Genomic DNA, 136,582 nt, shown 5'->3' with positions numbered 1-136,582 from the left:
CCGGTCAAAACTAAAGTTGCATTAGTTAACGCCCTTATACTACCCATTATTGACTATGGTGATGTCTGTCATCCGGACATAAACGAAGAGCTTCTTGATAAATTGGACCGCCTGCTTAATAACTGCATTCGCTTTATTTTTTGCCTCCGCAAATATGATCACGTTTCTTCTTTTCGCTCTCAGCTTGGCTGGCTTCCCATTCGACAACGTCGCAATATTCGCTTGCTTTCCACTCTTTTTTCTGTGCTTAATGATCCACTCTCTCCGGAATACCTCAAATCCTTCTTTCAATACTACGGCGTTTCTCGCGTCCGCCAACTTCGCTCTTCTGGCAATATGTCTTTATCCATCCCTCCTCACCGAACCGGGTTCATGTCGAATTCGTTCACTGTGCAGGTGGCGCGTCTATGGAACGGACTTCCTTTCAACATAAAAAATGCGCCTAATAAGTTCGCTTTCAAAAAATCCGTACGTGCTTTCTTTGCTAGCAGAATGAAAAATCTTAGTGTATTATTAGTTTCATGATATGTTTCGTCGTTATTTATATATATATATAGGTATATAATATATATATGTACATATATATCATAGTATATTTGTATACGTAATTAATATGTTATTCGTAATTTATTGATTGTTTTTGCTGTTGTAATTGTAGCACCGCTCACAATCTCTCTGCTTAGCCTTAAGGTTGACTGGTAGAGAATGCCTTATGGCATTAAGTCCGCCTTTTGTACTATAAGGTTTTCTTTTGTGCAATAAAGATTAAATAAATAAATAAATAAATTTAGAAGGACCAGCATTTAATCACCACGCAATAGCTATATACAAAAGCAAATACATTTGATTATGTATCCCTATGACAGTTCCTTCAAGTCTCTTTTGGTTTGGATTTGGTTTGGATAAAATTGAAAACAAATCTTGTAAGTACCTACATATATATGTAAAAGAACCATAACTGAAAATAAAACGAAAACTGAACAATAATAAGATGAACCCTAGATGCCCTTAAAAGGGGGCGCTTACAGCCTTCTGGCATGCTTGTAAATATTATGACATAGGACTATGAAGCCTGTTATGGGCATGTAAACATCTCTGCGCAGACCTTGTAAGCCCTCTAGACGAAGTACAATACGTAATATTACTTTACAGTACCAAAATAGACTCGGATAGTTTTATAACATAAATTTTTTGCTCATTTTCTTCCATCTGTTTTTCGATCTTGAGGACAATTGTTTGTTTTCTTTCAAAGAATGATTGGCTGTAAATATCAAATTATACTTCGTATAAAGTAAATAATACGAAAATATTACTATAATAATTCGGCATAAAAAACACGTAAAAAAATAACACAATCTTCTTTGAAAAGAGCCCCATAAGAGCGTGCGTTACGTAAATTGCCTGATAAAAATCTCGTGCTTACTTTTGTGTTCTTTTTTTATACTAAAAAACATGGTACAATCTGAGTGAACCAGACTACGCGATTGATGATTCAATGTTCAGGTAATCGAGGGGTGGCCTTGTTTGACAATTGTGGTTAAAGCTGCGCTGCATGCAGCTATTACGTGACAAATGGCGGCAATCTGAGTGAAATAACTAGGTCAATTCGTTTCTAATTTAATTGAAAAGTCATCAAGGAGGAGGTTATTAATTCGACCGTATATTTTTTGGCTTGGTACCGACTTCAAACGTTTCAGTTGCTAGCGCATATGAAACGGGGTAATATTTTATTTTATCCTTTTTGAAGTCGCACTGAGAGAAAAGTATAACAAAAACACACTTAGAATTACAAAAACAAATTGACTTTTGCAATTTCTATTATCTGTTTGTTGAAATTAGGTTTAGGATTACTGAGCTGTTTGTAGAAATAAATAAACTTTACAGAAATAGTGAAACTTCCATAATTATTACTAAACTTCATTTTTTCCCCCAGTACAGAACTATTTTTTAATTCCTGGCCCCAATTTCACCACGGTGACAGGTGCGACAATTGTAAAATCACTGTTGCTGACGTCACAGGCATCCATGGGCTACGGTTACCACTTACCATCGGGCGGGCCGTATTCCTGTTTGCCACCATCATTGTATTATTTAAAAAAACTTTATTATATCGGAAAAAAAAACAGACATTTCTTTTGCGAAGTTTCTGATAATTGTCAAGATTTAGAAGAATTGTAGGTAATTCTTGACAGGTAATGAGTTATATGTCGGAATTTCGTGACAATTGTAGTGTTTCTTGTGACAATTGTCATAAACTTAGCAAGAGAAATATCTGTTTTTTCCGATATAATAAAGTTTTTTTCAATAAAACAATGATGGTGGCAAAGAGGAATACGGCCCGCCCGATGGTAAGCGGTAACCGTAGCCCATGGATGCCTGTGACGTTTGCAACAGTGATGTTTTACAATTGTCGCACCTGTCACCGTGGTGAAATTGGTGATGATTTTTCTCTCAGTGCGGGTTTCCTTTTTTTATAATTTATTTTATCTCTTTCCCGTTTTCTCGGAATCCTAATAGCAAGAAGCGATTATTGTAAATGTTGGAGCTTTCGCCGGGATGTGGATAATTCATTGCGTCGCTATTAGTTAATTCCGACATAGCCAATTAGCCAGCTTAGAATGTAGACTATTAATTTAATGCTTCAGGAAAATTTCATTTCATTTCATTTATTTATAATGTAATATTAGCATTAACAGATAAACCTTACATGCTAACACATAGATTTAATTTATATTTACTTCTCAACTTAACTTATCTTAACATTATACAATATGTATTTCATTATAATTTTATTTAGGTAGTTACATGTTTAGTTTTAAAATGTTTACTGTATTTAATTTATTAGGTTTATCGTATAACTATGTTTATTGTATGTGTATATTATTAATGTTATTATATTGGTAGGTAGACTAGTAGATAACACAGTATAATTGTATTAATATGAAATAGAACTTTTTGTGACTAGTGTCTCCAGGTAACGGCTTGATGCTATCAAAAGTTTTGATTCTGGGGTAAAAAATATATCCAGGGAGCTATCGCTGACCAGGATATTGTTTATAAGCCTCAGAGCTAGGTGCAGGGGGGAGGAGGTAAGAGCGCGCGTGCGCGCCGGCGGGACAGAGGGGCTACCGCGAAAACCGAAATTCGCAAATTGCGGGGATCTTTCTCTTTTACTCCGATGAAGGCGTAATTAGAGTGACAGAGAAAAATGCCCGCAAGTTGCGAACTTCGATTTTCGCGGTTATAGCCCAGCTAACGGGCCGCGTTGCCTCTCGCGCAACTGCATGCCACACGTACGCGGGACCCTAAATGGGACCAGTGCAAGTAGCTCCGGATTAATTGTTAGTCCTCGGATTAGTTTAAAAAAGTATTTTACTAAATACATATGTCTTCGAAACTCGAGGGACGTGTACTCTACCATTCCGAGGGCGAAGAGAGTTGGGAGGAGGTACGGGTAGCGTCGCGTCAAAATCGAGAATAAATTCCTAAAATTCTAAAGAATTTGGAATTTTCCGATAAGAAGCTGTCAAGCGCCGAGACAATTATTTCTTGGAATGTCTAGTTGCCTGAAAAAAAAACAACGGGTTGCACTCCGGGAGTGCCGACAGAAGTGAAAACTCAATGACTAGTCCAAAATGTCTGCAGCACTATGTATAATTGACCCATCCTCCTTTCTATTGAAAAACTTTAGTTCCGAAATTGCTGCTCGAAATTCAAATTTGTAGCGTTTGTTGAATAATTTGATATCTAGACTAGCATAATCCAGAATTTGGGACTAACCTGGTGTGTGACGTGGATACCGCTACCCAGGGGCCCCTGTCCTTCGATGATGAATGTAGTAATCTCATAGGCTGGCGTCGCTAGACTTCTTCTATTTGTGCTGAACACTTTTATCTTTGATTTTGGTTTTTATATGGCTCAAGCTTACGGAGCGAGCAGTCAGCGGCGGCGTTTTCGATTTTGATATCGTTAGGAATGTGTATATGGCAACACTCGAGCTTCCAGTGTTGCGCGCTTTCAAAAAAGCGTTCCGTTGCAGGCGTATCCCGTTTTGGAATATGCTAGTCGATTAAAGTATTAACCGATTTAAAAATAATGAAAAGAAAATACGTAGTATTTGTGCGTACATATACAAAAGTACCGAACATGCCGCCGGCCATAAAATAATGCTTATTTTATTTAAGAACTATCATACAGAATGCTATTCTAACTTAGGACTAAAAACATGTAATGCTATACCTAAGAGATGCCTATTCAACAGGCAGTGGGCAGACCTTAACTACAGGTCGCTTTGTCAGAGTATTACCGATGCGTACAGTTACGACTCTGGTAATACCGTCGGCGCCGGGATGCAGTTGATGCACGCGCGCGAGACGCCATTGCAATGGTGGCAGTGTGTTATCTATCAACACTACTACAGAACCCTCCCGAAGGGGTGTGTTAGTATTGTCGTGGAACCATTTACCTCTTGGTTGAAGCTGGTGTAAATATTCTACGCTCCAGCGTTTCCAAAAATGTTGAACAGCTTGTTGAATAACCTGCCATCTAGCGAGGCGGTTTGGATTGTCGTCAGACAAGTCGAATTCAGGTAAAGACGTTAATGGTTCCCCGATGAGGAAATGTCCAGGAGTAAGGGGTAATGGATCAGTCGGATCATTACTGAGTTGACAGAGGGGTCTTGAATTACAGACCGCTTCAATTTGACAGATTAAAGTATTAAATTCGTCCTGAGTTAGTTTTAGTGTACCTATGACACGATGTAAGTGTCGTTTCAGACTACCTACGGCTCGTTCGACGAGACCGGCAAAATGCGAAGCATATGGAGGATTAAACTGCCAGGTGATTTGCATGTTTGTCAGCTGGCTGTTTATAGCAGTCTGATTTGATTCGTTTCGCAGAAACGTGAAAAGTTCGGAAAGATACCTGTCGCAACCTACAAAGTTCCGTCCGCAATCGGAACGGATTGTTTTGCAATACCCGCGTCGGGATATGAACCTACGTAATGCGTTCAGAAAAGATTCGGTTGAGAGATCGGGAACTAATTCCAAATGGATTGCTTTCGTTGATTGGCAAACGAACACGCATACATATGATTTATAAACTTTCGCGTTACGAAGTTTACTTGATTTAAGAAAGAAATGTCCCGCAAAATCAACGGAAGTATTTAAAAAGGGACGAAGTGATCGAACCCTAGTAGTAGGTAATTGAGCCATTGATGGCTGTGGTGCGACAGGTCGTGCACGAACACAAGATACGCAGCGTCGTGTACGCATACGCACAGCATCGCGAGCACACAGGATCCAGTAGGTCTGTGCGAGGGCAAACTGTAAAGTTTGAGGTCCCACATGTAAATGTGTTTTATGATAGAAATCTATCAGAAGATTCGTGAAATGATGTTTCTTGGGTAACAGAATTTGATGCTTGGCATCATACGGTACGTTGGCCCGATTTATTCTGCCGCCGACCCTGAGGAGTCCGGCCTCGTCCAAGAAAGGTTTCAGTTTCTGAAGACGTTTGGTACATCTGTCGTCGTCTTTGAGACGCGAGATGTCTTCAGAAAAGCATTCACTTTGGACAAGTGATATAATTCGACTGAAAGCTTGTTTCGTCTCAGGAAGTGTGACATGTTTAGTCGTAGGACTATTGGCTTTACGACATTTGTTTATGAATCGTAACATATACGAAATGACGCGTAGCATCCTTGGAAGCGATGAGAATCGCTCAAAGAACTCTAAGCTTTTAGGTTCATTGGTTTGTGTGAGAAGAACATGCTTGCGACGTTCTTCGTCGGTGTGGCATATGACGTTAGCCTTAGGCCACTCAGACTCAGTTTTACTGAGCCAAGCAGGTCCCGTGAACCATAGTTGATGGTTCAACTGAGATGGGAGAACACCACGCGACGCTGGGTCTGCGGGGTTGTCTGCGGATTGAACGTGGTGCCACTGCGAGGCATGCACGTTGCTTGTTGTCTCCGCTATACGGTTAGACACGTATGTCCGCCACTTGTCTGGAGACGAACGTAACCAGGCAAGAGTTATAGTGGAATCGGACCAAGCGTAGACTTGGTCGAAAGATAATCTACTGCTGTAAGCAGTGAGGACCTTTTTTATCAATTTTGATAATAGATGAGCACCACATAGCTCCAATCTCGGGATAGTGAGCCGTTTCAAAGGCGCAACTTTTGTTTTGCCTATGAGAAGGTGGGTGCTGATGGCACCGTTCGAATCAACGACACGAATGTAGACGCAGGCGGCGTACGCCTTTTCAGATGCGTCTGAAAAACCATGAAGTGACACTTGATGTGTGCTAGGAAGCACATGACGAGGTAACGCAATATCTTGTAGCAACGGCAGTTCGTCGATGAACCGAAACCACAAGTCACAGATACCCGGTGGAGGGGCAGCATCCCAACCTGAGCCTGATACCCATAAAAGTTGGATTAAATGCTTCACGAATACAGTCACTGGACTTAGAAATCCGAAGGGATCGTAAATCTTAGCGATTTCTGACAACATTATACGCTTTGTACATTTGCGTGAGTTAGCTACTCCATCCGTTTGATAGGAAAAAAACGTCAGATTTAGGGTTCCACTTGAGCCCTAAGACCTTGACGGACGTGTCAGTGTCAAGTGCTGACAGAATGAGTGCGTCATCGTGATTGGAAGCATCATCGTTTAAATGCGATAAAAACTCAGAATTATTACTGGTCCATTTGCGGAGTTCGAAGGTTCCTGCTTTGCAAATGGAAGTTAGCTGATGCTGAAGAGTGACAGCATCTTCAACTGTATCAACTCCAGTAACGACATCATCAACGAATACTTCGTTGAGAAGTACTTGCGAGGCAAGTGGAAAGTTAGCAGCTTCATCAATTGCTAATTGACGAAGTGTTCGCAAAGCGAGAAAAGGCGCGGAAGCGACGCCGAATGTGACAGAGCACATACGATATTCCTTTACGGGATCATGTGGAGAGAATCTCCAAAGAATCCGATGGAAGTCACGGTGTTCTTTACAAAGACCGATGTAGCGATACATCATTTTGAGATCAGCCGTAAAGACGATTTTATGAAGTCTGTACTTCAATAAAATTTCAGAAATGTCTTGATGCAATTTCTGACCCGTGAGAAGATTATCGTTAAGAGAACGACCTGACGTAGTCTTACATGAAGCGTCGTACACGATACGATACTTCGTAGTAACTGTAGTGGATGTGGAACTCTTCACCACAACGTGGTGTGGTAGGTAGTAGGGGGGAGTGCCAGGACTCGTTGAATCAGTGACTGGCTCCATATGTCCCAAGTCTAAATATTCTTGGATACATTTGTTATAGTTCTCCCTTAAGGCAGGGTCGAGAGACAGACGTGCCTCTAGTTTAGTTAAACGTGAGAGAGCTATACCACGAGAATCGCCCAAGGGCGGAGCATTTTCTTTGAAGGGTAGAGAAACTGTATATTTCCCATTTGCATCTCGTGTGTGAGTATCGACGAAGATCGACTCACAGTGTAATTCATCTTTTGTAAGATGTGGATGTTCTGGTATGGATTCCAATTCCCAGAACTTTTGAAGTTTCATGTCAAGTTGGCAAGTGCTCAAGTTGACACTTAGTCGTTTCATACTTTCATATGAAATTCTACCACCTATCAAATAACCAAAAATACTGTTGATGGCCACGGGTGTGCCCGGTGGACCCTTGATATTATCCAGTAGCAGTATGCTATCAAGATAATCAGATCCCAGTAGCAGTTCAACAGGCCGCGTTGAACGCAGTTCTGGGTCCGCTAGATCAAGCTTTTGAAGGTGTTGAAACTTCTGAATATTCCCAATCGATTTAGGAATGTAAGCTATGTAGCTTGTCAAGTCCGGTATGATATAAGCTTCGATGTGAAGCTTCGGTTCGGGTTTGTTGTGGGGTGTGACCTCGCACAACACGTAACCACGTGGTCGGACTTCGCCACCAATACCGGAGAGAGTGGTACCCGGCTGCGCGGCGTACCGCGGCAGGCCGAGACGTTGGACGCACGACTCAGAAATTAGTGTGGTCTGCGAACCTTGATCCACAAGGGTTCGCACGGACCGCGGCGTGTAAGGCCCCTGGTTCAAGGGTCGTAGATTTACAAGCGCAGTCGTGAGTAAGACCGTACAGTTTTTACTAGAACGTTGCCCCGTATCTCCATGTAATGGAGTGGGCGTGGAGGTTTCCGCTACTGAGCGCAACTCAGGGGAAGAAGAAGACTCCGTAGTCAGTAAGACGTTTGGAGGAGGCGCATCTTCATGCAATGAAGAGTGGTGCCTTTGAGTGCAGACGCGGCAAGCATGGCGCGACTTGCAGTCTTTAGACTCGTGACCACTAAATAAACAATTGGTACAAAGTTTATTTTGTTCCACGAAATGTTTTCGTTCCTTTAAAGTGAGCGTATTAAACTTCTCACATTTATATAAGGGATGTGCATTCTCCTTACAATACGCGCATTTAATTTTATTTAAATAATCCACCGCAGTTGTAGCATGTATGCTCATAGCACGCGAGTTACGCGCAAAAGAAGAATTAGTATTGCGCGGTGCATTATATTGCACATCGGAGTGCGCGCGAGTAAGCGACATTGCACGTTTTCCCGCCATAGCATGGCGCGATGACGTCACCGCAGCTGACCGGGCCGAGCTTGCCGCTCCGCCAGCAGCAGCGAGCGCGGGCGCCGCGCGCTGCGCAGGCCCCGCGGAGGTACTTGCAGTACCCGCGGACGCGGTCATCACTTCAGATGCCGCTAATTCCTTATCGAGAAAATCGAGTAATTCGGTCACGTCAGGAATTTCACATGAAGTTTTCAATGATAATTCAAAACGCCTACGAATATTAGGTGTAATTTTGCGTAGCAAAATATTTAAAAGTACGAAACTCCAGTCATCAACTGGTAAACCTAAGGATTTTAAGGCAGTTATATTCTCGTGATAACTATTCATCAAGTTACGTAACAAACTTGATTCAACATTTTTCTCGTTAACTGACTCACAGTCAAAAATGTTGTCGAAATGTTTTGTTGAAATAATTCGCTTATTTTCATAACGCGAAATTAATACATGTAAGGCATTTTTGTAATTAGAATCCGTAACAGGAATAGACTTGATAAGATTATACGGTTCATCTTTTAAAAACAATAACAAATACCGGAAGCGTTCGACATTTGTCAAAGTGACATTGTCATGTACAAGTGATTTAAATAAATCATAGAAAGCATTCCATTCAGTTAGAACACCTGTGAACGTTTGAAGCGATAAGCGCGGTAAACGAATATGCGATTGATTTGATTGCTGAGCGCAGCAACTCGCATGTGACACCCCATTAAGTCCGCCGCAAGCAGACGTAAATGACGCAATGCTTTGTTTACGCTCCTCCTTAAGTGTATCTAAGGCAACTTGCACCTTAAAATACAAGGAATCGAATTGATTTCTAACAGCTAAATTATCATCGCGGTTGAATGACTCATTCTTTGCCGATAACTTTTCAATTTTCGCTTGAACTTGGAAAAATGATTTTTTGATTGAGGCTAACTCTTTAACTCGAACTCGGAATTCGGCTGCATTATTCGAACAGTCTACAATTTTTTGAATATTGTTAATCGCTAAATCACGTTCGAATGTCAATTGTTCAATCTCCATAGCGGTCATTTTGTAAGAAATTGAGTTATTATACTGTGTAAAATAATAATGTTATCACGAGATAAGAGATGATTAAACTATGTATAGTATATACGTTATGTTAAGTTTTAAGATCTCTAAAATGGCTAGGTACTAGCAAAGTGTTAGTTAGTTAATAAAATAATTAGGGCGAGCGAAGCGAGCCCTATCACTATTCGACAAACTATGCATTCTTGTGGTACACTTTACGGAAAAACTATCGCACTGTTAGGTTTGAAATTTAACATAGTAATTTAAATTCATGTCTAGATGTGTTATCAAACAAAAAATATCAGTTTATAAACCTAAAAAATAATAATAATGGAATAACACTTTGTATTACTAGTAGCGCCATCTGTTGGAAAAATTATGAATTAAAATTCGTTCTAATGTACTATGTGCTAACAACGATGAATACAAAAGTGGGTTTAAATTTTGGATTCTGACCCATCTCGCTTCGCTCGGTTTGATTCCCAATTTAGCAATTAAGTTTCTGTGAATACTGGAACATTCAATTTTGCTGTATATTCACTGCGGAGGTCAATTTACTCGTATGTTCTGTTCTGTGACGCCAATGAACTGATCAGTCATGTTGTGTTAGCAAACTTAAATCGGATATTTTCAGTTCGAGAAACAGTTTAGGGCTGATTTACACGGCGCGCGAACTCTCTTGCGATTTTAGTTACATTGCGGACTGTTGGTTACGCCCAATTCAAAAACCGCAATGTAATGAAACTCGCATGCGAGTTCTCGCATCGTTTATATTAGCAAATATTAGGTAATACAAACTTCAGTGACTTCAGCCAATTGCAACGTCGGCGTGCAGTTCATCAAAATGACCCAGAACCCTGGCAGTACCTAGTGGAACTCAGGTTTGGTGCAACATAGGCACACGCTGTTTTAGTAGTTCGACACGTCTTGATGAGCACTTGGGACAGCAGTACCCAAGATAGAACGCATGCTGAACCCTGGCTGTACCTAGCGGAACTCAGGTTTGGTGCAACATAGACACACGCTGGGTTGGACATCCGACTCGACATGATGATCACTTGGTAGAGCAGTACCCAATCAATATAGCCGATGCTGAACCCTGGCAGTACCTAGTGGAGCTCGGGTTTAATACAACATAGGCACACGCTGTTTTGGTCATCCGACTCGTCTTGATGAGCACTTAGGAGAGTAGTACCCAAGATAGAGCTGATGCTGAACCCTGGCTGTACCTAGTGGAACTCAGGTTTGGTGCAACATAGGCACACGCTGTTTTAGTCATTTGACACGTCTTGATGAGCACTTGGGAGAGCAGTACCCAAGATAGAGCTGATTCTGAACCCTGGCTGTACCTAGTGGAACTCAGGTTTGGTGCAACTTAGGCACACGCTGTTTCAGTCATTCGACACGTCTTAATGGGCATTTGGGAGAGCAGTACCCAAGATAGAGCTGATGCTAAATCCTGGCTGTACTTAGTAGAACTCAAGTTTGGTGCAACATAGATACACGCTGTTTTGGACATCCGACTCGTCAGAATCAGCACTTGGGAGAGCAGTACCCAAGATAGGGCTGATGCTGAACTCTGGCAGTAACTAGTGTTGCTCGGGTTTGGTGCAACATAGACACACGCTGTTTTGGACATCCGACTCGTCATGATGATGACTTGGTAGTGTAGTACCCAAGATAGCTGATGCTGAACCCTGGCAGTATCTAGTGGAGCTCGGGTTTTATACAACATAGGCACACGCTGTTTTGGTCATCCGATTCGTCTTTTTGAGCACTTGGGAGATACTCAAGATAGAGCTGTACCTGGCAGCATTTAGTGGAACTCACGTTTGTTGCAACATAGGCACACCTTGTTTTGGTCATCTCACTCGGCTTGATGAGCACTTAAGAGAGCAATTTATACGTAAGTTTATGTGCGGAGCAGCATGATTACCGCCAGTAGGTGTACAGACGGGATAGTTTTACGCTCAATTGTGTGGTGTGGACGCATAAATAGATTCAAGGAAATTGGCTCGGTGACCCAACATTATAAAGGAAAGCCAGTTAGCTTCCTTACAAAAAGTACTGGGCGACCGTGTAGGATGTAATAAGCGCTTATGAAATTGTATATTACGTGTGGATGATATTGTCAATTTGATTTTGTCCCCTGCACACGTTTTTAATGGACAAATTAAAGCTGTAACAGACAGGCGTACCGGATAGCGACCGGTGTCCGGTTAGTATATTTATTTCTTGCTCTCACTTATAGCTGCGTCCTTAACGAACTTATTACGTACCCACTCGATCGAATATGGAACAAGCCTCGGACTGGATCAAAGTCGCGGTCCGGTACGTTTAGGTAGAAAAACTCCGCGAGCCCTTACAAAGCTCTGCTTTTTGCTAGTAATACAATTTGTCGCAAATTAAAAGTAAGTTGTATTTTAACATGCAATGTTAAAGACAAAGATCGTATTTCCCGTCGGTAGAACCCGAGCTAAAGAAATGTGAACTCTGTGCCGTACGCAATACGAGCGACAGTTTATTCGATACTGTAATTGTGACAGCAAACGATAACTTGGTTTTCCGGTACGTTATACCTGAACCTTAAAATTACACTTAAGTACGTAAATACTAAATGTAATGTAATGTACGTTGTACAAAATAACGAAATGCGTTGCGACAAATTATATTTAGACCTCTTACAACTAAGTAGGCAAATGATCCCTCGCGCGCCGTTGTATGGAACTACCGCCCGGTTATCGGAAATAAAGACGGATGTAATTTCGCAAAAAGTGCTCAAAACCATATGAAACTATATATACTTAGAATGATCTCGTTGAGATCTAACTGTATGTATCAGTATTTTTGAGAAATATCGCACGACGTTGTCGGAAACTCGATATTTATAATTGTAAGCGGAGGTAGGTTCTCGCAAGCTTACGAACAAAGACAAAGGAATTTACTTGAAATTACTATTGTACAGCACAAATATTAAGTATACAACGATACCAGATAGTAATATCCGGTTCGAACACAATTATGTTGAATAATTTGATATCTAGACTAGCATAATCCAGAATTTGGGACTAACCTGGTGTGTGACCGCTACCCAGGGGCCCCTGTCCTTCGATGATGAATGTAGTAATCTCATAGGCTGGCGTCGCTAGACTTCTTCTATTTGTGCTGAACACTTTGATCTTTGATTTTGGTTTTTATATGGCTCAAGCTTACGGAGCGAGCAGTCAGCGGCGGCGTTTTCGATTTTGATATCGTTAGGAATGTGTATATGGCAACACTCGAGCTTCCAGTGTTGCGCGCTTTCAAAAAAGCGTTCCGTTGCAGGCGTATCCCGTTTTGGAATATGCTAGTCGATTAAAGTATTAACCGATTTAAAAATAATGAAAAGAAAATACGTAGTATTTGTGCGTACATATACAAAAGTACCGAACAGCGTTAATTGTTTAAAATTAGAATATAAATTGTAAAGTTACCTTGCAGACCTCGCATCTGAATATATTTGGTCATGATATTTTGAGTTTTATTCACCAGTACTAGAATTCACTTTTATTAGCGATTTCATCAAGATGTAGTTTTATTGAATTAAGATTAGAACCTTTTTCATGTAATGTCATTGAGTTTTTCTTTATTGATTTAAAAGCCATCTAAATGAGTGGCCATCTAAACGTTACGGTCACGTGATCGCCTTACGCTGTCTCGAGTTTATAATTTTTTCCCCACCTCAAAAAGTGCCCAGCGCCGCAAAAGAAGTTTTCACTTGAAAAAAGATTTTTCATTTTCTTTTAAAATCAGAAATTAAAACAGTCACATTTTAACGTTTTCGTTATCTATACATATAATAAAGCTGAAGACGGTCGAAAGTCTGTACATGGAAGATATTTGAAAAAAAGTTGGCTGGGGATACTTAGAATCGATAACAGAACACGTTCCAAAAGTTTTTAGAATTTTTGTCTGTTTGTCTGTTTATCTGTTTATCTGTTTGTCTGTTTATTTGAACGCGCATCACGTGAAAACGGCTGAACGGATTTTGATGAAAACTTTACTAATCTGTCGAGAAAATCCCCGGCCAGGTTATAGGCTATAAAAATTTAACCCCTAAAAGGGGGGGTAGTCACAACAGTCGATTGACTTAAGTTTGCCCCTGAATCTTACGGAGCTACTTAGGAAGGAGGGGCAAACTTTTTTCAAATATATGCTACCACTATTGAGTACCCTGGTAAACTAACAGATGGCGCTGAATTTAATACGTTGTGATATGAATAAGCTACCGAGGAAAGATTTTGCCAAATTAACTCTAAGTTTAGAACAGGGGGTACGGATATCAACAAAAATAATTGAATAATTATGTTGATTTAATAAATTAATAATACAACAAAATTAAACGACAGTAAATTAATTGCCCCTCATTGCACAGTCTTTTGGGGAACTGAGTAAACATTAATTAATAAAGAAAACTAAAAATGAGTTTACATAGTTACATAGTGGTAAAATAAACACACATAATTATCAACACGCGTATAATTGCATAATTATTTAAAATTATTAATTTTCTGCATCATGAATTATACCTAATCGTAATTATATCGCACCCATATCAAATCCAATTTTCATACAAGGTGGGTACTTTGAAAAAAAAAAACATTGAGCTCTGTCATTTGCTGTGCCGGATTAACCCTTTTAGGCAAAATAAGCACTAGCTTAGGGCACCCGTCTAGGGGGCACCAAAACCGTAGGCAAAAAAAAGCGCAGGCTGCATCAGCATTGCAGTCGTGGAGTAGGTACCTACATGAAACTTTTATACGTGTACAAGTACCCATCTAATAACGTCCCATCCCTTCTGGGACTAAAAGTAAAAATGTACAACTGTCTATCAAACTGCGTTTTTTATATCGAAAAATTTTCGCGCTCGCTTCGCTCGCGTTTACAATAACATTATAGGATATGATAAAAGTCACATTCGGGTGGCGACTGCAGCAGAATTACTCTGTTGTAACGTTACTGCTGCAGCTCTGTTAATTTTCGTGATAAAATGATGTGACTGATTTCCATACCAAAAAAAAATGTACAACCGTCTATCAAATTGCGTTTATATCGAAAAATTTTCGCTCTTGCTTCGCTCGCGTTTTCAGTAACATTCTAAGATATGATAAAGGTGACATTCGGGTGGCGACTGCAGTAGCATTACTCTGTTGCAACGTTACTGCTGCAGTACTGTCAATTTTCGTGATAAAATGATGTGACTGATTTCCATACTAAAAGTAGAAATGTACAACTGTCTATCAAATTGCGTTTTTATATCGAAAATTTTTCGCGCTCGCTTCGCTCGCGTTTTCAATAACTTTCTAAGATATGGCGACTGCAGCAGCATTACTCTGTTGCAACGTTACTACTGCAGTACTGTCAATTTTCGAGATAAAATGATGTGACTGATTTCCATACTAAAAGTAGAAATGTACAACTGTCTATCAAATTGCGTTTTTATATCGAAAAATTTGCGCGCTCGCTTCGCTCGCGTTTTCAATAACTTTCTAAGGTATGGCGACTGCAGCAGCATTACTCTGTTGCAACGTTACTGCTGCAACACTGTCAATTTTCGTGATAAAATTATGTGACTGATTACCATACTAAAAGTAAAAATGTACAACTGTCTATCAAATTGCGTTTTTATATCGAAAAATTTTCGCGCTCGCTTCGCTCGCGTTTTCAATTACTTTCTAAGGTATGGCTACTGTAGCAGCATTAATCTGTTGCAACGTTACTGCTGCAGCACTGTCAATTTTCGTGATAAAATGATGTGACTGATTTCCATACTAAAAGTAAAAATGTACAACTGTCTATCAAATTGCGTTTTTATATCGAAAAATTTGCGCGCTCGCTTCGCTCGCGTTTTCAATTACTTTCTAAGGTATGGCTACTGTAGCAGCATTAATCTGTTGCAACGTTACTGCTGCAGCACTGTCAATTTTCGTGATAAAATGATGTGACTGATTTCCATACTAAAAGTAAAAATGTACAACTGTCTATCAAATTTCGTTTTTATATCGAAAAATTTGCGCGCTCGCTTCGCTCGCTTTTTCAATAACTTTCTAAGATATAGCGACTGCAGCAACATTACTCTGTTGCAACGTTACTGCTGCAGCACTGTCAATTTTCGTGATAAAATGATGTGACTAATTTCCATTCTCAGCTGTAATGCGACAATGAACGTCACTCAACTAACCAAAAAAATTCAATGTAATCTTGATGACCCTAGAGAGAGGGGGCACCATGGTCTAGAAATTCTTAGGGCATCAAAACGGCACTGGTCGTTTGCGGAGTCAAACGATTTGGGAGTCGCATTTAATACGCATTACCATGCCTTCCAGAAAAAAGTCCAATCATTCGCGAAAGTCTCGCAACGCATTGAGGTTACAAGGGGCACGTGGTCTTCCTCAGCAGTCTGAAGAAGACCACAGTGAGTGGCGCTCTAGCCAGGCAGGCCGCTTCGCTTTCGCTCGCGCGCGTATACCTTTCTGTATCGTCCGATATACATCTACTACTCTGTCGTTTAAATCACGTGTAAAATTTGAATAAGGGCGAAAAAACTATTGATTTTGGAGTGTAGTTTTATTTAGTGGTACCTAATTGTAAAATATTTTATCTGGACTGCAGTCCTCTAGCATATCCATCTGTCAACTTTACTTCAAGTTCCGCCTCCAGGAGAGAGGGAGAGAAATTAGGATTAGTAATTAGCCGCTTACTGACACAGCCCGAATTCCACGCGGGCGGAGCCGCGGGCACAGCTAGTAATTTATATTTTCCTTATTAATAACTACAAAACAAGGCCCATCTTTAGCAATAATGCGACTCATAAATACTTAATAAAAAGTCCAGAAAAACATAAATATTCATGTATATTTGAGCGAGTCAATATTCTCGCCCGTTTACATACAAATGAGTTTACTTTCATTATCGCCTCAGCCTATACCAACGATTACCTTTCATAGATGCCTCATTATTAAGCATAAGCCTGTCTGAGAGAAAAAGTGCATGCAAGTCATATCGGCCGACATCGCATGTTAAGTACAAAACACGCAGTGGCAAATATGAACCTATTTATTATAGAAAAAGACTTGCCATCACTATAAATGACAAGGGTTATACTTTACTTTAAGGATTCCTTGGTTTTACTCACTTGAATAACATTTATAGTGAGGGACTAGTTAGTAAGGAAGGAGGAAAGACTCGTGAGGAATCCTGCATATTTCTGCAAAGAAATTCCAAGATGTAGGGTGAAGTTCTCAACCTGCTTTGGGTCAGCGTAGGGACTATAGCTTTAACATGCTCACGACATATGAGACATTCAAAACCTACATTTATAGGTCTACCACCTTATCTCAGGCGGTTGGCAAAGAATTTGCGCGGTGATTTTCTAGTAGATGGTAGAGACTTTTGGGACTTGTTTGGTACCTACCAACAGCAAACAAGGCCTGATTCTTAAGCTTGCTCTCGTACTTTCAAAATTACATACGTATGAATGGGTTCAAATTTTGCATCCTTGTTCGCTAGTACCGTTGACAAAATTGCAAATTGACATTGATCATCAGAAAAATTAAAAGTAAAAATAACGATGGACCTTCTTTAGTGAAGGTACCTTAGTTATTTTTTTTACATTCTTACATATTTAACCAGCTTCATGCAGACAACCAGTCTGTATATTTAATTGCACAAACGGGTCTACCGCGATATAATTTCATTGTTTTTACCTTTAATTCCGACGTTTCAGCTGAGTTGGGGTCTTTCCGTGACCACAGCTGGTGCAACTCAGCTGAAACGTCGGAATTAAAGGTAAAAACAATGAAATTATATCGCGGTAGACCCGTTTGTGCAATTAAATATGTGTACAAAACGCGAGAGTTTAAAGTGTTAAACCAGTCTGTAGCTGAACATACTAACTTCTTGACAGCCGTCTCAGTTAAACGGTACTGTTATAGTTAGGTGCTGTATACTCGATATATATTATAATATACAACGTGTATGTGATCTGTGGCCTACACTTCCCGGCAAGAGACAATTACCGAACGTTAATAATGAAGAGGTTTTTCGGTTGACATAGAATACATGATGAGTTTCCAATTTCCCGGATGTTTACAGGAATCCGGAAAATTAAAATGATCAAATGTGGCAGCTCGCTTTATGCTCCAGTCATTGTGTTTGCGGCAGATTGGTGCGTGCATATGCTACATCAGCCGGCGTATTATGGATAGCTTTATCCATCTTTATCCACGTGATAAAATAACTGTCACTGTTTAACACCGTGGGATAGAAAGTGACGGACACCGTTTTATCACGCTGTCACGTAGACAAGAACGACCATCATATCCGTGCAGTAGGGCTAATATGGTCGGCTCTTTATCATTTGTCACCATGCCTGTCACGTTCTAACAAATATGTAAGTGCGAAAGTGACGCATGGCATGACAGGTGATAAAAATGCGACCATGATACCGCTAGTGTACACTTTACGACTTTATAAGGCAAAGTTAACAATAACAATATTTTTATTGACATTATTTATTAATTTATAATTTTATTTTTATGGTTTGTTAGTGCTTCTTTGCAGAATACAAATTTGTTTTGTAGTTTCGCAGTGCCTCGGTAGTAATACTGTAATGGTGTTAGGGTTGTAAAAAAACGGTTTTTTTTCTGACTTGAAAAAAAACATGATAAAAAAACCGTTTTTTTTCTGGAGTACGTTTTTTTTCAAAAGTATGAAAACTCAAAATTTGCAAGGCAGTTAATACTTTTATACGGTTGTTTTACTTGTTTTAGACTTTATGTTAACCATTCAACCAATTTAATTTAACAACTTTGATTAATAACAACATAAATGAAATCTGTAGTGGTAGTTATCGCAATTTACTGTTGTCAACACCAACGCCTCTCGTCGCCGCATCGGGGAATTCAGGGATTCCCCAAAATTACTTAGTTTTAAGTTACTTATATAAATAAATCACGAAAAACCGTTATTGTGGCATATTTTTGTTCATCTGAAAAAAAACCTAATTTAGAAAAAAAACCATGGTGCCAGGTTTTTTTTCATGTTTTTTTTCATAAATTTGAAAAAAAAACATTTGGTTTTTTTTCTATTTGCAACCCTAAATGGTGTGCAATAAAATAAAATAATAAATACATAAAAAAGGAATAATAGAATAAAATAAAAGTGGTGCTACGTTGCTTTGGCAGCTTTTCCAGACACAAATATATTAACACGAGTTCCACTATAAATTTTCTGACTCCATCATCAGATCTGATAATTATTATATTATCATCTCTATTTTAAATACTGGCACTTTCAAATCAGTTAAAATCGACTTGCAAGTATTGGAGATGTATGCATATTTTATTATCCGATTGATCACTAGTTTGTTTTTTTTCTTAAATTTAATATTTTTTTAGGTGTGCAATAAGAAGTATTCTAACTCTTGTTCCTCGCGTTATCCCGGCATTTTGCCATGGCTCATTGGAGCCTGGAGTCCGCTTGACAACTAATCCCAAGAATTGACGTAGGCACTAGTTTTTACGAAAGCGACTGCCATCTGACCTTTCAACCTAGAGGGGAAACTAGGCCTTATTGGGATTAGTTCGTTTTCCTTCACCGAAAAGCAACTGGTAAATCAAATGATATTGCGTACATAAGTTCCGAAAAACTCATTGGTACGAGCCGGGGTTCGAACCCGCGACCTCCGGATTGAAAGTCGCACACTCTTACCGCTAGGCCACCAGCGCTTTTAGAAGTATTCTATCTAATCTATAATATTTTAGTGAGGAACAATATGATTCCTAGCCTTCCAATTATGACAGAACTCTACAAAAACATCATACATATTAGTCTATTTCTACACATATTCAACCAATAGATAGACATCAAAGAAAATTGATACAATAAAAGCAAATTCAAATATGTAACATATCTTCAATACGTTCGTATCTTGCCGTTTATTGATGAGTTTCGAGCATATGGGTCCATAAGATAATGTAAATCGGTCCGCCGCCGTACTTAATATTAAGATGTATTTATTATGCGTGTTTTTTACAAACATCGATCAAGTTTTGCTTAAAGTTGGAAAGGATCCTTTTCTTTCGGCTCAATACATTCTATAAAATTCGTCGGGTGAGAATACGTTTGTGCCATACGCCATATACATTGGTTTGCAGGAGAGCGAAAAAGAGCAAAAAAAATATTTTTCGAAAAGTTTTACATTTAGGAAAAAATTAACTTATTTCTCATTTACGCAATGTTTACGTACATATGTTTACTATTTATAGTATCATACAAATATTGTGAATATAGTGGTAATCACGAAATAAAAGCATTTTTATTATTGCCATATCCGTTTTTGATGAGTAAATGTTAAACGTACAATGTATGACATGACACAAAAGTGTTGGATATGTCACACTTTTGTGATAATTTTCTGTTAACAGAGTATAATTATCCTATAGTAAAATAATTATGGATATGGCACAACATTTTTGGCAAAATAATGTTTTTCAAAAACCGATTAGTGTCAATTAGGTATAGCATATTTTTTGTTATTTTAGGAATCATTACAAAACGATCTTGCTCAAAAATGGATATGGCACAAACGTATTCTCAGCCGACGAAATGCTTTTACATTTTGACTGGTGGATTGCCTAGAATATTTAGATGGATTTCTCAAATATTTTATCTTGATTACCTACGTATATTGAGCAATGGAATGATGTAGGTATTAAGAATACTGCTATTTCAAATAAAAAATTACAATTACCGAAAGCAGACAAGTAGTCTAATAACAATCGTTTTCTATTTAATATATTTTGAGTTATTTAGATATTTGTATTGATTTAAAAACAAATGTTATATCTAGTTAGACTGGTTGAATTTAACTCAAATGATTGCTCAGGCCCCAATTTCACATCGGTGACAGGTGCGACAATTGTAAAACATCACTGTTGCTGACGTCACAGGCATCCATGGGCTACGGTTACCGCTTACCATCGGGCGGGCCGTATTCCTGTTTGCCAATCCATCATTGTATTATTAAAAAAATATATATTATATCGGAAAAAAACAGATATTTCTCTTGCGAAGTTTCTGACAATTGTCAATATTTAGAAGAATTGTAGGTAATTCTTGACAGGAAATGAGTTAGGTATATGTCGGAATTTCGTGACAATTGTCGTGTTTCTTGTGACAATTGTCATAAACGTAGCAAGAGAAATATCTGTTTTTCCGATATAATAAAGTTTTATTTAATAATACAATGATGGTGGCAAACAGGAATACGGCCCGCCCGATGGTAAGCGGTAACCGTAGCCCATGGATGCCTGTGACGTCAGCAACAGTGATGTTTTACAATTGTCGCACCTGTCACCGATGTGAAATTGGGGCCAGGTCAACAAAAGTAATATTTTTAATAAGTTCTTACTCAAACCATAAATTTCTTATGAAAGAAAGAAAGAAACCTACATGTATGAGAAAATTTTCGAGAATCGTTTTAACCGATCGATCTGGCTCGTAATTTTTATTCCGTGCTTATTATTGCTACGAGAATAACTACTTTTTTGACTTAAGTTAATAATACGCGACAGATTATGTTCTTTTATTTTATTATCTTCATTGCATCCCCATAGAGCGCCTTAGCAATGTTCTGCAACGCTTTGCGCGCGTCATGTACCGGCATCCCATCACTATATTTCAATACGGCGCCAAGCTCCTCGTTTAAAAGACTGGATAGGGCGACCATACAACAATTGCTGCTCACCGCTTGATTTAACTCATTCAGATTTACAGGCCGCTGTGACAGAAACAACTGATCGTAGATGGAGGGATACTCCCAAAGAGCCATTATAACTGATGCGCCTACCAGTGAATACTTAGATTTTGGGTTAGTGAAGAAATCAGATATGTCTATATACAGTTGCCATAATAGGGCGAGATGTCCTCCGAGTTTATAAGCGTCTCTTTCAATCTCGTCTTGGCGAGCTAGCTTCATAGCGGCCTCGCAACCTTTCCCGAGAATGCTGCCGGATAGCAGCATGGTGCGGAGTATCCACTCCTCCTTTCCTTGTCCAAGGTACTCGTTGCTGCCGAGCTTCTCCAAGTTGCACTCGTTCTCCCAATCGTAAAGTTTAACCTCGTGGTTTACTGGTGAAACAAAACAATTGACGTGAGAACATGCCTTGACAATTACCATCCGCAAATTTTTCTTAATCGGCTAAAGGTTTCTAGAATAAAATTTGACTAACAATATTGTCTTCTATTGGTCGGATGGTCCAGCAATAAGTCGCCCTTAAGTGATTATACTCCAAGAATAACAAAAATATTTAGACTCTTAAATGGGCGACACGTAGTGCAACCCTATGAGGTACCCTATGAGAACATTACGGCCTAAAGAATCTGGAACTTTCTGGATGCAACGGGCATTAGTAATGAACTTTAAAGGGCCGTCACAATGGATCAATGCTGGTCGATGCGACACTCAAAGGCCCAACACAATACCCACCACAATAATAATAAAAATAAATGTTCGATGAGCCATTGGAGTGCAGTCAAAGGAGTGCACTTGACATTAATAATGCAATGACAAATCCTCAGTTTCGAAGGACCGACAGTGGGATAGGTTAAGAGGAAGAATTTGTAAAAACAGTACCATTAGGCTTAGATGGTATGGGTTTATCATCCACTCCGTGTTCGCCCAGGAACTTTCCTTCGATCTGGTCCCTCAGGCAACTGCAGATCAGCTCTGATACCTCGGTGTTGCACAAACCACCATTAAGCAGAGACGACTTGCTCAGTATGTAGTCTCCTGAAAACGGCTAAGGAATTGAATGCGCTCCCCCCATCTTTATTCCCTGAGAAATATGACCTCAGTCGTCTCTTTAAAGCAAGAGTGAATAGGATGTTACTGAACCGGTGAGCTCCATCTTAGGCTCTGCCTTCACTTTCCATCAGGTGTGACTAGGGCCAATCGCCGATCAGTTTATAATAAATAAAAAATAAATAAATATTTGAAAGTGAACGGACAAGATTTTCAGTCATACTGATTTAATTTTCTGGCAAGCACTCTTTGACAACATAGGCTATATCCTTTAATCATAGGATTCCGGGATTTTGTGGGTAAAATTACGAATATTACCTGCCAGAAGAACGAGTTTATTTCCACTGAGTAGGTCCTGGTATTTATCTCCAAACTTCTCCTTCTCCTGTAGATTGGCAATAGCCTCGTGGATAACATGGCCGGCGGATTGCAACTCAAGTATCTCGGCCATCGCTCGTTGAGAGTGCAGTATTCCTGGGTAACATTAAGAAGGGACACAGTTCAGCTCCTCTTTAAATCAGACAGTCAGCAAAAGTTGCAACATCAGTAGATATCTGAATCGTCTGAGTGTAAGAGAGACAGATATTTTTTTAAATACTTGCATTAATTTTTTTACAATGTAAACCACATCAAAATAAATAAAAAATAATAACAAAATAATGTAAAATTGACAATCACATAACAGCGATAATCTGGCATGTTATAACTATAAACTGTCAATTCGTTGGAGCTGTGGGGTGTTCCACGTACGTCGTATACGAATACGCCAGTGGGTGGTTACCAGTAAACTTTGCCTTTGCCCGACACGTTTATTTGTTTGACAATAATAATAATAATAAGCCCGCAGGGCAGCTTGTGGCGAGCTGTTGGGGAGTAACGACCCCACGGACCCGAGTGCTCCCGAGAGTCGGTCAGGGTCTCCGTCTCCGGCGTGTCTTCGTCGGTCGGGGACCCAAGGGGACCCGCAGGACTCTCAGCTCTGGCTTGCCTTCATTGGCCGTCCAGAGAGGAGTCGCTAGAGCTATATGCTCCAGGGGTGGAAGTGTTAAAGGGCATCACGCCGCGAGTAACTTCGGAGAAAGCGCAGCACCACCTCTCGACACCCCTGAGCCGCTCACGCCGGTGTTGCGCCTGGCCGTCTTTACGATGGCGCATCAGGTGCCCATCTAACGAGTGGCGAGTCACCGCCTGCCTCGATAACACTGTATAACACAATGTTATGGCAGGTGTCCGGAACTCTTAGCAATAGCCCAGACTTATTTTCCACCCAAATTTAAACCATAGACCAGGACTCTTTCCATTTTTCTATAATAGCTCCCAATGCCTGCTGAAACCGGTTTACGGGTATCTATTTATGTACCCGTGAATGGATTCCAGCAGGTCTTCTACATGACATCAAATCTCTCCAAACGGCCTCTACGTGTTGGATCTATATCCCCACGCACGCCTTATAAATGACCGGGCTTAAAAACCCGAGAGTTTGTAACGGAGATACAAATAATAATAACCCCGCGGGGGCAGCTTGTGGCGAGCTGACGGTGAGTGGCGACACCGCGGACCCCTATTTCAGAGGGCCCTGTCATCTGGCCCTCGCCTCTGTGCTTGCCTTGATGGGCCGGCCAGAGTGGAGTCGCAAGAGCGGGACCTATGCTCCAGGTTGGAAGTGTAAAATGTCATAACGCCGGCGGCCTGCTGAACGGATCACCGGAATCTGGCTACCGCAGACTCACCTCTCGACAACCTTACAGCCGCTCCGAAGTGTTGCCCTATTGCGGCCGTTGTAGGGCCCACTAAATGAGTAGGCGAGTCACCACCTGTCTTACACAATTTTGAGACTGATTGTCACGGCAGGTGTCCGCTAGTCTCCTCCCATAACCCATTATCCAGTCCATCCAACTTGCATATCAATAGCCCATGACCTTAGTTCCCATCGCAGCACAAAAGTGCTGCACTTCAATAGTCTTTGCACCTGGCGGAGACCATCTCCGGATGTATCATATTGTGCGCTCGGGGATGGTATCCGCCATGTGTATCCCTTGCTTTTAGAGTAAACTGTCTTAAAGGGCCTCTGCGCTGTTGGCTTCGGCCCCACGCATGCCTCCCAAAGGTCCGGGACCCCATGGTCCCGAGATATGGAAAGGACAAACAAATAATAATAATAATAAAGCCATTTATTCCGAACGATATAAATTACACTTGTTTTTTTTTTATTTATTTATTTTATATCCCTCAATTCGGTGTGCCGTAAGGCATAGGCCTCCTCCAACTGTCTCCATTGGGCTCTGTCTGCAGCAACCCTCATCCAGTATGGCCCCAGAGTCAGACGAATGTCATCTTTCCATCTTGTGATTGGATGTGCTTGCTTTCTAGTACAACCTCTAGGGTACCATAGAGTAACCTTTTGCTCCATTTTTCTATTGGGCAGCGTAGCATGTGGCCTGTCCATCCCCACTTTAGATGGTCAATGCGAGCAAGTATGTCGGTAATCTTTGTTTTCTTTCTTATTTCTGAGTTTCTGATCTTATCTGATAGTTTGATCCCTAACATACTACGCTCCATTGCCCTTTGACACCTTGCAAGTGTCTCGCGATAGTTTTCGGTAAGAGACCAGGTCTCACAGCCATACGTTAGGCAAGGTAGAATGCAGGTGTTGAATGTTTTCTTTTTGATGTTGATGCTTAAATCTTTACTCTTCATAATTTCTTTAAGTGACCAATACTTTTTCCACCCGCTGGCTATTCTTTTATTTATTTCCTTGGACATCATATTCTCAACAGAGATTATTTGTCCCAAGTAAACATATTCACTTACATATTCAAAACTGGCGCCATCCATTGTTATATCGACGATTTTGGTGTTAGTCATCATTTTTGTTTTACTCGCATTTAATTCAAGGCCCACTTCCTTGCTTTTGGTTGCCAGGGTTTGTACCATGCCTTGTAGTTTCATGGGGTCTTCCTCTAGTAGTATAATATCATCCGCAAATCTCAGATGATTCAGTCGTTTACCATCTATTTTGAGGCCACTATCAAACCAGTCTAATTTTCTGAATATGCTCTCAAGCACTGCATTAAACAGTTTAGGAGACAAGGGATCTCCTTGCCTCACTCCTCTATTTATAGGAAAAGATTCGCCTTTAGATTCCAATTTTATTCGGCCCGTGCTCTTGCCATAGATGTTTTTGATAATATTAATATAGGCTTCTTCTACTCCTTGCTGTCTTAAGCTATACCAGATATAGTTATGATTCAGGCTGTCCAAAGGCTTTAGAGTAGTCGATAAAGGCAATGTATAAAGGTTTTTGGTATTCGTTATACTTTTCCATAATTTGTTTAATAGTATGGATGTGGTCAATTGTGCTGTAGTTCTTTCTGAAGCCAGCTTGTTCCACAGGCTGGTTTTCATCTAAGACTTTAGTTACTCTTTCTAAAATTACTTTTGCGAAAATTTTGTACACGTTTGATATTAAGCTTATTGGTCTATAGTTGCCAATGTCGTCCTTAGCTCCTTTCTTGTGCAAAAGAATGATGTGAGATTCGCCCCACTGCTGCGGGATGATACCAGTGCTAATTATGTCATTGAATAGCTGGGCTAAAATTGGGCTCAGCTCCTCAATCGTGCCTCTCATTAACTCGTTTGGAAGGTGGTCAGGTCCTGGAGCTTTCTCTAATTTCTGTGTTTTGATCGCATTTTGTACTTCACATGTTAAAATAGGTGGCACATATTCGTTAGCGGTAGAATTATGAGTGATATAATCTATGTCTTGACAATCATCTTTGCTAGAGTAGAGAACTTTATAGTAGCTTGTAGCTAGTCCTTGGATTTCGTTGCGTTTTGTAACTTGCTTATAGTGATTATATTTTAGTCTAGGAATCCATTCTTTTCCTGATTCGCATAATTCTTTAAGCACTTTTTTTGTTCCTCCAGTTTTTTGGATCTCTTCTTCTATTTTTTTTAATCTTCTTATTTTCCTGTCTTTCCTAATTTTTTCCCTTATAAGGTTACTGAGGTAATTTATTTTGCTTTGGTTTTGCTTGATATTTATTTTCTCTGATATTAATTGCTTTCTTGCTTCAAGTAGATCTTCGATTTCGTCGCTGAACTTTTTTGTATCTCTATGAACGTTTTTTTTGTCATTTGTGTTAAGTTCTTGATTAAATAATCGTATTTGTCTAATATATTTGCATTCAAGTTATTTTTTTCTTGCAGGGATTTGATAGAAGATGAGTCTATATTGTTGGTATATTGTTCGTATGTTGTTGCTGAGGGGTTCGTCAAGTCTTTTCGAGACCTTTTTGGCGGGTGTGTCCTTAGTCGACATCGTACCATACGGTGGTTGGTGTTGAAGTTTAAATTTTGTATTACCTCTGTGTCGCTAAAATATTTTGTTCTGTTTGTGATGATATAATCTATCTCGTTTTTGTATTTTCCGTCTGGAGAAATCCAAGTCCATTTAGTTTTGAGATTTTTCTTGAAGACTGAATTGAGCAATGTTAGGTTGTTTAGCTGTAGAAAATCGATTAGTTTTTGACCATTTTCACTCCGCTTTCCATGTCCATAGCTACCCATTATAGACTCTTCTCCTGCCTGTCGGGCACCAACCTGGGCATTGAAATCTCCCATAACTATAAGGTGGTTGGAGGAGTATTTTCTTACATTGTCGGATAAGTTATTGTAGAATGCTTCAATATCATATTTTTTAGCTTGTTCAGTTGGCGCATAAACTTGCATTATCGACCATGGTTTTGCGTAGCCTGGTAATTTGAGGTTCAGTATTGCTAATCGTTCTGAAATTCCTATTATTTCTTGGATGTTGTTCTTCAGGGATTGTTTGATCAAAAATCCTACTCCTCTGTGGCCTGGAGTTTCTCCTATATGGTATAAAATGAAGTTTTTATGTTCTTCAATTTTCTCACCTTGTCTTCTCATCTCGCTAATACCAAGGATATCATAGTTTATGTTTTCATGAGTTCTTAAAGTTCTTGTATTAAGTGTTGCAATCTTTATTGTTTCACATCTTTTTGATAGACAGTTTTTTTTTATAGGTTTCTGATTTTGGTTGTGGTTAGTATTGGTTGTTGGAGGGTGGTAGTCTACTTCCCCCACGGTGACTAGCCGGCTTGGGGTGCAATTTTTCTTAGTTTGTGTCAGTCTGCATTTCCTGTTGTCTGTGACGTATTGCAGTTTTTTTGCACTTTTCCGTTTTCATTTCGCTCAATGTTAAGTGCACCCGGTCTAATAATTGGCTTGGTCGCTACTTGGCGCGTTGAGTGTGTAGGCGCGTCCGGTTTGTGAATTTTAGCCGGCCCTTGATGAGATGACGTCGAAGGGTTGTCTTCTTGCTGCGGAGAGTGTGAAAGGGCTCTTTTCTTTTTTTCACTTTTTTCTTTTACGATTAGTTTATTATACCTGATAAAAGCTACATTTCCTTTTTCCTTTTCTTCTATCACTTTTTCTTTCAATATTCTTCTCTCTTCTAGCACTTCTTTTGGGAAATCTGCGGTTATATATACATCCTTCTGTTTTAGGTTTTTTCTGCTTTTCAGTATCAGATTTCTTTTTGACTGTGATGTTAAGTTTATAAGTATTGGGCTTTGATTAGATCTCCCTAGCATCCGACTGAATTGTATCTCCTCACTCTGTAGATTGATGCCCATGTCATTGTTAATAATGTCGAGGACTTTTTGTTCTTTCTCCCATTGCTCCGCTTTCAAACCATGGACGATCACATTGCGCTGCCTCTCCCTGCTTTCTATAAAAGATTTTTTTTTTCCAATTTTTCTATTTTTTCATCGCTTTCTTCTTGTTTTTTCTCCATTGAATTTAACTCAACATTTAAAGATGCCATCACCCGTTGGTAAATCTTTTCTGTTTGTTGTTCCATCTCAAATCTCATTCGGACAAATATTTTTTCCAATGCCGAGTCCGAAAGATCCATATTTATTTAGTTTCCGAACGATCCCCGCTGATGGCCAAAAACTGAGTATCCAAGTTACGCACTTTTTTTTTGTATGGCAACACTATCTACTGTCAGTGTCAACGTTGTGTTGAAGATGTTTGTGGGTAGCTTAATAATTCCACAAGTGATGACTGTCAAGCATACACAAGTTTACACAATTTTCACAGCTTAAACAGAATTCACAGCAAAGATAACGTTTCCACTGAGTCCACTGTTGTTTTTTTCCGTAAAGATGGTAATTTCAAATGAGTTAGCGCAGTTTTGCAGCCAAGATACGTATAAATTCGCGAGCGAGATTTCACCGTGACAAGTCACTTTGACGTATCGTGTTTGACAATACGAGAATGTTAAGATGGCGGCAGTAGTAGGAGCAAAGTACAAACACTGCCGTAGACCACGATTTGGGGCAACATGCGGGTAGGTGCAAGAGTAGCGGAAAGAACATTGTGCAAATGGCTTATATATGACACCGTAAGATTGTGAACCCGTTAGTTTATAATCTAACGTAGGTTAGGTTAGGTTAGATTGTAATCTCCCTACCGTCAGTTTATAATTCAACTAGTGAGATTCAGCAGTTACCGAGATCGGTTTAAGTAATAAATAAATAAATAATCGAACATCGAAAATCGAAAGCTTCTTCTATTAATTTGCCACTCGAAAATACTCGAACTACCATAACCTACCTATCTATGTACTAGACGAAACTTTGATTTTTAACATACGCGGTGGCTTTTTACTTTGGAATACTGGATGCAACCGTTGATATGTATACTCGTACTTACTCAAACTTTTTACTAGTTGAATCATCGCATACCTGACTCATATTGATCTTGAGTGAAATCTTGAGTGTTGAATCCCGCTGCCTTGGAGACTAGGAGGATTATTAGACTGTGGTTTATCTTACTTTTGGACCCATTTAAAAGGTTTTTGGCATGTTTTACAACAGTATTTGTTTTAACCTGAAGAAAAAGCAGTTAAATATTAATAGAGTAGGTAAAATTCATTAGTCTTTCGTCAAAACACGTGGTCATATTGTTATAAAACAAGGCCATTGGCAGCCAAGATGAACCCAGATTAACAGGGCGGAGGTTCCGCCCGAAATGTAAACATCGAAATAGATATGTGTTTGAATCAGTGGCCACCTTAGAACTCAATCCTTACCCACTTGCATCATCACAGTCAGACAGTTGAGAAATATAAATATTTCTTAAGAATCTTAAGCTCGGAGAAGGGGAATACCATGTTATCTCCGGTTTTCCTACGCATGTTTTTGCCGCACCGCCACTTTTTATGTCAATTATTTAAATCCTCCCAATTGCCGCCTTCTACTCGGGATGATATTATATTTTAGGATTATTCGGGCTGTACACACTCGTTGAGAGACCACGAGACAGGCCGAGAACAAGTGCGTACATGCTGCTCCCTTCTCGTCTCGCTCTTACTTGTCTCATCTCACACTTCTCCAATTGGATCGGAGCGGTGCCGAGACTCTCTGCGAGTTTGTACAGCCGACATTAGGTATATACCTACTATAAGTTCCTCACCAGTTTCCTCAAGCTTTTGGATCCTCCTGCAATATTTTCATTAAAGAGCCAGTTAGAGTTAATGAAGGAGGTGGATCCCACGATCCGCTCAGACCGTGACACTGCTTCACGCCAGTCCAGAACTTCGTTTTTGGAAAACATGCGTCTGTAATAAAAACGGCATATGAAAGATTTTGGTTGGGAAGTCTATCTTAGTGCAAGAATGTTTGTATACTTACGTACTTCGCTCAGACACTGTCAGCCGAATTCGAACAATGAGATACGTCAAATACTAGATATTTTTGTTTGAAAAAACGTCAATTTTGACACTTGTTTGACACTGACATATCCAATCCATATCGTTTCAATATCTAGTATTTGACGTATCTCATTGTTCGAATACGGCTGTGTAAGTGGAGTAGGTATGTGTACAAACGCGGAGTTTGAAGCGACGAAACAGCTTATAGACGGAATTACCTGAGAGATGGTCGTCTTCACATTGACCATTATATAGTGATTGTTCTAATAGAAACTGACAGATGAACATGCTCCAAACATTGACATGGAAGTATCTAAGGAAGGGCCTTACGGGCACTAAGAATGATGCTAGTTCAGCGGTGTGCTACAATAATTCGAGCCAATCGTGCAGTCTAATACTTAGTACGAAAACACTGGGTCAATTCATATTAACGGTTTAAGTATAAACTTAGATGAATATTCTTAAAACGAGATCGGTTAGTTTTTCAAGCATCGATGTTCATGGCTTATTCCATTATTCTTTGATGCTTATGTAATAAATAATACTTAATAAAATAAAAATAAAAATAAAATAAAAAGCCCATTTATTCCATAACCAAAGATTAAATTTACATAACAAAAAGGTAATTAAAATCTTTTTTTTAATAAATAATTATTAATAAATAATACTTACATTTGACTAATCTTTGACCGAGACCGAATTCCATCATTTTTGTAAAAACTGTACAATTTTCTACTAAACATCAAATTAATTGTTATATTTTTCGATCAGCTTCAATAACTACAATTAGGTAAACGTTGGCACTTTAGACTTCGAACGTATTATTTATTAATTTTAGAAATTACTTACAATAACACTACACTGTATACAACAGCAGATTCACATTTACGTTTGTATAATTCAAGTTTATATTATTATTGAAACGATGTGAAATAACTTATACATATGCAACTATCTGTCTAATATCATTATTAATAGTTATTAGTTAGTTTGCACATCTAATTAGCATTGATGAGAAAAATAGGCGTGAATACGTTTATCAGTATTCGCGAAAATTAAATTAACATAAATAGGTAGTAAAATAATGTTATAATGCCTGTGGCCATGTTATGTACATAGGTAACATTTTAGAACTGATGTGTACCGAGCAGTTTTAGGTAAATGGCCCTGTAGTTGAAAGCTTCTAAATGGAGACATAAATTACAGGTACTAATGGAGCGGAGCATCGAGTTCTGCACGGAGAAATGGCCAGACTCCATACGAAAAGAGCTTTATGGCGCCTTCAGCTTTGTACTGGTGTACGCCGTGCCAGGTAAATATCATTGGGTTATTTTACTATTGCCATTGCTTCGCTTTCAAGATTGCGCAAAGAGGGACATGATTGCCTTCCATATCGACCACCGAGACTGGGAGAGGCTCGCAGAGCAGCGGACGGAATGGCGCAAACGTGTTGTGGAGGGTCGCAAGTTTTGTGATGAGACCTGGTTCGCCGCTCTCGCTGACAAGAGGCAAAGACGACGACAAGGTGTCTCAGCACCGGTTTCCGCAAACTTCTCTTGTCAGACCTGTGGTAGACCATGTCGGTCTCGCATCGGTTTATTCAGCCACCAAAAACGGTGCTTCTCCGGTGTTACACCATAAATCGTCTGCTATAGACGAAAAGGCCTATGATGATGATGATTTTACTATACTTAGCACCACTTGCAGCATCCCACTAACCCGGGGTTAACCATTTAAACCGTTAACCCAGTGTCAAATTGTACTGGTAACCATGGTAACTCCAGGTTAAACCGGTTCATCATCATCATCATTATCATCATTTTAGCCCCCCGTCGCCCACTGCTGAGCATAGGCCTCTCTTCGTGTACGCCACTTATCCCGGTCCCAAGGCTCATCCAAAAGTGTCCCGCGATTTTTAGAACGTCATCCACCCAGCGAGCCAATGGACGCCAGGGTTAGTGAATGGTGCATGTGGCCCTTAGAGAAGCTATAAGTACCAAACAATAAAATTGTCGCAATCGCAACCTGTACCCCGTGACCAAAACGTCATAAGCGCCGTAAAATTCATGGCTCTTACGCATTTTGGTTGCGAGACTCACCCTCCACTTCTATGGTTTGTTGTCAAAACAACAACGACTCATGGCGCAAAATACAGTTTCTCTGTGCCGGGTGCCGGTTCTATACGTAGTAATACTAGTTCAATGGTAAATGGGTAATTTGCAAATTTTTTGTACCTTTGTCAAATGTACAAATTAGACAAATGTACAATAAATTTGCAAATATACAAATAAAATAATAATAAAAAAATAAATATTATAGAACACTCTTACACAGATTGACCAAGTCCCCCAGTAAGCTCAAGAAGGCTTGTGTTGAGGGTACTCAGACAACGATATATATAATATATAAATACTTAAATACATAGAAAACAACCATGACTCAGGAAAAAATATCTGTGTCACCACACAAATAAATGCCCTTACTGGGATTCGAACCCAGGACCATCGGCATCACAGGCAGGGTCACTACCCACTAGGCCAGACCGGTCGTCAATATATTAAATTATTTAAAGTTAGGTACTTACTAGATAGCTGTGTTGGCTAGCCAGCGCGCTATTTTGACATTTGCCTTTGTCAGAAATAGGCAAAAGTTAACACAGGTTTGCATAGTTTTATGGATAAATTATTTTGTTTCGTTGAACTGGCAATACGACTAAAACAAAAGCTCTGCAACCTAGTAGTACCTACCCTATTAGAACTAATGAACTGGTTTAAGAGCAAACTTCGTCTGCAAATTAGTCTGTCAGTAAATTGCAGGTTAATTTGAGTGCAGGTTAATAAAGTGTACAATATTTTTTATTTATTGTTCAGAACACATACAGTCATACATAAAAATATAGATATAACTTACAAAAATATATAAAAACAGACCTGGAGGTTCATAATGTAAACATGTAAACATCAAAAGATACAAAAGCGTTTTGCGAAGAGAAAATAAGTAAAACATAACTGATAATACTACTACTATACTTGGTCAAGCAGATCAATTATCTACAAGGCTTTGACGCTGTTACATCTTAAAGGTTAATATTAATTACCTAGTAAATTATTAGTGAATTACAAAGCGAAAGTGAAAAAAAAAACATTTTTGGTACAAGCTTTTATCGCTGACTGTACCTTTTCTTTCCACAGGCAACTAATACTCATCGAGACAATTCTAAAAATCCCAAACACAATTAGGTTGCGTTGTTTTATCACAGAGTTCCTATGGCCACCTTCCATCTCCAGTATCAGATCAGCTCGATGGTACTTAGGTATAGTATGTACTGGACTTACGTATGTATGCAAATTTTCAACTTCATCGGAAACCGGGAAGTGGGTCAAATTTAACTTGTTAGATTTAAGTACAGGGGCCCGTTTCTCAAAAGCTTGTAACTTGTAATACAAGTGGAAGTCCCTTTCTAACAAAACCTCTCAAAAAGTGACATCTGCTTGTATTACAAGTTACAAGCTTTTGAGAAACGGGCCCCAGATGACAGACAACGGGACAGGTGAAACTAAATAAAGGTGTGTCCCGATATATTTGGTAACTTTGGTCCTCACTAAGTATATGAAAGATTGACAATGACATAGAGTAAACCTATTCCCAAGGCTCCTCAAAGGGCATAAAATTGTTAGTTTGAAGCCTCCATACATTACTGAAACGTATATAAGGAATGAATTCTGAATGATTCATTCATATTACCGACGGCGCAGTGTATTCGTCATGTGAAAGAATAAATAAATACTTTAATATTTAGGTGGAGCTAGGCACTGAAGAAGTTGAGTTTCTTATTAAAATATAAAATTAACGAGAAAGTGAAACCGTGGTACGGTTTAAGAGGAATTTCCTCCCGTGGACGCTCCTGCTGTGGAACGAGCCCCCTGTCGAGGTTTTCTCGAAAGGCCGACAGTATGGGGTTCTTCAAAAAGTGTACAGGTTTTTAAAGGGCCGGCAACGCCCATGGAACAACTCTGAAGTTGCAGGCGGCCATACGCTAGTCGCTACGGTGACTGCTTACATTCAGGCCGTATGCCTGTTTGCCACCACGCATAAAAAAACCTTTCTATCAAAATAAAATTATAGATTTTAGAGCGAAAAAGATTTAATGAAGCCGTTACAAAAATACTGCCAGTAAGTTTAGTAGTATTTATCCATTCAGTTTTTCTAAATACACAGCAGTTTATACTCTAACACCGTGAACTAAGGTTCTTAATACTTGGAATGCTCCGTGAGTCAACGTCTGCTCGTAGCTTTATTTGGATTTGGAACTTTCTGTACACAACATAGAATTGCGTTTCCTGTGTACTGACCTATTTTTACGGGTCAAGTTTGTCTAAGAGACGGCCAAAGAAAATGTTTTCTTAGGTATTTGTCGAAGCTCTTTAGATTAAACTCAGAAAGTTAAAAAGAATTCCTATAAAAATACTTAGTAAACTGCTCTTGAAAATGTCAAATTGAAAGGTGAAATCTACGCCCAGGCTGCAGCTATCAGTACTATCGCCCACGCTGTTAACTGTACATGGACTGGACCTTATGCCTTTAGTCATAAAGTCCATCGATGTACAGTTAGGAGTGTTGCTATTTGTACCTATTTAATACTCGCAATCATCTTTACGTAACTTAAGATAAGTTGCGTAAAAATTGACGAATCTTCTTTGCTGTATCTTAATGAATGAGGACCTTGATGACTGTGGACACTTCACCAGTGCTCTCCAAGCCGCTCTATCTTAGGCCCGATATATGCTAGGCCAGAGATCTTGAGCTTATCTAGACTATCTGGTCCTGTTCTGCTCAGATGGCCAAAGAAACTAAGTAGTAAATACGTTGGGTGCAAACAATGGAGAGTGTCATTTTGATGTTGAGTTCGTCGAGAATTGATGTATTTGTACGGCGTTCGATCCATGAACCTATACATAAGAACAGTCCCAAATATACTTCCCACCTTAGAAAGTGCCTGCTTTCTTTACTGGGAGCAGTGAAAGAAGACTTAAGTAAGGTCACGTGGGGTAAGAGCAACATAGTTTATTTTTCTCGGAGCATGAGAAACAGTACCTATGAGGATTCCATCTTACCTTATTTGTTTTATTTGTATGATAAGATTAATAAGTGTTTCTTTTGTGCCATAAAGATTAAATTAAAAGATTCCTCCTACTCTGGTAACCGACCTTCAAAGTATATTACAGTTTGCGATTTACTGAGAGCTCTACTAATGTACAGACAGTAGACACTATTTCATTAGTTCCTATCAGATTTCACAAAGGTCTCTAGTTAAAACTCATTATCTTCTAAAAACAGATCCTTGGGGAAAACTTTGAGGCAGGCTTGCGAGCTATAAATTATGATATCTAACACTCGAATAGGTACAGTAGATGTCAAAAATATGTTTATATTTTTCACCTCATTTCAAGATTTGGGGTTGTTACCAGAGTAAAGTTGTTTTATTACATGTAACTTACCAATACCTCGCAGAATGTGGATAATGGTTAGAAAAAACAGCATTTGTTTTTCTAAGTCAAAGAAATACTAAGTAATAAAAATTAATATTTTTAAAATTCAAATGCGGTCCTTTATCGTTTTTGACAATGTTATTGCCCATTGTCTGCAGTACAATGCAACGACCTTCAAACCAAAAAAAGATAAAGATATAAAGACAGTTTATTATTCAAGTAGGAATATTACAATGCGCTTATGACCGTCAAATAAAGCTACATCGGCTCTAACCTTACACCTCTGCCTCGAGAAGATTTAAATCCCCCTTCAATTGTAGGAGATCGTACTTCCATCTTAATGGCCGGCAACGCACATACCACCCCACTGGTGTTGGATTCGTCTGCCCGTTTGCCTCCTATATCATAAAAGAAAATACAAAGGTGACAGTCCAAACTTAAATCGTGCTTCTTGTTTGTCACAGGCTGTATCGTGGTGGTGTCGTACGCGCTGATGGGCCGCCGCCTGTGCTCCGTCATGCCGCCTTTCGACCAGACCGAGGGCAGTGCGAACAGCCAACAGGTTAGTATACTGTAACATTTAAAAGGAAACGGGACGAAGTCACGTGACCGCGTCTCCATATAAACTTAGTTCTAGTGATGACTTTTTATGGAGATTATCTACATATTATAGTAGTCAGTCTATTATTTATTAGTCTCTCCTATAAGGCGCATGTTCCTCTCGTAAACTGAACGGTCCATTACGGTTTAGGGCGCGTAAAGAAGCCATTACTTATATTGTAGCCCATCACCTTGAGATTACTTTACATACTTAGTTAAAAAGTGCTTTAGTGCTTTGATCTGGGGACATTGATTTAAGGTGTAATTCCCTCGTCTAGGACTATAAAGGGAGTAGACGTTACATGTTCTACCACTTTTTTAGACGATTGGTAACGAACGAGCGTATTTATGGAGTGTATAGATTTTTTCCCCAAAATCGTTAATTGCGCGTAGCAAATTTTCCATTCGCATTTTTTCCCACCCGAATTTCTACCCATACCGTTTTTTTGTTATTCGCATTGTTTCTCTATTCTCAAATTATCGCAACATTTTTATTTCTTACGCTATCATTTTCTTATAATTAATACTTTCCAAGTCGTTTTTTTCGCATTATTTTTATTTCTTAGGCGATAATATTACCTTGACTGGTGAATGAGTAGAGTTAGACCAAGAAAAGTCTGCAATGATTTTGATAGCATACGCAGTGCAAGTGTTATTTATACGTCATCATTTCATAGAAGTTTTGACGTTTAAACACACGTAAACGTTTAACACTTGCACTGCGAGTGCTATCAAAATTGTTGCAGGCTTATCTTGGTCTAACTCTAGTAATTTAAACATATGAAAATTCTTTATTATTAGGTTGATTCTAATCATGTGGCTCGGCGTTTGGTCGTATGGTCGGACAATCGCTGTTCAGGCTCGCAAAATATTAACTTATTGAAAAAATCAATTTTACGGCACCAGTTGAGCTTAGCCTTTAGCCTCGCTTAAAATTTGCCATTAGAGGTAGATAGGAAAGTGACGCTGAAGCTCACATCTTTGGTATTCCACTGGGAATTGGCCTTAAGCCTAGATAGAATAAAGCTTTACGTCCACGCAATAAGAGCGAAAAAGACATCGTTCTATTTGGATCGGCTCGTCCGACGCCTGAAGATTGAAATTAAAAACGCAAACTTATTTCCCTGTACTGAATATGCTGTGTGCAGAATTGACTGTAGGGGGGCCGAGCCTCGCACTGCCTAGGGGCCCCGACATGCTTAATCCGGCCCTGGTCCCACCGCACTGTTTCTTTTCAATAAATATTTAGTTCACAGCTTGCTAGACGGAGCCCCGCTTCGCGGGACTCGTATTTCTGGGCGGTTTGCCCTTCGGGCATCTGAAGCTACCTAACGAACCTAACCTACCTAAACTATTAATTTAGTGTGACGTCCGTGAAAACATTACACTTTGGGGAAAAAAGTGTAAGTAGGTTAGGTTCGTTAGGTAGCTTCAGATGCCCGAAGGGCAAACCGCCCAGAAATCGCGGGGCTCCGTCTAGCTAAGTTGTAAACTAAATGTTTTTTTAAAAGAAACAGTGCGGTGGGACCATTGTAATATTACTGCCCGTGCCGAGTGCCGCTACTCGACAAAAACCCGCGTGTAATATGTCCGTCGCTGTATGAACGTCTACCCGCCAGTACCAGAAATGAAACCGCTGACGACATGTTTGATCGCCGACTTAAAGAACTATTATTAACGACATCGCTGTACTCTGTCAAAGAGTACGGTGAACAATACAAATATTAAAAAATTTACTTGACATTAAATTAAATATATTGTTTGTATTTTATTTTGTTTTTTTTTTATATTGATTTTTGTCATTTTATTCATGGAACTTGACATTATATTACCTAGGATAGCCCTAGTATTATATACCAAATAGTTTTAGATTTTAGTTAAGTTTTACGACATTTTAATTTGATTTATATTCTATTTTTATTTTTTGACATTATGATTCACAATTTACTATTATTATTTAAATTTTTTTTGTATACACTTGACGATCTTTTTGTGAATTACTGCTATTTTTAAGGAATACATGTAAATTTTCAATTAGAAATAAATATTATCTATCTATCTATCTATATATCTATTATCGCCTAAGAAATAAAAAGAATGCGAATAAGACGACTTGGAAAGTATTAATTATGTGAAAATTTTAACCTAAGCAATAAAAATGTTGTGATAAATGTCAGTAGGTCATATTTGATAATAGAGATATAAGCGAATGACATAAAAGGGTATGGGTAGAAATTCGGGTGGGAAAAAATGCGAATGGAAAATTTGCTACGCGGAATTAACGATTTTGGGGAAAAAATCTATACACTCTATATATGTTGCTATATTTCTACACATTAAAAAAAAATTAAGGTCTAAGACCCTTCGTGGCTTTTACTTTTTTTAACACTTTTATTAATGCGAAAGTTACGTATGACATGATAGGCGATACAATTTCTACTCAAGTACAATCCCAAGGCTGGATATATTTGGAAGATGTCTAAATTTACAAACAGCTAACAGATTAAATAAAGATTATCCCTTGTTAACGATATTTTTCATGAAAATCCTAAGATCCTAAGATTTTTCAGGAAAAATGTCATTAACAAGGGATAATCCTTATTTCGCAAGTCCCTGATCTCGTTTAGCTAGAAATTAATTGGTATTTTGCAATTAAATTTTAGCAAAAAGAAACCGCGATGGAAAGTTCTAGTTAATTAGTTTTGCTGGGCATTTTCCGCAAATCGACATCCATTGTGCCTATTTTGCGTGAAACGAGGTAAGCGCAACTCTAACCACCCCAGCTCCCCCACGAAACCTAGCCTGGTAAGTTTTATCAAGAAAATGAGATGTACAGTCATATATTTTACATTTCAAAAGTTTGCATCAGTACGTCGGGTATGGTTGAATCAATTTTCTAGCGGAAAAAATGATAACACCTTTCTGCAAAATTGTTTCACTGTAGGATTTATTTTCACAATTCAGGAGTATGATTCAGATTTGTTAAGGTTTTGAACTGGATATGATACAAATTGTATTGGCATGCGGCTTACGCACGACTTTCACTACATTTCTCATGGACCAATCAGCATGAGCGATCTTCAAGGTCGTACAGATGTAGTGATGCAAGATTATATTTTAATGGAAACGCACGAACGTGTTAGGTAAGTATGCTATTTCAGTTAGTCTCAGTACAAAAAGTACTGAGCTTGACTGAAGTAGCATGAAAAATCTGAAAAAAGCGTTTATTTCAAGTATCTGTGACTTAAGTGCATAATTTAAATAATATCAACATAAACAAACACAAACATTAATAAATACCTAACATCAAAATTTAAAATATATAAGCAACTGGTAAACACATTGTATTGTGGTAAATACGAACATTTCCAGGAAAATACGATAACAAAAGATTGATCACTACATCTGTATCAACATAAGATCAAACCTGTAACAAGTCATTAAATCTGAATCATGCTCGTGGTCGGAGTTTCTCAATATTTTCTGGTAAATTTGTTTCTTGACATGAGCAAGAGAAAACACTCTCAAGATTTCAAACAAATATACATATACCTAAAATCAGCAACACTCCTAACTGTACATTGGACCTTATTATAGAAGGCATAAGGTTCACCGATGTACAGTTAACAGTGTGGGCGATGGTACAACGTCGGAAGGATCACGAGCTCGAGTATGTTATCTTGTTCCGCGGGGAAATACGAGTGAAAAGTAAATGGTATGAGTAAACATTGTGTTTACACAGTCTGCATTTTGTACAAATATTTCACCATAAGTAAACAAAGTTTAGTTTATGTATATCAATTTTGCGGGCAGGATATGCTAGTTACGGTTTTTCTCTGTATTTTTACATAACGGGGACGAATATTATTAAAGCTTTTGCTGAATTAGACAGATGGTATATTGTACCTCAGTGCTAAAATATACATAATTGAGTGGAAAGTAAAACAAAACGTAACCAAAATTAACTCGATGGGTCACTATATCGGGCTAGTTTTAATACTATACTACAACTGGTGCAACATACTATTCAAAACTTAACTAAAAATCATAACCCTTCACTTTCAGTTTGTCGTAGTCGGGCGCAGGCAAGGCGTCTCCGTTTGGTTATATCCTCTAAGTTCGTTTGAGTCGAGTTGTCTTCACAAAAAACTCTCAACATTATTCAGGCAACTTTGATTTTATAACGATGTTTCTTTAAAAGTTATAATTTATTAACTTAAAAAGTTTAACTTCTAAAAGTGAACTTCCGCCATACCATTCATTTTCTGCTTTCGGCCACGCCTAGGGAGAAATCAACAACGCCTAAATAGTATGGTATTCTTGGTGGGAACACCCAAATATTCCGAAATATGTTTTTCCGACTTTCATGACCTCGATTTTCATAATCCCAATTTTTTATATGTCCGAAATATCGAAATTACGACTTTAAAAACCTCCTATTAGTATTCCTAGTATTCCTCAGAGCAGAAAATAGAAAGTTTGAAAAAATAGAAAGCACGTTTTGTTTTGGTTTTTGTATTCTTTGGTAAGTACTCATTTGGAGTAGGGTAACTTGTTGATCAATGAAACACTAAAAGTTCAAGCCTTTCTATCTCTGGTGTTTTTAAAGTTATGAGTGTGACATTTCGTATGAAGATAAACAATTTCGTTGGCTATCATATGGCATTCTTGGTTTCTACTTATCTGTAACAGTCCCTGTGTTATAAGCCTTTTTTTGAAAAATGAGTTTTGTTTCATTGTGTACTTGTGCATGTTTTCAATGAAACACTCTGATTTTTACAGTGAAACAAATATAATAATTATAGTCTACCATGAAACATCGTTAATAAACATTAAAACGGTGTAATAAATAAGTGACATTAATACATATATGCTTTCACTCAATTAATGAGAAAGGAAAGGAGAAAATAGTGGTAGGCTGAAATTAGTTATTTAAAAGGTTTCCGACATATGGAATCATTATAAGATTGCTGAAATATCTAAAAGCGAAAGACTTGTTTCATTGTACACACACCTGAGTTTCATTGTGAATCGAAAATCTGGTCGGCAGGTACGGCATGCTGCGAAAAAGGCGCCTTTTATGTCCACGGAGCATGATTGCCAACTAGGTAGACGCGGGAGGGTTTTGAGCATCTCCATGCTTGATTTCATACACTTTCTTGCAACATAGTGTTTATACACGACTGTTTCAATGTAAGACATGTGTCCTTAACCTTGCCATCAATGAAACATTCAACATATAAGCCATCCTATCTCAGCCATTCCTAAAGTTAAGTATCTTATATTTTGTCATATGATAGACAAATTATTACCAATTTTCATGGTATTTTAGTTTCACAAATTTAGCACATAGGTTTTAATTATTTAAAAAAATAATGAGTTTGTTTCATTGTGTGCTGGTACTGGTGTTCAGTGAACATCATGTTTCATTGTATACTACATAAAAATGTTTCATTGTGAGACTAGGGGGTGTTTTTTTAATCAATTAATAAAAACTGCACCAAAGAGTGAAAGAAATTTAAAAATATTTAGCTCCAAATAAACTTTAATACACATAGAACATAACAAAAACTTAAAAAACGCCAAACTCGAGTCTATATCTTGGTAAAAAATTGCGAAACTTAAATGAAAAAATTTACTTTTGTTGCACGAATTCACAATAATGCTCGTAGCAGCGTGCTCCTTCTCCGAGGCGCGCTCATGTTTTGGGGAGGTGCTGGGGGTCCCTGAGCCTGCCCTTGCTTGACAGACGGCACTAGCTGGTAACACTTAGTTTCCGAGATATCGCATCGCATATCGCAAAGTTACACTGTGTCCGATTGTTTCAATGTAGAACAACTGACCCTAATTAAAATTCGTTCAAATAAAAATCGGCAATTTCTTTTTTTGATAACTGTTACATTTGGCATGTTTTGTTATGGTTTTTGTATTTTTTGGCAACTAATAATTTCGAGTAATTAAAATTTGGTAAAATAAATGTTGCCAAAGTAAGGAAATGTCAAAATATTTTTTTTTGCATATCGTTCTCTTGGAAAATATTTATATGCGACTTGTTTAGTTGGGAAATGATTAGTTGGCTTTTATATTTTTGGGACAAATTGTTTGGGATATGAAAATCTGGCAAAAAAAATTCGGTAATCCATTAGTAACCCCTTCCGGCGAGACCCATTTGTAAGCGACGAACGCAACCGTTAAGTCATTTTACCACTTGGATAACCCCCCATTCATCACACGAATACTCGTACTGCGCGTCATTTCGCTGCCCCAATATTACAGGGCTCTATGTTTCACTTTTATCGAACTGAAATTTGAACATTGTCATTGTCATTGTCATTGACATTAAGTCGAATATCAACTATCTTGAAAATGTAACATAGAACTCTGTAATATTGGGGCAGCGATTTGTTCGCGTGACACTCGATAATGGAAATCCGATGTCCTTACCTTTTCTCCCCTTTCATTTCATTGGAGGATCATTTCCTGAGTAAATCTAAGCTGAATATAAGTAGAAGTAGTGAACCTGTGTACATTCTATCCAAATGATTTTAGACTATTCCAATCATTAAAATGTATACAGTGGAACCTAAATAGATAACTCGAAGATGAGACGAAATACTCGTTTAAGTACACGAAATAAAATAATATTCATTTCCCTTAAAGGCCCAAAACGCCCATAACTCGAAATAAATAACCTCATTAAGATAATAAATGAATAAAAAAATATTACAGGACAATTTTACAGAGATCGACCTATACCCACAGTAAGCTCAATACAGTAAGATGACCAACGATTCCCTTCGCGGTTATCAAGTACAATTTTTACCTCCTTAATACTAAAATTTAAATTTGGCCTCTGTAACTCGAAAAAAAAGACGTATATTGTTTTATAACCTCTAAGCCTAGAAATTATTTAGGTAGGTAAAAAGCCCTGTATTACAGTTACAGGGCCTGTAACTGAAAAACAAACAAGTAGCTCGTAGTTTACGCGTTAGTAAAATTACCACTTTACGATTTTTTTATTTGTTTTACCTCTATAACTCAAAACTGCTTTAAGACGAACAAAATCCTATAGGAACCTCTTTAATTCTCTATAAGACTTAAAACTCGTTAACACGAACTTTTTGGCGTTTCCCTTTAGATTCAAGTTATCGAGGTTCTACTGCGTTAATAAGGTAAACACAGTTTTTGAATTGATTGCTAATAACTGAATATTGGATGGGGTACAGACGGCCGTTAGCGCACTGCCATATATTTAAACCAATAACAGCGTGAGGACGCAGCCTCACGCACACATATGCAACACTTCCTCCCTCTAGTTACATAACTAACCTAAAACAAATCTTAAAAATATTTCTTAAAACTAATATTAGTACGCTTGCGTAATATTTTATTGGGGACTATTGGCGCATTGCTTTGCACGTCTGGCAAATCTGGCCTCTGGCCTTCTGCTTCCGCCTCATGGAATTCATCCTCATCATCTGAGTTTATCTCCTCATTTCTCACTTCGCTCTTTGCATTACTTTCTCCCCCCTGTGGGGTCGTCCGATGGTGGGGTCAAAGTCCGCGTGAGCGATGAACCCGGCGGTGGCTCATGGGTTGTCGTCGGCAAAGGTGACGGCAGTGGAGTTGGTGACGGTGGCAGCGTTTGTGGCGGAGGCGGCAACGTTTGTAGCGGCGGCGGCGGCGTTTACGGCCGCGGCGGAGTGGGCGGCGTTTGCAGCGGCGGCGGCGGTGATTGCAGCGGCAGCGTTTGAAGTGCAGAGGGTAAGGATGTCTCAGGTAAGTCACAATCCAGTACATCACAATAGTCCCAGCTACTTTCAGTACCTTTGTACGTAAGTATATGATTTTTATGTTTTTTAATAAACACTGAGGTAGTAATGTATTTTATTAAGTATAAAACTTTGCCCAGTCTTTTTTCAACCACGCCTTTAGACCAAGTGAACTTGTTTTTGTTAGTATTTTTTTTGTATAGAACGCGTTCACCGGTGGTAAAGGTTTCATTGCTCTTCCTATTCAACTTGTTATTTTGCGAACACTGTTTATTTTTGACAACATTAGCGAGGGTGACCGACAAGGATGAGGGCGTTGGCGCTGAGAACGCCTAGATTGACTAGCCTATCTATCTCCTTATCGATCTTATCTCGCTTTAATAAAAACTGGTTTAGAGTTTTCCTTTAAAGTTAATTTAATTTTAGTTTTATTGTAACACCCAAGTTCATCCGAGAAAAGCTGAGGATATTCTTTTTGCAACCTTTTAACTGTAGTGTCGTCACTACAATAATGCACAGGGGTTAGTTGTAAATTAAATGTAGAAGTGAAATCTCTTCCTAGTAGTGCGGGGCCCTCATCGCAGACTACATATGCGTTTATCGAATGCGTACTCCCCGCATATGAAATAGGTAATGGAATCATTCCTATACACCGAATGCGTTCCCCAGAATAACCGTGCAACCTTTTGTTCGTGGATCGTAAGGGAATGTCACTAAAACTCTTATTATATGTATTTTGCGGTACAACCGTGACGGCACTGCCAGTGTCAATTTCAAACTTAAATTTTCTTTTACGAATAGTAACGGTTTCGACCATAGGCTCTCCGTCGTCGTCATCGCCCTCATCCTCTGGTCCCACATTAACGTATTTCACTTTACACATTCTACGCAAATGTCCCTTTTCATGACACTTTTTGCACACGAAATTTATAAAACGACACTCTACAGTCTTATGATTTGTGTAACCGCAAACCGTGCACGGAACTTTTGCGACACCTTCGGTTTTCTTCGGGATCTTTGATATCTTCAACAGCTGATCAGCGCCGGGTTCGGAACCCGACGCCTTAGCCCCCGCGCTGGCACACCGAATAGTTTCTGCCAACTGGACTGCTTTAGTCAGCGTCAAATCTTTTAAATTCTGGGCATAAAGCTTTTCCTTCTCCCGGCCTGGCAACATGCCCATCAGGAACCGGTCACGCAGTGCGTCTTCTACATTTGCGAATTCACAGTGTGCAGTCAGACCACGGAGCCTCACCGCCCATTGCGTGTGAGACTCGCCTACCTGCTGTGACGTGGAGTAGAATTATGACGCTCTCCGAAGCCCACCCGTGTCGGTGTAAAATGTCCGTCCAAAAGCGTCAAAATGTCCTCGAATGGCACGCTTTCCAATTGCTTCGGCAACGCTAAAACTTCAATTAATGTATACGTGCCTTCGCTGAGTGCGCTCAAAAGAATGGCTTTCCTCTTCTTTCCTGTAGCATCTGTCGTCCCGTCCAAATCATTAGCCAAAAAAAATTGTTGAATCCTGCCTTTGTAGCTCTTCCAACTTTGGCCAGCGTGATCAAAAATAGTTAAAATACCGATATTAGTATTTGCCATGTTTTATTTTTTTCCGGAACGGGTAGATTGCGCACGCGAGTCGCCACTGATAAATACGGGATAGGAGCGAGTAAAACCACAGACGGCCGTGGGTGCACTGTCATAATTATATTTAAACCAATAACAGCGTGAGGACGCAGCCTCACGCACACATATGCAACAGTATTAAACTAGTAGTTCGCCCCGAACAGAGAACTCGCGGTTTACCAAAAACCATATAGAGCGCTTGACTTTGTTGCACTTACTTACTCGTATAGTTGGACATAAAATAGTAGAAAATGTTATTCAAGAAAAAAAACCGACTTCTATGGGGGCCGGTTAAAGATTATTGTACATAGATGGTGCACTATGTAGAAAAGGAGGTAAAACCACCCACTTTCCTAGTAGGTAGCATTTCGTTTCTGTAATGGTCGCAGTTTGAGCCTCACGAACCCAGTTCTCTGATAGCAGTTCGGTTCTGTGAGGATTGCAGTTCGAACCTAACCAAAACCACTTTTCTAGTAGCATTTCGTGTCTGTAAGGCTCGCAGTTCTAACCTAACCTAACCCACTTTTTTTCGGTTCTGTGAGGATCGCAGTTCACTAACCTAACCTAACCCACTTAATGGCGTGTGCGGTGCGGTGTACGGGGGTTTGAGCGGGAGGGTCTAGTAAGTTTGGCATTATTATACTTTATACCTACATTTTATGGTAGGTAATCATAGTGGTTTATTTAGCTTAGGTATCAGTGGTTTCCCAGGTCAAGGTCCGAGTCCGGGTCCGAGTCCGGGTCCGGGTCCAGTTCCGGGTCCAGGACCAGGTCCAGGTCCAGGTCCAAGTCGAGGTCAAAGTCCGGGTCCAGGTCCGGGTTCAGGTCCAGATAAGAGCCCGGATCGCCAAACGTGTAGTCATTGAAGAGTTCTGTTCTGATCATCATCAGCAGTTCCACTTCATCAAATGCGACAGTTTTTAATGTTAATTCTTGATTTTCTGATGAAAATACACAAATCTCTATACGCATGCCTTTATGATTTGAGGAGTTCCCTCGATTCCTCATGGATACCATCATCAGACCTCGAGCTTGATAAAAAAGTGGTTTAAAAACTTAACTTGCTTAACAAACATAACGAAGAGGACAAATCGCCAAACATGAACTATGCGTCGTTGAAGAGTTCCGTTCTGATCACCATCAGCAGTTCCACTTCATCAAATGCGACAGTTTTTAATGAAAATGCTTGATTTTCTGATGAAAATACAAAAATCTCTATACGCATGTCTTTAAGATTTGAGGAGTTCCCTCGATTCGTCGTGGATCCCATCATCAGAACTCGAGCTTGACAAAAATGTGGCTTAAAAACTTAACTTACTTAACAAACATAACGAAGAAGACAAATCGCCAAACGTGAACTATGCTTCGTTGAAGAGTTCCGTTCTGATCATCATTCAGCAGTTCCACTTCATCAAATGTCACTTTTTTTAATGTATATGCTTGATTTGTCGATAAAACACATAAAATCACTATATGTATGCGTTTAAGATTTGAGGAGTTTGCTGGATTCCTTATGGATCCCATCATCAGAACTGGGTTTTGAGAAAAACGGGAGCAATCTGAAACGGGAGCAAACATACAATGAAAATAATAATTTACAAAATCGATCCAGTAATGACGGAGATAGAAGTAACAAACATAAAAAAAATCACAATCGAATTTCCTCCTTTTGAGATTTGGAAGTCGGTTAATAAATGAGGGCGCCACTTCTACGTAGCAGTCACATTTTTGACGTAAAATGCTTACACATGGCAACAATTTATAGTCTGTCAAGCCATTTCCGTCAGTAGAAAAAAATGGCTAAAAATGTAGGCGCGAAGGGTTATCGTCCCATAGAAAATTTGAATATCGCGCCTGTTTCTACTGACAAACTTGTTTGACCGAATATAGTATGGAAATTTTAGAGTTCCATTTAATTTAATTTCTACTATTTTATGCCCACTATAGGCGGCAATGGATCAAAAATCGCGTGGATATATTACAAGGTCTGTGGAGCCCTTAACTGATACTGTATCTGTGGTAAAAAGGTGACCAGAATGGCAAGACCCCTCACAAATAGCTTTTTAGCCTTCTAAGCTCTTCTAGCTCAATAACCCCTTGATCGAGCCTGCTCAAAATTTAATGACTAAAATACAATGCCCTCAATTACACGTTTACCCAATTTCATTTAAATTAGAACACATTTACTTAAGTTCTTGAGTATCAAACTATCCTCTGATAGCTCAGCTTAAAAACATCGAAATGCCGGGACGTGCCCCTAGCCAGCCGCGTGTCCCAAGTCGAATGTAAGAACTTCGTTCGCTTCGCTCGCTCGTTCGATAAAATTTGGTTCAAATATATGAAGCTTGCACACACACATACACTTCTACTACAATTAAGCATACCTACCGTAGATAATTAATTAGAAATCACGTACAAAATAATTAAATTTTAAGATCTTTTGCTTTAAATTATTATAAGCGTGTGATATAATTAAAACTGTTAAATATAATATACATAGGACCAAAGCCCTCCTTAATTAAGTGAGTGCAAACTTTAATGCAAAATGCAAACATTAATATACCTAACTTGTGTGAAACAGGTCAAAAGAACCGTTAGCGCACTAAATGGAGAAAAGTAAAATTTTCATATTATAAATATGAAAATTTGTGGGCATGTCTGTATTTTATATAAGTGAATGAAGTAACAATTCATACACTTTACATGTAGGCAAGAGAGGTAGATAGAATAGCAATATTTTTTTTATTATATTTTCAGAGTAATTGAGATAAAGATACGAGTAAAAACCCGCGCGAATGCCATATCTTCTGCTCCCTTCTAATTTCATTGCTATACGCCTTCTCACATTATTTTATGTCACGTAAGTACAGTCGCCATCAGATATATCGGAGCGGTCAAGGCGCTCACAAATATCTGAACACGCCTCTATTGTCAAGGCGTTAGAGTGCGGGTTCAGATATTGTGAACACCTCGGCCGCTCCGATATGTCTGATGACGACTGTACATAGGTACCGGGCGATGACGACGTACTTTCCTATCTCAACTACGCAGCTTTTTGCGGTTCAAGACCGTCCGTTGAGACCCATTCACCTCGCCTATGAGTGCTCGTACTACACTTTCCCATTTCACCGTGTGGTAACAAAATGTACAATCTGAGAGTTTTACTGGTAACAATTTCAATCTTGTTACGAGCGGGATAGAGTTGATTTTACTAGTAACGCTGCTTTGAGTTACATCCTGTTTTTTGTTAGGTTAGGATTAACGCCGCGCTTTCCCTGACGGTTGTTACACGAGGAATAAAGTTTGTTAATTTTAATTTGTTATAATCAGTTGCCTACGCGGCACCTAAGTACGAAAGTAAAAGCTAACATTTTGATGCTTAACAAAAATGCTTCGTCAGTCCGAAAGAGTCTAATTAACGTAAGGGTTGGTTTACAATATTCCCGTATATTTTTAAATTTTTTTATTGTCAGAAAGTATAAAGCTCCTTAGAACTCCCATGAACCGTGGTAAAAATCCGGGACAACGCCTGGAAGATGTTGATATTAAGATAAAAATTAAATGTTTAATTTCTTCCTTTTTTTTTGCCTATACTATATATATACCTAACATTAAATAATGGCGATTCAAACAACCGCATATTTAGATCAAAAATAAATTCTTAGAAAATTTAATCTGGATTGATTAAATCACTTCTAAAGACGATGAACAGACTATTCAAATAAAATAAGCAATTATATTAAATTCGCAGCCAATTTTTCGTTTAAGGTGAAATAGGTTTTGTAATAGGATCCGCGGGTCAATGATTTATTGGGTCAATAGTGAAGGTTGACTAGGGTTGAGTAGGGGTCTATTAGGGGTATATAATTAAGTAACAACAACTTGGATAACCGACCAACAAGAACAAAACTGGAGGCCGATTCTGATAAAATATAACAAAACAATTTGATATAGTTTGCATCTCATTTTGACACGACTTTTAAGTCTTATCATCACGTATCTCACGCGCACCAATAGGGGGTATTACTGCAATATTCTGCCGCCAGAGTGCAGCACTAGCACGTATCCTAAACCATAGAGTAACTTATACATACTATGTCCTAAACAGTTTTTTGACAAGTTTTCACAGATAATAAAATATGATATTGATGCATCAAGGCGGTTTGTTTTTGTACTTTTTTGTGCAATACAGTTTAAAATAAATAAATGAATAAATTTAACAATTTGTTATACTTATTGTAGTTTTAAACTGGTTTCGATACGACCTTCGAGAACCAATCAGCGTTAGTGTGCTCACGGTCAAGGTCATGTGAAAATATTATATTTTTGACGACTGGTCTAGCCTAGGTAGTGACTCTTCTTCCAATAAAGCCGATGGGTTCGAATCCTGGTCGAAAGGGCATTTATTTATGTGATGAGGACAGACATGGTTGTTTTCTATGTATTTAAGTATTTATAATATATATTATCGTTGTGTGAGTATCAACACAACACAAGCCTTCTTGAGCTTACTGTGGGGCCTAGCCAATTTGTGTAAGAATGTCCTAATAATTTATGTATTTATTTTATTTATTTATATGATGAAAATCATATCAAAAAGCCAACACAGAACAGGCCTACCGAATAGATAACTACCACAAGCATGTAAACATTTGAATCGTTAGCAAAAGGGGCATTACACAATTTAAATTTATGCACGAAACGCTGTCGCTGATGTCACTCCGTCTGGCGGCTCGAGTTTCCATTTCACTTTTGTTTGTTTCTTCTTCTTAGTCGGTACACTCTTGCCAGAGTGGTCGTGGTCATCATTGTGAATCTCGATGAGTGATGATCTTGCTAATACGGCGCCATTCGTCGCGGACTGCAGCTTTCCGGGTACATTCGTAAACCGAGCACTTAGTTGCAGCCTTGATCTGGTCTGTTCTGGTTCTGGTTCTGGTTTGTTTGTTTACTATTAATATACAATATTACGAATAGTTTATAACAGACACTGGAAGTTTATTATTAACTTCTATACCTGCAAATCTTCAGAAAATTCCTGTTTGTACAGGACAATTGGAGGATAATTTCATGGACATATACTTTTGTGAACCTTATGAGTTTATGAGACGCAGAAGGAGTTATTTTGTTTTTGAAAGTGTAATCGTTAGTTCCTCAATGAAAGTTCAAATAGATTGTGATAGATGTTCAAAAATGTGTAGGTACGCGGGGAGGTAAATACAAAAGTGTGCAAACGCTTATAGTGTGCATAAAAGCCAAGGTAAACGTACTAGTGCTCGACACCCAACCAACCCCAAACCAACCAACCAACCCAACCTTGATTGCCCAACCTTGCTGTCACCTCTATTGACAATGACTTAAGTTTCAAGATGACATGTACTGGGACCGCGTCGAGCACCAGTACGTTTACCTTACTTATTGAGTCATAATTTATGACTCATAAATTACAGCCACATTTTTATTAAAATTATATTTCACTGATTAATTAAATTCAATGAAAGTTTGAAACATTGTAAATCTCATTAAAAATAAATTATGAGGCTAAGTTATGCTAATTTTAATCAAGTGATTTAATATTGCAAACAAAAATTCAGGCAAATTGAATTTAAATTGTGAAATATAATTAATAATTTACGTACTAAAATGCTCACAATTTAGCTCCCTACAAGTTTCTAAAAACTTCTATTCTAAGCTCAGACTTAACCATCGAGTTAAAGTTTTAAAACCAATCCACGCTATTTTATTTGTCTGATCTAGATCTGCTAAAATTGTTTTATCTTTGCTTCAATAGAAAGTAAAAACTGTAAAAATAATAGTCCAAAAGCTATCATTAAAAGTAGTATTTGTTAATGCTACATAATGAAAGGCTTTAAGATAGTACTCTGTGAAACGAGTGTTTTAATGCCCAATTATGTACAGTTACATACACTGATTTGTCTATATATAATATTATATAAGCTCTCTATAAAGTGTTCAGAACCGCATGTTACAACCGCCATTGCGGCATTTGATCAAATGATCTCACACGCAATAAAACTTCACCTCGACCAGAGATGGGCATTTCGTAATTGATTCCTGGCTCCAATTTCACCACGGTGACAGGTGCGACAATTGTAAAACATCACTGTTGCTGACGTCACAGGCATCCATGGGCTACGGTTACCGCTTACCATCGGGCGGGCCGTATTCCTGTTTGCCACCATCATTGTTTTATTAAAAAAAACTTTATTATATCGGAAAAAAACAGATATTTCTCTTGCTAAGTTTATGACAATTGTCACAAGAAACACTACAATTGTCACGAAATTCCGACATATAACTCATTACCTGTCAAGAATTACCTACAATTCTTCTAAATCTTGACAATTGTCAGAAACTTCGCAAAAGAAATTACTGTTTTTTTCCGATATAATAAAGTTTTTTTTAAATAAAACAATGATGGTGGCAAACAGGAATACTGCCCGCCCGATGGTAAGTGGTAACCGTAGCCCATGGATGCCGGTGACGTCAGCAACAGTGATTTTACAATTGTCGCACCTGTCACCGTGGTGAAATTGGGGCCAGATTCCACGATTACTCGAAATTACTTTGTAATCTGATGATTACCGATTCCCAGATTACTTTGTAATCTACAATACCGAATTACTAAGTACAATTCCATTTGAGGAATCAGGAATCAGTTTTTTAGGGTTCCGTACCCAAAGGGTAAAACTAAGACTTCGCTGTCCGTCCGTCCGTCCGTCCGTCCGTCCGTCCGTCCGTCCGTCTGTCACCAGGCTGTATCTCACGAACCGTGATAGCTAGACAGTTGAAATTTTCACAGATGATGTATTTCTGTTGCCGCTATAACAACAAATACTAAAAACAGAATAAAATAAAGATTTAAATGGGACTCCCATACAACAAACGTGATTTTTGACCAAAGTTAAGCAACGTCGGGAGTGGTCAGTACTTGGATGGGTGACCGTTTTTTTTTTGCTTTTTTTTCTAATATTACAATTACTAATAGTAATTGGAATCAATTTCGATTCCTCATTACAGGAATGCATTACTTGATTCCTTTCAGATTACATTTCGTACTTCTACTATCAAAAGTACATTTCGATAGTAAATATGTATAGATGTTGTTGATGTTGGCTTACTAGATATTGATGCACCTTATTTGAATCAGGTGAGCAGATTTCGAAAATGATGACCGTTTTGGAATCTAACATGTCTGCCGTGCACTTTGATATAAGAGTCGTCATGGGTGTCGTTTTATAGGTTTCAGGGAGTGCCGGTTTCGAAAATGATGACAGTTTTGGAAATCCAACATGTCTGCCGTGCACTTTGACATAAAAGTCGTCATGGGTGTCGTTTCATAGGTTTCAGGGAGTGCCGGTTTCGAAAATGATGACAGTTTTGGAATCCAACATGTCTGCCGTGCACTTTGACATAAAAGTCGTCATGGGTGTCGTTTTCTAGGTTTCAGGGAGTGCAGAATTCTAAAATGATGACAGTTTTGGAATCCAACATGTCTGCCGTGCACTTTGACATAAAAGTCGTCATGGATGTCGTTTTATAGGTATCAGGGAGTACAGTATTCGAAAATGATGACAGTTTTCGAATCCAACATGTCTGCCGTGCACTTTGACATAAAAGTCGTCATGGGTGTCGTTTCATAGGTTTCAGGGAGTGCCGGTTTCGAAAATGATGACAGGTTTGGAATCCAACATGTCTGCCGTGCACTTTGACATAAAAATCGTCATGGGTGTCGTTTTATAGGTTTCAGGGAGTGCCGGTTTCAAAAAAGATGACGGTTTTGGAATCTAACATGTCTGCCGTGCACGTTGACATAAAAGTCGTTATGGGTGTCGTTTTATAGGTATCAGGGAGTGCAGTATTCGAAAATGATGACAGTTTTCGAATCCAACATGTCTGCCATGCACTTTGACATAAAAGTCATCATGGGTGGCGTTTTATAGGTTTCAGGGAGTGTAGAATTCGAAAATGATGACAGTTTTGGAATCTAACATGTCTGCCGTGCACTTTGACATAAAAGTCATCATGGGTGGCGTTTTATAGGTTTCAGGGAGTGTAGAATTCGAAAATGATGACAGTTTTGGAATCCAACATGTCTGCCGTGCACTTTGACATAAAAGTCGTCATGGGTGTCGTTTTATAGGTTTCAGGGAGTGCAGAATACGAAAATGATGACAGTTTTGGAAATCCAACATGTCTGCCGTGTACTTTGACATAAAAGTCATCATGGGTGTCGTTTTATAGGTTTCAGGGAGTGCAGAATTCGAAAATGATGACAGTTCTGGAATCTAACATGTCTGCCGTGCACTTTGACATAAAAGTCGTCATGGGTGTCGTTTTATAGGTTTCAGGGAGTGCAGAATTCGAAAATGATGACAGTTTTGGAAATCCAACATGTCTGCCGTGCACTTTGACATAAAAGTCGTCATGGGTGTCGTTTCATAGGTTTCAGGGAGTGCCGGTTTCGAAAATGATGACAGTTTTGGAATCCAACATGTCTGCCGTGCACTTTGACATAAAAGTCGTCATGGGTGTCGTTTTATAGGTTCCAGGGAGTGCCTGTTTCGAAAATGATGACAGTCTTGGAATCCAACATGTCTGCCGTGCACTTTGACATAAAAGTCGTCATGGGTGTCGTTTTATAGGTTTCAGGGAGTGCCGGTTTCAAAAAAGATGACAGTTTTGGAATCCAACATGTCTGCCGTGCACTTTGACATAAAAGTCGTCATGGATGTCGTTTTGTAGGTTTCAGGGAGCGCAGAATTCGAAAATGATGACAGTTTTCGAATCCAACAAGTCTGCCGTGTACTTTGACATAAAAATCGTCATGGGTGTCGTTTTATAGGTTTCAGGGAGTGCCGGTTTCAAAAAAGATGACGGTTTTGGAATCCAACATGTCTGCCGTGCACGTTGACATAAAAGTCGTTATGGGTGTCATTTTATAACTATCAGGGAGTGCAGTATTCGAAAATGATGACAGTTTTCGAATCCAACATGTCTGCCGTGCACTTTGACATAAAAGTCATCATGGGTGGCGTCTTATAGGTTTCAGGGAGTGTAGAATTCGAAAATGATGACAGTTTTGGAATCTAACATGTCTGCCGTGCAGTTTGACATAAAAGTCGTCATGGGTGTCGTTTTATAGGTTTCAGGGAGTGCAGAATACGAAAATGATGACAGTTTTGGAAATCCAACATGTCTGCCGTGTACTTTGACATAAAAGTCATCATGGGTGTCGTTTTATAGGTTTCAGGGAGTGCAGAATTCGAAAATGATGACAGTTCTGGAATCTAACATGTCTGCCGTGCACTTTGACATAAAAGTCGTCATGGGTGTCGTTTTATAGGTTTCAGGGAGTGCAGAACTCGAAAATGATGACAGTTTTGGAAATCCAACATGTCTGCCGTGCACTTTGACATAAAAGTCGTCATGGGTGTCGTTTCATAGGTTTCAGGGAGTGCCGGTTTCTAAAATGATGACAGTTTTGGAATCCAACATGTCTGCCGTGCACTTTGACATAAAAGTCGTCATGGGTGTCGTTTTATAGGTTCCAGGGAGTGCCTGTTTCGAAAATGATGACAGTCTTGGAATCCAACATGTCTGCCGTGCACTTTGACATAAAAGTCGTCATGGGTGTTGTTTTCGAGGTTTCACGGAGTGCAGAATTCGAAAATGATGACAGTTTTGGAATCCAACATATTTACCGTGCACTGACATAAAAGTCATCATGGGTGTCGTTTTATAGGTTTCAGGGAGTGCCGGTTTCGAAAATGATGACAGTTTTGGAATCCAACATGTCTGCCGTGCACTTTGACATAAAAGTCGTCATGGATGTCGTTTTGTAGGTTTCAGGGAGCGCAGAATTCGGAAATGATGACAGTTTTCGAATCCAACAAGTCTGCCGTGTACTTTGACATAAAAATCGTCATGGGTGTCGTTTTATAGGTTTCAGGGAGTGCCGGTTTCAAAAAAGATGACGGTTTTGGAATCCAACATGTCTGCTGTGCACTTTGGCATAAAAGTCGTCATGGGTGTCGTTTTTAAACGGTTTTATTTAGCTTGACCCCGTATATATCTTTGTATATATATATGGACCATCAAATCTTGATGATTTTCGAAACCGGCACTCCCTGAGACCTATAAAACGACACCCATGACGACTTTTATGTCAAAGTGCACGGCAGACAGGTTGGATTCCAAAACTGTCATTATTTTCGAATTCTGCACTCTCTGAAACCTATAAAACGACACCCATGATGACTTTTATGTCAAAGTACACGGCAACGTTATGTCCAATTTAATGCCATTTCCGCGTCTGCGTCTGGATCTCCTTGTGTAGTGTAGGTATAGCTACTAGAGTTAGACCAATAAAAGTCTGCAGAGATTTTGACAGCACACGCAGTGCTAGTGTTATTTATACGTCATAATTTCATAGAAGTTTGACGTTTAAAATAACACCGTGCGTGTGCTGTTAAAATCTCTGCAGACTTTTCTTGGTTTAAAGTGTATATTTATTTCCGAGAATTAAGGAAGCGTTAAAACGTTTCAATAACTACCCTAATTAGCTTCATTATGATAGTTGATAGGTAACTTTAACGTAATCAACTTACATGCATATTTGATTCGTCACGTCGAGCGTGTGTGTATACGTACGGTACATGCCCATTACCCGCTTCGGGGTCAAGTACTGTCAGCATCAGTACTCAGTAGTAGTACATTTTTAACACTTTAAACTCTCGCGTTTTGTACACATATTTAATTACACAAACGGGTCTACCGCGATATAATTTCATTGTTTTTACCTTTAATTCCGACGTTTCAGCTGAGTTGCACCAGCTGTGGTCACGGAAAGACTGACGTCCCAACAAATGTCAACGGAGATATTAATAAAACACGACTCCCGAAATTAGTTTATAAAAATGTTCGGGGTAGACAAAGAAATTGCAGCTACCCGTTAAAGTTTAATGTTTATTGTCCACGGCACGACACGCAACACTCACAGTATCCGTACACTGGTCCGAAGATATATCCGCTGGTTTCAACATTTGAATCACTGGTCCCCAAGTAGACGATAATTTGTACCCGTCCTCACGATTGAAATTTTTAGGGTGTTTTTTAATTTCAATCGCCTCTCTCACGATCCGCGGATAATAGTGTCGCTCGTTGGAGAGGACTTTGGGTTTATGTAGCTCAATCCAGTGATTCGTTCCCGTTGTCAGCAAGTGCTCAGCTATTGCGGATTTGTTTACATGGCGATTTTTAACAGCTGCTATGTGTTCCTTCACCCTCTCTTGAACGCTGCGCTTAGTTTGGCCAATGTACGCACTTCCACAACTGCATTCTATCTTGTAGACACCCGGATTCTGGTACGGAATGACATCCTTTGGGCTGCGTAAAAGACTTGCTACTTTAGATAACGGCGTGTATACAGTCTTAATGGAGAATTTCTTCAGTACTGATCCAACTTTGTCCGTTATCCCTTTCACATACGTCAGTCTTTCCGTGACCACAGCTGGTGCAACTCAGCTGAAACGTCGGAATTAAAGGTAAAAACAATGAAATTATATCGCGGTAGACCCGTTTGTGTAATTAAATATGTAGTACATTTTTATATTAATGATGAATTCCTGATATAAATCGAATTTGATTTGAGATGAGATTTACATAGTTTGAGACGTGGGTGTACAGGAGAATACTGTAAATCTCATGGACGGATAGAGTAACCAATGACAGCGTGCTGCAGAGAGTGCAAAAGAAAAGAAACATTTTAGAAACTTTAAAGATTCGGAAACTGCAGTACTTTGGTCATGTATTACGAAATGACAAATACCACCTCCTCCAGCTCATACAGGGGAAAATCCAGGGAAAACGAAAATGTAGAAGAAGACGTACCTCGTGGCTCAAAAACCTCTGGTGCTGGTTCAAGATGAGCACCAGATCGCTGTTTCGAGGAGCAGCGTCAAAAGTGAAAATATGATAGCCAACCTCCGGAAGGTTACGGCACCATAAGAAGATAGTTAATATCGAGAGCCTTCGGGGCGGGGGGATATTACGAGTTCCCGCGTAATACGCAATTTTACACTAGGTCCTGCGGTAACTTCGGTTTATACGTTTTCCCGCTTGAGACCGCTTGAAGTGATCTTCGCGTTAATTTAATAAAAGAGATTTTAAAAGGTAGTAAAACACAGGTAGAAAGTTCAGATGGGTCCACGTCAAAAACGCGTCTTCGATATTATTGATGCCAGTGTTGGCCGAAAGTTAATCCAAATTGAAAATGCTGGCCATTAACCATTATAAATTGAACCGTAATCTGTAATCGTCCGTTACGGTTTAAGGTTCAATTTATAATGGTTAATGGCCAACATTTTCAATTCGCATTAACTTTCGGCCAACACTGATTGATGCTGACTGTACCCTTGATTGGAAAATTAACATAGCTTTGTTTAGCATACAAATTGGTTATGATTATCTATTCTGATAATTATTTCCCGTATATGTAATACATAGTAATAATACTAGGTAAGTAGTGCTTAGTGCAGGGGTTCCCAAACTGTGTGCCGCGGCGCCCTGGGGCGCTGAGATATAAGTTCTGAATATCAGAGCGTCACATTTCGCCTACCGCGAAAATTGAAAATCGAAATTTCGTTATCTGTTTTTCTATCACTCTTGCATATTAGAGAGTTAGAGAGGCAGATAAATTTCGATTTTCGAATGAGGAACGCGTTACACACTAATACGATTCTCATCTAATCTCAATACGCTAGTAGAACATTTAAGAATCAACGCCCAGAATGTGATTAAAATGTCAATCATGTCTATGTCCGAACTGTGTTTCCTAAATAAAGGGATTGTTAAACTGCTATCCCATCTAAAAGCGGACACTATAGGTATATGTATCTACGCATATTGCTCAATTATTTATACAAATGCAAGAGACCGATTCATTTAATAACTTGTTACGGTTTTGATCTGGATATGATACGACCTTTCACTTGATTTTTCATGCACCAATCAGGGCGAGTGATCTTCAAGGTCTTACCAAAGTAATCGTCGGATGAGAATACGTTTGTGCCATACGCCACTTACATGGTTTGCAGGAGAGCGAAAAGAAGCAAAAAAATATATTTTACGGAATGTTTTACATTTAGGAAATATTGAACGTATGTATCATTTAGACATATATATGTTTACTATTTATAGTACCATACAAATATTGTGAATACAGTGGTAATCATGAAATAAAAGCATTTTTATTTTTGCCATATCCGTTTTGATGAGTAAATGTTATAGGTACGTATAATGTATGACATGACACAAAAGTTGTGGATATGTCACACTTTTGTGATAATTTTCTGTTGACAGACTGTAGTAAATGGTGGATATGGCACATTTTTCAAAAACGGTATTTTAGGAATCATTAAAAAACGATTTCCTCAAAAATGGATATGGCAAAAACGTAATATCAAAACTGACCGTAGTTATGCAAAAAGAGACCAATAATAAAAAATCAGTTTCGAGTTATGGACGTTTTTAGTTTTTTTTTTATTTTTTAAGTTCCCTTAGTATTTGGCCGGAAATAAATTATGTCCATTGGCATCTGCCAACATTATGCAGGATATTAAACAGATTTCACAAACATTAGTGTGACTTTTCAGGGAAAAATCTTGATTACAAAAGAGTTGGTCGTTTTCTGCAGAATATATCCTTATAATATCTTCTAACTTCTGCTAAATTACGATACGAGACATTCGATTTTTATAGAAACGGTTATAGGTGGCTGTATTCAGTAAAACATCGAGGTTTAATAAGTAGTAAGTATTTTAATCAAAAAATGCAAAAAAAAGAAGTTCTTTGTAAACTATCATAATTGTAATAAATTTGTATAAAATCAAATAAATCAAAATAATAATATCTATGTTGCCTATCAATCAGTGAACTACTGACCTGTAAAAAAACTGGTTAGTTTATTTCATTACAATAATAATTTCTTGAAACAATGATTGTATGTACCGTGAAACACTCACATGCTTACCTAAGGATATCATTAATCAGTTGGTATCTCAAAATCTAAATTTGCCACATTGTAACCATCTATATCGTCTTCTATTTTTTGGTCTACCTGCACCTGCTCATATCAAAACAAGAAAAAGACCAATTCGCGGGTAAGAGGCAAAACCTATATTTCATGAAAGCGACCGTCTACCATCAGTTTTGACATTGACATATACGCTCACGTCTACGTAACTTACTTTCTATGCATCTCGCTCGTACTCGCATATTAGTGCAAGCGAGATGTACAGAAAGTAAATTACGTAGACGTGAGCGTTATGTCAATGTAAAAACTGGTGGTAGACGTACTGGTCGTTGTAAGCAGAATAAGCAGAATTAAATATTATGAACATTGGCACTTTTGGTTATTGTCGAAACCGACCAGATTGCCGTGAGTGGTTTGGCTGTGATCTGCAGATTAAAACATAGATAATTATGTTAGTGGAAAAATTAGACCAACTCGACCAAATTGGCTGCTTTCTGCCGGTTTGAACACACTTTTTTGTTGTTGATCGTTTTAAGCATTTTCTTATAAATCTGTGTAATCGTTTGCTAAAAATTAGTCGCTTTGAGCAGAATGTAGTTCAAAAAATCTATTTTATAGCAGACTAGCTAACTCATTTCAGCAAAAAATGGCTTTGGTCGCTTTCTGCATAACTATGGTCATTACTTTAACAAGTTGTTAATCTGAATCGGGCTTAAGGAAATACAATCAAATTGGAAATGAGAATGAGAAACAGTCAAAGTGACAATTAGATTGAAATTTGAATGTTTATTAAGAACAAGAAATTAACCTACAATTGTTATTTAGGTACTTGTTTTCCAATCAGCGATTCAATTAAATGGTTACAATTGAACTAATTGATATTGATTCTTATGATACGAACGTTAAACGTTATTGATCTGAACAATATTTATTCTCACGGCTGCTAATGATATTGGCAGAATACGAATGGAAAAGTTAACACATTCAGGGCCAAGAACCCGACTATCGGGTACACTGTTCGTAGCGACTACGCGCTACATACGTAGAAACCGTGGCTACACTACGAGCGTAACCCGTAGCACTTATTGGCAATTAATGTGTTAAAGGTATATCCATACTTTTGGTCTGGCAGCCAAACATGGAGCCTTTATTCCTCCAAATCTTATTTTATTAGTATTAGTGTTAGAGATGGGTAGGGGTGAGTAAATACTGAGTATTTACTCGGTATTTACTCAAAGCACCCGATAAATACCCGTATTTACTCATTTAGGTGGGTAAAAACGATTGCTTATAAAATATTCAAAAAGTGAGATTTAAGAACAAAATTGTCTTTTATTGAAGAGTAGCACGTGTATTAACAATATCTATATAATAAAAAGCATATAGGACGCTTAATTTAGGAAAAAAGGTAATTATTAGTGAGAGGCAAATTGTGATAATGCATAGTTAACAATTTTGTTTTAAATAAGAAGGTATTTACTTTAAAAATATGGTACTTAAATTCTATCGATGTTATAGATAACTGCATGTCGCGCAAAACTGCGTGTTTACGCGGCACTTACGACCTTTTATTAAGGGTTTTTTAAAGAAAACTCAAAAATGACTCGACCGATGATGTTCTAAATATTGTTTTTTGTACTCTATTATACGGCTAATCCCCCGATATGTTTTCATATTTTTTCTGAACTTTGGTTCTAAAGTTATAGAGAGATAAACATTATTTGGGCCTTACGAAACGGTTTTTTTCCCATAAATATACAATTTATCCAAAAAATGTTCTTATAAACATTCCAGTTATTTTTAAAGACCCATTTAATGATGTGCAACACGTTGGTGGTTTCTGAAAATTTATTTTGTGACAATTAGTTACATGTATGGAGTGCCCCTCTTAAAAATACATTTCTTACAATTTTGAGTAATTAATCCAGTAGCGGCTTACAAAATACACCTATATTTCAAATTTATATGCCCCTTTCAGCACTCTAAATAGTTTAAAATACCCACCAATTTGGGTATAAACGAGTAAATACGGGTATATTGAGTAAATACTGAGTATTTACTCGGTATTTACTCACTACCCATCTCTAATTAGTGTTTTCTTTGTCATTGGGGTCCTTTTACATCTCCAAATTCTATGAAACTTCTATGAAATTATGATTAATATAAATACAACGAACTAGAATAACTATAGAAGACTGATTTGAGCTCAAAAATGACCCCACGGCTACTGAGCCGAAAACGAATCGACTGCTGGGCGTAATTTGACAGCTTTAGTACGACAGCGGCCTTCTGTGTCATAACATGTCAGCCCATATAATATTATTAATTTAGAAAGCCACATAAAATGCCTTCTTGTGCGGTAAAATGGTGCCGCACAATACAATAAAACACAAGAAAAATGACGGGATTAATTGGTTTGTGTAAGTGTAATTCCTGAACATAATAAATAATTATTGAAATTAACAGACTGTTGTAGACTTCTACGCTAAACCAAATGTCGTAACTCTATACTAGTTTCATAATGAATTATGTCTTTTTGATACGGGGTGGCAGAATGGTGATAGCGTTATGCAACATATATATCTATGAGTAATTGGCTATTCATTTTATTTGAAAGCAACAAGCAACTCCGATTATTTTTTTATGTAAAATATTAAGTATTTTTTTAAGTTTTAAAATAATAATAGAATGTCAATAACGTAAATATAGATTCACCAAAGTGACAAGATTTTGGTGGCAAAGCAAAGCGAAGGAATTGCAGTGGCTGGCAGATACCAGCCAAACTGCAAGGTTCTTCGAAGGCCTAAAGTCCGTATATGGACCTCGTCGTAAGAAAATTGCCCCAGTCTACTCGCGTGACAAAGAGAGGAGGCTGACAGACCCCAAGGAGGTCCTCCTACGATGGGCTGAGCACTTTAACGAAGTCTTAAATCCCGGCAGCCAAGGAGTAGATCTATCCTATGTCAGCTCGCTTGAAAACCTGCCAACTGCGCCAAACTTGGATGACCCGCCGTCGTTTGCAGAATTCATTGCTGCGATAAACCGCTTAAAGAACAGTAAAATCCCGGGGTCTGATAGCCTACCATCGGAGATCTTCAAGTATGGCGGACTGAGTATCAAGTCAAGGCTATTTGACCTCATAAGTTACATTTGGGATGTCGAGGTAATACCACAGGATTGGAAGGATGCTACTATCACCAAGCTCTACAAGGGAAAAGGGGACCTCTCAGATTGTGGCTCATTCAGAGGCATTGCCTTGCTTTCTGTGGCAGGTAAAATACTTGCCCATATTATCAATAAGCGGCTTAACACACTTGCCGAAAGTTTCCTTCCTGAATCCCAGTGTGGTTTCCGAGCAAATAGAGGTACGGTCGATGCTATCTTCGTCGTCAAGCAAATGCAGGAAAAAAGTCTTGAGCAACATCGTGACCTCTATTTATGTTTTGTGGACCTCGAAAAGGCCTTTGACCGTGTGCCCAGAGCGGCTTTGTGGACAGTATTAGAAAAGTGTGGTTGTTCTGTGAAGTTTATCAACTTGGTGCGCCAATTTCATGAGGGTATGACTGCTCGCGTACGTCACGAAAGCGCCTTCACAGAAGAATTTCCAGTCACAAGCGGCGTAAAACAGGGTTGTGTCGTGGCTCCGTCCCTATTTGCCATCTATTTCTCGGCGGTAATGAATGATGCACTTCAAAGGTGCAACAACCAGATCTCGGTGAATTTTCGCACGGATAAAAGTATTTTTGACCTTTCACGTCTCAGGGCTAAGAGCAAATTACAGTGTGTCTCGGTCACAGAGATCCTATACGCTGACGATGTCTGTCTTATGGCTGATAGCATGGAAGACCTACAGAGTTATCTGGACAATTTAGACGAATCATGTCGCAAGTTTGGCCTAGTAATCAGTGCATCGAAAATTCAGATTGTCAAACAACCTGCAAGAGGGAAATCTGCGAACGATGCTACTGCTTATTTAAGGGGCAAAGCACTGGACGAAGTGGGTACATTTAGGTATCTAGGTAGTCTATTGCGGAGTGACAATCGTCTCGAGTCTGATATTTCATCTAGGATTGCCAAAGCTGCTGCAGCCTTTGGCGGTCTAAATCAACGAGTTTGGAAATCGCACGATCTTAGCCTCCACACAAAGCTTGCCGTCTATAGAGCAATTATTCTACCTCTGTTGCTCTATGCTTCGGAGACATGGTGTCTATACAAGGGGGACATAAAACGTCTAGACACATTCCATTTACGATGTCTCCGAGCAATACTGCGGTTGAAGTGGCAGGATCGTGTTCCGAACTCGGAGGTTCTTCGCCGGACGGGCATGCCGGGTATGGAATGTCTGCTCATAAAAGGCCAATTGCGTTGGTGTGGACACCTTGTACGTATGGCACCATCGAGACTGCCCAAAGCAGTATTTTACTCTGAGCTAGCCTCAGGTAAACGCAAGGCTGGTGGGCAGTACCTGCGCTACAGGGATGTCTTAAAACGCCACCTTTTGGCCACCGGCATATCATGCGAGTCGTGGGAGGAGCTTGCATCTCGGAGATCGGACTGGCGAACTGCTGTCAATACGGGACTTGATAACTTCGAACACACCCGACTTGAAGATCTTGACGCCAAACGCCAGCTCCGAAAAACTCGGCCCAAGCCCTCCTACAATTACACATACAACGCGTCTGGGCAGCTTTACTGTGTTTTGTGTTGCCGCACTTTCAAGACCAAATTTGGATTTGCGAGCCACGCTCGCGCCCACGCACGTAATAGTTAAGAGTGTTAAGACCCTTTTTGATTTGTCAGGATGTCGCCGTCGACGGATACGTCTGGGAGGACATCATCATCATCAAATATAGATTGCAGGGTGGCTAAAAATAACTGATTTCCTGTTGTCAGGGAGGTTTTGGGATTATACTGAGCAACTTTTACTATGGGACCAACCCCGAAATCGCAAAAAAAAATTTGGCTGTTTCATACATTTTGGCTGGCCCATTTTCTATGGGAGGGTTTTTATTTTGTTTCGCGATAAGGGATAAGGGGTTGGTCCCATAGTAAAAGTTGCTCAGTATATTCCCTAAACCTCCCTGGCAACGCGAATGCAGTTATTTTTTAGCCACCGTGTATATTATTATTTAGTAACATAGTGTCAATACTATAATGAATCTTTTTATTTGTCACAAGTAATCTAACCACACAACAATACCTGGTGCCACGAATTTAAGTGACGATTTTGTATATCATTTTAACGATACCTACCTTGTTTGGAAATTGTTTATTGGATATAGATCATATAATTAAAAGCAGGTGGGACATATTCATAGAGAACGAATAGCTGTCAGTGTCAGTATGGCTGGGGTCATTCTTGAAAGACAATTTTCTATGGAGAGCGATGTCTATATATATTCCATCGCTGTATAAATTTCACTGGCACTGCGTGTGCTGTCAAAATCTGCAGGGTTTTCTTGGTCTAACTCTATTATAATGTAATGTTTACCCAGGTATATTTTCATGTTACTATAACATGTTATTGTAAATATTGTATTGACTTGTGAAACAGCTTTAAAAAGCCAATTCACAGAATTAAATTTTGAATTTTGGGTAGATTTGCTAGCCTACTCTGATTTATGACATGGAACTTAAAACTTTTACGACGCCATGATGAGGAATGTACAGAACGCTATTCTTTATTAAAAGCTAGCTTGTCCTTAAATATTGATTGATTAACTTTGCGTGCTCGTTTCTCTGAAGGCTGCCTCTCATAATGCAGCTGCAGCTAGCTTTGGACAATGAATTAAATGCCAATCTGACGCCGTGATTGCATGGACGGATCCATAACCATATTATGAAACCATCGCAGGACAGGTCTTTGTGGTAAATATTATGGGCTGTGTACTATCGTTTGGATTAATGACGGTTATGTATGTTCTGTTCCCATTTGTGTTTATTGTTGTTTGTGTTTAGATGACCCGGCAAACTTTGTTTCACATTCAATTCTTTGTTATATACTTATATCTTGTTTTGGCACTTTCTTATTTTTTTCTTTCATAAGAACCTTCTCCTGACAATAACAAACACAACGAAAAAAGAATTAGCGAAATTAGTCCACCCGTTCACGCGTAATGCCGTGACCAAGGGAAATAGGGATTGATGATTGATTCACCTGCAATAATATGTTACTCTTCGAAGGCCGCAAAAATATGTGACACGCTCTTATGGCTCTACAAATAACATCGTGTCAGATATTTTTGCGGCCTTCGTTGTGTAACATACTATTGCAGGTGACTGTACTATACTTACTTAATGGCGCAGCGACCCAAATGAGTCTTGGCCTCCGACACGAGTAAACGCCTGTTGTCTCGATCCTGCTATACTAGGTAGGTACTATAGGAAATAAAATATATTAATATCTATTTATTTTTCTTTTATAAAACCGGCCAACAGCGTATGGGACCACGCTGGGACTCCCTCTGGTCGCATAACAACTTTTGTCATATTTTTTACTGTCAAAACACTTTATGCATAAAATAGCAAGTCATAAAAATCTTTAGTCAGAATTATTTCTGAGCATAACCAGGGGTGCGAAACTCCTGAGATCGGCCAAACTCGGCTCCGCTCGGCTCAGCATTGCTCCGAGCAATTATTAGGGTTGGCACCACTTGACTTCCTTTTGCGTGCACGACCACAGATAAGATAATCACTTGAATTTTGACAACCCTAAATAGTCGAAAGGGATAGTGCATTATATTAGAAAGGGATAGCAAGATTCGACCCTGAACAGCTGTCAAACTTCGGTTTTGTAGGAAGTTTCCTTTCTGTACGATAGTACTATTATTTATTCTGTGGCATAACTGGGTTTTTGTCATAAATGAGTTATGTCATAATTTTTATAGTCATTAATTTATATTGCATAAGATTTTAAGTCAACTGCTTGATATCCATAAGTATTTTTCGTTCGAAGTATTGCAGTGCATAGTATTAATATAGACATAAAAAATTAAGGGGACTCCCTCTGGTCGCATAACAGCTTTTGTCATATTTTTAATTGTCATAACACTTTATGCATAAAATTGTAAGTCATAAAAATCTTTAGTCAGAATTATTCCTGAGCATAACTGGGTTTTTGTCATAAATGAGTTTTCATAATTTTTATAGTCATCAATTTAATTCGCATAAAATTTTAAGTCATCTGCTTGATATCCATAATTGCTTTTCGTTCGAAGTATTGCAGTGCATAGCATTAATATAGACATAAAAAATTAAGTCATATATTTAGTGGTCATAATATGTTTTTTTCATAAATGTTACAAAGCATGAATAATAAATATGTATGGTTGTGAGCAACCTATGAAGCAAATTAATATTAGGTACTTTGGTCATAAATGTCATAATCATAACCACACAAAGATTGTATAAAAGAGGAGATCGAAGGAGAGGAGCCCCCTCCAGTAGGAGAAACGGTTTTATAAAAGAAACTAATCATAATAGGTAGGTTAGGTTCGTTAGGTTTTTTCAGATGCCCGAAGGGCAAACTACGCAGAAATAGGAGCCCCGCGTTAGCGGGGCTCCGTTGAATTAAGTGTTTGGACGGAGATTAGGGAAAAGGTTATTTTTCGAGGAGCTGTTGAGAGGCTAAAATTAGTTTCTTAAATTATTTATGTAAACCATTATGGTTGAAAATTATTATGCTGCAAAACGTAACGTACGTAAAAACATTATAAGTATCGATAAATATGCTTTTAGCTGGTATGACATTTGATTCATTATAATCAAAACCTATATGCACAAAAAATATATAACAATTGCTGAGTATGTCATCAAATATTATGGCTAAAAATGTATGACACAATATAATATGACTTCATTTGTATGCGCAATGATGATTATGACACAAGTTGTTATGCGCATCAAAGATATGACTTAAACTTGTATGCAACCCAATATGGACCCGACCGCGCTTAGTCCAGGGTTCCAAGTTGAGTACGACCATACATGCTAATTATGGCGGTCAGCAAAATATAATCAGCGCGTGTCGATAACTTAGTATAGGTTGCAGCACGCGCTGATCCAGTTAAGATAATGTATGTATCGCCGCAGATTAGAGTTGTGATGTCAAGATAACAATGATGTATGAAAACGTTTATTTATAATGGAATAAATTAGTCTAAGTCTACCAGTCAACGGTGTCTTTCACTCAACCAACCCCGTTCCTCTAAAGTGGTGACCCCGAGTGGGGTCCCTACGGGGACCGACGTGCACGGTTGCCACTTTCCTTATAGTGGTACCCGCCGAAGGAACACGCACACATTGAGATGTCTACACGAAGAGCTCCATTGAAGAAGCCTCGGAAGTAAGTGACTGTGACACTCAATTGCTGGTCGAGAAGGACTGACAAAGTGATCTCGCCTCAATTTGATTTCGCCACCCTTCCATCGACCTGACATCACTAACATCGTGGGAAACAGCGGTAACTTCCATTATATTCCGGTTTCCGGATTCTTGGACCACAGAATATCGTCAGAAGCAAGAAGAGATATAAAGAGCATGACATGACCTCCCGTGACACCAAACATCAAACAACGCTCTATGGCAAGAGGATCCTGATTAATCCTGATGTGGCACGCAGCAAACCTAGCGACCCGACTACTCTACTCAGCGCCCTCTATGTACTAGTCGTCGCCCTCTACGCTCGCCTTGTCGGATGTGAGCATTTCCGCTCGCCACAATGGCTCGAGCCTTTTCGCTCGCCACCCTGGTTCGAGTTTCTCCGCTCGCTACGCTGGCTCTGAGCACCCTGGCTGCACTCTTCATACGTCCGCCCAGACGAAGAAGACATTCGGCACGTCTCCGTTTTATCCAAAAACGACAAGGTTAAGGAAAGGACAACGGGAAAGACTGTCCCAACGCAAAAGGAGCATATTCAAGAGAATTCACGCCATATTGCAAATAAATTAAAAGAAGTCATGTCACCAGCTAATATTATAATGTGACTAATTGTTTTCAAAGCCACACTCAGAAATGCACGTAAGCAGAATGCGCGACACTCGACGCGCGCGGGAATTATCAACGCAGCACGGAATGGAATGCATTCTAAGTATCAGCGTTATTTTTCAAGTTCACGGACAAGGAGCCGTGAGTGAAGTTATAATCCTATGAAGTATTTGAACAAATTAGAACCGTTTTTCCCCCGAAGGGTAAAAAACGGATATTTAGGTTCCTGCCGAAGCTTGAACCACATTATGAGATAACACCCTTGTAACTCAGCCCTAATCAACCGAATCCATTAACTAGTAGCGCCATCTATCGCGCTACCCAAGTACTAATGGCGCCCGGTTGCCAGCGCCCGGCTGCTTTCTCTTCAGTACCACATAAGCCGGCAAGGCCCTTAGGTGTGGTTCAAGCTTCGGCAGGAACCTAAATATCCGTTTTTTACCCTTCGGGGGAAAAACGGTTCTATTTAGGTGTCCGTGCCTTCGCTTGAACCACATTATGAGACGTGTTTAAACCTCTGCCGGCGCTGGCCCGGGCGTACTGTGACTGATAATATTTAAATTTATGCAAAAATCACATGATAAGAATATAGGCTTGAAATTTATTCCGTATTGATATACTAAAGGATTGTTTACGTCAAACCTTAACTAGATTTTCCTTATTTGTAATTAACGATAGATGAGACAATTGTTAGCACTGACTGGCAACATAAGTTATACATTGTGACTGTAAAACTACTTAACTTTTTATATAAAACAAAACTGTGTGACTATTAGTTGAAAGACTGTCCCTAAAATCATAATTAAAGACATAAGTAGGTACTTGTAGGTCGTACAAATTTAAGTGTAACCACTATCTGAAGTGGTAGCTCTGATGCGTGTAACGTGAACCTCATCGAGTGAGTTTTACATTAAACCCGTCCAAACTACCTGATGCTTTCTTTACAATAGCCCACTAGGTGATAAAAAGGTTTTGTTATATGATGTAATGATATTACTACTACTTATCTACTGCTTAACACAAATTTAACACTGCCGGCCCATCCACTGTTTAAAATTTTTGCAACTAATTGTAAAAGCTTGGGTACTCTCTGATTTATTGTATTTTCCAACAATTTAATGTAAATTGGTAAGTTGCATCATAGGCCAGATGTAATGTAATATGACTTTTAATGTGGACAAATAACCAAATGTTTGTATAGGTACCCACTACAATACGATATTGACATTATTTAGATATTAATACATAGTTATTGACTAGGTATACCAGGTTTATTTGTTAATGGGCTATCATTACATAAGGACAACATATTCCGTAAATGTGTTAAAAATTATAAACATGATGTTTTTATTTGTGGAAGCAATTGAGATTTATTTCGAATTAAGTACTCCTCTGCCTGAAAGTAGCGTCAGAAAGTGAAGAAGAAAATACAACACTTCATGATTTAATGTATGCGTTACTAACTAGTAACAACTCTCAACAACCTAGCAGTAGTTTTAACTGAGGCGATAATACACCCTTCCTTACAGATTAGTTTTCGGTGAGGGTTGCTTTAAAAACAACCATATTAATAGTAAGCCATGAATAGATATTAATTCTTGTATGAAATGGTAGGCTCCTACCTATTTTTAGTGTCAATTATGCTGCTAAATTTACTACTCCCCACAGATAACTGAAAACTTGCCAATTAGGCTGGTCCCGGGTCAACCAAGCTTATATTTATGTAGTTTATATGTATAGTTTGCTTTTTTTTTTTTTATATTCACTGAATAGGTATATTTCTCTCTCTGCACCAATTGTAGATGTCTGTTTGGCCCTATGGTTGACTGGTAGAGAATGCCATTTGGCATTAAGTCCGCCATTTGTACATTTTTGTATATACTTTGTGCAATAAAGTTTAAATAAATAAATAAATAAATATTATATGCTTGTCAGTCATGCAAGCGAATGTAACGAATGAACAGAATCACTGACATGCACGAAGGTGACAATCGTATGGAGGCGATGATTATGAATTTAAAGTGATGTTGACAACTCCAGTTGTTGAGGATGGCATCTCACCATGATGTTGTGCGTAGACTGAAGATCCGTCTACCAAGTAGGATATTTTAGAAGATTTTTTAATCTTTAAATAATTCCAATGCCTTTACCTATAATTTTTAGGCTAATTATAATAAAGGCTTGTAATTGTAGGTTGTTTAATGTTCACTCTTTCTGGTGGCAAGCTGATTCCCAAACTGAAGATTTTTTGGTTCGCGCGCTGGTAATGGATTGTGCTTTATTGTTAGACTTAGCACGATTTGTGAGTTTTTAATGCTTTCGTATACATACGATCTTCTAATAAGAGTGTAAAAACCTCTTGACTAACGATGAAAGACTCTTCGAGTAAGAGTAGAGGAGGTGGACCTATCCACTTTAAATTGTAGTGCAACCTTTTCAAACCAATCGCGGAACTTTCGTAACACCCAGACAAGTTAAAACATTATTATTATTTGTATATGGTCCGAACCAGTAAGTTCTTCGCATTATACCATTGCAGTGGCACAAACCACGGGTGTCTCATGATGTCATATAATCTCAAGTGCTGCGTCAGCACCTGCGCGCGCGGGCGATGCTGTGGCACAATTCCTGTCGAACCTTAACACATGTAGACGCGTTCATTACCAAATATTAATTTCATTACTTAATTTGTTCATTTGAAGCCCCAATCCGCATTAGGCCAGCGTGAGGACTATAGCCCAAGCCCTCTCGCGAGTGAGAAGAGGCCTGTGCCCAGTAGTGGGACGTATATAGGCTGAATTATTATTATTAATAATTTGTAGGTACTTTTGATTAGAAATTTAGCAATACAAGGACGTTGTATGTTGTTTATTGGCTTTTGTGCAATCAAGTTGTGTATCATTTGATGATCTTGAGGGAACCCTAGGGTTAATTAGGCATCATGATGCCCACAAATAAACAATTATTTGATGATCTAGGCCTTTCTGCGACATATTATATTTATGTCACTACCTTGACGTAATCATAGAATGAATAATAGTATGTACTATTACGACAGATTATGACCGCAAGGTGGCGCAAGCGCGAGCAGGCGTCCATTCCATAGCGGTGCGTGGCAACTACTAGTGCTAGACACCAAAATTGGTGTGGGCCGCATGTACTTGTAGCGACGCGACGAAATCGCGGAGTGAGCTACGCCTGACGTAACGTTGATATATGTCTACTGACATCTCATATTTACTGTATTTAATGATATAAGCATATTATCATGAATATATAAATATATGAATTGTAGTTGTCTTCACAACTAATGCTGTAATTCGATTAGCAGCGCATCTGCCCTATAACCAAGACACGATGATTTTGTAGGGTACTACACCTGGAACTCTAATTGATTGCATTGACGATGACGTTTCCAATTACATGCCCTACGATACCTGTTACAACAGTATGCTGTAAACTCTGGGCTACTACCTTTCAGCTAAGCTTATCGTACTTAGATCTGGCAATGACAGCTGAACTAGTGTTGATTTTCAGAGTAAATTGCAGGCTCTATTTAACCGGCGAACATATTTGTAGTCATGTGTCAGTACTAGGATCATATTTCGCTTAGAACTTGCATTTTTCCAGAACCACCGTATGTTGTTATTCTTTTATAAAATCACGTGAGTACTTCCTTATCTGCAAAGGAAACCTCTCCTCTGGAAATCGAAAGAAGGATATTTCTGATCCGTATTCTTTCAGAATCCGGTATCTGCTATCGGTGACTGCCTGCAATTATTTTCTACACATTACGCATGTGTGTACGTTTACGTACGTTGTACGTTTGTATGTACGTTGGCTTGCCCCGCAGTCCACGTGGTTTCAAAGTTTCTGAAGTGACTTCATTTTAATTTGTCTATTTGGAGAAATTAAACAATCATCGTTTAGATGTAAAGTCGTGGACCGTGGCTATTGGTTCGACAGCTTAGTTCCCTTAGGCGGCTTCACCTCTAATTCAATTCGCGATTTTTCGAAACAGAATCAGTAACCCCACTCTAACTAAACTACCAAAAAATCTTTTCATAATTTCTTTATTTATTTACATAACTTGAAACGGCGCTTCATCTTCTACATAGGCATAACATTTACCACTAAAGAAACTGATGTTTCACCTATTGAACAATCATGGGTAACTATGCGGATTGCCATACTAAATTAATATTTTACTAGTTGGTCCTTTTAGACATTTTGTGAAAGCACCTCCTACAAATACCGTCTGTTTCCGATAGTTATATTACCAGTAAGAGTTCATTTCCTTTGAAATTGAACTATGTAACGTTTATGGTCAACGTTTTATGATGCATGATTGTTATACCAACGGCAGGTCGATTGACAACCCGCTGCTTAGATAATCTTCCGAAGTGGATCTTGTTACTTACAGCATTTGAACCTAATTTCACAAGTTTCTACCTGACTGATGTGAATAGAGCACTAATTACATTATAAATGCCTTTGTCAGTTCGGTCTGTCGGACGGAATGCGATGGAAGGAACTTGCTGTTTTCTACGTGTTACTCTTAGTCTCTGTTTCACAGCTACATACATAGTAGACGATTTAAAGTAAGTAAAAGGTTTCTCTTTGTAACAGGCCGCAATTTTTTAGCTAATGGTCAATATTTAGAGTGTAGACAGGAGATGCTTCAGTATTCCCAAACACACTATCAACCTGACGAGTCATTCATCATTCAAAAGAGGGATTTAGTGCGAAGATTTTTCACTAATATACTTATATGAGTATCATAAACTCTATTCTTTTCAGGTTTAGAGCCGCAATAAAGCGATATCTCTTGTTAGCCTATTACTGAGCCGTAAATGAATTGGCATTATACTTGTATTGGTATTCCTATTCAGAAGAGAGAATTTTAGTTTTCTTTCCTTCTTTAAGGCTAACGTCAATTTTCTTGCCTACCCCTCTCTCTTTTTGGTATAGGATCTAGTTGGGCAAAGTATAACACAAGGTTTTTCACTTTGTACTTTTCCCTTTTCACAGTTTCTTAACTGCTATTTTTCATGGCCAGTTAGTCATACAGTTAGGATCCTCAGAATGTATATTTTTGGTTTGTTTGGTATCTCACGGCAATTGTTTGTTATCGACCCGGACCAACATTTGTACACGACCAAGACGGAAACCTTCCTTTTTCCTGGCCGGTTGAGACAATTACTGTAACTGCATTTCGTTACCAATTTCGCGCCAAACCCGCTAATAGAAATTCTGCTGCTCGTCGTTCTAAAAGGTGACACACCATTTGGTCGGCTACAATGATGATGACGCCCACTAACTAAGTCGTGCATTGGTTCATGACCATGCAGATCTTAAATGCGAGGCCCACAGCCGACATACATGCAGACATCGAACGATAAAGCGACCAATAAGACGTCCACTACCGTATTAATGCTAGACCATGAGACAACGGTTTTTGTTTAACAAGACAACGTCATTTCAATGTCATTTCAGAGGACGATGCGATATCGTCTCATAGGACGACGCATTAATGTCTCACGATACGACAAAATGTAGTCTTATGAAACAATGCAATGTAGTCCTATGGGACGCAATATCCTCTCACGGGACGATACCACAGGATGGCGCAATGTCTTCTCACACGATGACGTAACTCATCGAGATGCCTGTCGTATCACAGGATGACGCCTTATCGTTTTACAGGACGACGCCTGATGTCCCACAGGACGATGTCATGTCATCTCACGGGACTACGATATGTCGTCTCACGCAACGACGCTTGTCGTCCAACGGGACGACGCCGTGTGCCATTTATACCCGTAGGTATTCTTTTTATGGTGATGGCTATAAGAGCTCACTTAGTTTCATCGCTGGGCCACGGGCACTGAGCGGAATGTCACAAGGTCTTTTAACGAGACGATGCTCGTCGTCTTACAAGACGCTGCCATGTCGTCTGTCAGGACAATACCATGTCGTCTGTCAGGACGATACCACGGGACGACGCCATGTCGTCTCACGGGACGACGCCTTGTCGTCTCACGGGACGACGCCTCGTCGTCTCACGAGTCGACACCATGTCGTCTCACGGGACGACACCATGTCATTTCACGGGACGACGCTTGTCGTCTCACGGGACGACGCTTGTTGTCCCAAGGACGAGGCCATGAGGCGTAAGTACCCGTGTACTTTTTGTGACGGTGCCTGTAGGAAGGTCACTGCGTCTCGTCGCTGGGCCATGGGCACCGAGCGGAATGTCGCGAAGTCGGAGATTTTCAAAATATTTTTACCAATTTAAATTTCTTGATCTTTTTAAACTTGCTTTGTAAACGTGTTGCTTGGCTGAGTTACAAAAGCGTACTGAAGAGATAGCAGCCGGGCGCTGGCAACCGGGCGCCATTAGTACTTGGGTAGCGCGATAGATGGCGCTACTAGTTAATGGATTCGGTTGATTAGGGCTGAGTTACAAGGGTGTTATCTCATAATGTGGTTCAAGCGAAGGCACGGACACCTAAATAAATTATTTTTCAGAAAATATTTTAATTTGTTTTTATCAAGTAGAAAAACAAATTAGTCTCGCTAGCTCGGTATCATCATGAGAATGATCCAGATAGAAGGTTCGAACCATACTGTTCTACCTTGGAGATGGCCAGGGGGCGCCACAAGCCTTCAGTAGGAAGTGCATATACTTGGAAAAATTTGACTAATGTCGCTGTGGCCCGGTGGCCGAGTGGTTCAGGCACCTGCCGCGATAGCAGAGGACGCTGGTTCGATTCCAGCCTGGGGCACTGGAGGCCTTGGTCACTTTTTCTTAGTATATGACATTTATTTCAGTTTAGAAGTTATAATCGTTATGGAAATAAAGTTACAAGTGTGTCCTGTTCAGGACCTCTGCGTCGAAGGACCTGGTCGTCAACCATACCGGTTGACTAAGGGGGGAGTACTATATCTGTAAACTTATACTTACATTTATTTAAAGAATAAATAATAGCGGTCAGCAAAATATAATCAGCGTGTGTCGACGCTGTAACAATGATGTATAAAACGCTTAGTTATAATGGAATAAATTAGTCTAAGTCTACCAGTCAACGGTGTCTTTTACTCAACCAACCCCGTTCCTCTAAACTAATAAATGTTCGCAAAGGAACTAACGTACCCAAATAAAACTCTTCTGCAAGCGCTCTATTAGATAAAATAAATCACTTTTTTGCAAAAGTATTTTGCAAGATGGGACTGTTTCTACGGTAGCTTTAAAGTTATATCAGTGCAAAGTATTTAGCAATTTTGCAGCAGGAGCTAGCACTGGCCCAGCGACTTGAATAAAATTAAATTATGCATTCTATTTCGAGAAGTCACTGTCTGGATCACTTGCATAATTAATTTGCGAGCTGGATGCATATTCAGCTGCGTTCTTACCCATTTGAGTATTTACACAAAAATATTGCCTCAGAGGACTATGGTCATGATCAGACTGCTATGTAATTCTCTGACCGTCAGACCAGAGAATTACATATTCAAGTAGGGGAGGAGGGGGCTTGTTGTAACAGTTTTTGGAAAAAGGCCTGTATTGTCTAAAATATGTATAATTTTATGATATTGAGTAAGAAGGTTTGTAAAGTATTTATCTAGGCACTAATTCCGATAAAAAAATTATTTAAAATGTTTACACATCTTTTACACCACACACTTTTTGAAAAAATGGGAGTTGTTACAACTTACCCCATCTTTGGGGCTAGTTGTAACAGGCTCGGGGCAACATTTATAAGAATTAAAAAGTTTTTATTGGTTCACAGTCTTGTATTATTCATTGTTATTCGATCCTACGACCCGCGACCTCCGGATTGAAAGTCGCACGCTCTTACCGCCAGGCCACCAGCGCTTCACCAAGCAGCAGCGCTTGGGCAATGCTAGAGTAAAGAATAATAAAAGAATGCACAAAAAACCGCAAGTAATTTGTAACGCACTATACAACGAGTCATAATAATACTATATATGCAAAAATATGCACAATTATACACGCACACTAATATGTTACAACGTGCCCCTGCTTTGTGTTACTACTTGCCCCATGGGCCCATTATGTCTATTTTATTAAATATGTAAAAAACTATAAGCTATAGAAGTATTTAAATAAAAGCAAATGGAAAGCCAATTAAATTTACATTGTAGCAATGAAAACACAATGAACAATTAATTTAAGTTCAATTGCCAAAATCAACATTTTCGTAAGTATTTTTTTTCAATACCTGTTCGAAACAGAGCTCGTGTGCACATGCACTCGCTTCGATGTCTGGCGGGGCAATGGCGGTGTTTACGTTATTCCTCGAGTTATAAGAAAGTCATTCAACAAAAAAAAAATCAAATATTTTTAATTCCCCGTCAAAATTGAGCGTTACTACTTACCCCTGTTACATTAAGCCCCCAGCTCCCCTAAGTTAAAAACGCCAACCTCTTGTAAAAATTACAAAAAACTACTTTTAACGAACTAGAAGTCGCAAATCTTGTGTACAAAACAAAGTTACATTTATAAACACTTTGTAAAAAGTTAATCCGTTGCCTTTTCAAGGTCCACTGCCTTCGGGTTCGGCTTTTGTAGGTACGTAGGTTTGACTTCAAAACATGGCCTCATTTTTCTTAAATAGGTACCTACCATCACTCACCGCGATTATTGAGCCATTTAAGGTCCTAGCTAAATTGGTTGTTCGATACTTACGCTATGGAATGTCTAATTTAGCTAGAACCCTAAATGGCTCAACAATCAGGGAGCGTGACTGCACCTGTAGGATGTGGTTCTCCGGTCTCTCAAATTAGCAAGTCGGCGGGTTTCGAGTTACACGGAGGCATCTCTCTGGTGCAGAAAAAAGCAGTGGTGGCCGAGTGGATATGACGTCTGACTTTCAATCCGGAGGTCGCGGGTTCAAATCCTGGCTCGTACCAATGAGTTTTTCTAAACTTATGTACGAAACATCATTTGATATTTACCACTAGCTTTTCGGTGAAGGAAAACATCGTGAGGAAACCTGCATACATCTGCGAAGAAACTTAAAGGTATATGTGAAGTCCCCAATCCGCATTGGGCTAGCGTGGGGACTATAGCCCAAGCCCTCTCGCGCATGAGAGGAGGCCTGTGCCCAGCAGTGGGACGTATATAGGCTGAAATGATGATGATGATGATGATGATCTCTCTGGTAAATCTCAGACTTGTTACTCTAGTTAGCTATACAGAAAACTATCCAATTATATCAATTATCCTGTCTATCCGAATTGCCTCGTTATCCCCGTGTGTGTCGTAACTAGTTAGGGCAAAGATAAATTACACCTCGACGCGGTTTTTATGTTTCCTGGAAGACAGATTTTCTGGAGAGAAAAAGGTTTTCTGGACAAAGTAATAACGTCAAATGAAGTTCAGTGCAATAAAGATAGGATAAAGCATAAGGAAAATTTTACACCGCATGGTCAAAAATTCGCACGTATTCATAATACATACAAACCAAAGATATATATAATACAAATACAACAAAGAAGATAAAAATAAGAAGATTCTTTGATTTAATCTTTTGCGATTTTTACACATTATTAAAAAGATATTGTTATTATTAAGAAGATAAAGAATTGAAAAAAAAAATTAAGGTAAATCTGAAAACTTAATTACGCGATAAGGTCCCGTTGTACAATTTAATAATAAGAAGATTATTTAAAAACAAAACGATGTTTTTTATACTGTGCTTTCTACTTTGCATTCTAATTAAAACCTCAGCTGGAGACCTCCTGTGATTCGTAAAATTACTCCTCGGTTTACAAGTCAACCCTTTGACGAAACGTTCAGGCATAGACTCCTTTGTTTTGCACCCCTCTATATTTAAAATGCCTTAGAAAATCGCTTTCAATTATATTATGATTTATTTTCCAATGAACATTTTTATTTTTAACTTTCATAATATTTTTAATGAAACTATAATTCGTTTTTTTAGTAACCCTATGTGAAAAGCATAATAGGTGCCTAATTTCCCAAGTGGCCAGCTAGTTTTAGGCCCTAGTTATTAAAATTCATGTATTAATTTTCAATGTGTAATTCTCTTATTAGAATAGAAAACTACAAACAAAGAAAGAATGAAGTAAAGAGTAAGGTCATGAGGGGTAAGACAAGCATAGTTTATTTTACTTGGGGCAAGAGTAACAGTATGAGGATTCCACAGTGTTACTCATGCCCCAGTGTTTGTCTTACCCTATCTGGCCTTAGTAGGTAGGTACCTATTTACTTTTATTTTCGCAAAATGTACGTTCCACCAAGATGTCACCCTGACTTATGTTACTTGTGAAATTTTTGCCGTCTACCTTTTAAAGTTTGAAGCCTACGTAATTAACAATAAACTTAAGAAAGGAACGTTGTTTATTGTCACGTAAATATTCCTAGCCCGGCTGTGGGCTTTCCCTGAGGAAACTCACGGACAATTAAAGTTACTAAATTAAATAAAAACTAAATCTTACCAAAAGCTCAAGCAGGTGCTAAACCTATTTCCATCAACTATTCAGGGCAATAAAGGACATGAATGAAAGTTAGTTTTTGTGACACATCATTTATTACTAATTCGAACACGGGCAGTTACTCTACATGTAAATCATTAAGCTAGCATAAGCACCTTATTTTAATGATGTCAGACGACAGAGCTGGGTCGTGCCAGAAATGGTTCTAAAATGATTTACAAGCAGACCTATCTAAATTTGTTAGTCCCTAAATTATCATTTGCCATCACATATGATTCTACTAAATTCTTTAACTTTAAATTTGGAAATGCTTCTAGGACGGAAGGAAAGCGTACACCAACCTCATAACAATGTTCCACCAGTTCAAGCCCGACGTGCGATCCTCCGCTGTGCCGGAGCTGATTTGCTGCAGCGGGAATCTGACCCGACACCGCAGAGCAACACCGAAGGACTAAGGTCTCAGTTTTGAAGGTGACGTCACCTCCATCCAGCAGAAGAGCGAAATTCTTATGGCGAACTGCTCACCAGACACACTTGAAGTTTTAGGAATATGGACAGACTTCCATACTCTGATATGCGAACTGATTTCACATACGTAGTAACATAAAAACGAAAAAACCCCAGTCAGCTGAAAGAAACAATTCAAGATTAATAACTAGTAGCATGTGCTCTGCTAACCTAAGAGACATTATATGATCTAAGTTTCTCACCAGCTGGAAATTCCTAGAGTGGACTCATCTCACAGCTGTGATACTCCCTCCCACCACATTGTTTTACCAGCAGACTGGAAACAAAGCGAAATGGTCAAACAAAGATTCAACAAGGAGTTGCACCTGAGGACATCCATATATTATCATATTCTACTTACTGTTTGTGGCAAAATAACAACAGCATGAGCTCCCTAGCTCATGGATGCAGCGGCTACTGCATAACCAAGCCTCTGATCGATGCTACCAGAGCATGATGTACTTCGCTTCACTGTTTTATGTATAAAAGATGCCCATCCAGGGCGAAACCCAGCCAGGAAATGATCTCAAACCATTCTGTCCCTGGGATGACACAATCAAAATAACAGTAACTAATGAAATTCATGGAATAATTTTTATATGCAAGTATAACCCAAAGAAATAAATCATATTCAATTATTTGAATATATTTCAACCTATTTTGTATTTATAAATTAAGTTTTTGATTTAAATATTTATTAATATTATTCCATAAACTTAGGATTTAATTTGAAGTAGCAACACCATCAGCTTCAATTTGTTTCCTATTGGCAGAGTGCCTGTCATGTATATTGTTGCTACATCAAAGACTTCCTTGCCATAGAACAAAACTACACTATATTCGAGACAATCCTAAAAACGTTAAACTGAACTAACCATACAAAGTGCCGTGTCACAATACCCCTCTCCCCGCTGTTGCGTTTTACCAAGGGTAAAACGCTCGCTGTCCTCAGCGACTATCTAAATCTAAATCATGTGTCACAAGAAACGAAAAAAAACAAACAGAACAACCTCAACCATACTTAGTATGGGAGAACCCAAAACAAAACCACCACCGAAGTGATTGCCGCAGGATCGAGATTGCTATCCAACAGAAAAGCCAAAGTAAACCACACAACTCCACATACCAAAACCAATAAACCAATAAATTTTGAATTTTCTATCTCGAACCCACCAACCTAACTACAAAAAAAAAATGTGGTATCCGCACAGCCGGAAAAATCCACATCGCAATATCCAACTATCCAGTAAACCATCCCTTGGTTCTACCAGCACAACTTTATCCAGTTGCGCTGGCAAAACCAAACCAACTGCCAGGACCGATGTTCAGCATACTCAAAATATTTCTCCGCTAGACCGGGCAAAATTAAAATCAAACAATTCCTACTACTAAGTTTACTAATATAAACTAGAGTAGCTAAATAACGAAATTTGCATTCCAAACTAAATTCAAAGTATCCAAAATTACTAACCGCTAGTTAGCTAAATTATAATTATGTGTTATGTGCCTGAGAACGTGTGCTGAGAGAAAAAATAAACGGACTACATAACCAAACCGAAAAACAACGTCCGCGGTATGCAGTGCGCGCCCTGCGATACCTCACAAAATAAAGCCTCTCCTTCTCACACCAAAAAAAACAACGCCAATCCACACATGCACGGAATCCGCCACGTGTTGGCTAAAACCATCAGCACCATAACACCCAAATTTCTGCGTGACCTCGCACGACAGCAAAAAATAATCCCACATTAAAGACAACGCTCTTGACGTTAATTGAGCTATGGTTGCGCCGCTCCATACATTCATCGCTTTCAGTTCGTAGCATCCTTCCACGTTCATACTGTGTGGTGAAACAGTTATACCTGTTCGCCACGTCTCTGACAATTGGTGATTAAATATGACTTTGCAATATTTAACACTGTTGCTAAACTACAACCATAAAAACCTGTATGAGCTCTATTGTTCAGTCAACGGTGGCGGCGCGGCGAGCAGTACCCTGTACGCGGGCCGCACGTCCACCGTTCACCCTGTTCAGTCAACGATGGTGGCGCGGCGAGCAGTACCCTGTACGCGAGCCGCACGTCCACCGTTCACCAAACCAGAAGCTGCTACCTTCCCTTTCAGGTCTTTAATGTGCCATGATCCTATACTAAGACCATTTTCAGTTTCTAACTCGTAGACTAAAGGCGACAACACTGCCTTTACTCTACACTTAACATATTTCGGGGCGAGTTTCGCCATCCTAAAATTCTGTGCGTCACTCTGCACATAATTACGTTTCCATACTAAATCGCCTACTGCAAATTGTTCTGGACGTCTTCTCAAATTATAATTCCTAGCATTTGTTTCGTGTGCTCTCAATAAACGTAACCTAACCTGATGAAAAATATCCTTTAAAATCCCGAAATTACCCGCATATTCCTCCCTAGGTACACCTGGCTCGTAGTCCCTATCTGTGTCCTTATAAAACGACCCATTGATAACTGGCTCTCTAGCATGAACTAAAAAGAAAGGAGACTCATTTGTGGTTTCATTTACTGCACTGTTTATTGCAAACTGAATTTGGTGCAATTTTTCGTCCCAAGTCCTATGGTTCTCCTTTACGTACGAAGCTACAGCTGTCATGACCGTTTTATTGTATCGCTCAACCAGGTTTACCTGTGGAGTATATCGAGGTCCGTAAAAAACTTTAGGTACGTTATAACGCTTCATCAACTGTCTAAATTCCGATCCCGTAAACTGAACTCCGTTATCAGTAATTACGGTTTCAGGTACACCGTGCTTCAAAATGACATGGTGCTCAAAAGTCTTCGCCACCAACGCGCTGGTTGCGCGGCGAAGCGGAAAAAGAAGCGTATACTTTGAAAAGCAACACGTAACCACAAACAAAAACGTAAATCCTGCACGAGAGCGCGGAAGGGGACCTACCAAATCAATACTTAACGCTAACATCGGTCGATCACATACTTTTGGCTGTCCCATCAGACCTGGAGTCGCTTTCTGTGAATGCTTATAGGCTGCACAGGTATCGCAAGCCTTCACGAAATCGACAACGTCTTTGTACATCCCTGGCCAATAGTATGTCAACGACAACCGCCTATGAGTTTTAAATACTCCAAAATGTGCCGCGGTTGGTTCGCAATGATTCGCGTGTAAAACAGCGTTCCTATCACCCTTACGCACTACCTCCTTCCAGTCAAACTCTCGCAAAAGATTATACTTGTTTTTACTCAACCGGTACAATTTCCCTCCCCTAATACTATAGTTTGGGAAATTTGCCGGCAAAGTTTCACAACCTTTAAACGTCCTGTCATACCATTCGTCAGTCACGTCGTTAGGATTCACTTGGTCCACGGCGTCAACCTTCATGAGCCTGGACAGCGCATCAGGTACGACATTGTCGGAGCCCTTCCTGTGCTCAATATCAAAATCAAATTGAGACAGTCTGCAACCCCAACGTGCCAACCTGCCCGATGGATTTTCCAGGTTCATGAACCACTTTAGTGACGCGTGATCCGTAATCACCTTAAACCGACGCGAGCCTAAATATGCTTGGAACTTCTCAACCGAAAACAAAACCGCAAGAGCCTCTCTTTCCGTCGCGCTGTAATTCCGTTCACACTTGTTCAGAGAACGACTAACGTACGCAATAGGATGCTCCTGGCCATCAATAGTCTGTGAGAGCATGCCACCTACGCCATATGAAGATGCATCAGCGTGTAACGAGAAAACTTTGCTAAAGTCTGGAACCGCCAGAATCGGAGCTGTCACTAATGCATTCTTCAAGGTGTTGAAAGCGTTATCGGCCTCAACAGACCATTGAAAAGCCGGGGCGTTCTTCCCCTTTGAAGTTAATTTATTTAAAGGCGCTGCTATACTTGCGAAGTTCCTTATAAACCGACGGTGCCAAGAGCACATGCCCAAAAACGTCTTTACTTCACGAGAAGTCGTGGGTATGGGAAAGTTCAAAACGGCTGAAACCTTCTCTGGGTCAGTTCTTAAACCTAATTCATCAACGACATGACCCAAGTACTTAATGGACTGTCTAAAGAACTTTGACTTGCCGAAATTTATCGTTAAATTAGCCATTTTCAACTTTTCCAACACACGGTTCAAAAGAAGCAGATGTGTCTGAAAATCTGACGAACATATGACAATATCGTCCACGTAACAGAACACCATACCATTCTCTATGTCACTGGTTATGTTGTGGTCAATGAGTTTATCCATGAGCCGTTGTTGTCGCGCACTCGCGCCACACAACCCAAAAGGCATGACTTTAAATTTAAATAACCCACGACCAGGGACACAGAAACTAGTTTTCTCCTGCGAACTTTCATTAAGCGGTATTTGCCAAAACGACGAGCTCAAATCAATGGTCGACAGATACCGTGCTTCCTTTAAGCTATCTAAAATTTGCGGAATGTATGGCATGGAATACGAGTCGCCCTTTGATACTGCATTTAGTTTCCTACAGTCTAAGCAAAACCGCCAGTCCCCATTTGGCTTCTTCACTAAAAGTGCCGGGTTGTTCCAGGGACTTTCGCACGGAGTAACAACATCTAACTTCAACATCCGGTCTAATTCGGAACTTAAAGCTGCACGCTTCTCAGGAGAGAGCGGATACTGTCGCGTTCTAATAGGCTGGGCATCGCCAGTGTCAATTACGTGTTCGACTAACGACGTCCTACCTAATCCTTTTTCCTCGAACGAGATATCCTTGAACTTCCCTACCACTGAGTCGGCTAGTTCTTGTTGTGCTGAAGTTAAATTGTCGTATGCCTGAATGGTATTCACCGGATTTACTGAAATACTGGACAAACTTAAATAATTGTTTGGTCTTTCTATGTAGTCGATGCTGTCAAATAATTCTGGCGCTAAATTAAATGCGCGCCAGAAATCCACGCCTAAAATAACGTCCGAGACAATACTGGGCACAACATAAAACTGAATAACCTTTGTAACATTTTTGAATGTTACCGGAACAAAAATGTACCCCAGTGACTGGACTACGACGCCATTTGCAACGCTACATGTATTAGACTCCATTCGTTGGAGCTCAAATCCAAACTTAATAAAATCTTTATAAGACTGCCGTCCTAAAATTGAAACTGCAGCTCCTGAGTCTGCCAAACCGTAAATGTCAAAATTACACACCTTAAGTTTCAAATATGGCCGAATGTCACCTTCCCTAGGTGCGAAGAGAATCGTAGCAATCGAATTATAACTTAAGAATTTTTTCATTGAAGCACTCAATTTATCCGGAAAAATATTGCTACAATTCGGCCCTATTCGTTTTTTGTCTGTGAAACGGAACGTATTTCCGCGCTTTGACTTTGACGTTTACGATCTGTCTGTGTTGTCTGTGACAGCCGGTTCGGACAATTCCTCGCTATATGATCTTTTGTACCACATGAATAACAAATAATCTCGCCTTTAGATGGTTTAGCCCTGCATCTCTTAAAATCATGCGCAGTGCCACCGCATTTATAACAAGTAGGAACCGTGGCAGAGTTCTGTGCATGTGTGGATTGCGTGGACGAGCGTTGGACGTTCCTAACAGCGTTACTTTGTTGCCCACTCGATTTCGCTTGCGCTGGCGACCTACTAAATGTTTGTGAACGCTTGCTACTACTAACATCTACTGCGTTCACCTGCTTGGACTTGGCTTTATATGCGAAATCACTACTAAGTGTGTGAGCCGAACCAGACTTGTTGGGCTCAACAAAATACTGCGTACGCTGTGATGCCTGCTCTAATTTCCTACAACAATCCTTCAGCTCGGCTATAGAATCAACCTTTACTAATGCCAGTTGTTGTGAGAAGCTAGGCCTAATGTTATTCATCAAAATCTGCAACTTTTCCTCCTCCGGCAATGGATTCTTCAAGCGACCAAAAAGACAAGACATAATTGCAAAATAAATGTGCACTGGCTCTTCTAAACCCTGTGTTCTTGCAAGAATCTCACACCTTAGGCGAAAATCAAAGTTTGCAGGCTCAAACTCATCTAATAAAATGGTTTTTAAGTCATTCCAAGAAGAAACTTGTTCCTTTATACCTCTGTACCAAAGCAAACCCTGATCAACAAACAATTGAGCTGCCGAGTTAAACAAAACCACATCTGACACACCATAAGCCAACTTGAGTTCATCGACACGCTCTAGGAAAGACCTCGGATCCGTGTTGCCATTAAACTTGACCCCCCATTTAGCCACATTTTTGTCTCCGGAGCAGTGAACTTGCAGCTCCCTAGTAGGGACTGCCTGTGAAACCTGAGTCACTGCTGCCACACTGTCGCTAGAGCTGCTGCCTGCCTGCCCTATACTGTCCAACTGTGCTAACAAAGCGTCAAGCCTATTTGTGAATTGAATCTTCTGAGCCAACTTCCCCGGATCTTCATCCACCTGGACCCGCAGAAGCCTGAAGTACAAATGACTACCCAGAGCCTTCGACCTGTTCCCGGAGTATCTATCCTTCGACTGAACAAACTTAGCTACTAAGGATGACAAATCATTTAATTTATCAGAAATAACTTTCAATTCTGACTCCGGGTTCAAATCTGTATCCAAAATCTCATCTGGCCGACACTCACCTACCAAATTCCTCAACTGTTTCCTAAGACCCTCAACTGTTGAGTGCGGTGTCTCTGACCTGATCTTTACTTCATAAATCAATTCATCGCGCAGCAACGAGTGAAATTGCACAGAAGTGGCCATTGTATAATAAGTTTAACTCAAAAAATAAACAAATATGATGGCAAAAGATTTACAATTCCAACTCACACTATTGTAGTCTGACAATTATATTAAACAATGTTATATCAATGTGTTTTACTATGTTTTACCTTGTATCTGTGTGTATGTATATTTCCTTGTCTTTATTGAACTAAATTTTCTGACCCAAAATATAACAGTGAATGCAAAACCAAAATTGTTCACAATTTAAAAAAATCGTTCAAAATTCAAGTAAAAGTGTCTGTTCATAAATGTCAAAATTTCACAATTCGTTTTTTTTTTATACTTTCTAATAAAATATAACAATTTTTTTTTGAATTAGTTTATTTGTGTGTAAAAATAACCTGTCCTATATATGTTTACTGTTATTAAAAAACTTTCGAGTCAAAATGTCTGAACTTATTTATACAAAGCTTCTCAATTTTTAAAGCAATTTCTGCACGAGCTTAAAAGCTTTCCGAACTTCGCCTTAACAAAGTGTCAACTCAATTCAATTGCAATACTCATAAAAGCTCAGCTACAATAAAATAGTGCATGAGTACTAAATTATGCACTAGAATTACACATTATTTTTTTTTTTAATACTCAGAAAATATGTAAAATAACTTAAGTTACAGCCTCTTAAGTCTAAATCTCATGCATTAAAAGTAGCCAAATGGTACTTAAAGTTTGACACTTTACTTCCTGACAAAACGTCAGCACAATGTAACTAACTGAAAATTCGAGCACTTACTTCTAAGTTTTTACAAAATATACTGAATATCGTGCAATAATTTAGGCAAAACTCAAAGTGAAACAGCTAAAGCCTATACTTAACGTTGTCAGAGCGTACACAAGCAAAGCACAAGCTCAAAATTTCACCTAAACGTAAGTACTACTAAAACTTTTTTTTATCTATATGTGATGGCAGTGATACAAACTGATTTATGATGCAAATAGGGCTTTAAGACGGAATCTGTGGGCGCCAAATTGTCACGTAAATATTCCTAGCCCGGCTGTGGGCTTTCCCTGAGGAAACTCACGGACAATTAAAGTTACTAAATTAAATAAAAACTAAATCTTACCAAAAGCTCAAGCAGGTGCTAAACCTATTTCCATCAACTATTCAGGGCAATAAAGGACATGAATGAAAGTTAGTTTTTGTGACACATCATTTATTACTAATTCGAACACGGGCAGTTACTCTACATGTAAATCATTAAGCTAGCATAAGCACCTTATTTTAATGATGTCAGACGACAGAGCTGGGTCGTGCCAGAAATGGTTCTAAAATGATTTACAAGCAGACCTATCTAAATTTGTTAGTCCCTAAATTATCATTTGCCATCACATATGATTCTACTAAATTCTTTAACTTTAAATTTGGAAATGCTTCTAGGACGGAAGGAAAGCGTACACCAACCTCATAACAATGTTCCACCAGTTCAAGCCCGACGTGCGATCCTCCGCTGTGCCGGAGCTGATTTGCTGCAGCGGGAATCTGACCCGACACCGCAGAGCAACACCGAAGGACTAAGGTCTCAGTTTTGAAGGTGACGTCACCTCCATCCAGCAGAAGAGCGAAATTCTTATGGCGAACTGCTCACCAGACACACTTGAAGTTTTAGGAATATGGACAGACTTCCATACTCTGATATGCGAACTGATTTCACATACGTAGTAACATAAAAACGAAAAAACCCCAGTCAGCTGAAAGAAACAATTCAAGATTAATAACTAGTAGCATGTGCTCTGCTAACCTAAGAGACATTATATGATCTAAGTTTCTCACCAGCTGGAAATTCCTAGAGTGGACTCATCTCACAGCTGTGATACTCCCTCCCACCACATTGTTTTACCAGCAGACTGGAAACAAAGCGAAATGGTCAAACAAAGATTCAACAAGGAGTTGCACCTGAGGACATCCATATATTATCATATTCTACTTACTGTTTGTGGCAAAATAACAACAGCATCTGATCGATGCTACCAGAGCATGATGTACTTCGCTTCACTGTTTTATGTATAAAAGATGCCCATCCAGGGCGAAACCCAGCCAGGAAATGATCTCAAACCATTCTGTCCCTGGGATGACACAATCAAAATAACAGTAACTAATGAAATTCATGGAATAATTTTTATATGCAAGTATAACCCAAAGAAATAAATCATATTCAATTATTTGAATATATTTCAACCTATTTTGTATTTATAAATTAAGTTTTTGATTTAAATATTTATTAATATTATTCCATAAACTTAGGATTTAATTTGAAGTAGCAACACCATCAGCTTCAATTTGTTTCCTATTGGCAGAGTGCCTGTCATGTATATTGTTGCTACATCAAAGACTTCCTTGCCATAGAACAAAACTACACTATATTCGAGACAATCCTAAAAACGTTAAACTGAACTAACCATACAAAGTGCCGTGTCACATTATCTTCTTGTTACGCACTTACTTGACTTAGCTAAAGATTTTGATAAAACAAACCTTATAATTAGGCACTTTATACAATGATTTACAGGATTTACGAGATTTACTGTAATGAATCAAAGAAATTGGGCAAAAAAATTGACATCGTTTGTCACCAGCGGGCATTTTATGTATTTTACAGTAGGTGCATCTGGTGCTCCATTACGACACCCAGTGCTATAGCAGCAGCAGAGCAGTGCTATTATAATAAGCACATTACGCAATTACATACGTCGAAAATTAAATGGGCCATAATGTACTGTAAAACGTTGTACCATACACGTGCGAATAGGTAATTTCGCACTTGTATAGTAAATAACTATTAAAATACGATACTAATTTTAAAGAAGAAGATCGTTAGGTATACATTGATAACATTTTTTTTTTACTTTTTGTGTAAAAGTGTTTATTTACAAACAAGATATATACATACAGTGGTATTAGTAAACGAAATTAAAAACTAGCTTAGATCTAAAATAGACCCTTGAGGCATTGTACCAAGGAAACAACATTTTGATATGATCTAGCTTAGCCAGCCTTTTTTGCACTAGAAAAAGCAAACTAAACAAATACAGGCTAGTTAATATACTCGGTGACTCGTATGCTTTCAAAAATATCAAATCAAGATTCTATTTTCACTGAAAACCTACGGCTAAGCCAAAGGATGTAGGGAAAATAACAAACCTTGTAAAATAGTTTGTGATGGCACAGAACACTCGGGGCGCGAGCCTGATTTGTACGATCCATCTCAAATATAATTATAATGAAGTAAGTACTTTAATTACTTATAGGAAAGTGAACGTAACGTCTAGTACTAATGCCCAAATCCACTTAACCTACGCATTCACGCCGAAAGTTTCGAGCTAATTACGTAATTGGAATAAAATTGAATTTATTTACTAAATGTAGCCTATTAACCTACTTCAAAACCATATTCAGGTCTTTCCTGTGGACCCAAAAGTTAAGGGCTATAAAGGTTAATTTTCTTATTTAACCCTTATCCACATGAAAGGGTACTCCTTTTATTTGGATAAGTATTTATGACAAAATCATTACCTACATGCCCACAAGCTGTTAACTTTTGTGCAAAGGAGAGAAAAAATTACAGTTCAGATGAACACACAAGTTTTCTTTCATTCATTACAGTTTTAATATTTTTTTAAATTTCCAGCGCCTCCGACTTGTGCGCGAGCGGAAGCGCGTAGCCTGGATACTGCTGCTGCTTGCCATCCTGTTCGCACTCTGCTGGCTGCCCTACAACATCCTGCAACTCCTGATCGACGTGAATGCTGTGCAGGTGGACTCTAGCGCTTTGCTGATGCCATACACTCTGCTGCTAGGTGAGTCTGAGCTGTTGGCTATTTTGTTCTGCTAGTAGCAGAGCTCTTCACAGAGCTTAGAGCATTTAGTAACTGGAGATGTCATCGCTGTCATTTTCTTTACGAATCTGTCTGCCGATTTTTGCGGGGGAGGGGACGTCAAATGTATTGCTATTTCTACATGAATTGTACGTAACGTACAAATAGCCATGTCAGTTCATACAAAAATTTGCACAATTGTGCAAGTTTTTCGGCAGAGGGGTAAGCTCTTAATGGCCACTCCAGTTATTAAATGCTCTAAGTCACAGAGGCATTCCAGAAAACTGTCATAAGGAGACCTCGCGTTTATTTACGGAGATAGCCCAGAAGCTCACCAAATATCAGTAGTAGGGGGGGTCAAAAAGTAGCCGAAAAAATCGAGGAGGGTGACTGAAAATAATCATCCGTTTTCCATTGCTCCGACGGTGCAGCAATAACGCTACATCAATGCAACTGCAATCTCAATCGGAATGTAACCTAGATAATACCTTTTATCTATACAAATCTCGTGAGACTGGAACATGTTAAAATCGGGTATACGTCGAGCACTCCCTGCAGGCTGCTTTGGTTGAGGATCTACTAAATTACGTGGGTATAACTCATTTCAAATAATTCTAAGTAAGTATATTGTGGTGTTCCACAGGGCACGCGAACTCCGCAATCAACCCCATAGTGTACTGCCTGATGACGCGCAACTTTCGGCGGTCACTGCGCAAGCTGCTGTGCCACGACCCGGGTAACATACACTCTAGTACTCATTTCCATGTAAGTTAACAACGCGGCTTTTTTGTTTCACTCTACCTGACTTGTCAGTACAGTATTTATATACAACAATCACACAATACTGCGTACTAGACGCAGTATTTTGTGATTGGCGGGAGCGGGACCTTCGCATCTGTCACAATCAACCATATAGATATCATCTCGCTAACGTCTGTGGGTATAATAGCTATACGGGCCGTAATGGCGCGCCGATTCTTTACTGCCAAGTCAGGAAAGGGCCTTACACTTACACTAGTGTTGGTAAAGGCTCGGGTTAAAGTCCTAGCTTTTAAGATTCGGCTCGCGCTTCTAACTCTAGTATGGACTAGAACCTATACCATCTATAAAGTCTTTCAATATCCGAATTTAACTAAATTTTTAAATGTAAAATTTCTTCATTTTACTTACGTATATTGAGTCCATTATCAAGCATTGTGCATTACGACCTAAAACCATAATATCTGTAACTTTCAATATCGACGTATTTATTGATATAAAAAGAACTCGATATCTAACTCAATAGACTCGGAGACGCAAATGCTCTATTAAACTCAGATATAATATATACCGAGTTATTCATATACCGCAAAAAATTAAAATCCAAATTTCTTTATTTGCCTCTCTATCGCTCGAATAGGTAATATTGAGTCCAATTTTCCGTTGTTTTATAGTTTAGTTCTTATAATATTTCGAGCCCTTACCAACTTTAACTCACACACCCACTGAGAATATCTAATTTATCTCAGAAAATCTTCGACCTGATTCCATTAGACAATTTGGCGTATGAAATCCCTCGCGTGATTAAATCGCACGCTATGCGCAATCCCTCTTCTCCATACGTGATTACGGTGGCCAAAATGGCCTAAAAAAATAGAATATATTCTGTGAATAACAGAAAAATATTTACAATCATAAAATGAAATATAAATTTAAGCAAGTTACACTGACATAAATTCAAGAGACATCGAAAACGGAATGTTAGTGACATAATAAATAATATTATATTTAGGCATTGTAAAAACAGCAACACTCCTAACTGTACATCGATGGACCTTGTTACAAAAGGCATAAGGTCCACCGATGTACAGTTAACAGTGTGGGTGATGGTACTTAGAAGTCACTTTTAATCTCGTGCCACCCGTCATTTTTGTTGTCTTAGTTTTATATTTTATTTACGGCGAAAAATAAAAGAAATGTAGCATCACTACACGGATCATTATTTCAAACGATCTCAGTGGGTGGCGCGAAAACAAACAATTTACTCTCCAATAACAGTATTTCTATTTGTTCCTTCGAACTGTGGCCAATCCTCCAATACAAAGTTGACAAAAACTCGCTCAATCTTCAACTATATATATACCGAACTGATTTCCGTGCTCACTACACAAACATGCTGTTTTGCAGAAATTTTTGTTACTTTATGTTTAACTTCTGAAAAATATTGTTGCTTTTTTTGTTAGCTATTTATTAGCGAATTTCCTGTTAAGGGGCCGTCTATTACGGGCTTTGCATATTTATTTAAGTGGTAGCCATTACAAAAATTAAGTGTAGCTGAAAACGTTTTAAATGTAATTTTAATATTTGAAGTAGACATTTTTATTTCTTAGATGTTTACCTTTAATCTACTTATAATGATATTTTTCCAAAATGTTCGTAGTATCATCCTATATCCTTTATAATTTTAAACCTCTGAAAACCCTAAAGCGGGCCTTTTATCTACATATATTTATGTAATAGTACATAATTATATCTCTTTATATCCCTTATATTTAAATCAATGTGGAGAAGACTGGCATATACAATTTCTTGCAGGGAAGACTGTCATAGACAAACACCTCTTATAATTATTAGTCATATTTGTATACGTATGTCGCTCAGACCAAGGCTCGGAACCGGTTTTTTTTTTAATCCCAAAATAGCCCAATATTTTTAATTCTCTTATACTTTTTCCGTAGGACAGAATCATGAATTTAGGTAACGACTTCGTATTATTAGATTGACCCATCTAATATGAAATAATGAACCAAAGAACGGAAAATAATGTAATAATACCGGTATTGTTTGTACGAATAAAAACCGGTTCCGAGCCTTGGCTCAGACACATTCAGGAAGGAAGAGCATTACTCCTTCAGCTCTACCGACCTTCTGTAAGTATGTTTACGCAAAAGTTAAAGCGACGAAATAGCTTCTAGAAGGTCTTCCCTTATTGGCGGTCTTCTCCACACGGACTTTAGAAGAATCCTTTATTCAGTTGCGTTGGTTTTAATGCGTGGAATACTACGCAAATATATGATGTAAATAGAAATTTGAATAATAAAAATTCAGTGAGACTCAGGCATTTAATATATTTGAACGAATCATTTCAGTCCTAAACCCAAAAAATACATAGTATAAAATGGTGTAAAATACATCTCGGCTGTGCTGCTCATGTATGGTGACTTCGTCCTCTTTATTAACGCTTCATAAAGAATGACTCACGCTAGACCGAGCCGTGCCCGGGCCGGGACTCCGACATATCATTTTCTATGACGGCTGATCGGTGATCACGTGCTTTCTATAGAAAACGAAGCTCTGGAAGCTCCGGCCCGGTCTAGCGTGAGTCAACCTTAATGTGATGTGATATCTGTCACACATACACACAGCTGTGTAGTCTCTGAGTGGTTCCAAATGCATAAGCCAACGTAGCTGATCTCACCTGTAAACCCAGCTTCGCCAACTCTAATCACACCGACATCGACATAATTCCAGATGCAGGGCTTAAGACAAAAATCCAACACGTCTAGCGGTCGCACTCGCACTACTGTCACGTTCCGCAGCAGCAACAACCAGAAGCCGTGTGCCCCGAGCATCCAGTACGGGAAGGTAGCCCGCACCACCTCGCTAAAGGACAACGGCTGGAGAGGCGAGAAAACTCCACAGTTCCTGTAAAAAGGCGTAGGAGAACGTACGTCACGTTTGACGTTGATGTTTAGGCGTTTAAGGTGTGTTTCCTTGCTTGACTGCAAAATAGATCATGTCTGTATGTCCTTGGAATAGCCTTAAATGTAGCAAAAGGGTGGAATCTCGTTTGGTGTCATGTGACAGGGTAGTGAACTTGTGCGACTTAGAATAAGAAATATCTACAAGACAAAAAGTTTAAGCGTCCGCTAGCTAGCGCGGGTACACGGGGCGGGCGCACGCACGCGGTTCCCATTGTCGGTAAAATCAGTCGCACGCGTCCGCGATAGTTAACGTTGCTCATGCTATTTTTGTTTAACCCTCTCACCCGGTCGTACATCCGCGCCAGCTAGCCGCTAGGACGCCCTAAGCGGTTAGAAAGATAAATTAGTTTTAAGTGCTAATATAGGTCTACCGTCAAGTGAGGTGGTTGGTTGAGATAAATGTCACTCTATAATTTTATTAGAAGTAAATATCTCGTGTGTGTTTTAAATTAAGTCAGGTAGTAAGAGTACCTACTTATAGTGTTAGTCAAATTATTTTATTTAATAATAAGAACTTCATTTCAAAAAGTTAATTTTGTACAATTTAATCGTCAATCAATCATTTGTATTCTAGTCATATTGCTTAGACATTTTGTAAATAATTGGGGAATTACAATTTATTTACAAATTAATTTTTAGAATCTACAAACTCAACCAACACGATTAATTATTACTTATACTTCTTTACCATCTCGGACAATTACCATTAGAATTCTCGACGAGAGCCTTTACGAGCTGTTGTGATGAAAAGAGTATTGTTAGGTACCCGTGTTATTGTTTCCATTCTTTCTCTAGTTTCTTTGACCTTATTTTACATAATTATGAGCCGTTTCACGTCATAAGACATGATTGATGTATTCTAACTTAACGTGTCCTTGTTCGTTCTATCGTTTGGGATCAAAGAATCTTGAAGTACCTATATGTTTTTTTATTAAACTTTGCACATATTTATTTAGGATCGGACCTTACGTTGGTACTTTGTAAGGCGTAACCTGCGACCTTTTTTGGCAGGCGCGCAACGTACTATGATTTACATTTCTATTCGATTATTGCTGAAGTTTGCATATTTTGTTCGCTAGAATAGCATCTGATGGCCTGGGTTTATAAATTAAATCTGTGCCTCCAGTGTAAAAGGGTTAAACTCAAAAAATGAAATTTTATGTATGGCCGAAAAACGTTTCAAACCGTGTTTTCTCTGCATTGTTTCTAAAAAAAATTAGGTTTTTGTTTTTAGTTTAGATAGTTTAAGTCGTGAATTATAATTTGTCATTTAAATTAACCTGACTTATTTGAAAGTAACGGAAATATTGGCTTTCAAAAACAACTTATATCCCTTTTCACAAAAATTATGAATGTGTGAAAAGGTTAAACTGCACTTTCTCTAGTGGTGCTAAAATCTGTTTGAACTTTTGTATTGTGTAAAGAAACCATTTTGGGAACTAAATATTGCATTTTTTGTAGATTGATGGTAAAAAAAAAAACCAAAAAGAATAATATCAATGTAATTAAAGAGTGACTTTAATATATTTAATTACTCTGTTGAAATTGTTAATGGTTACTGAACCATTCACAATTTCAACAGAGTAATGTTGTGCTATAGTAGTGTTGTACTGACAACAGGGCAGTTGTACTTGTTTGTCTTACTTCCCCATCTTTGTTTTTTTTGTTATTGTTGCACAATTATTTCATAATCAGCCTTTTAGATGTCTTTTCTTCTACAGGACTTACTTTTTGATATTTGACTTCCACCGTTTTGCACAACATTGACCAACTAAAAAAAAATATATGGAAAGGAATCTAAGTGAACATTAACCATAATCATTAACTCAATTTAGCGAAACGAGATGGTGAAAAACGGTCAAAGTAAATTATTTATACCCCTTTACACATCATGACGTCTTAAAAAATGTTTGTAAATAATAAAAAAACTTCGTTTTACCGTCATTCACGAACTAGACTCGGTAGTTGAAATAGATCTAAGTGAATTTTGATTTCTTTACACCAAATGTTTCTTGAAATGTATTTTATTCACTAAGATTAAACTTTACTTTAACCATCGTTCGTAACACGATTCTTAAGTAAAAAAAATTTTAAACGAGATTATATAAAAATAAATAGTTTTGAACATAATGGTTGTGATTTTTGGCAAAGTTTAATCCTTTTGCACAATCGATATCTCAGCAATTAGAAGTCATAGGGCAGTGGGTTTCAGCACAAAAGATGTAGTTTCATGAAATAAACCTTTTACTGGCAAAATTTGTAATTTGGACAAACTCGAGTTTAACCCTTTTACACTGGAGGCACAGAAATGTACTTGTATAGGTTTTACAACCGATTCCATAAGCTCAAAATAAGTCTTAAACTCAAATTACCGTAGCGATGATTCCTTACATAACTTGCAAGTAATAAAATACTTATTTAATTCAATTCTACAATTGAATTTATCATATGGTTCGAACGAGCTTAAAATATAATTAAATAATTATAATATAATATTAAGGCTTTCTTTTCTCGACTTTTAAAGTCGAGATCTTGTCTATGTTCTGCCCTGAGACACTCAGGGAAGATATAAAATATATTTGTATATTATTATTATGTGTTTTCTAAATTATTTGCACAACGATTTATTACGTATATAGGTAGGTACGTAATTGTTAATCTGTCCTTACATAATGTATAAATGTTTCTATACGATATTTCTGAATGTAAGTACATAATGTTTTATTACATTTTGCACATACTTATGTACTTACTACATAAAAAAAAACATTACAATTCGATTGTATGATAACTTGATAACCTATCGTAATCGCCTTCTAGTTAATGTGTAAATAAATTATTTAGGTGTAATGTAAGTTAGTTTTATTGTACCAAGAGCTAGGTATGTAGCCGCCGTGCAGGTCAGCATCACGACGACTCAAATAAAAAGCTTCGATTTGTAGTAAACTGATATATTCTTCCAATAGGTACTGATTTACAAGCGTTTGATTGCCAAAACGCTTAAATGCAGAAAGTGGTTGATAGTATGGAGGTTGATGAAAGAGTGATTTGCATGATTTGAAACAGTTTGGTTTTAAATTTAGTTGCCTCTAATTGGCCTCGATAGATGTGGAGCACTGCTATTGGTGCTTTTAAAAAAGCTTCCGGATACTAGCCGAGCCCGACGGCTGTGTTTAGCTCAGTTTAGCTACTGCTTTAGGAGTATATTGAGGTTTTATTTGTACAATTAAAAAGTTGCGTTCGCAACATAATTATGTCATCGAAAAGTATGTTTTTTTAATAAATCACTATTAACCATAAACCACACATACCTTTTTTAAATACCTTGATAATTATAACTGAGGAAACATAATTTAGGAAAAATCTTTCTTTGTTAACCCTTTACCAGGCTAAGGGACATATATTTCCCACATACGGCACTTCAAACATGTGTTCTATTTTCAAAAAATAACACTGACATTCGATTGTCATTTTTGAAAGGTCAGCCTGGTAAAGGGTTAACATCTTACCACTATGAAATGTTATATATTTTATTTAATATTTTGTTGTGGATTCATTTTTTCGATGTATAAAATACTAAAACTTAACTTATATATTTCTTACTGTATAGGCTATTTATTTATCAATACATTTTAAGGAATTTGTAAAAAAAACGAATGATAAAATACATAACACGGGTTTGTAAAAAATATACGTAATAGTGATTATAGCATATACAAAAATAAAATTAAGTAGGCGCACGTATCTAGTCAATCGTATTTTAATGAATGTATTTGATTAAACATTAATTGTATCGAATCATAACATAAAACACTCTGATGATGTACCTAAAGAAATTATTTATAAAGAGAATAAAGTGCAAATTTATAGAACTATAAATTGTCTTCCTTTTTTATAGAACTATAAATGTAGTAGTCTTCTTAAATTTAATTGTCTTTGATCACCTTTGACATTACAAGGTTCTAATTTATATAAGGTGCGTTGGGATAAGTTTGAAAGTGTTTTTTCATAAAGGGTAAGATAAAAAGTCGCCCGTAATGCTTCGGTATAAGGACGATTTTTTGACTTACCCCTTCAAAAAAAAACCCTTCACTTACCCCAACGCATCTTAATCCTAACCCAAAAATATTTTGTAGGCAATAAAAAAAATCGTGTACAGATTACACGTATATAACATAAGGTTATAACAATCATAATAATGAATCGTTTTATGGACTTACATTACAAAGCCCTAAACCCTATTGTACAAAATAAATAAAAAAATATCTGTGGTTCATTCAAAATCTTTTATTTCACTGACATTTGCAACTTATCTGGCAGAGAAATTAATACTTACTAAAAAGTTTCTAAAGACAGATAACATATTCGAAGTTTTGTTTTAACAGCTTGTGTAGATTTACATGAAAGTGAGTTGTAAGAATTAGATTTTTCTATTTAGTAAGTAGTCTTGTATTCTCCTTTCGCAGCAGTAAGTAACCGAGTTATAAAATAGAGTCTAAAATAAATAAAGGGTCCAGTGGTTTGGCACTCTTAACAGTATGGAACAACTTGATTCCTGACCCACTGTTAAACCTTTTCACATTTACGTATTATCATATTCCTTTCTGAGTAGTTGTGAAGCCTCTATTTATAACTCTCTATCAGCTGCCCATAGCCATCGGCAATTCTAGCAGTAAGTCATCATCTCTTCCACCGTACACGGCTTGTCGCAGCACTCCGTGACAATTCCGACTGACTTCTTGCCTCTGACACCATTCAGTCTCTGAGCTGTGGAATCTGCCAGCCAAGGTGAAATGTACTGTGATCCGAAGTCATAAAACTCACTGTGCGGTGATCGTTTTTCTTGACTGTAGTATTTCTCATAACAAAGCCCCGCCAAGGTCCTCGATAGTTGTCTCCCGCAGTATATCTGAGCCGAATCTTCAGCTGCCACAATAGTTACGATGACCAAGAGGATTGCTACCTGGATCTTCATGGTTGATGTTTGTTGGAAGGGTAGTTCGAGACTGTGTTGAGTGATTAAATTACAGCCCTTTTATACTACACATTCTTCATTATTATTCAGTATTTAATGTGGGATGAGTTTTATGAGCCTGGTTAATGAGATGAGACGTAGGTATGTAGGACGTCTAAAATGTGTCACTACTTATGACGTCGATTATTACATGGAGAATATTATAATATATAAAGCGTAGGAAAATGTGAACATGTCTAAAAATAACTCTCAGTGTCGTCTATTTTACCACCTCGTATCCGTTACTAAGACCAGCTAAGACGAAAGTGGAGGACCCGCGCGAAATCGCCTTTTCATACAAACGTAGTCCTCATTTACCTCTTTGGATATGTATGTAAATATTATTGAAAATATTTTGACACAATTTGTTGTATATCAACCACAGCTGCCCCTACGTTTGCATTTTCGCTCCTAAATTTTACCATAATCAAAAAATCGAAAAAAAAACAAACGTAGGGGCATAGCAATGTTTAATGTACATCCAGTAGTTAAATAAATAAATAATAAATAAATATTATAGGACATTCTTACACAGATTGACCAAGTCACCACAATAAGCTCAAGAAGGCTTGTGTTGTGGGTACTCAGACAACGATATATATAATACATAAATACTTCAATACATAGAAAACAACCATGACTCAGGAACAAATACCTGTGTCATCACACTAATAAATGCCCTTACTGGGATTCGAACCCAGGACCATCGGCTTCGCAGGCAGGGTCACTACCCACTAGGACAGACCGGTCGTCAATAGTAGTTATTTAATAAGTTATTAATTTAATGCATACAAACTTAATATATAGATACCTAACTATAAGTAAACCATAATTTAATTACTAACCTATACAACTTAAAAACTAAATCTAAACATAAGTAAATAAAACGAATCTTAAAATAAATAACTACAAACTATTCCCCTCCGTAATTGTGCCGTTAGATGCTGACAGCATTTCCTCGCTGTATCGCAATTCTTTGTGCGTACATCCAATTATGTAAAAATATTTTCCATAATGTCAATATCCAGAGAGGAAAAGGGGACTACGTTTGTACGGAGAAACGGGCGTCCCTTTACTCTTAACATTTTCCTTATTCCTGGAGATGTGTCACGATTTATTTGTGCGTAACATTTATAAACGAGTAGTGCGTTATTTGTACAGTCACCTGCAATAATCACAACGAAGGCCGCAAAAATATGTAACACGCTCTTATTCCGCGCTACAAATACGATCGTGTCATATATTTATGCAGCCTTCGTTGTTTAACATATAAACAGGCCTATTCGGATTTCGAGATAATACAAGATCTTGAAACGATTTAGAGATCAACTAGATCTACATTAGATATCGACTAGATGTGACTTGGATATCTAAGTCATAACTTGTCGAAATCGTTCAACAGGACCTTCAGAATCGCGGAAACGTCAAATTTGACATATCTATCTTACAAATATCTTTAAATTATCCGTATCGTAACTTGTTGAAGTCTAGTAGAAATCTAATTAATTTTCCGAATCGAGCCGTATGGCAGCTGGTGACTGTACACTCATTGCTAAATTAGAAATTACTTAATAACGTCAAAAAAGTGCAATTATTTTCGGTAGCAGCGCCCTTATATATAATGTATTATGTCAAATAGGTACCATCGCAATCGCTCCTGTCGGCAGATAACAGTGTTGGCAAAGAAAATCCTGAAATTGATGATATTTAGGTAATTGTGAAAAATAATCGAGAGTAAATTGTATTTGTATTTATTTACAGTATTTCGTAGGTACATTTTGAATCTGTGATAAATGTATTTTTACACACAGCTACCGGTGTGCTGGTAACGGAAAGTTTCCAAAATCGTAAAATGTTCCATATGGGACGTTCCAAAATTTCTTTGTATAATAAAAATAGATTTTTTAGAGTCAGAACAAGATAAGTCTACAACGATTCTGATAGCACACACGGTGCAAGTGTTATTTTAAACGTCAAACTTCTATAAAAATTATGACTAATAATAATACTTGCACTTGCACTGCGTAGGTATTTGGTAGGTATGCTATCAAAATCGTTGCAGACTTTTCTTGGTCTAATTCTAGCAATGTTCCAATTATTCGGAGTCTTTCCGCAAATTACACATCTGAACACAGCGCGCTGAGGAGCTTGTAAGACGTGAGTTATCGACTTATCCTAATTATCACCCTTGCCCATTTGTGAAGAAAGAAGGTTAGAGAGCCCAGACGCGCACGTAGTCGACCTGCAGAGAGGCGTCCTGACCGTCATTCACATCCAGGTTCCAGGTCGGCAGCCAAGCATTCTGAGCGAGCCAGAAGTCTGTAAAAGCCTGAAATTTAAAAAAATAGAATATTAGGGCCCATACTGCCGTATTCGAACTTCAAGATATTCACAAGAGACGACACGTACTAGATCCATTCTAGATACGTTATAGTTTAGATATCAACTAGTTCTCTTTTGCAGCGCAATTCGGGCAACCAATGTCACTTTTACGTTAGATAGAGTAAGATATCTATTAGATGTGAATTGAATCTCATCCTATGGAAATCGTTCAACAGTATCTCCAGAATCGCGCAAATGTCAAATTTGACAGGTTAGATCTTAAACATATCGTTATCGTATCTTGGTGATGTCTAATAGATGTCTATTTCAAGAGCTGGCAGCTTCCTCGCACAAAGAATAAGTATTGCGATACAGCGCGGAAATGCTGCCAGCATCTACGGCACCATTCCGCAGGATAGTTTGTAATTATTTATTTTTAGATTAGTTTTATTTATTTTTAGATTTAGTTTTTAAGTTTTTAGGTTAGTTATTTTATTATGTTTTAGGTATGGTATTATTTTGTTTCTTGGTATTAAGTTTGTATGCACTAATAAATAAATTTCAAAATCCGAATCGGGCCCATATAGTATTATTCAACTTCATGGCGATATTTATATTTCTAGCCTTTTCCATTTCGGATTGTCAACGTTTCGAAACAGTAAAAATACATCTTGCGCAAGTTAAGAAAAGTTTCAAAACAAATTACTAAATGTTCTTGGAAGTTTCAATAAAATTCCATAGCAAATATAATATATTACATAGGATAAAGATGGATAAAGCTATCCATAATACGCCAGCTGCCGGCTTATTATGTATACCTTTATCCATCTTTATCCTATGTAATATATTATATTTGCTATGGAATTTTATTGAAACTTCCAAGAACATTTAGTAATTTGTTTTGAAACTTTTCTTAACTTGCGCAAGATGTATTTTTACTGTTTCGAAACGTTGACAATCCGAAATGGAAAAGGCTAGAAATATAAATATCGCCATGAAGTTGAATAATACTATATGGGCCCGATTCGGATTTTGAAATTTATTTATTAGTGCATACAAACTTAATACCAAGAAACAAAATAATACCATACCTAAAACATAATAAAATAACTAACCTAAAAACTTAAAAACTAAATCTAAAAATAAATAAAACTAATCTAAAAATAAATAATTACAAACTATCCTGCGGAATGGTGCCGTAGATGCTGGCAGCATTTCCGCGCTGTATCGCAATACTTATTCTTTGTGCGAGGAAGCTGCCAGCTCTTGAAATAGACATCTATTAGACATCACCAAGATACGATAACGATATGTTTAAGATCTAACCTGTCAAATTTGACATTTGCGCGATTCTGGAGATACTGTTGAACGATTTCCATAGGATGAGATTCAATTCACATCTAATAGATATCTTACTCTATCTAACGTAAAAGTGACATTGGTTGCCCGAATTGCGCTGCAAAAGAGAACTAGTTGATATCTAAACTATAACGTATCTAGAATGGATCTAGTACGTGTCGTCTCTTGTGAATATCTTGAAGTTCGAATACGGCAGTATGGGCCCTAATATTCTATTTTTTTAAATTTCAGGCTTTTACAGACTTCTGGCTCGCTCAGAATGCTTGGCTGCCGACCTGGAACCTGGATGTGAATGACGGTCAGGACGCCTCTCTGCAGGTCGACTACGTGCGCGTCTGGGCTCTCTAACCTTCTTTCTTCACAAATGGGCAAGGGTGATAATTAGGATAAGTCGATAACTCACGTCTTACAAGCTCCTCAGCGCGCTGTGTTCAGATGTGTAATTTGCGGAAAGACTCCGAATAATTGGAACATTGCTAGAATTAGACCAAGAAAAGTCTGCAACGATTTTGATAGCATACCTACCAAATACCTACGCAGTGCAAGTGCAAGTATTATTATTAGTCATAATTTTTATAGAAGTTTGACGTTTAAAATAACACTTGCACCGTGTGTGCTATCAGAATCGTTGTAGACTTATCTTGTTCTGACTCTAAAAAATCTATTTTTATTATACAAAGAAATTTTGGAACGTCCCATATGGAACATTTTACGATTTTGGAAACTTTCCGTTACCAGCACACCGGTAGCTGTGTGTAAAAATACATTTATCACAGATTCAAAATGTACCTACGAAATACTGTAAATAAATACAAATACAATTTACTCTCGATTATTTTTCACAATTACCTAAATATCATCAATTTCAGGATTTTCTTTGCCAACACTGTTATCTGCCGACAGGAGCGATTGCGATGGTACCTATTTGACATAATACATTATATATAAGGGCGCTGCTACCGAAAATAATTGCACTTTTTTGACGTTATTAAGTAATTTCTAATTTAGCAATGAGTGTACAGTCACCAGCTGCCATACGGCTCGATTCGGAAAATTAATTAGATTTCTACTAGACTTCAACAAGTTACGATACGGATAATTTAAAGATATTTGTAAGATAGATATGTCAAATTTGACGTTTCCGCGATTCTGAAGGTCCTGTTGAACGATTTCGACAAGTTATGACTTAGATATCCAAGTCACATCTAGTCGATATCTAATGTAGATCTAGTTGATCTCTAAATCGTTTCAAGATCTTGTATTATCTCGAAATCCGAATAGGCCTGTTTATATGTTAAACAACGAAGGCTGCATAAATATATGACACGATCGTATTTGTAGCGCGGAATAAGAGCGTGTTACATATTTTTGCGGCCTTCGTTGTGATTATTGCAGGTGACTGTACAAATAACGCACTACTCGTTTATAAATGTTACGCACAAATAAATCGTGACACATCTCCAGGAATAAGGAAAATGTTAAGAGTAAAGGGACGCCCGTTTCTCCGTACAAACGTAGTCCCCTTTTCCTCTCTGGATATTGACATTATGGAAAATATTTTTACATAATTGGATGTACGCACAAAGAATTGCGATACAGCGAGGAAATGCTGTCAGCATCTAACGGCACAATTACGGAGGGGAATAGTTTGTAGTTATTTATTTTAAGATTCGTTTTATTTACTTATGTTTAGATTTAGTTTTAGGTATGGTATTATTTTGTTTCTTGGTATTAAGTTTGTATGCACTAATAAATAAATTTCAAAATCCGAATCGGGCCCATATAGTATTATTCAACTTCATGGCGATATTTATATTTCTAGCCTTTTCCATTTCGGATTGTCAACGTTTCGAAACAGTAAAAATACATCTTGCGCAAGTTAAGAAAAGTTTCAAAACAAATTACTAAATGTTCTTGGAAGTTTCAATAAAATTCCATAGCAAATATAATATATTACATAGGATAAAGATGGATAAAGCTATCCATAATACGCCAGCTGCCGGCTTATTATGTATACCTTTATCCATCTTTATCCACGTGATAAAAAACTGTCACTTTTTAACACCGTGGGGTGACGGACACCGTTTTATCACGCTGTCACGTAGACAAGAACGACCATCATATCCGTACTGAAAACCAGTGTGGTGTCTGTGATGCGACTTTATGGAACAGAGCGCTCAGCGGCATTTTTAACCGACTTCCAAATCTCAAAGAAGGAGGTTAGCAATTCGGTTATATAATTTTTTTTTTTTATGTTTGTTACTCCATATCTCCGTCATCACTGGACCGATTTTGAAAATTCTTTTTTTGATTGTATATATGCATACAGATTGGTCCCGTTTTTGTCAAAACCCAGTTCTGATGATGGGATCCATGAGGAATCGAGGGAACTCCTCAAATCTGAAAGGCATATATATAGTGATTTTTAGGTTTTTATCAACAAATTAAGCATATACATCCAAAAAAGTGACATTTGATGAAGTGGAACTGCTGATGATAATCAGAACGGAACTCTTCAACGACGCATAGTTCACGTTTGGCGATTTGTCGTCTTCGTTATGTTTGTTAAGCAAGTTAAGTTTTTAATCCACATTTTTGTCAAGCTCGAGTTCTGATGATGGGATCCATGAGGAATCGAGGGAACTCCTCAAATATTAAAGGCAAACGTATCGATTTTTTTGTATTTTCATCATAAAATCAAGCATTTACATTAAAAACTGTCGCATTTGATGAAGTGGAACTGCTGATGATGACCAGAACAGAACTCTTCAACGACGCATAGGTTTGGTGATTTCTAATTTCGATTTTGACTTGGACTGTGACCCGGACTCGGACCCATAACCGGACTCATACCCGGATCCGGTTTGGACCCGGACCCGGACCTGGACTCGGACCCGGACCCGGACTCGGTCCCGGACTCGGACCCGGACTCGGACTCGGACTCGGACCCGGACTCGGAACCGAATTTGGAACCGGACTTGGACCCGGACTCGGACACGGACTCGGACACGGACTCGGACCAAGACTCGGACCCCGACTCGGACCCGGACTCGGACCTGGACTCGGAACCGGACTCGGACCCGGACTGGGACCCGGTGTCGGACCCGGGCTCGGACCCGGATTTGGGCACGGACTCGGAACCGAACTCGGACCCGGACTCGGACCCGGACTCGGACACGGACACGGACTCTGACCCGGACTCGGACCCGGATTTGGGCACGGACTCGGAACCGAACTCGGACCCGGACTCGGACTCGGACACGAACTTGGACTCGGAACCGGACTCGGACCCGGGGTCTCGGACCCGGACTCGGACCCGGATTTGGGCCCGGACTCGGAACCGAACTCGGACCCGGACCTGGACTCGGACCCCGACTCGGACCCGGACTCGGACCCGGACTCGGACCTGGACACGGAACCGGACTCGGACCCGGACTGGGACCCGGTGTTGTACCCGGACTCAGACCCAGATTTGGGCCCGGACTCGGAACCGAGCTCGGACCCAAACTCGGACCCGGACTCGGACCCGGACTTGGACCCGGACTCGGACCCGGACTGGGACCCGGGGTCTCGGACCCAGACTCGGACCCGGATTTGGGCCCGGACTCGGAACCGAACTCGGTTCCGGATCCGGACTCGGACCCGGACTCGGACCCGGACTCGGACTCGGACCCGGACTCAGACCAGGACCTTGAGCCGGAAAATCACTATGATACCTTAACAAAATAAACCACTATGATTACCTACCATAAAATGTAGGTATAAAGTATGATGATGCCAATCTTACTAGCCCCACCCGCTCAAACCCCCGTACACCGCATGCGCCGTTAAGTGGGTTAGGTTAGGTTTGAACTGCGATCCTCACATAAGGTTAGGTTAGAACTGCGAGCCTTACAGAAACGAAATGCTACTTGAAAAGTGGGTTTGATTAGGTTCGAACTGCGATCCTCACAGAACCGAACTGCTATCAGAGGAGTGGATTGGGTTAGGTTAGAACTACGACCCTTACAGAAGCGAAATGCTGGTAGAAAAGTGGGTGGTTTTACCTCCTTTTCTACATAGTGCACCATTTACAATAATCTTTTCACACCACCTGTTCGGAAAAGAGCTTTTTCTTCCCTGCTAGGAGGGATCAAAGTGGCACTTTTCTTCCCTGCTAGGAGGGATCAAAGTAACACTTTTCTGTTCTAGCACGCAATTTTTACATTTTTTTGCACATTATTTTTTTAGCTTAAATAATCTGTTTAAGCATCAGATTGTGTAAACACAATTTTGTTTTTTATTTTCCTCATAGTTGATGTGAAAAGCAGTATGTGTCACACGGTATCAAAATTATTTCGTCTTGGGCGTTAACACTTGAATCCCTCATTCATTACGCTCAGGATTCAATGTACGCCCTTGACGGAAATATATCATTTTGATCCCTTGTAACACAAACTACTATTCACCGGCTTTTTTGTTTTTTTTATTATTATGTATAATATATTACGCTAAGTAAATATTCTCTAATCTACTCTATTACATTCCATTCTACTCTATTGTAATATGTATGCTCGTGAAATAACTTACAGTAGGAGAGCCATTCCACCAAGGCTTGGGGGACGGGTTGGATGCGCCGTCAGGGAAGAATCCGTTGGTACCGCCGACAGCCAGGTTCATGATAATGTAGAACTAAAGCAAACAATAAAGAAACACTTATAAAAAGAACCAAGAAAATTATTTGTCGTTAATGGCACTAAGCGTTTTTGGTATTCTGAGAATCTGGTGCTTTGCGTGTAAAAAAATACATTCCGCGGAACGCCAAATGGCACTTTGCGAATTAGGTACTATGCGTCGAAAGGATCCATACATCTTATTGCAAAGACATAAGTTCTATCGACCGCTACTTAAGGTGCAGTGGGTCCAGCAAGCAGAGTTTTTTAAAAACGTAGCGCTTCTATTACATCATAATAGGTACGGTTGCCAAACACTATGAATAAATCTTGAGGACTTTCTCCTGTAACTTCATTAATTCAAAACCTGATTAAACAACTTTCGCTCAATAAAAAAAACACGAAGGTCTAAAATGCACCAAAAATAATTTGCAGCAAATTTTGCACAAGAGCTCTTTTAATAAGCTCTTTTCGCATGACATGAAAGCTTCTACAATGCGTAATGTTAGATTGAACTCATCGATTACTTTTATTTAGTTAAATATTAAGTACAATTCAATGACAATGATATCCACGGGCACGCACGGCCGTCCGCTCAGTGCTCAGCGAGCTGCGTTAGGAGAAGGACCAGGCCCCGTAGACAACATGATAACGCTCCGTAGTGATCGAAATGCGACTGTCACTATCGCACTAATATGGAAGAGTGATAGAAAGACACAAAGCGTTTCGTTGTCGTAGCGATTGCGATTGTAACCTTGGCTAGGCCGGCTAAACTCGCTGCAAGGTAGTGTCTGTTACTAGACTGGGTCTGAAAGTACCTTCTGGTCGAAAGGCGCCATCTTGGAGCCGTACCGCCAAGGATTGCTGATGTCCCGTCCTTGGCCGAAGCCGCCATACTCCCAGAACCCGCCATTGCCGGGAGTCACACGGCCCAGCTCCACGTCATCGATGCTGAACCTTAGGAAGTCTGGAAACAGAGAGCAGAGATTAGTTTAGTGAGATCTTATAATTTATTGAGACTATGTCCCCCGACATTCACATTTTACATAACAATTTGAAACTTCCAATATAGTCAAAACTTAGTTTAAGGAATAATAATAGAATGAGTTCCGCTCATATTAAAAATTATCAAAGGATGGGCCGTCAGATGACTTAAAGTTAGACCAAGATAAGTCTGCAACGATTTTGATAGCACACGCAGTGCAAGTGTTATTTTAAACGTCAAACTTCTATGAAATTATGACGTATACATTACACTTGCTTTGCACTGCGTGTGCTATCAAAATCGTTGCACTATATCTCGGTCTAACTATAAAATTGTGCTTGACCAGAGAGTTAGGTTACAAAGCCGACAACTTTTAAAGAAATGCAGTAAGCATGATTTTGTTATTTTGAGTTTCATTGCTGATCAAAGTCTTGCCTGATGTGTTTTCTGATCTTGTTTCAGATATGTAAATATATCAGGGTTATTTATAGTATTCATTGATAAAAATCTAAAATAAGAACGAGAAAGAAAATAATTTATTCGTCCTTGTCTACTTTTCTGATGGGTGTAACGTTAACAACACTGAAGTCAATTAGTTACCTGGCGTCCATTCAAGCTGATAGCGGTGGAAGTTACTATTGTACCCATTGGTATTCCTCCTGACCCAGTGAGCACGATCCCAGCTGTTCAGCTCAGGGTAGGGTCCGTAGTGCAGGGTCGAGCCGGCCTCTTGGGTGCCGATGTGGAGGCCGTTGTTTAGCATGTTGCGGTTGCCGCGGGACTCCACAAGGTCGATCTCGCCAGAGGAAGGCCAGGTGCCGTACACGTTGTGGGCGGGCATCAGCCAGATAGCTTTGAATGGAAAATTTCAGTTGGAGCAGGGGGTTACTGGTACAGTGGTTCAGGGTTAATAAGAGATTTTTAACAACTGGACCTATAATTAAACAATACAAACATAAATTGTATGTAACAAATATTTTTACGAAAATGTCGGTTTAGTAGAGATAGCTCGTACAAAAATTACAGGCGTTTTCTATAACTAGATTTTCTAAACTTGGGGCAGTGGTTTTGGGCCTTATACCGAAAATTTATTAAAAATCGTGAGAGGTTTAGATCTTATTTGCAACACATTTTGTAACTTAACCTGCAGCTGGAAGCGGAAGCAGGATCCTTGAGTATGACTTTTGAGGGTCCTTGTGTTAACTGAATATTGCAGTCGGAACTGTAAACCCTGGTATTTACCAATTATAACTTACATTTTGTTGTCAAAATCATCTACATATCCTTCTTGGCGCCCACCTCGACGCGTCCGTAGCGAAAGTTGAGCAACTTATTGACTGAGCTCAGGATCGATGATGATTGAACATTTGATTGATCCAACTATACCAATCAGATTACTGTATTTACCAGGCCACAGCCAGTCTCCAGCGGGCATCTTAGCGCGCACCTCGACGCGTCCATAGCGGAAGTTGAAGGAGTTGACGGTGCGCACACGCGCGCTCTTGATGGGGTTCAGTATGTTGGTGGGGGTTCCGGTGCGCTCGCAGCCCCACCATTGCGGGTTTGTACATCTGTGGAAAATGGGCTATATTAACTTAAAACGTCGCCATCGTGTGAACCAAATAAATATTTAGTTTTAGTAATATTTATTGACGCTAAAACAAAATATCTATGGGGCAGGCATCCTGTCCAAATCGGCCAACCCTCCACACAAAAGTCAGATTTTTTCACCTTAAACTTTTTTCCTTTGCTTAAACTTAAACGGATCACCACTTTTTTTGTTACACCTTATAAAAATCGTTCTTCTAGTCTAATACTTAGTATGCTCAATCTGTTGCACTTTATGAATAAGGCATTTTTATGTCTTATCCATAAAGCCAAAATTTCCCCTACCCACACACCTAATTAGGGCACGCCTAAATCGCTTATCTAAAATTAATGTAATTAAACAGATTACAGAGCAAAAATAATTACATACTTACGTCAGCAATTAACAATCGATTAATCTTGACCCCCGCTTTATTTTAGGGATGATAAGATTACTTAATGCGAATGAATATACGAGTCAACATTAAGATTTTTTTTAGAAGAAACCACGCTAAAAATAAGCAAATTCGGAAACCGAAAAGAAGAATTAAATTAGATTGCTTTTAATTTAGATAATTAGGTTTTATTTTCGTATTTAATATTTAGTTTTGGGACACTGAAAGAGCCGCCATTGCACATTCAAAGAGCCGAATGCGGCTCAAGAAAAACATTTTATTTGTATTACGTTAGCAGAGCAAATGCAGTGGTGGCCTCAGAAGGTGACAAGTTTTTTTAGTTAGCAGAAAGACAAAGGCCTCGCAAAGATCTTAGATGCTACGAAAATTCATGTGACTATATCTGTACATTGCTTAAGTTTCGATTGGCGTTTTCTATCATACAGGCAAATGGCTCTCTGCGAGTGCAGTGAGGAAGAGAGACCACTGATCATATCTTCCAACGCTGTCCCCTCCACTCTAATTCTGGACTAGCTGAAGATTTGGACTCAGTCACGCCTGAGTTGGTTACCTGGCTTAGCGACCTCAAAGCTGATGTACTCTGATTGGTCAATGCATGTTACTTACTGATCAGCAGGAGCTCCACCGTGAATGTTCAAAGTGCCGCTGGCAAGAAAGGCGTTGCCGAACTGGTTGGCTGTCAGCGAAGGCCTGATGAACAGGTTGCCGCTGTGCACGAACGAGTTGGTGCGGTTGTTACTGTAGTACTGGAACTCCCAGTTCTGAAAGATATTGAAGAAAAAATAATAATATGGAATTTTATCAAATTTTGATAATTGGAAAGAATCCCTATATTGACATTTTAAAGTTTCAGGAACCGTGTGTGTTGGAGGATCTCTAGTGATATACAAACACCCTCCACCCTAAATTCCGTTACAGTAGGGTCAAGGCGGAAACAGTGGCTCAGCTCGAACAGTGTCGCAGTCGCCGAAATATCGCCTCACTCGTGTTGAAATAAGGTTGAGTGAGCCACTGTACCCGGCTTTTTTCTACCGGGCCACTGTTCCCTCCTGGATCATATACCCAATTGGAGGCTCGTAAATTGAAACTTGACATCATCTGCCTCTTAGGTTCAGCTCCCTATCCAAAATCTGAAAGACTTTGAAACATTCTTACATCTCAAGTGTCCTCAAGTTTTCCTAATGACGCGAATTAAGTTCCTACTGCTGATGTTTCACGAACATCTTTTCTTTTATATAAAGGATCTAAATTTCAAGAATGACTTACACCTCCGCCGCCTAGCGTGTTCTCATGCTGCCACTTCTCAAGGTCGAACTCGTTGAACTCATCGCTGAAGATCAGATCGCCCGAGCAGACGGTTGCCGGAGCGTGTGACCCGCTCACGGTTGTGACGCTCGGCGTGCACGCCTTGCTGAGCGTTGCCAGCGCGGCAAACCAAAATAGTGACTCCCACATGGTGCTGACAAAAAAATCGCGGTTTGCACTCACTTAAGTTCACTTAATCCGTAACTGGCGGGAAAAATACAGTGTGACTTGAACTAGCCGGTCGGAGGCCTATAAAAGGCCGTCCATTCCATTATAAATATTATAATAATTATATGTATTTTGTTTTTGTTTTTTATGAGACAAATTAAAATCGCATTTATTTGTGTAGTTGAGTTATAAATAAGTGATATTAAAAAAGAGAGATATTGTTATATTTCAGGAAACTTATTTTGTCTGTATGATCAAACAGGAAATATACCTAGATCTTCCACAATAAAATTTCCTTTTCATTACAGTAATCATATTACAAAACGTTAATACATCGTTAACTCATGGAAAAAAAACTATGTTATAAGTAAACATGGTCGTGTTATTGTCCAGAAATACATCAATATTTAAGCCAAATTTTAAGATAACATAAAAACTCACCAGTTAAATCAAATCCAATTGCTGCACTGGCAATCTTATTGATATGAATTTCCTATTATTTATATACCGATTGAAAAGATGATATGATATGATATGATATTTATGTACTCGTACGAAAGGCCATTAGATTGCAATCTTGCAGAATCGAAAACAGCATAATATCCGTGATTTGGTAATACTGATTAGATAAGTAAAACAAAAATATTTTTTTTAAATAATATAAAGCATTTGTTTAGGTACACAAAAGCCTCTGCTGACGAAACTTGACTAATACTACGACCTTATTACGAGACGAGTTAACCGTTATAATGTGCTTTCATTACTTCAGTAAGTTTACTGTTGCAGAACTATATAAATGTATTAATACTATACTAACTATTATATAATAAGACACATACAATGGGAGTCCTTGTTTTCAACGCTTTGCGAGTCAGGTTATTCAGCGCATGGTATTGTTGTAATGCACGCCATCAGTTTTACTCATAGTTTTCCTTAAAGTCTTAATAATACAAAATGCCCTTGTGCGTTATGGGTAAATATAGGATTGTTTACGCTTTCATTATTTATCTGGTGTACTGGTACATATAACTATCACACCATAAACTGGTAGAAATATAAAACTGGTATATGGCTTATTATTATAAAAACTATTTTTTACAAACTTTTTAAAAATATATGAAAATACTACTTGTCACTTGGCGCGGTGCCAAAAATTGACATGTTAGGAATGGCATTAGGTGAATAATTTTACTTCATGGACACATTAAATTACTAGTAATTATTTCTAAGTAAAAATGCAAAAAAACTAACTACGAAATTAAACGAGGTTCAAAGGGAATGTTGTGGTATGTATAATAAGCAAAATATATTTCTCCAATAACCGTGAATTATATTTTAAAGATGACGGCACCGTATTGATTTCAGATGGAACGGGGACTAAAATTAGGAAAATGTATTCTCCTTAACACATTTCATTTGGCAGCCGCTGTGAATCGCCACAGCCTAATCTTAGCCCGCTACGCCTCCGCATGGCGAGTCCCTTCTAACTCAACAAAGAAGATACATTTTCAAACCAATTTTACTCAAAATTCAACTGAATTTCATTCCCTTGAACCTATAAAACCCCGAAAGGTCGACTCAAAACTACCATTTCTATCTAAACTTTCAAAATTCGACCTAGTCAATGGCTTCCCGAAGACGATATTTTTCAACAGAAAACCTAAGGATAATAAGCCTGAAAAGAAGAGAGTACCTAAACTAATATTATTACAAAACCCATTTACATGGTTAATGACGAAAATAGATTTTCGAGTGCTCCGAATTATCTGGGATCCATCATTTAGAGAAAAAGATTTCAAAATTGGCACGAAACAGGTAACAGTCAGTTTTACATACACAATGTATTACATAGATTTATTAGCTACATCCACGAAAAAGTAAGTTTATTCACAATTTCATTCCGTGTAATTTAAATATTTATGCTCATTTCAGAACACATTCAATATAAGTATTATATCGACCACTACCTTACCTGTCACATTTTATTAGTGTTGGTCAAGACTCGGGTCCTTTTAATTCCTCTGCTTTAAGACTACTGTGTTTTTCAGACTCACATGATTAAATCGAAACTCGAGTTCTTTTCAACTTGTTAGAGACCCGATTCTTTTGTAATGACTTGAGTCCTTTGCAAGTAACTAATTTTATTCGCAAAAGTTTGTCCCATTGTCTTTAGTTTATACACAATGCATGGCCTATTAGGAACACAACTCATACGATAGTCTCTATTCGGAGGCTCAAGTCCTTTTTAGTTGTGTTTAAAAAAACTCAATAAAGAACTCGATCTGAAACTTAAAAGACCCGTGAAGTTCTTTTAGCTCAGAGTCAAATTTAAAAACAAGTCAAATTTAGACTGAAAAGGCTCGAGTTCCTACCAACACTAGGTACCTACATGTTATTGCAGTTCAGACGTGCGCGATAATGTGTTGTAGTTTGCCGTTGACGTATGGTTGATGTTCAGATAATGGATTTTGTTAGGTATTCAATTCGCGACGAGGGGTCGTGCATGTCGGTGATCTGATGGCGTATTAGAAGTAATAGAACTATAAATATTCAGTTTAATTTGTTATTAATTTGCACTTAATACTGTACATAATTTTGTGCAATAATGTACAGTAGTGTATAATAGTAGGTAGTTTATTTATACAAGAAAAAATTGAGTTAAAATAAATTTCTAAAAATTTTATTTAAACAGTCAGGTTTGTCGTGGGCGTCACAATCACCACTGTCACCAGCGCTTATCTATACATATCTATCTATACATATAATAAAGCTGAAGAGGGTCGAAAGTCTGTACATGGAAGATATTCGAAAATAATTTGGCTGGGGATACTTAGAATCGATAACAGAACACGTTCCAACAGTTTTTAGAATTTTTGTCTGTTTGTCTGTTTATCTGTTTATTTGAACGCGCATCACGTGAAAACGGCTGAACGGATTTTGATGAAAACTTTACAAATCTGTCGAGAAAATCCCCGGCCAGGTTATAGGCTATAAAAATTCAAACCCTAAAAGGGGGGGTAGCCACAACACGCGATTGACTTAAGTTTGCCCCTGAATCTTATGGCGCTTTTCAGGAAGGAGGAGCAAACTTTTTCGCGCCTGGTTGGGACTAAAAGTAAAAATGTACAACTGTCTATCAAATTGCGTTTATTATATCGAAAAATTTTCGCGCTCGCTTCGGTCGCATTTTCAATACCATTCTAAGATGTGATAAAGGTGATATTCGGGTGGCAACTGCAGCAGCATTACGAGTACTCTGTTGCAACGTTACTGCTGCAGCACTGTCAATTTTCGTGATAAAATGATGTGACTGATTTCCATACTAAAAGTAAAAATGTACAACTGTCTATCAAATTGCGTTTTTATATCGAAAAATTTTCGCGCTCGCTTCGCTCGCGTTTTCAATGACATTCTTAGGTATGACAAAGGTGATATTCGGGTGCCAACTGCAGCAGCATTACTCTGTTGCAACGTTACTGCTGCAGCACTGTCAATTTTCGTGATAAAATGATGTGACTGATTTCCATACTAAAAGTAAAAATGTACAACTGTCTATCAAATTGCGTTTTTATATCGAAAAATTTTCGCGCTCGCTTCGCTCGCGTTTTCAATGACATTCTTAGATATGATAAAGGTGATACTCGGGTGGCGATTGCAGCAGCATTACTCTGTTGCAACGTTACTGCTGCAGCACTGTCAATTTTCGTGATAAAATGATGTGACTGATTTCCATACTAAAAGTAAGAGAGTGAGGGTACGTATGAACATCTCCAAAGTAGGCATTCGATTTGACCTTACACGGAGGCCCTTAAAGTCATGGAATAAAATCTTGCTTTCAGGCTTGCGGCCAGCCGATTTTTTCGACATAAGTTACCGATTTTTATAGCGAATTTTGCTCTCTTGCACGGCAGATTTGTCGGCCAAGGCGAGTTGCTCCTTAGCCGCGATCCTGAGACCTAACTGTCAAAGTGATAACACTTTGGCAGTTAGGTCTCAGGGGCCCCGTGAAAGCCGAAAACTAAAAGCATCCTATCAAGTAGCGCTTTCGAGTGAAGCCAAAGAGCAAGCTGTAGAAGAGTCGTGATTACATGCATAGATTCGATTTCAAGCCACTCTTTTGCAGTTCGGCGTGAGGTCTTATGCGAGGCCTTCTGCCTTACGGCAAAGTTGATCTTCTGCCTTAATTACACTTGGGCGTGGATCCAAATCTAAGCTTTCCTCTTTCGCAGCTGGGCCTTCTGCCTTGCTCACATTTCGCCAATTCAATTCACTTGGTCAATTCCAAGCTCTGCTTTCTTGCATCTTTTCTGTATGAAAACAACCTCGCTGAGACCCTTAAATATCGAGCCCTATGCGAAGCTAGGCTGATAGAAAACTGTCCCATCCCTTCTCTGTATGAAATCCTGCATTCGCGCCTGGTTGAGACTAAAAGTAAAAATGTACAACTGTCTATCAAATTGTGTTTTTTATATCGAAAAATTTTCGCGCTCGCTTTGCTCGCGTTTTCAATAACATTCTATGATATGATAAAGGTGATACTCGGGTGGCGATTGCAGCAGCATTACTCTGTTGCAACGTTACTGCTGCAGGACTGACAATTTTCGTGATAAAATGATGTGACTGATTTCCATGCTCAGCTGTAATGCAGCAATGAACGTCACTCAATTTACCAAAAAAAATCAATATAATCTTGATGACCCGAGGGAGAGGGGGCACCATGGTCTAGAAATGCTTAGGGCATCAAAATATCTTAATCCGGCACTGGTCGTTTGCGGAGTCAAACGATTTGGGACTCGCATTTTATACGCATTACCATGCCTTCCCGAAAAAAATCGAATGATTCGCGAAAGTCTCGAAAGTTTCGCATTGAGGTTACAAGGGGCACGTGGTCTTCCTCAGGAGTCTGAAGAAGACCACGGTGAGTGGCGCTCTAGCCAGGCAGGCCGCTTCGCTTTCGCTCGCGCGCGTACACCTTACTGTATCGTCCGATATACACCTACTACTCTGTCGTTTAAATCACGTGTAAAATTTGTATAGGGGCGAAAAAAACTATTGATTTAGGAGTGTAGTTTTATTTAGTGGTACCTAATTGTTAAATAATTTATCTGGACTACAGTCCTCTAGCAATCTAGCATATCCATCTGTCAACTTTACTTCAAGTTCCGCCTCCAGGGGAGAGGGAGAGAAACAGAACAGACCGAATTCCACGCGGGCGGAGCCGCGGGCACAGCTAGTATTTTAATATTTGTACTAAGTCCCTGGGTATGATGAACTAGGTCAATAGTGCTTGGTATAGAAAAAAATATTGCTATGGTATATAATAGTCAAAATGTTCAACATTTCACTAGCTAAAATAAATACTGTCTGATTAAATGAGTTCTTGTATACGTGCTCACTAGTTGAGGTTTACCATAATTAAATCTTTTTTTAGGCCATTTCTCGCGTAACCCACGTGATAAGTGGCGGTCAATACGACGAGCTCAATGGACTGCTGACGAAGCCCGCGCGATCCAGCCTCATGCGGGAGCTGGATCGGAACTGGAATGATCGCCAGCGCTCGCTGCTGGCCTTGAGGCCTAGTGATATACAGATCAGCGCGCCTAGGAAGGTCTACTTTATCAGGATAGCAGGTATGAGTAAGCCCAAAGGCCACGGAAATCACATTTCGAGCGTGCGTTTCGTGGCCGAGGCGTTAGGCTTGATTAGGGAGGGCGTTAGGTTAGGGAATCGTACAAAAGAGTAATGTTTTGAGTCAGCGACGCAACTAGCAACAAATTATCTTATCCAATGTACCAAACTACTTAATCTCTTGTTTTCCTTACCACCCGTACGAGTGTGATTGTATAATCTCACTAGATACGATCATGTAATTTGTAATTTCATATGACATTAATGTGTTTTTAGATAAAAAATACTGTGACGTGGACATGGCTTTCCTGGCGCTCAAATGGGTGCCGGTCAACCACATCGACGCTCTGATCTTCGCCGAAGTCTTCGCCAGGTTTCACCGGGAGTACACCCCTCACTGTATCCCGGAGTGGACCATCGCGTACTTTAAGGTCACCAGGTTCCAGGTCTTGCGACGGCAATAGATGCTTGGATGTTAAACGGGAGTTTGATTGAATGATAACGAGAAAACATCATGTGTTTTATAGTTGACAGTTGGTTTGTTTTACAATGAAAAATACAGTTGTGAGGCTTTTGTGTTGAGGTAATAACGATTAAAGGGAGACTCACGTAAAGGTCCGGGTCCGGACCGAGGCTTCCGATACTCGTTTTCTATGACGGGTGATTGGTGACCACGTGACGCTTTCTATAGAAAACTGAAGTGTCGGACGCCTCGTCCCGGATGAAGTATGGAGAGAATATGGAGCTATTAACCCTTTGAACGCTTTATGTCATAAACACAAACATCACTCAAACGCCAAGATCCCGGGCGCAAGCGAGCTAATGTAAACCCTACTCGTAAGTGTGAAGTTACTTTGACAGCGTCCGCCATAACACCTATAGTGCTCCTTGGCGCGATGGGCGCGACTAGTAACGATACATGTAGGGTAGGTGTTCTTGCCGTTCAAAGGGTTAATAAGGGAAAAGCCGTATCGGTCTTAACTTTTTTTATATAGCTAAACTGGCCAATCTGACCGATAAAGATTGATCATGGTATATTCGAAACGCTATTCGATAACTTTCGTGGAAAAAATCTTTCTAATATAGGTAGAGGTGCATGTAGGCTAATCAAACAATTTCCCGGTTATATTTTTAGCAAACTTATGGTCAATTATCAAGATAAGAAAGGAAAGCTTCAGCGCTCTCTGTGACTGTCTGAATATTTTGACCGTTAAAAATATGAGAAATATAATTGAAAATTATTTGATAATGGCTATATCAATATCACTACCATAAAATATATGTTTCCTGAGAGAGTTTCTACTGTTTTATTATTTTGAAGCTTCTTAATAGGTTGATGATAGACAATCTACATTTTTTATCAGTTATTTATTTAGTTTAAAAAAAGACCGCTTACAGAGACTTCCCACATAAAATTTATATAGAATAGGGAGTATTACTGCAATGTTGTGCAGCATTAGTTTGTTTAGTAAATCATAGAGTAACTTATACATACTAGGCCTTAAACAGTTAACTTTTTTGACAAGTTTTCACTATGACATTGATGCATCAATGCAACGAACCGCATACAGGGTGGCCTACCGCGAAACGCGAAAATCGAAATTTCGTTATCTGCCTCTCTATCGATCGAATAGGCAAGAGTGATTAGAGAGGCAGAAACCGAACTTACGATTTTCTTGTATCGCGGTAGGCCCTGTGATTGTGCTAGTGACACCCTCTACGCAGAGTTTTGCGTAATATTCCCTATTTAGAACAAATGTGGTATAACTTAATTAAAATATTGACAGAGGTATTGAAATGATGGAGGCCAAAGAAAATAAAATTCTTTTAATATATTCAAACAATGTACAAAATATATATTTACGATCCTTGGCAGTATTATCAAAATAAAAATATTAATACATACTCTATTATCATCATCATCTGCCTAGCGTTATCCCGGCATTTTGCCACAGCTCATGGGAGCCTGGGACCCGCTCTGCAACTAATCCCAAGAATAAAAAAAAATACAAATTAAAAAAAATATATAACCTTTGTTTTGGTACTACTATAGTTCACTATAATCACTATAGCTCTAAACTAATAATTAGTAAATTTTGGTTGTCACCTGACGATATGACCTTTTATTTCAACCCATAAAGAAAACTAGCCTTATTGGGATTAGTAGCAAAAAAAGTTGACCATTTAGATTTTACAGCAAAAAAATCCATTTATTATTAATAATATATTTTATATAATAAAAACCGTTGTTATAAATCTAATAGAAGCGTATAAGGATTCTCTAGGTACTGCTTGATTCGGTTGGAGAAGCGTGCGACGGTGGCGCCATCTACGACGCGGTGATCGGCCGCCCAGCTCACGGTGAGGATGTGGGCCTTCACTACGTTGCCTTCGGCGTCGAAACGCGGCAAGACCTGGAAATTAAATGATTTTGAATAAGATTACAAGGAAACCTATGAGAAAGGTCAAGCGTGAGTTGTTCTTAAGAGAAAAAAATATAAAATAAGGGCGCGAGTTCGACTCACACTTAGTCGGTTTTTTCTAAGCTATAAATATTTTGTAAGTAAAGTAGGTAAGTAAGTAAGTAACACTTTATTGTACAGAGGAATACAGGTACATCAGACAGAATATAAATATAGTACAAGGGCGAACTTATCCCTAAGAGTGATCTCTTCCAGTTAACCTATAGGTACCTAAGAAGTAATTAAAAGTATATCTATACCTAGATATATATATTTATACAAATTGGAGACCGAAAAGCTGGCGGCTACCTCGCACAACGTATCAGCATTGCGATACAGCGAGGAAATGCCGCCAGCATCCTTGGTACAATGCCTCAAGGGCCTATTTTAGATTTAAGCTAGTTATTCATTTCGTTTAGTAGTACCACTGTATATATATTGTATGTAAATAAATTTATACAAATACATAGATACTTATAAATATATAATATGACCACACACTTCTTCTTGTAGCAAAATAGTTGAATTTGTGACATAAAATCTTTCAAATTCATTTAGTTTTCCTTGTTCGCTGATTGTGTTTCAACATTATAACAGTAAGATGCAGTAAGTGACTAATGACACACCTCCAACTCGTAACAGGTGTGTCTCACGTATTGTTTAACTTTTTGTGTTAGAATAGCATTGAAATATGAGAAACAATAATGCACAGCAGTAAGTACTTATAATAACAGTGACCAGGAGACAAATACGTTAATGCTATGAATTCGAACAATAGTTTTACCTGTATTTTTCCTAGTGCGCCTATTGACACCTGCGGTGAGAATATAATAGGACTAGCATAGGTTCCGCCAACCTGAAATCAACAAAAAATGCAATGAGATGTAGGTAGAACATTGGCATGTAATACTTTGACCTTTAGGAAATATCTACTAAACTAGGAGCACTTTCTACTAGCAATAGTAAGCAAGATGCCTTGATAAGCGTTAAATACTGCTAAAATATGAGGTGCTTTTGGTTTTATAGATATTTTCCATAGAAGTTCCACGCCAACGATATTTCGGCAAAAAAAACATTTATTACTGTCGCAAAAAAACAGCAATGAACAAAGGAAAATAACAAATAAGATATGTTCCGCATATAGTCGTGTTACTAAACAATCCTCGGTTCTGTTAGCAATCTCAAGAAATTGATATATTAATCCTTTTCCACATGCGTGTCAATAACATTAGTGTTCTTATTTATGGTTCAAATTAGATTGAACTCACGCAAAAATTCACTTGTCTTCAAAGGAATCAACAAAACTTATTTTTTTTGGAATATAATTGGATCTTTTTGGTAAATCTTCTACATTGGTGCGGCCTGGAAAAGGGTTAATTTTGGACCTCTTCACTTTCCATATTTAATTTATGACCATGCAACTTTCAAAATTCGAGTCTGAATCGAGGGTATCGTCTTGGGTGTTCCCATTCGTTTTTCGTCAAGTTCTTAAATTAGTCCTATTCTGCTTTCGTCACTCATTCTACATTGAAAGCCACCGACGATTGTGACGAATGTAGAATGAGTGACGAAAGCAGAATAGGACTAATTTAAGAACTTGACGAAAAACGAATGGGACCACCCAAGACGATACCGAATCGAGTTCGTACCTAATATTGTAACTTGATTCAATGGATATCCATTTCCATCCATCCATCCATCCAATGGACATAATATATAAGTACATCATCACCTGCCTGACCCAGAAACGTAACGTCAATTAAATTGTCAGATGACAATTGCCAATCTGGTGAAATACGGGTCTGGTTTGGTGCATTGTATAGTGTATACACTGGCTATTTGCCTCCAAATAAAGGAGAAATATCTGAACCTCGGTCTTCGGTCATTTAAAAGCTTTAATGTATGTATTAAAATGATACTTACCACCCCGACGTTTGACAATGTGAACGTTCCTCCGCTGAGATCATTCAGTCCGAGTTGCCCTCTCATCCCCTTCTCCTGTAGAACGTTCAGCTCGCGCGCTATTTCCAGTATACTCTTATTTTGTACATTCTGAAAATATTTACATTATGTACCTACTTGTTATTTGTTTTATTTTATAAAATCAGAAACACGCCTAAACTATCGCAAACTACTGACTGTCATGTATATGTTATGTGGCGTTCCATGCTTAAAGGGTCCTTACGCTAGATGTGCACATATGTGTAATTTCAACTTTTGTTCTGTCAGCGAACTTTAAAAAATATAATTAAGAAATATGCCGATATTACTGAATGGTAGACGATAACATAAAGTTTGCTCGATAAAAATGGCATTGAACATTTGAACATTTAGTAATTAGTCTTGCTAGACTACCAATTTTTAAACATTCTTCGCTCTGTTGTATAGGATACCTATACACGTCAGATACCAACATGTTTGACAAAGTATTAATCAATATTTTTTTACAAATGTGACTAAAGAACAACCACATCGTAGTTACCTTAATAACAGGCACAACCAGACCATTTGGCGTATCCATCCCCAGCCCAATATTGTGGCTCGCTTTATACGTGAGTGTCTCACAGGCTGCGTCGGGACTGCTGTTCAATACGGGGTACTCCGTGAGGCTTAGCGAAGCTGCCTTCACTATGATGGGCATGTAGGAGAGCTTTACACCTTGCCGCTCGGCTAGGGATTTAATGCTCTGTCTGGCTTCGAAGAGTTTTGTAACGTCGTATTCGTCGCTTAGAACTAGATGAGGAATTTTCTGAAATGAAAAAAGGTCCTATTTAACATCTATTTTACCAAAAATTTGGTCTTCCTGTTTGTAGTAGGTACCCAAAAAAATGCGACATTGGAGCAAGAGAAACACTTGTAGGGAATCCTCATACTGTTTCTCCTGCCCCTAAACTCTAAATCATAATTAGATTCCAAAAAAAGTAAGACAATGTTGCCACTTTATACTAGCGCGTCTTGTATTTATGTAAAAATAAGTAAGTAAAAGTACTGTTTTAAATCGTAGGAGTAAAATTACCAATAAATAAATTATCTTAGCGTGTTTATTTATAAAAAGGAATTTACTATTTTACAAACAAATTATTGCAGTGGTAACATTTTTTGGAATCTAATTATGATTTAGAGTTTAGTAGAATAAATTATTCACATGACCTTATATCTTTTCAAAAAGATACAAAGTTATTAATAAAAGAAAGAGTAGTTACGTCGTCCGAACGTTTTAACCGCGTCACTTTCGAGGACAAGTTTTTAACGAATTGTCTACAAATTTAGATTGCACTGGATTTAGATAACAAAATCTACCGAATCTATAATCAGTCAATTTGTGAATATCCAAGTAAGATTTTCGAAACAAAACCTAAATTATCACCTTTTTAGAAAGCTGCGCCGGTCCGTCACCGTCAACGCAAGCTCCTGATGACACTACTCGGTACGGAGTGAAACATGTCGAGCGTTTTTCGACTTAATATATTTAATGTGTCTGTGTCTCACGGAAGTTTTGTTATTAAAATTTTTAGAAAGCTCATCATTTATCTTGTTTAAAGTTGTTTGTTACTTGTTTTATGATGAATGGAGATCACAACAACTTTTTTTTTATTTTTCCTTCAATTAAGATTCTCACCATAGATTCGGACATTGACTTCACCATGGCCTTCATGAAGCCGGTAATCGGCACCGTCCTGTCAGCTGGCTCGGCCTTGGCCGGTGTTTGCACAGTTTGCACGGCGTCTGGCACCTCGTTTGATTTTTCGGCGCTGATACCCAGGTGTGCGAGTACGTCCTCTTTTAGGACGCGGCCGTTGCGGCCTGTTGCTTTCACGGTGCTCAGGTTTACCTGAAAATTAAAAGGTTTGACGTGATGAATAAGAGTAATAAAATATAAGTTTACTAATAGAAACTGGAGGAATTTCAAATTATTTGAGGCCAATTCAAAATTTTGTTTTCACATCAAAATTATATCTAAATGATGTCAGACCGTGCGCTCGCTCGCGGTACGGACATTTACGAGAAAAAAGGGCACAAAAAAAAAAAATTCTCAAATAAAATCAAAAATCACTTTGAACTGCGCAGCTATTCTTCTGACAGCTGGTGTGGTCAAAACTCTAATCCTTTGACTGTCACTTGTTACTGGAGCGGCAGCATCTTTCTTTACTTCTTCAGGCGGACTCGGTGTAGAATCTGAAATAAATAAATAAATAAATATTAGGGGACATTTGATATTTTGATAGTTTATTTAAGACTTTCAGACCAGCGTTGTACCTATTGATTGATGGGATTAGAACAAATTAAACTATGTTTTGAATACATTATAGAGGGCGCCATAAGCCCTCAGGAAATTGCATATACTTGGAAAAATTCGACCCATGCTGCCGTGACCCACGTGGCTAAGGAGCTTAGGCATCTGCCGCGATAGCAGAGGACGCTGGTCGGATCCAGCCCTGGACACTAGAAGCTTTGGTCACTTTTTCTTCGTACTTATATGAATTTATTTCGGTATATTATTTCGGTATATGAATCAACGATAAAATATGTCAGCAGCACTAAACTTGTCACCCCATCAGATAACTGTCACACTTTTAACTTCTCGCTAACTTTGAATCTAACCTAAGTTACTAAGTTAACTTACCTTCGGCGCCATCTTCTTCAACTTCTATATCGATAAGCGGCTGCCCCACGTATGCCGTCTGATCAACATCAGCGTACAACTTTGTGATGGTGCCATCGTACCGACTTGTGATGGTCACCGCCGCCTTGTCGCTCTGCACTTCACAGATATTGTCGAATTGCTGTACTTTGTCGCCGACTTTGACGAACCTTTAGAAAATATTTATGTAGGTATATTCACGTATATTTGTATGAATTAACTTTTTCTTGTCCCTCGTTGCCATGGCTAGGGTCACCTGGGTCACTTTGAAAACCCTGACTTATTGGTATTTAAACCACCAAATGGGTCTTCTACTAAGGATGTTAGTAGAATGTATTATAGCATTTTTTCTAAACAGACAATACCATTATTATTGACGCCTAGCTGACGGGACAGAATAACAACAAAAAAAAGGTGAGCCACCCATTTTATACTACATTACTTAACAACAAATATAGTATTTTTAGCACTGTAATTCAGTGAGAGTCCAATTTCATTTTACTCCTTGGAATTTATTTTTCTCAAAATCTGTTCTAGAGATACCCATAGCTTGATACTATTCGGAACTGAAAGGCCTTTGAGCTAGTAACCTTCAAATGTGGCATTACACTCATAGTTAGACCCATAGCTCACATGACAATTTTGTCTGATTTAAAATTTAGATCTTTGGGTTGATAACCAAAATCAATAATTCTTTATTTAAAAACTCACCATTCTTTAATAACAACTTCTCGTATCCCCTCCCCGATGTCCGAGAGCTTGAACGCTACAATCTTGTCCAGTATACTTGTCGTGTGGAACGGTCTCCCCACTCCTCCCAACGGGGATGCTTGCAATCTGATTGATTCATTGTTTCTCGGCCCCAATCTATCCTGATGACAAATTTTAATTAAGAACATTGTCTTGAAGCGGCATGCGGCAAATCTAAATGATATTTTTAAAGTTTTTAATGTTTAGGTAGGCCCTAAACATTTATTATGGTTGTGTCCGACTACAATATGGCGCTTACACCATTATTAACGATGCTCCGATATAAATGCAATGCCGCGCGACGCTGTGCGGCGTAAGCACCATCGACAATAAGGTCCCTTTTCATAGATAATGCCCCATATTACGTCTACCAATTCTTACCGAGTGTTAATGGTAGGTGGAATACGATAGTCTTTATATTAGGTAGTTATGAGCTTATGAGTAATGGATTCAGTCAGAACTAAAGTACAGTTGGTGGCCTATTAAATTATTAATTCCTTGTTATCCATTTGTAATGTATATGAAGCTAATCAGCTACAATATCATAACCAATCGGTTATGATCCATAACAACTTGGTAACAAGAAATTACTACATGAATAAGCCTCCAGGAGTCCAGCGCTGGACTAGAGCCTCTCAATCCTATTACGAAATCGATAGTAAGTATCCAGAGCCAGAACTTTTAGCAACCCCGTGCATGTAGTGTAAACAAGCCCTATACTTATGATAAAAATAAACATTTTCACATATTTTATAAGAATTTGTACGATCTTCAATAAACAATCTCAACATGATAATTTGATGTGTTATCACGCTTTGATTACGCCCATTATTTAGTTATTTTGACAAAAAATTGAAACACATCTTATCAGCTCATTGCGTTATCTTATAAGATACCTACGCATACACATTACACAAATTTTAATAGGTACAGTTAAAAGTTTAAAACTATATCTGTCGTTATTAAAAACAACTGATTGTACTATTTAATACAAGTTGTTTGTTGCTATGGCATTTTTACTCTACATACTTCAGGAAGGGTTATAAATGTTATAATTTTAGCATATTATTATGTGTGTGTGGTGTGTGTGTGTGTGTGTGTGTGTGTGTGTGTGTGTGTGTGTGTGTGTGTGTGTGTGTGTGTGTGTGTGTGTGTGTGTGTGTGTGTGTGTGTGTGTGTGTGTGTGTGTGTGTGTGTGTGTGTGTGTGTGTGTGTGTGTGTGAATGAGATGTCAATGAATTCGTAGGTATTTATAAGTTACAAGGCAAATATATTTAGCGGACTTTCAAAAATAATACTTAGGTTTTGTACAAAAATAAATATTCCGTGCACGAGTTTGGTGTGCAAAACTAAAAAGGCACTGTCGAGTTCTAATAGTATTATCAAAGGTATTATGTAGTATAATTATATAGATTATGGAAGTCAGCTAATTTTTGTTTTTTTTTATTGATATTTATTTTACGTTCCTATTTTTATTTGATTTAGTTACGTGCACCAATCGTAATTTTTATTTTTCTTATATTGAATATGAACTTGAAGTTTTGTCTATGGTACTAGCGAACATGGACGCAAAATTTGAACCCATTCAGCCATTCACATTTAATAAAAGTATGAATATTTGAAAGTAATAGGAAAGTAGGCGGGCCTTCTTTGCCGCAGGTACTTTACTTACATGTCGCCAGCTAGGTATGTAAAGTATGTAGAAACGTGGCAAACAAGTCTTTATTTACTATTTACTTATCTAAAGTTTCTTTAATTAAAATCATATCGCCGGCACTACCCGTTCATTGTTGTTAATTATTGGTTTCCTGATATCCAAAGGTTGTCTGGAAGCACTTCTTTTTAGCGATAAGACCGACTGTTCTTACCTTAATTTGTATTCTTATCTGTTTTCCCTTTTTAACTATGTGGTGCACAATAAAGAGTATGTTATTATATTATTATTACATGCTCACATCTAAATTAAAGACCACTTCAGAAACCTGACGAAGAATACGAGTTCATTTTGTATGTTGGCTGTAATGTTTTTAGCCAGTGTGTAACCGCCATACGATAAATAAATGTAATAATGTAATTAAGTTATTAAGCATGTCAAGTGATGTAACTTTCTGGTTTAAACCGAATGTAAACAACCCAATCAGTTGCACCGTGAACCGGCAAATTGTGTTATAGTAAAATCAGTCACAATACTTACGTTTTGAACCAACACACACGACATACGACACTTATTCACATTTCGAATGCTCACTATCGTTCTTAAAATCGACATTGTTAAATTATATGTTTATTTATTATTATAATACGAGCATGACGTAGCCGGGCGGTAGGCTCGGCGCTCTGATCATACTGACTTAACTTATCACTATCAGTAACACAGTGAGGCGAGGTTGCCAGCGATATAATTATGACAAACATGTATAAGCTACTTTAAAGTAGAATAATCCTTATTGTTAACAGATAAGGTCTTATTTAGAATGCATATAAATGAAAATAAGCACTTTCGATTAGTCGACCGCGTGGTCGACGTAAGCGTTCGAAGACCTCAAGGTCAAGGAATATATTACGATATAATACATTTTTTTCTATAAACTATTATTCTGAGTAGGTTTAGTAGCCACCGTTATATTAAAGAATGAATTCACTTATTATTTATATTCACTAACAGGAGATGCGAACGAGTTAGCATACAATGAAATGTTTGACCCTAATATGTTTAAGGTACCAAAATGCTAAAATTTGTTTTCTGTTATATTTATATACCTACTTAAATAAATTCCTCATTATTATGGCCCCTGACTCGCAAAAGTAAGAGAAAATGACGTGGTTCACATATAAATAAGTTATCTTGTGATAAGAGGCGACGATGTCGTAACCAAACTGTAAAATTTTGTAATTTGACATGTCGCCTGTCCTCTTCGAAAAATGTAGGTACAGTTCAACCGTAACTTTGACGCTTTACTCACGTAGTATGTTACGTTACATATTATGTCGAGTCAAATCGGCCCCAACATAATAGGCCAAGACGAAGTAATTTAAATGAAAAACAATTTTATAAGCAATCTTTTATTAAAGACGTAATAAACATGTTAATAAAGTGAATAAATACAATAATATATCTAATAAATAACTGTAAATGTTATGCATGATTTGATGCGGGCAACATAGTAGAATTACTGAGTACTGGCTTCACTAAACACATTTTCTTTCATTCACGACTCCTAGTCTACAGGCCCGTTTACTCATCATTAGTGATTAGTTGAGTTCCAACATTATTTAGCGGCAAGTAGCGAGTAGCTAAATATTGATAAATTTACTGTCAAAAATCGTTTGAATAAACGTATGAAATCGCACTAAGCACTAACCAATGTGTAGACGGGCCTCTCCAAATAGCTAACGTGTATCACAGAGGCGCTCCACTAAGTGACGGCTACGGCATTATTCTGTGGGGTCGACCGCCCGGACCTTCTAGCAGATTAGTGTACCATCCCTTACAAGGATTTTACTGTAGGGGCAAGTGTTGTACAACCCCTGAGGTACCCCCCCCCCCCCTCCTGCATAGAAGTTTCTACGCTGGGAGGGGCGGGGGAGGGGGGGTTACCTTTTCTCTGCAGCTGACTGTACGTGTGAACGCTTTTATATATGCGACACCATTGATATCTTGTTCAATAACATCCTGATCACAACGAATGTATCCGTGAAATCTGGCAGCAAGCCATGCACGCCTTGCGCATTTTCTGATTTAGGGCACCTTGTGGAGTAAATTAGAAACTTTAACTTGGAGGCTATTGTGCTGCCCCTGCAGTTCAGGCACACGCCTTACTGTTAAACGTTAAACTCTAATATGCTAGAGGATCCTAAAGGCTTACTGGACCTTCCAGCCATTTAATTAAGACTAACATTGCTATTTTATCGAAACTAAACAATTCGTCGGACACATATAACTACTTATGAAAAATCAAACTTAGATTGTACTGGCGCCATTCACACACAACTATGAATATCGGTATTTATCACATCGTAACTGCTTCAATAATGTAAGTAACGTCTACGTAATGGCCCAAACATAAGAGCACTGCACACTTAGTGTTCTGGAACACCCTTAATTTGTGAAGTGAAAACTTCTTTAGCGGCGCTGTGCACTTTTTGTGATGGGAAAAAAATGTTAAACTCGCGACAGGTCACGTGACCGTAAGATTCGTAAGACGTAAGACGGACACGTGACCTGATCGAAAAACTGTTACAATGTCATTGAGTTTTCACTTCTGCCGGCACTCCCGGAGTGCAAGCCGTTGTTTTTTTTACACCCGCAGGCGTATTATGGTCATATTATCACGCGCGACACGACTTGATAGAGCATATATATCACTTACTAACGCTGCATATAACAATTAGTCTTGCGATTATAAAACTCTTGAATGTACATTATAAGACGAAAACTAATTTCGGGATGTACCAAAACACTGTGCTATCTAACTTTCTTTTTAAGACAACTGTAGATAGTTTTTAAATCAAGCCCTGTCTGTAAAGTTCGGGCATCTTAAAATACTTAAGTTTATTATATTCGTCTTGAATAACATCAGAATCTCTCATTAAGCAGACATTAGGGTTCGACATTTGTACAGTAGCCCTCCTGGCACGCTAGCGTTTGTCTTTTACGTAAAGTATGAAAGGTAAAGTACGGTACACCTGTGTCTACTTTTAGGGGCATGTGTCCAAATCTCAGAACAGGTGACATATGCCCATGGTAATTATGTCCAAACGTAACTGTAGACTATGCGCTTAAATGCGCTTACAGTATTCGTTTAAATGTTCATTTTACGTCTTTCTTAAGCGCCTTAGCGTAAGAAACACATGCATCGTCAATTCGTCATTTATGTGTCGGCTTCCGATCGTAATATCCGCAGGATCGTAAAGTTTCTGTATAATGTTTTACGGGAGTCAACTAGTCGCATTAAACCTACTAGATAGGTAAGATAGGTTTGTTAGTAGCGATTGCAAATCCGTGAACATTTTTCAAATCCGGATTTTCGGATTTTGGTTTGACCGAAATCCGAAGTTCGGATTCAATCCGGATTTTAAGAAAGGAATATGTGGCATAAAGGCAAAGTGAAACAAACAATCAAATTAAGTTGTTTTTATTAAAAATAAAAAACAGAATGCGTACACTGCTACGCCAATAACAAAATCTTTAAAAAACAATAAAAACAAAATACATACGTACACTCCCAAGTAACAAAAGGTTCTATAACTAAGGCATTTTATCACCAAACAGTGATATAGTAGGCCTATAATGGTAACCATTGTGACTGCTTGTACTATGAAGGTTTTTAACAAAGCGTTTTGTTTCTATAAGATTAAAGACCTTTTAAGTACTATAATTTAGCTCTTAGAACGCTTATAGGATCATACAAAAGAATCTTTAAAGTGCTGCACTGTAATAGATATGCAAAAAGCGATTATGGTACTATTTAATACTATAGACGACTTTACTGATGCTTTTATGTACCTATTTTGCACTAATAATGCGTCAAAGTAACTTTTATAGTACATACTAGTATTGTAGCAGTATCGTAAACACTATTAGAGATTCAATCTGCACTATAAAAGGACTTTGCACGACCATTAGGTAACGTATTAGCTTTTTAAAAGCTCTCTTAACATCGCTATAAGGCTAGAAGAGTTCTCTAAAAGTCATGAAAGGTTTTCTATAGTGCTATATAGTACCATAAAAGTTACCTGGTACGTTGCTAAATAACTTAAATCGTAACTTAAAAAATGGCTGCTGTTTTCTGCCATAATAGCACATTAGCGGCACGGCTGGAGCCTATGTGTACTATAGCAGCCACAGTTGGAACAAGTCCTTATTTTATTTATTTTAATTTAATTAAAACATGAAAATTATGAGAGCGCATTGTCAAATTTGAAAGCAGCATAATGATTCTATCGATACAATTATTTTCGCATGTACAATGTACCGGCATAGTAACGGTCCACAAATGCTTTTTAGTACATCCTTTTTATTACCTAAATACAAATGTCACTTTAAGGAACAATGGCGAATGAACTTATTTAATATTTTAGGCACCCACGACGCAAGTATGATAAAAAACCGGCCAAGTGCGAGTCGGACTCGCAAACGAAGGGTTCCGTACCATTATCTATAAAAACGGTCACCCATCCAAGTACTGACCCCGCCCGACGTTGCTTAACTTCGGTCAAAAATCACGTTTGTTGTATGGGAGCCCCACTTAAATCTTTATTTTATTCTGTTTTTAGTATTTGTTGTTATGGCGGCAACAGAAATACATCATCTGTGAAAATTTCAACTGTCTAGCTATCACGGTTCGTGAGATACAGCCTGGTGACAGACAGACGGACGGACGGACAGACGGACGGACGGACAGCGAAGTCTTAGTAATAGGGTCCCGTTTTAAGTTTTGGGTACGGAACCCTAAAAAGATAACTGGAATCGTTTACGGTGCACAATAGCACTATAAACATGTTTCATTGGTTACTTTTATAATTCCTAATTGCGACATAAACGTTGCAGACAGCACTATTTTAGTACTAAAGAGCGTTTCTCGTCACTTTTATATTTCAACCATAGAGCTGATTTATCACCGTGAGAGCCTTTATGTAATGTTTATAGAATAAATCAGTCATAAAACTAGGGCCTATCTGGGGTTTTGTAAACGTTTACAACACCATTATAGTGCTAATCATGAACACTAATTAGGACGCTCCAAAACGTTCTCAGGACTTTTATAGTACCAAATTTTGTTACTTGGGCTGCTACGCCAATAAAAAAAGCGGACGCGGGGCAAGCATACAGGTGCGAGCGAATGCGCGACGCCCAATGCCCGGCTGGCAATAGCTCTCCCGCGTTACCGCTTCATGTACACCGCTTTTTATTTCGCATTAGCATTAATTTTGAGCAAATTAGTACTGGTGGGAAAAAATCCGAAAAACCGGTTTTTTCTTTTCAAAATCCGAATTTTAAAACGGATTTTCAAACGCTCCGAAATCCGGATTTTTGAACTTCGAATAATCCGGATTGCAATCACTATTTGTTAGGATGATTCAGATGCCCGAAGGGTAAACTGTCCAGAAATAGGTGCCCCGTCGGGCTCCGTCGACTCAAAACGAGACAATGATTTTCGCGTTTCACGATATGCCTAAGAGTTATATGGATATTATGATCGGCCGCCGACATATACATAGGTATGAGACATGCGTTAGTCGCATGATGCATTAGACGCAGATGAAATCACACGTGTGTGGACATATCTTGAAGCAACAATCGTCTCTCTTAGTTACATTCTGACTAAACGTTTTAAACAATAACGTGCCAGGGGGTCAGATAGCTTATTAACTTACCAATTAATAAACGAATGTTATAAAGCATTGAAATAATTTGCTCCCGATTTTGTAACATTAGCATGTTCTTTTGGCCCAGTTCTATAATGATCAGGGTGCGTAATAGCCAACATACCAATCGCTTACGCTCTGTAGCGAACGAAAAGCAACAGTCACTGTCGCACTAATATGGAGGAGTGATAGAGAGAAACAAAGCGTTTCGTTATCGTAGCGCAAACGATTATCACCTCGGCTAGGCACCGTGAGATAAGTAAGATATCATCGGGTAATTTCAGAAATTGGGTAATCCCGAAAATTATTTAAAAATCACTCGTATTCTATTGTAATAGTTCGAAAAGGGACTCTCCCTTTGAAAAAAATAATCGCGAAATCATTCCTCTCCAAATATCTTTCGGCTCCTCCAAGTTGTCTGTGTTTTATGAAAAACAGATTTTTTCTCGAGATTTCGGGTTGGCCCTATAGTCTCACGAGTGGCACTAGTAGTGCTAGACTACTAGTACTAGTAGTACCTAGTAGTAGTAGTCTCATTATCTTCATCACTTTAACTTTGTACATGACCCCGTATTCATCTAATAGTAGGTACAAGCTAACAATATATCAAATATGTTATTTATGATCATTATAAAACTGAGCTCTTGATTGTGATACCCTATATTCAGAGCCTTGCCAATAATATATATTATGCTTAGATACAATGTATTGCTGTTTTAATGTTACACTCAAAAAGGCTATACATACTATGGGGTCATCCAGAAATCATGTGATCATATTTGGCCTATTTTTGTCCCCCCTCCCCCCTTGGTGATATTTGGTGATTTTAATTCGTGATATTTTGGTAACTCCCCCCCAACCGATCACATGATTTCTGGACGACCCCTATGGCTTATTGCAATTAGGGGCCAGTTTGATTCGACAAAATAACAGAGTGATATGACACAATATTATTATTACATTTTCATAAAAATTGCGATGTTGCCATATAGCGTCTACATAGCTACAATATCATACCACCTTCTGTCACTTTCTCGAGCCAAATTCAGACGTCATGCTCTCTGGCAACCCCAAAAACGCAATGTGGGGTTGTCAGAGAGTTTGACGTAATATGAAACAAAAGTTATTTATAACACAGTCGCTATAACAGTAGATAAATAAACGAAAATTACTATTATAATAAATTCCTTTTAGCTTCGTAACATATACTATATCGTTTCAATTATTTTACATTAAATCACACGGTAACTTCGAAGAGGTAATTAGAGTCCGTCTGAACTAACTTTGCACCGACTTGAAGAGAGGGAGTATTATTATAAACGTCATACTCTCACATTTCCAATCTTAAATTGCAAATTCCGCGCAGAGTTAGCTTGGTCCGTCTCTAAGTTCAGTTTAAATAAATAGCTAGCCACAACGAGTACACTGGAAGACTACACGATGAAAGTGCTACAACATGCGAATTGACACGACCCAACAAACATAGGGCTTAAATTTATCACGCTTAACAATACAGTGACCAACATCGAGATCCTTTAGGGGCACCCCACATACATGGAGCGTTGCCGTCTAGTTAGCGCTGGAAGATGGCATCGCTGCGTAGTTACGCCAACGTTGCGTCGAGCAACCATAGAGTTGACTAGACGCTGACGCTCAAAAGACGCTCGACGGGGTGGACCTTAGGGTCAGTCCACGATAAGTAACGCGAGGTACGATTTCATTGCGTATTTTTTATTGGTAGTCTTTCTTTTACTGGTCCTTGTCTTGCGAAAAAAAGTAACACTTATTTTGCATCCTGAATAAAAGACGCAATAAAATGGTGACTCGCGTTACTCTTACAGTGAAAAGACCTTGATACTTCAAACTCGAAGTTAATGTTTACAAGTTCTATGTTACAAGCTTCTAGTCAAAAAAATATAACAGTAAAATGGCGTCACAAGGCGAGGTATCCCCAGGCCGATTAGTGTTTCTTCAAACTACTCACATTACTATAGTTAAGTACATAGAAAAAACTATATTAGAATAATCTTACAAAACCCGACTTAAATAATAAAGTCCCACAAGCTCTAGAAGGCTTATGTTGTGAATACTATACGAAGACATAATATTCGCTAACTGAAAAATCGAAACAGTATACAACTCGTTTTCAGATTTTTTTACTTAAAAAAATGAGGTATACGTTGTGTCCTTGTATTATTAAGAGTGCGCTAACATAGCTATATAAACAGTTGTTTACTGAAAGTCGATGTCTTCAAACAGGTATTTTTAATTAATAATATAGACAGAAAAACTAATAAAATAGACAAGCAGGTTCTTTTTTCTGAAAAGTTAAGGACATTTAGTCCCGCAAATGTGTCTGTATGAAAAAAATAATGTTTCATGAATTTTTTTTATGATATCACAATTATATTCAATATAAATTAGAGATCATGAAGTTTAGTGCATTTGGATACACGATTTTGATTTAAATAAGCTCGGTATTTATGTTCTTGTTGTTATTATAATTAAAATTTAAAGTTTAATAACAGTTGCGTAAAAATTTGAGCCACTGAAAAATAAGTAATCCGGAAGATCTTTTGTTTATTAATTACTTCTCAATTCCTTAATATAATTATAAATAGCTGATGTTTTATGGTAATGAGATGATCAATTTGAAGGTTCGTAAAACACAAAAATTTTAACAAGCCAGCATGAATAGTGCATGTTAAGTTGTTAAATGTGTTACATCTTATACATTTATAATTTCATGTCTAGTTGTTATTTATTTATAAAAAATTCACTAGCCTTTTACAATTTCACGTTAATACACAATACAATAAGAGCAAGGCCAACATGTTTGTAGATTTGCAAAAGGCGATGAGAAACATAGAAAATTACACCCTCTTTTACCGCAAAAAAATCTAGCTTTTCATGTTACGCTAATTGAAATTACTCATGTCGTTAATGCATTTTCAGTATATAAGTTAAGCATGAAGTTTTTTTGCTTTGAAAAAATCGTTAATTTTTAATCATGTCAAAATCTATCGTAACTATTTTGCTTTTAATCTACTTCGCATCCAGAAAGACATTCAACGATAGAACATTCAAAGACATAGAACGATATGTATTCAAGAGACGACGCTACGTTAGGTTTGTTTATCCGACTGTGCAGCAAAAACAGGCCAATTCGAGTTTTAGTCATTCGATCTGTTTCCGATATGATAGTGATCCGTCAGTGGCAAAAGTGACGTTTTTGATTGAAGAAATATCACCTAGCTTCGAATTGGCCTGATTTACATTCATATTTACTGATATGCCGTCAGAAAGTTTCCAAAATTGCGAAATTTGTACTTGGAAAATTTCCAGCAGTTATCTTCTCATATTTTAGAAATTATATCCATTTCCAAAATGAAAGTTTCTTTTGTTTCCTCTGAAACATTCCTGAGATTTCCGAAAATCTTTGAAACTTTCCGCAGCATGTACCTACATCTGTGCATACACATTCACATTGCAAACAATGCTACATTACGTCCGACTGCATGTCTCAGATACATTAAATAGGTAGATAGGTACTACTTGCTCATCTATTCTGACACGATACAGTAAAGAAGCGACAACATCAACTAAACATCCACGCGAAATCGAGCCATTATTGAACGTTTCAACTACCCCACAAGAAAAAGTGACCAAGTCCACCGGTGGCCGCGGCGGGAATCGAACCAGCGTGTTCAGCTGACGCGGCTAACGTCCTCCACTCCACTCCATTTTCATTGACACAATTTTACGTATTAGCTGTAAATTTTGATGACATTTCCATGAGGTACAGGTTTTCAACTTTTACCAGAACGAAACGCCATCAAAACATACTGCTGTTTAGTTCAAAATGTGCT

The 136,582-nt window shown here is 38.5% G+C and overlaps 6 protein-coding genes across 6 annotated transcripts; 2 read left to right on the top strand and 4 right to left on the bottom strand.

Moving 5' to 3' along the window:
- Window positions 1-21,286: 21,286 nt before the first annotated feature.
- Window positions 21,287-22,610, bottom strand: LOC134793941 (all trans-polyprenyl-diphosphate synthase PDSS2-like). The gene is made up of 3 exons (XM_063765657.1): window positions 22,598-22,610; window positions 22,337-22,492; window positions 21,287-21,831 (listed from the first exon to the last, which is right to left on the bottom strand). Exons 1-3 carry the CDS (start codon window positions 22,608-22,610, stop codon window positions 21,287-21,289), a joined length of 714 nt encoding a protein of 237 aa, XP_063621727.1.
- Window positions 22,611-31,456: 8,846 nt separating this feature from the next.
- LOC134793844 (neuropeptide FF receptor 1-like) lies at window positions 31,457-94,127 on the top strand. Its single transcript, XM_063765562.1, has 5 exons — window positions 31,457-31,557; window positions 36,199-36,296; window positions 90,126-90,294; window positions 90,956-91,077; window positions 93,823-94,127. Exons 1-5 carry the CDS (start codon window positions 31,458-31,460, stop codon window positions 94,000-94,002), a joined length of 669 nt encoding a protein of 222 aa, XP_063621632.1. The 5' UTR covers window position 31,457; the 3' UTR covers window positions 94,003-94,127.
- Window positions 94,128-98,657: 4,530 nt separating this feature from the next.
- LOC134794050 (insulin-related peptide 4-like) lies at window positions 98,658-99,160 on the bottom strand. Its single transcript, XM_063765753.1, has one exon. The coding sequence runs from the start codon at window positions 99,028-99,030 to the stop codon at window positions 98,722-98,724; it is 309 nt and encodes a 102-aa protein (XP_063621823.1). The 5' UTR covers window positions 99,031-99,160; the 3' UTR covers window positions 98,658-98,721.
- A 2,066-nt stretch (window positions 99,161-101,226) lies between these two features.
- On the bottom strand, window positions 101,227-112,354 carry LOC134793800 (beta-1,3-glucan-binding protein-like). The gene is made up of 8 exons (XM_063765477.1): window positions 112,305-112,354; window positions 111,657-111,849; window positions 110,997-111,151; window positions 109,795-109,958; window positions 108,988-109,239; window positions 108,221-108,369; window positions 107,320-107,421; window positions 101,227-101,398 (listed from the first exon to the last, which is right to left on the bottom strand). Exons 2-8 carry the CDS (start codon window positions 111,843-111,845, stop codon window positions 101,282-101,284), a joined length of 1,128 nt encoding a protein of 375 aa, XP_063621547.1. The 5' UTR covers window positions 111,846-111,849; window positions 112,305-112,354; the 3' UTR covers window positions 101,227-101,281.
- A 640-nt stretch (window positions 112,355-112,994) lies between these two features.
- Window positions 112,995-117,971, top strand: LOC134793799 (uncharacterized). The gene is made up of 4 exons (XM_063765476.1): window positions 112,995-113,149; window positions 113,229-113,678; window positions 117,295-117,493; window positions 117,768-117,971. Exons 2-4 carry the CDS (start codon window positions 113,229-113,231, stop codon window positions 117,953-117,955), a joined length of 837 nt encoding a protein of 278 aa, XP_063621546.1. The 5' UTR covers window positions 112,995-113,149; the 3' UTR covers window positions 117,956-117,971.
- A 1,725-nt stretch (window positions 117,972-119,696) lies between these two features.
- Window positions 119,697-127,677, bottom strand: LOC134793798 (lipoamide acyltransferase component of branched-chain alpha-keto acid dehydrogenase complex, mitochondrial). The gene is made up of 9 exons (XM_063765475.1): window positions 127,540-127,677; window positions 125,307-125,467; window positions 124,578-124,765; window positions 124,008-124,129; window positions 123,573-123,785; window positions 122,436-122,702; window positions 121,877-122,005; window positions 120,738-120,809; window positions 119,697-119,905 (listed from the first exon to the last, which is right to left on the bottom strand). The coding sequence occupies exons 1-9, from the start codon at window positions 127,612-127,614 to the stop codon at window positions 119,741-119,743; spliced, it is 1,392 nt and encodes a 463-aa protein (XP_063621545.1). The 5' UTR covers window positions 127,615-127,677; the 3' UTR covers window positions 119,697-119,740.
- Window positions 127,678-136,582: the final 8,905 nt, after the last annotated feature.

Source organism: Cydia splendana, chromosome 9 (assembly GCF_910591565.1).
Source record: "Cydia splendana chromosome 9, ilCydSple1.2, whole genome shotgun sequence".
NCBI lineage: Eukaryota > Metazoa > Arthropoda > Insecta > Lepidoptera > Tortricidae > Cydia > Cydia splendana.
The sequence above is the reverse complement of the archived record's forward strand: the minus strand, read 5'-3'. Positions and strand labels throughout refer to the sequence as shown.

What these genes read in the sequence shown, in the direction of transcription:
- LOC134793941 (XM_063765657.1), bottom strand. An exon ending in CATACCATCTAAGCCTAATG is followed by an intron (nt 21,832 to 22,336) that starts GTACTGTTTTTA and finishes TTGTTTCACCAG; the next exon opens with TAAACCACGAGGTTAAACTT.
- LOC134793844 (XM_063765562.1), top strand. Translation starts at nt 31,458, where the DNA reads ATGGAGCGGAGCATCGAGTTCTGCACGGAGAAATGGCCAGACTCCATA. An exon ending in ACTGGTGTACGCCGTGCCAG is followed by an intron (nt 31,558 to 36,198) that starts GTAAATATCATT and finishes TGTTTGTCACAG; the next exon opens with GCTGTATCGTGGTGGTGTCG. An exon ending in ACTCTAGTACTCATTTCCAT is followed by an intron (nt 91,078 to 93,822) that starts GTAAGTTAACAA and finishes ACATAATTCCAG; the next exon opens with ATGCAGGGCTTAAGACAAAA.
- LOC134794050 (XM_063765753.1), bottom strand. Translation starts at nt 99,030, where the DNA reads ATGAAGATCCAGGTAGCAATCCTCTTGGTCATCGTAACTATTGTGGCA.
- LOC134793800 (XM_063765477.1), bottom strand. Translation starts at nt 111,845, where the DNA reads ATGTGGGAGTCACTATTTTGGTTTGCCGCGCTGGCAACGCTCAGCAAG. An exon ending in GGTGGAGCTCCTGCTGATCA is followed by an intron (nt 109,959 to 110,996) that starts GTAAGTAACATG and finishes CATTTTCCACAG; the next exon opens with ATGTACAAACCCGCAATGGT. An exon ending in TCAGCTTGAATGGACGCCAG is followed by an intron (nt 108,370 to 108,987) that starts GTAACTAATTGA and finishes CTCTGTTTCCAG; the next exon opens with ACTTCCTAAGGTTCAGCATC.
- LOC134793799 (XM_063765476.1), top strand. Translation starts at nt 113,229, where the DNA reads ATGGAACGGGGACTAAAATTAGGAAAATGTATTCTCCTTAACACATTT. An exon ending in TCAAAATTGGCACGAAACAG is followed by an intron (nt 113,679 to 117,294) that starts GTAACAGTCAGT and finishes ATCTTTTTTTAG; the next exon opens with GCCATTTCTCGCGTAACCCA. An exon ending in CTACTTTATCAGGATAGCAG is followed by an intron (nt 117,494 to 117,767) that starts GTATGAGTAAGC and finishes ATGTGTTTTTAG; the next exon opens with ATAAAAAATACTGTGACGTG.
- LOC134793798 (XM_063765475.1), bottom strand. Translation starts at nt 127,614, where the DNA reads ATGTCGATTTTAAGAACGATAGTGAGCATTCGAAATGTGAATAAGTGT. An exon ending in CGTGTGTGTTGGTTCAAAAC is followed by an intron (nt 125,468 to 127,539) that starts GTAAGTATTGTG and finishes ATTTGTCATCAG; the next exon opens with GATAGATTGGGGCCGAGAAA. An exon ending in GAAGTTGTTATTAAAGAATG is followed by an intron (nt 124,766 to 125,306) that starts GTGAGTTTTTAA and finishes TATTTTCTAAAG; the next exon opens with GTTCGTCAAAGTCGGCGACA.